The following is a 132,218-nucleotide window of genomic DNA, read 5'->3' on the forward strand; positions in this document are numbered from 1 at the left end:
CGCAGATCTCTGGGAACATCGTCTACGCCACCACCGCTATTATTTGTAAGTGGAAGATAAAGCTCGCTGCTGGCAGATAAATAAGACAAATGCACAGTAATTTAACCGTTTCTGTCCTCCTTTTGTCCCTGCAGCCATTCTTATCACTGTCCTCTGCATCATCCTGGCCAACTGTCTCTCGGAGCTGCTGGCGGGACACGCCAGTGTCTTGGTGCCCTGTGTCATTTTGACTCTGCTCTGTGCCGTCTGTGTCGTCATCATCTGGAGGCAGCCAGAGAGCAAAGAGGCGCTCACCTTCAAGGTATCGATCAAACACTCAGAAATGACCTCTTTCTGTTACGTTCTTTGTTTTGAAATCATTACGCTGATAGTGACTCTAATGCTTTGGCTACATTGAACAGATAATTCATAGATTTCTTCTATTTTTTTTCTTCATTTAATTTTAAGTAGAACCTCATCCTACCAGGGACACTAGAGTCTATAACATGAAAACAATAGGGTGGATAACTTATATCTATAGTTACTGGCAACAGTTTGAGAACTGCACTGCTGCGGTCAGAAAACTCAAACAAAACATCCTGCTGAATTTCCAGTTGGGAACTCTAAATTCCCACTTACCAGTTGAATTTGAACGCGCCGTAACGCGTGAGAAGGGCAAGAAGTTGGAAGAGGGAGATGAGACGGCGCATATAACATGGATGTATCAGAGTTTATGTCACTGTGTGTTGTTGCCATAGCGACTTACTGACCATTTCCCACTTCCTCCGTGCTCTCTGTCCTCTCCAGGTCCCTCTGCTCCCCTGGCTGCCCCTGTTCAGTGTTTTCGTCAACATCTACCTCATGATGCAGCTGGACTTGGGTACATGGATTCGCTTCACCGTCTGGATGATTATCGGTCAGTTGAGTCACTTTAATCGACCCTTCCTTAGTCCTGTCCTTTTCTCTCTTGGCTCAGCTGAGCAAGCTTGGAGCCTGACAGAACCTCAGTCAACGTTCTCGTTTCCTGTTTCCTAAGCTTTAATATTCTAGTTTTACTCTAATGTGGAAAAGAAAACCAAATTTTGCAGATGGTTGCTGAGAGATCTGTAAAAATAACACACATTTCATCTTGAGTTAGCTATTGTTAGTAAAACAACTGATAGCTAATGATGGCAAAAGACCAGCTAGGTAGATTATCTACATCAATCAGTAGCTGTAAAGGGTAAAAAAAAAAGGGCGGGGCTTTGTTTTGTTTTTGTATTTCGAGTGCTACACTTTCATGAAACTGTTCTGTAACGTCCTGTCTTGTCTCTCCTCCCCTCCAGGTTTCGCCATCTACTTCTTCTATGGCATCAGGAACAGCAGCGAAGCCAACAGGTCATCACCGCGCAAATACGAGCCCGCCCTGCAGGCCAAGAGCCCGATTTACAAGGGCGCTCCTGACGACAGCGACGTGGAGGCAGGCAGCCCCTGATACAGACTGCCGTAGACCCGGGGGAGCGTTGCAGAGCATCTACACTATTTTTTTTTTTTTGTTTGTTTGTTTGTTTGGCATTCTGCTGCAGTGTAGGCAGCCCTGGAACGCAGCCCTGGGTTTAGAGGAAGAGGAGGCAAGAAAATGCCACACACATCTTACCTCTGACTCGGAGGCTGATTAACTTGATGGCTAGACACTGTGACAGAGCCACTTTCTGGCCCATGTGTCTGTTTTAATCTGTCTGTACTTAGCCTTAGCGCTCTCTCTCTCTCTATGGAGATCTACCTAGTAACACATGCTTTGAAAGGACCTAACTAACAAAGACTACCGCGGTAGCGCTCCTTATGAAGATTTCTGTTAGCTGAAGCCGTTAACTGGAAGAATGTTACATTTTAACTGTTCGTCTCTGCTTCCCGTCTGCTGTCAGTGCGCTGTAGCTGTGTGTGGAGGGTGATTAAAAACTACTAATGTACATCACTAAAAGAAAACGAAAACATGACTTGAGCCATTGAGTTTACGATCGTCAGGACACTTGGATGAGTGAGCTAGACCTCAGACTGTACAAGAAACATGAAAAGTGTTCAGTAGGGTCAACACGTCTGGTTTACTGGTCCGTGTTTGTTGCACCAGCCTGTTTGTGTGTTTATGTGTGTGTCTGTAAACAGGGTAGCACTGAAGCTGTGTGGTTTACAGTGTCAGTCAGAGCCTCAGTGCAGGTAGGTCAGTTGCACATGGTCGACGTCATCTACACTGCGCGGTTCAGTGTCTGAAGTTCATGCTCTTTATCACACGACCTGTCGCCTTTGTGCCCCCCTGCTCCCAGAGAACAGCCGCACAGTACATGAACGCAGCACCAGTTTAAAATTAGTCGCTTATTGTAAACGATCCATGTTATGCTTTTGTCTTTTGTGGCCTTTGTTTCAGCTTAAATCACATAAAATAGTTGACAACTAATCCACTAATCAATTAGTTGTTGTAGCTCTAAAGTTTAATGGTTTTGAAGCTTTTAACAGTCAAAATAGTGGGAAAAACTGCTTTTCAACCCACAAAGGGTCTTTAAATCCAGAAGTTGGAGTAAAAACAAATGAGATAAACCAATTATTTACTGTATTGTATTCTCTCCAGGGCTGCAACTAACAGTCAGTTTCATCATCAATTAATCTGCCAATCATTTTTTTAATCAACTTGTTGGTTCATAAAATGAAATTATAATTGTAATTAAATTACAATATATGCTGATTGCTGCCTTCCAGCTCCCAAGATGACATCCTCAAATGCCTTGTTTTGTCCATAATCAAAACAATATTCATTTTATTGTCATAAAGAAGGGAAGAAACCAGAAAATATTCACATTTGAGAAGCTTAAATCAGAGAATTTGGGCATTTTGTCTTAACGTACTGACTCGAAATGACTAATCTCTCATCAAAATAGTTAATTAATTTAATGGCTGACAACTAATCGCTCCTGGCTGAGCAGAGCTGCATGACCCTCACCTCATCTCGTTCCTCTTGCCACATTAAATTGCCTGATTGGGCAGGTGGTAAAAAAGAATTTAACAACTGATCAATTTTCAAAATAGTTAAAGTAATCTTTCATGCAAAAATAGCAGAAAATGCTGTTTGCAGCCTCTCAAATATGTGGATTTCCTGCTTTTCTCTGTTTATTATCATATTAAACTGAGTATCTTTGAGTTTAGGACAAACAAAGCAAGACGTTTAAAGACGTCAACTTGGACTTTGAGAAGGTGGTTTGAACATTTTTCACTAATTTCTGTCATTTTAAAGACGTCGCAGCCCCAGATTAAAACACGACGGTTAACTGAAGTCTTGCTTGTTATTTGAGAACGGTGAATAGATATAAAACAATATGTGCGAAAGTGAAAAGAAGAATTAACGTTGAACCCTGTGTGGAAAGATCTGTATGAATTTTTAAATAATCCATCCAGGTAATTCTCTAATTCCAGATTTAATTCAGAAACGTTCACCTGTCTGTTTCAGTTGCTTTGCAAGGCTGAACCCGAGTGTGCTTTGATCTGAGGAGGCTGTCAGATTTTAACTTGACAAGCTCTTAATCGCGTCAGCGGGATAAGGAATAGACATTTTTAAAACCAAAAAATTGTCAGTAAAACCATGAATTGTTTCTGGGAGCTGGGGGGGTCTGTTTCTGAACAAGGGCCTTGGTCTTTAATCACCACTAAAATATCCTCCACCTTTTTTTTTTCCTTGTTTTTTTTTTTACTTCTTGTGAAAAATATTCAGATTTTTTTCACAAAGGTTCTTTAGTTTCAATTGAAACTTGTTCTTGGCAGCTTTGTCTGTTGAGCTCCCGTCACTTGTATTTTATTCTATTTTTACTGCTTTATTTACTTCGTTTCTGTTAGAACTGTTAATATTTAAATGTTTATGGTGTTTGTTTTGGGATAGATTTCTTTTTTTGCCTTGTCTTATCATTCTCAATCAATTAATATGCTTTTTAGGTGTATTTTAATCGTTACATGTACAGTTCTTAGTCTGCTGATCTGATTTGGTCATGATGTTTTTCTTCGTTTTTTTTTTTTTTCCCCCCTCTTTTTGTTGCGCATCTTGCAACACCACATGATTTAATTGTGATTTCATTTTGTGATCTTTTCTTGACCAAATGAACGTGATTTTTGGAAGTTTTCCAAAACAAAGAATGACCACTGAAAGTCGGTCTCTAAATTGTGTAATTTAAAATGTTTTTAGCCCAATCTTCTGGAGTTTATATAACTTATTGTTAATAGATTTTTTTGTCGTACTAGTAAAGTGCTTCACTGTAGAATGTACAGTATTTGTTTAAAAACTCTATCTTTATTTGTATAATTCTGTAAATTATACAAACTTTCTTTAAAATGAGACCTTTAAGTATAATATGGTAAGAGATGGTTTTTGTAAGTTACACTTGATGCTGCTGAAATCCAAACTACACAAATCCTCATACTTCTTTTTTTTTTTTTGTTGTTGTCAGATAAAATGGTCCTGCTGGATGTAGTATTCAAGCATTTCTGCACATGCTCAAAAAGAAAGATGCATCTTCACTGTTGTTGCTCAGAAGTTGACATATCTCCCAAGAGGTCAGTGGAGAAGTGAGGAGAGCACAGCGAGGGTAGATTTGGATTCAGCCAGTGTTTTCTAGATGTTGTGAATCAATTATCTGGTGCCTAAAAAAAAAAAAAGAACCATCCGTCTGCCTGAGAAAGGCACCGGGGCTGCTAAAACGTCGAGTCCAGCTCTGTCTCTGAGATTTAAATGTATGAACTTGTATGTGTTCTTGCTTGCCCCCCCGCCCCCGTCCGAGGAAAGGGAGGGGTTACTTTATCATTTTAAAAGGTCATGTGACGTGGCTGTGACTCATATATCACGCAGAGCGCTTCATACCCAGCCCTTGTGCCTTTCAAAAGTCAACACTCTCATCTCCCTTCTCGGCGCTGTCCTGCTAACAGCGATGATCTATTTTTGTCTTTGTTTTATATCCTGTACATATCGCTGTCCTGTATAAAACGAGCTGTATTTTCAATGTTTTTTTTTTGTTTTGTTTTTTAATAAAACAATGATTCTTGCTCATGGCAGAAGGAACGTCTGTGTTATTTACATTCCTCTCCATTTTTTTTTTTTTTTTTTTTGACATTTACTCAGAATGAGCTGCAGCTTCTTTACTGGCTTTTCTGAGTCATCGATGACTCACTATGTCAACAATGTCCTGTGTATCGAGAACAATAGGACTCCTCCTTTGGCTGTTTTTTTACTAACTTTTTAACTTCTGACTACAATATTACACAGTATTCATGTCATCAGTATTTGTGGTTTTAAATTTTATTCAATCACAGTAATAAAACCCTGATTCTAAAAAAGTTGGGATGTATAAAATGTGTAAAAAGTAGATACAGAATGCAACGATTAGCAAAATCATTTTGACCTGTATTCAATTTAAAACGGAACAAAGACAATATATTTAATGTTCAGACTTTGTTTTTTTGTAAAAATACACTCGTTCCGAATTTGACGCCTGCAACGTGTTTCCAAAAAAAGTTGGGACAGGTGCAACATAAGATTGAGAAAGTTGTGTGAAGTTCAAAAACACCTGTATGGAAAATTAGGTTTACTGGTGACAGGTGATCGTATCATGATCGGCTACAAAAGGAGCATCGTGGAAAGGCTCGGTTGTTAACAAGCCACAGATGGGGGGGGGAAAGTTCACCGCTTTAAGTACGCAGCTTTTCAGTCCAGCAGCTTAAGACTAATGTTTTTTTCCACCACAAAATATAACATCAAAAATAAAACTGTCTGAGGAGAATTTTCATTGTGAAAACAGGCTCATTTAATCTGACTTCAAGGAGAAGTGGCCAGTCTTCTTCTTCCTGTGAATTGTCTCATTAACTTTCTGTATGTAGGTCGCATAAAGGCATCAGTATTAAACTGAGGCTCCTTGTAGCATGTGTAACTTGTTTGTCAAGAGTAAATACCTCTTCTCCCTGCGTGATTACCTAAGTCAAGATAGCGTAGGCATGTTAGAAGACATTTATGCCATTTTTCATTGTGACAGTAACCCTATAATTAAGTCAGTTATCCTTCACAGCCAAATGAACAGTCAGGTGTCTCATTGTCGATGCTCACCTGTCTTGTACCTATTTATAAATGAAATTAAACTCAGAAGTATAGGTCGCAATTGCACAAATTCATGTAGGAATTAAAATTCACTGTTCATCCAAATGCTCCTGTCTATCTGACATTTAAAACATTCGTCTGCAGCACCATCTGTACTCGCCCACTGACTGAGTGACCGTACTGTTTGTTTTTCTCATCTTCCCTCCTCAAGACATACATCATGTAAATGTATATTATAGATCAGTGTCTGTTTTCAGCTTTAGATGATGCATTTTCCAGCTGATCAAGGAGGGTTTTTCAAATAGTTTATATGTGAGTCAGTTTCTTCAACACATAAAGGAACAATTAACCTGTAAATGATAAGAAAAAATCTAATTAAAATATCAATACATCTGGACATGCATGGTTTTCACTGAACAGTAAGACTATGAAGAATTGTAATCTGAAAAGTAACGTGTTACTAAAGCCATCTGACAAATGTAACGGAGTAAAAAGTACAGTATTTGCCTCTGAGATGTAGTGGGGTGAAAATATAAAGCTGCATAAGATGGAAACACTCAAGTTAAGTACAAGTACCTCAAACTTGTACTTAAGTGATGTACCTGAGTAAATGTACTTAGGTGCATTCCACAACTGGCAGCATGTAGCCTAATAAGTTGCACCGAATGATGTTGATGTTGTAATCAGATTACTGAGAGAAACATTTATGTTAGACGGGATGGTTGGCTGCAGCATATGAAGACTTAAATAATCGAGGATGTTCATAAATATGCTTTGAAATCATTTTAAAAGCAAAGTGTAATCACTTTAAAAAAAACAAAAAAACATTAAGATTTTAAGATTTTTAAATTTGCACACAGCATGTTGATTTTCATTTGACACGTGACCCAAAGCAACTCTGAGTTATTTCTACACATGATGTGTCTGGAACTCCTTTTATTTATGTTGATAAGTGTTTTTAGTGGATTTTGAGTAGGAACAGAACTTTTTCTCAGCAGCCATTTTGACAAGAAATAGTGAGGTAAACACAGGTGTTACCAGTAATACTGAGTTTCATTCAGGTCACGCAGAATCAGGGTGCTGCTATTGTGCAGGGTGACTCACTGGAAAGACCCTGCTACACTAAATGGAACGGGACTTCAACCAGTATCATTGGTGTCACCTGTGTTTACTCTACTATTTTTGTTTTGTTTTGTTTGTTTTTGTTTTTTGACATTATAGCTGCTGTGACAAAGGTCTGTAGGCCACAGTTTCACCACCATCAGTGGTGGGAGCAAGTATTCAGGATGTAAAAGTAGGCTACTTCTGTAATACCACATGTTAAATATTCTCTATTACAAGTAAAGGCGAACATTATTATTTAAATCAAAGTATGTAGGTACAATCAGGTAAAATGTAAAAGTAGTCAAAGCAGGAAAATCAAAAACAAAAATATTATAACATAGCAATTCAGTTTCTGGTCTGCTTGTATATTCTGTTGGGTAGTTTCATCTATAACAAAGCGTCATATTTTATAAGCTCTTCATATCAGGGCAGTGAGACTAAAGAAGAAAATTTTAAGATCTTAAATTAGGCTCAAATTTGGCTCAGGCTGAAACAAGAGGAGACAAGTCTAAAAACAAGTAAGTTAAGACTATCTTGAGCACTGAGACAAATATTTTTCAGCGCAGTGAGACAAAAAAGAACATTTTAGGATCTTAAATTAGGCTCAAATTAGGGGCGGGTTGACACAAGAGGAGACAACTCTGAGGACATATAAGTTGTGACTTTATTTTGACCAGTGACATAAAATTTAAGATCTCATTTATAAGACAGCCAAGTTTTCTTTTAGATCTCACTGTTATCTTAACGGCTGATTATTTAGCACAAATTTAAGATCAGTGCAGTGAGACAAAAAAAAAAAAAAAAAAAAAAAAAAAAAAAAAGAATGTTTTTTATGATCTTAAATTAGACTCAGGCTGAAACAAGAGGAAGGTAATTTCTTAGGATCCAAATTTAAGAAATATAAGAAAATAGTCCAGGTCTTTCTTTAATTGAGCTCATTTATGTCTAAGAAAAGCAGCCAACAAAGACAAGATCTTATTTTGAGCTTTTCTTTCCTCTGGGTGTGTTTTGCATGAAAAAATAATCTTAATTTTTAAAGTAAATAACTTAAAGCCAATGGCACACTTTACTATGTAAACAATTACCTTACAATTTACAAGTTACAATATAACAGAACTGTTGGGCTTTTTAAATAACTTTGCAACCTCTGACTAGAACAATGTCATTTCTATACAGTATTCATTTGCATCCCATCTCTGTTTATGTCTGTAGTGTCTGTGGTTTTAGATTTTACTCTAAAAACTCATGTTTCTTAATTTTTGATTGATTTTTTGATTTACATACAGTAACCCTATAATTAAGTCAGTTATCCTCAGTGGTGGAAAGAGAACTAAAAATCTGTACTAAACTAAAATACTACTCAGTTACAAGTAAAAGTACTGGTGTTAGAACAGTGCTTAAGTATTAAGTAAGTATTCTTCCAAAAAACTACTCAGAGTATTAGTTACTTTTTTACAACTGATGTTTTATGAATTATATTGTCCAAATCTCCTGTCTGTTACTCCAAACTCCTGTTCTGTCCTGCTGCTCTCTGGTCACACTCATCTCTCCAAGAGTGCAAATTTGAAGCTAACAATCAATTAATCATTAAAAAATGTTTATATACAAAACACTTTTTTTCCTTCTCTTTTTTTTAGTTTGTTTTTTAGGGTTTTTTTTTTTGTTGTTGTCGTTGTTGTTTACTTTCAACAAAACTGCCCTGCCAGACAAAATAATGCTGAAAAGCTGCAATTACTGCCATTTCTAGTCTACTGATTATATATTGATTAATAATTTTTTTTTAATTGTTTAAATTCTTGATGATGATTAATCAATTAATGATGAATCAACATACAAAACTGCACAGCTGCTGCACTGTTTGGTTTTTGTTCATATGTCAGTGTTTCCCCGTTTAGTCCGTTTGCAATCAGATCACCTTATTGGCTACAAAAATGCAAATGACAAGTTTAGATATTAATTCAAATTATACTCAGTTCTCAATTCTGATTTTAAAAATAATTACCTAAATTAAAATGCATACTTAAGTATGAGTAAAAGTACAGACTTGAAAATCTACTCATAAATGTACAAGTACCTAAAAAAAAAAAAAAAAAATCAATTATGGTAATTTGAGTATTTGTAATTAGTTACTTCCAGCCCTGATTATCCTTTACAGAAAACCATATAAACTCGTGTTGCACCAGCAGCGGTGTCAACAGTCTGTTCTCAGGTTTCTCACCATCAGTGCTCACCTGTCTTGCCTTTATTCTCAGTATGAACTTTAAATGTAACAGTAACTTCAAGCAGAACTTTCAAATATGAAAGTATAGAAAAAAAAAGTCTCCCTATGATTAATTCATGTAATATAAGAAATCAGAACAAACAGAAATTAACAGTTATCATATAAATATTCTGAAGTAAAAAGTTACCCTCTGAAATGCAGTATAAGTGGAAAGTTGATGGCATGCAAAGAAAATATAAATACAAAGAAAAGAGATGTGTTGAAATAGTTTTGAGCGCCCTTCCTCCCCTCTTCACACACTAAGGCTGCCCTCTACTGGTCACAAACAGCACTACATGAATCTGCCTGTTATCAAACTGTCAGTCACTTTGATGGAACAAAGAGCAGTAAACCTCCGATCTTTGCACAAGGCAAATCTTTATTAATGTCTCCAGGCATTTATTATTGATGACACTTGTGCTATGATAATAATCCCAGAGTCACGACAACATCAAACAGTCAACTTTGTCAGGGTTTGGTTTCAAATAAATTATTTACAGTTTGCGCAATGTGATGCCAATGTGTTTCCTGCCACCGTACAGTTCAGATGTTAATATTCACAGGATAAACACACGGCCGCATCGATGAACAGGAAGTTGATTGAGTGTGTGTAGGCTTCTTTCCTCCAAAAGGCACTCTAAAGAGACACTTCCACTGCACAGTTAAAATTAATTAACTCACTTATTGTCCTCTCTACACTGTTGAATGATTAAGTCAATATTAATGCCAACAATCAGACCTGATGTCTTGTATTGGAGTTCAAATACTCATATTTTTTTTTTTCACTTTTATTCTTCATTAATTCTGCTCCCTCTGATGAGATTCCTGGTACTGAGTGGAAATGGCTATTTACATTTTATCAAAAATAAAAAATCATTTTCTTTCTTTGGAAAATTTGAGTTAATCCGGAGGCATGCATTGATTATAAATTTGACTGAATCTATAAATGGATTGTAGGCAAAAGCCTGAGGAGAGATTATGACCTGAAGGTGTCATGTAATGTTTAAGAGCAGGCTCCATATTCAAACAAACTAAAACTATTCACATCAGTTTCCAAAAGTATGGGACCCCAAAGTGTTCAATATCAAATAAATTAACATGTAAACATGACAGAAATAATAACATGAATAAATTACATAACATTTATAAATCAAACCTTTTTTTTGGAATAATTGAATCAAATAAAATTAATTAAATTAAATATTTTTTATTTTATGGCACTTTCTTTTTACATTATGTCACAATTTATTTCATAATGTCATTTTTTTAATGATAGTGGTGTTGTCAATGGTCCTCAGCTTTAAATATTCACATACAACCTGCTTCTCTTAAGCTAACGTTAGCTCAACAACACTGACATCAAATTTTGCCGGTTAGCTCCTCGTAGCTTAGCAGTCATCACTGCTGCTGTCAGTTAATGCAGAAACAAAAAAAAAAAAATCAGAATCAGAAAGATCTTTATTGTCATTATACTCAGATAAAATTAAGAAATTCTGAAAAATGTCCTGTGCAGCTAAACAACGCTGAAAATGCTTCCTATATTTACCTGGCTAACTAGCAAGGTGGGACTGAAGGCAGCAGCTGAAATCAGCTGTTTAATTCAGAGTTACCTTCATAAAAAGATATACAACCCTGTGAAGAGCAAAAAGACTGGTCTCGTTGTTAACAGGAGCTAAAGTAACAATGCTATCTGTCTTTTCTCTTAACCAAAGCTCACAACACTGATTAGCAACTTTCAAGCTAGGCAGGTAGCATGTTAAGCTAAGACTGAAGTTAAGATGCTCCACTCATTTACCTATTTTTTGGAACAGCTGGGTGTTAAATGGAGTCAGCACTCCAAAGATGGCAACGGCTGGAGCAAACACACTGAGAGCTTCAGAAACCAGAGACTACGTTCCTTTTTTATGCCGTCTATGGCTCAGAGAAGCTAACTGCGGGCTCTTCGCTTCAACACGGTAAAAGCGACCCCATTTGAAGGCAGCATAACTGACTGACTAAAAGATGAGCGTCAGATGACAGCATCACTGTCATGAAAAATTACATTATGAAATAAAATGTAATATGAAATAAACTGTCACTAAGAAATACGCCATTACAAAATAAAAACAGATGTTTGAAAATAGACATTTCTAAATAAAATGTCATGTCATGTTATTTCACATTGTTGGTTCAGGTCATATGATTATTTGTTTCAAAAAGTCTTTTTTTTTAATTTATTTAAAAGTGAACACTTCGAGGTTCCATAGAAAAGGCTTTAAAGCACCAGTGTGTAGGATTTAGTGACATCTAGTGGTGAGTTTGTGGACTGCAAACACTGAAAACTGCTTGCCTTACCCTCCCCTTCCAAATGTGTAGGAGAAGCTACAACATGAAAGGCTGCATCTAGAGACAGTATATGGTTCATCCATGAGCAACTGTAGAAACATGGCAGATCTCTCTGTTGATATAAACAGCTCATTCTAAACATAATGATTCTTATTTTCAGGTGAATATTTGCTAATTAAAACCCTATTGTGCATATCAATATTCTTTTTTATTCCTGCCATATTCTGCCAATAAATCCCCTTGAACCGCACACACTGGAACTTTAATGTCTCAACTGTCCTCAGTAATCCAACACAGAGCAGTAAACATGAACTGGGTACCATACTGATTTAAAAACTTTGCTATGATCAGTTTATAATGGCTATCATAAAGCAGCTACAGTAACTTTTCCTTTCAGCAAACAGAAAATGTACCATTGAATTTTTTCACAGTGCTGCAAACTCTTCGTCCAGCAGTCGTCAGCAGGTCGCAGTCAAACAAACAAACGTGACAGAGTCTGAAGCTTTGGTTCAATCTGAGCTCACTTTCATTTACCTCCACTTTCTTTATGTGTTAAGTCACTTGGATTTGTAGTGCAGTACAATCAGTGAAGCTCTCTTTCTGTCTCACCTCTCTCACTGGATATACACGGTTGTAATATATTTTGAGTATTATGCATGAAAAGGTTGAGGCTCAGTCCTGGCATCACTGATTCAGATTTAAATTAACATGAGCAAAAGACACACTACATTGACGGTATCAGTCTTTCAGGTTGGGTTGCACCAACAAGGATTAATTATTAAACTTGATTAATTCATGGGTTAACTTTCTTTCACTCCAGCTGATTATTCGATCAAAAAGTTTTTCTCATAGGAGGTGAAATTAGAGCTTTGTTGAGCAAGCTAACTAGGCTAACTGACTTTTTAGCTAGCAAGCAATCCATTTTAGCTATCTAGCAAGCAATAAAATGTTTAGTTTTTCTTTTTTTAAGCTAACAAGTAAACAAAATAATAGTTAGCTAACTTTAAATGCTAACTGTTCCTCCCCCCACTTCTATACTTACTATCGTTACATCCAAAGAGCGTGTAAAATTATTATTTATTTGAATTTGAGTAAGCAAGCATCTCTATATTGAATAGACTAATTTTGGTTTGCATCACTAAACTTGGATTTACTAAACTCAGATTAGTTTTTAATTGTGCAACATTTTAAACTCCAATTTAAAATGTGATTAAATTTAAATTTCATTGGGTTTAACTTTTAAAAATTTATGCATTTTTTGAGATGGACTGAGAAAAATTATCAAGTTCCTCGAAGAAAGTTGAGGGACAGACTCAACCCAACTTTTATAATGTGTCCCTTCTGTCTTTCACTCTAGTTGGTAATTCAACCCCCAAGTTTTTCGCAAAGGAGGTGAAATTAGAGCTTGTTTGCCCAACCATCATGAGTAAGCTAACTAGGCTTATTGGCTTTTTAGCTAGCTAGCAAACAATACAACGTTTAGTTAATTCTTTAGCTAGCTAGCAAAGAATATGACGTTGATAACTTTTCATGGCGCTAGCAAACAATATCACATTTTATTATTTTTTTTTAGCCAGCTAACAAACACGTAGCATTTTGTTGAGGACTACAGTGTAACCATAAGTTAACTGTTCCTCCCCCTCTATAAGCATTACATCCTGACAACACTCAAAATTATGATTTATGTATTTTAGGGTAAGCAAGCATCTCTACATTGAATAATTTAATTTAATTTAATTTAATTTAATTTAATTTAATTTACATGACAGAACTTGGATTTACTAACTGAGATTAGTGTTTAATTGTGCAACTGAACTCTACTTAAGTTTATATCTGGATTTACTCATTTTAAACCTAGTTTAACTAAACCCTGATTAGAACTTATCTTAGATTAAATTAATCTTTGTTGGTGCACCTCAGTCTAAGAGATGTGTGTGCCAACAACATAACTGGCCACTGGAGTTGAACTGTACACATCAGGAAAGGCCAAAAGTGCAGTAAAGCTGAAGTGTTGGTAAAAGCTGCAAAGACAGCAGGATTATTACAGTCACACACACATGCACACACAACAGTGAGGGGGTTAGGATGCTTCTTGTGCTTCTACGCCTGTTAGGAACATCAACAAAGTGTCTTAAGTTTGGAGCCATAAACAGGCACCTGAAAGATAAAACAATGTCTATATATAGAAGTAAAGTGTGTAACTGAGCAGGGAAACATTACAAGTCCCAAAAAAAAACTGGCCTGATGCGACCGAGATGAGACAGATCTCCGACAGATGGAGTCCACTGGAGTTTTTACCACCTGTCACCCCGACGTGCTGCAGCTGGTAAATCAGCACAAACACTGCCGGCTGCCCTTGGCGACCTCCTCGGAGGAATGGACGGTGTTGGGAACAAATCCACTCTTGACGCCCTCCCAGCCATCCTGGATCTTGATTTCCCCGCTCCGTACCAGCTCAAAGATGTCCCTCGTCAGATCCACAAACGCCTAATGAAAAAGAGACAAAAAATCAAAATCAGGTTGTGATGGATCACAAACAAATTTAAAATAACTTGCAGTCACAGTCGTAGAAATGCTAATTTGGTAAAAGGCAAAGTGACAGTTTACAGTACTCTGAATCTTAACAGTAAAACTATGTCTCGTCATATCTTAAGTTAGCTAATGTTATTTATTAATAGGACTGGGTGTTACAATCCCTGAAGGACTGTAGCATAACCTCTTAAGTTAGCTAATGTTGGCAAAACTGTTGCTAACCTGTTTGCTAACAATTGATGTTGATTAGAAATATAGTTAGCAAGTGTTTTGCTAACATTAGCTAGCAGATGTAACTAGCTAGCTAATGATTATGTAGATTAGCTTGTTGGCTATCTATCATTTTGGAAATATTAGCTATTAGTTGTAATGAGCTGGCTAATGGTTGCTGTAAGCTAGCTAGTTAGTTAATGTTTTGCTAACATTAGCTTACTCAGTAGGGGGAGCATTTTTAAACATCAGCTTGGTGGAGTTGGTAGATAGCAACTAAAGCATCTCCACGGCAACTGAGCCATGAGATGTGGTTAGTTTTGTCTCATTTTTTGAAAACGTCGTAACATTCTCTAAACCGTCACAACTGTTTCATGGGACATCACAAGTCTATTGGATGTCCGCAAAAGTTTTGGTGATGGAACCAAACACACGGCAAAAGAATCACAGCTGATCACGCACATGTGATGAAAAATGTCACACCTTCTCCACGTTGATAGCGTCTCGGGCCGATGTCTCCACGTAGCGCATCCTGAAGGCCCCGGCCAGCTTCTCCGCCTCCTGCTGGGTCACCTGACGCTGGGCCTCCAGGTCACACTTGTGTCCGACCAGCAGGAAGACGATGCTGTGCGGCTGCACGTGGCTCTGCGCCTCCTCCAGCCAGTTGTGGACGTTCTGGAAGGAACGGCGGTTTGTGATGTCGAAGAGTAAGAGCCCGCCCACTGAGTTACGGTAGTAAGCTCTGGTGATCGACCTATATAGATAGATAGATAGATAGATAGATAGATAGATAGATAGATAGATAGATAGATAGATAGATAGATAGATAGATAGGGGTTTTAGTTGTTTCCTGTTTTATTTTGAAGTTCTTGTCTTTCCTCCACTTTGAACTATGTTTTTATGTTTACATTTATTTCCTCTCAAGTCTGCTTTAAGCTGCACTCTGGTGCGTCCATATAAAAAAGAGAGGGTTGCACTCACACGTATTTAATTTAATAGATTCGATCATCTGTCTGCTGATCAGATGACAGACAGATGATCAGTAAATGTATTACAGTATATATTTCTCTCTCAAGTCAGTTTGACTGCAGCTGAAAGAATAAGACAAACTGTCCCACACGCCATAAGAATAAGTCTAAGCAGCACATTAATTTAATTGAATACACAAATCTAATTACATTCAGATCTACTCGACCTCTGATGATGATGCAGTGATATTTTAAAGCTCTGTGTCCAAAGTGTTCTTCCAGCTGAAAACAGGCGCCCTGTTGAAAACACCCAGCTGAAAGTGCAAAGAGAGGCTTTGTATTTTTAATTTACGCCTTTAACTGATTTTAATGTGTGATTAATGTTGTGTGTTACAAATACTTGAGTGTGTTTTCTTTGATAATTTTAACTTACATAAAGTGTCTCTGAAGATTCTGAAAAGTGCTCCGTTGAAAGATGTATTATCATCATTATTATTTTTCACAAAGCTTCTTTTGTTTCTTTCAGTCTGGATTGAGATTGTTATGATCGCCTTTTTCTTTATTATTTGTCTAATATTATAGTTTGCTCTTCATTTTGTAAAATATGCCAGCATGCTGTCAGTAGTTTCGTCCATGATGCAACTGGTCAGATGCTGCAAACTCCACCTTGTCTTTTGTGAAAACATAAAAACATGCTTAGTTTCCTCCATTTTGTTTTCGTCTAATTTTTTAAAATTTTAAATCCATCATGCGTGCACGATCGCATATGTGTACATACAAATATTAGTCTGCATATATGTTCATAAATTCAGATATGTATGTATGTGTGTGGATTGTTTCCCTTTTGTTTGTATCACTGGGTGTATAAAAAAAAAGATTACATGTAAATACCTAATAGTTTTATTAAGTAATTATTTATTGCATTAAAAGTATTAAAAACTGGATACTTATTCACATGTAAATGCATTTATAGTGGAAAAAAATGCTTGGAAATATTCTGTATCTTCATTATTGTCAACAAATCTCACAAAATTACCAAAACTATCAATATGTTAGTTCTACTCCTACTCCTACTGAAGACTACAGAAAGAAAAATGATTTCCAAAATTAGCTGGGCACTGTAGTTCTTAGTAAACATTATTCTAACAGGAGTAAATAGAGCATTTGTTCAGGATTATTTTTAGCTGCAGATTTGTTGCTCTAGTGATTATTTCCAGCAGCGGTACAGTCATGATGTGATCATAATGAAGGAACAGGTCAGACGTGATTTTAATCACTTTCGGACAATAACAAATCAAAGACAAGGAGAAAACAAAATATAAGATGTTCTAGCCATACACTCTTAGAAATAAGAGTTCTAGGACGGTTCTTCAAGAAGAGCTCAGGTTCTACCCAGAGCTATTTGCTTCAGCAGAACCCTTTTTTGATGAGTTTTTTTTTAAGACTAAGGGTTCCATTAAGAGCCCTTTTTATCCAAAGAACCCATTTCTAGAAGAAAGAGTTCTTCAAAGATTGTTGAAATCTTTGAAGAAGGAAAGGTTCTCAGTAGAACCCCCTGCATGGGTTCTAGAGAAACTCCTTGGGATATAAAAAGGCTCTTGGTAGAATTCCCTTGGTGCGTTCTAGGTAAAACTCTTGGAATATGAAAACGTTCTCTGTAGAACCTCTTCTGTAGGTTCTAGATAAAAACACTGGAATATAAAAAGGTTTCCTGCGGAACGCCCTAGGTGGGTTCTAGATTAAACCCTTGGAATATAGAAAGATTTTTGGTAGAACCCCTTTGGTGGGTTCCAGGTGAAACTCTTGGACTATAAAAGGGTTCACGGTGGAACTGCCCTAGGTGGGTTCTTGTTTGCACCTTTAGAAGGTTCTGAATAGAACCTCCAAAGGTGGTTCTGGGTGGAACCATTAAGTCATAAAAGGGTTCTCTGTAGAACCTCTCAAGGGGGTTCTGGGTGAAACCTTTCACAGATGGTTCTCGGTATAACTGTTTATCTTCTAGACAGAACTATCTGAAAGGGCTTATAAAAGGTTCTACCAGGAACCAAAAAGGGTTCTCCTAAGAGAAAAGAACCCTTTATGGATGGAGGGTGAGATGGAAGGTTGGATGGAGGGCTGGGTTTAGGGTTGGATGGAGGGTTGGATGGAGGTCTGGGTTTAGGGTTGGATGGAGGGTTGGATGGAGGTCTGGGTTTAGGGTTGGATGGAAGGTTGGATGCAGGGTTGGATGGAGGTCTGGGTTTAGGGTTGGATGGAGGGTTGGATGCAGGGTTGGATGGAGCGCTGGGTTTAGGGTTGGATGGAGGGTTGGATGCAGGGTTGGATGGAGGTCTGGGTTTAGAGTTGGATGGAGGGTTGGATGGAGCGCTGGGTTTAGGGTTGGATGGAGGGTTGGATGGAGCGCTGGGTTTAGGGTTGGATGGAGGGTTGGATGGAGGTCTGGGTTTAGGGTTGGATGGAGGGTTGGATGGAGCGCTGGGTTTAGGGTTGGATGCAGGGTTGGATGGAGGTCTGGGTTTAGGGTTGGATGGAGGTCTGGGTTTAGGGTTGGATGGAGGGTTGGATGCAGGGTTGGATGGAGGTCTGGGTTTAGGGTTGGATGCAGGGTTGGATGGAATAAATAAATGTGTCTCTACCTGAACCTCTCCTGTCCTGCAGTGTCCCAGATCTGCAGTTTGATTCTTTTTCCCGGCTCAATCTCCACCAGGCGCGAGAAGAAGTCCACTCCGACGGTCGGGTCCGACACCTGGGCGAAGCGACCCTCGGTGAACCTGCGGATCAGACACGACTTGCCGACCGTTGAGTCTCCGATGACGATCAGACGGAACTGATAAAGCCATATCGTCTCCATGTCTCACCAAAATTAAATCTGTAAGAAAAAAAAACATAAAACAGGACTTAAAATGTGTTATTTTGTTGGACCAACAATAAAAAAAATGAAGTTTAAATTTACAATTTACAGTCATCAAAGATTTTCAGATCAAAGGATGAGTCAAGATTTCATATCTGTGCAAAACAGCTTCTGTAACGAGTGTTATCACTGTGTAACTTTTATTTTTATTTACTAATACCAAATAACATTTCATAAATAACAGAACTCATAATATGACTCATGAAATATTGTAAAATTGCATTAAAACAGCAACACACCTATTTCAACCAGACAGGTCATAAAATTAAAAACAAGGTAATGGAACTGAAAAGACAGACACTAATAAGAATAAGAATTAGTTGCTGTATTGGGAAATGAGTCTGAAACTGATTTAAACTTTAATTCATAACTCGTTGTGAAGATGTTTATTGCTATAATAATATATGATTGTCACACCTGGATTTGCCATACGGTTCACTGTCTGGTTGGGGTGGAAGAAGTACCTAATTACAAATACTCAAATTACTGTAATTATGTTTTTTTTAGGTGGAATTTGTACTTTTATGAGTAGATTTTCAAGTCTGTACTTTCAGTCGTACTTAAGTATACATTACACCATGGAATCTACTTAGTTATTTTAAAATCATAGTTGAGTTCTGAGTGCAATTTGAACTAATATCCAAACCTTTAATCTGGATTTTAGTCGCCAATAAAGCAATCTGATCACAAACAGACCAATGAAAACAACAACATACAAATGCAAAACAAAACAAAACACTGTGGCAGCACACATTTGGAGTGAGGATGTTAATGATTAATCATTAACCAATTAATCGCTGTTAAGAATTTAACCAATTAAAAATCCATTCATGGATATTTAATCAATACTCATGGCAATAATTGCACCTCATTTAACATTGTTTTGTCTGGTGGAGCCATTTGCTGAATAAGGAAAATTAATCTTAGACTTAAAATGAGTAGAAAATGCCCCAAAAAAATGAATATGAGGAAACAAACATGGTTTTAATCTTAGAAATGATCAATGATTAATCGATTGTTAGCGTTTTAACTATTGCTTAAGGAAAACGGTTAAACTAATACTCTGAGTAGTTTTTGCAGAGAATAATTAGTATCTTTACTTAAGTACATTTTTAACACCAGTACTTCTACTTGTAATTGAGTAATATTTTAGCAAGGTAACAGTAGCTGTAATTGAGCACAGATTTTCAGAACTCTTTACACCACTGCTGCTCGGCAACCACTGAAATAAACCGTAAATAAATCTTATCAGACATTCAAATCCATCTTTATAAGGAAGAAAATGGCATTAAATGAGAGATTAGATTAATCCACTGTTGTTGACCACATGGATGATTGTTGGATTACGGCTGATAGTAACAGGCTCACATCATCTCAGCAGGGTCCATGTGATTTACAGTTGGGTGATCTAATTTGAGGGGCAGCAGGGAGGAGGAGGAGGAGAATGAGGAGGAAGAGGGGGGGGAGGCCACTCCTCTCCAACTCAATAAACACTGGTGTAGTCAGCCCCCATGTGGATAGGAGACAGGTTGTTATAACGCACAATGAGGCCTCGAAGCGAGGATAAATGAACAGATAACTTCTGAAAAAATCTAGTTACACCTGCTTCCTATAAGGTCTCCATTAATACTCGTGATACACAAAGAGTGAAGTGTTTGAGTCAGGAGGCCCAGCCCACTTAGCCTAATGCTAATGTGTTAATAACAACAATAATAAGTATTAATAACATTCAGGACAACAGTCTGATAAAAATCAGAAAATAATGACCTACCTTTAAGTTCAGAGCTCAGTGTCTGTCAAAATAAAACCCCATATCGATGATAATGTCTTCTAAAAATGATCCAGAGGTTGTGTTGTTGCTCACAGGAATAACCTGCACCAGTAACGTGCAGCACATGAACCAGGCCTCTGGTCCAGCGTCAACATTTAAAGCCGTATTAACAGATGAAAACGGCCTGCTGAGAGCTAAAAACCGACTGATGATCCGAACTGCGGGTTCATTTGAGCACGAATCGTTGATTAAACCGCGAGGATCCGTGAGGATGAAATGGCAGCGGGACACAACAGCAGCATCACACACACTCACACAGAGACACACACACACACCATCTCCTCCTCGCCCTCATCAGCACCATTACCGTAACTGCACACACAGCGGCGCACCAGCAATTCGCACGATGCTGCTGCTGCCTTCAAAGACTGCAGGAACAAAGAACTGTGAGTATAGGATTTTATTATTATTATTATTATTATTATTATTATTATTATTATTATTGTTGTTGTTGTTGTTGTTGTTGTTGTTGTTGTTGTTGTTGTTGTTATTATCATGGTTTTACTAGCCTACCAGTAAGGAGACATAAAACCAGAGACTTTAAACAAATAAAAAAAAAAAAAATCAATTTATATGAAATGAAAATTAAATTAAATGTTTACCTTTTCTATTTAAAAATTTAACAAATATAAAATGTATATAATATAAAATGTATAATTAAGCAGTCAAAAGTACATTCTGCAAAAAAGTCATTTTAATATTTTGCAATTGCTTAACATTATGTTTCATGTTTTAAATATAAGAAATATATGTGAATAGGCTATTTTATGATATCAAATATAATGATTTTCCTTCATTAGAAAATCAAACTTTTTGATTAATATTAGTATTTATCTGAATAGTTTCAGCTTTTCTTCACAACAGTATTCCAAATACTATTACTGTAAATAATAATAATAATAATAATAATAATAATAATAATAATAATAATAATTCATGATACAGTGAATTGTTAGTCTGAGGTTCACCAAACTAAGAAATCCAGCACTTGCAGCCCAAAAAGACTCCTCGAGTGGGATGGTGTGTAAATATGAACTGTCTAGCCCATTCAGTAATAAAAAGCAACTGAATACATTTACATTTACTTCACTAGAGTATTTGTATTCTGTTACTTTTTACCTCTACTACAATTTAAGAGGGAAATGTTACACTACAATTATCTGACAGCAAACTTACAAATAAAGATTTTACAAACAAAACATTCTGTAAGATCAACCTCTGACAAATACCACAGTAAAATTCTGTTTACATATTTATGTATAATAACAGTGATACTTCCATATTTTTACTCAAATAAAATGTTGATTACAGGACTATTACACCAGAAAATACAGATAAAATTGTTGTTTTCACATAAAACATTAACATGTAACACCTGAAAATACACAGTGGCGATTTTGTGGACTGTAAAAACGAAAAAAGTTGATCAAATTAAGCCCAGCTGAGCCCAACTCAAACTGTTCTGTGGAGATAATTTGCTTTTTGTTTTTAGACAAAATTTGAATTTTTGAGTTTTAGAAACCCCCAAAATTGTATTCCAAAAATTGAGACAAGTTGTTGAAATAAGTTGCCTTGAATGAGTTATCCCATTTTTTTTTTTTTTTTTTTTTTTTTTTAAGGTTTGTGTTTTTATTTATCTTCCATGTTTATATGCATGACAAATTTCGAAACCAGTTTTTACGAGGAGCGCTTGAACGCACCACCAGTTACTGTCAGGAGCTGAGAGTGGGCCGTGAAGTAAACGCATTCAGTCTGTCAGATGTGATTAAACTGGCGGACTGAAGTGATCTCAGGCGACCTTTTTTCCAAGTCTCGATCATATTGGATCACTGTATTTCTTCTGAGTGCACTGGACGGAAGAAAATGTCCTACTAATATATTTTTATCTGCTGTCCATGAGTTCATAGGTGACAGTTTTGATACCTGCGCACCAGCATCCTTCATAAAGTTTACTGAGGAGTATTTTATTTTCTCTGCAGAGCTGCAGCCATGCAGCAGGAGCTTTTGTTCAAAGTCCTGGTGATCGGGGACCTGGGCGTGGGAAAAACGTCCATCATCAAGCGGTACGTCCACCAGATCTTCTCCCAGCACTACCGAGCCACCATCGGCGTGGACTTCGCCCTGAAGGTGCTGCAGTGGGACAACGACACTGTGGTCCGGCTGCAGCTGTGGGACATCGCAGGTCTGTACTGCTGTAAACTACAGCCTCTGACTTATTATATGTCAGGTGACTGTTAAAACTATTGAACTCTGCTTGTAGATCAGAACTAGGATTAATTTTCACTGTGTTTTGGGATTTTTGGAAACAAAAAGCTTTTGTTTCACCCTCAGCAGCTAAAATAAGCCTCTAGAAATAAGCTTTTGAAGTCAGTCAGAGGAAAGTTTTGGGAAAGAAGTATGTGAAATACAACATGAATGTTAAAAACGTGAGAAACATCTTCAACTTATCAAGCAGCTTCTGTGTCCTAAAAGTCTTGGTATCTGCTGGTGCAGTAAGATTATATTAATTGGGCCATTTTACAAAAATCTTACAAATCCTATTTTAACCAATGTCCTTGATCCTAACTGTTTGGCAGCCATGGTGATTAGGACTGGAACCTGATTTAGGAAAAAGGCCACTACAAATGAATGACTCCAGTGTTTCTATCCTGATTTAAGATAGGAAAAGTATATTACACAAACATCATGACTTCCCAAAATCTTAAATAAACTTTTCTAACTTAAGGATAACTGTTATCTGTTAACCGTTGTTTGGACTTTTCCTGTTGTATAGTGAGCTAACTTAGTGTGTTACACAAACACCCTAATTTTTCTAATTTTTAAATAAACTCTTCTAACTTTAGGACAACAAATAAACTGTGTTAATTGTCACTTTTCTAACTGTATGATAATCTAGCAAACTTCCTTGGTCAAGGTAAATGTGCCACAAAAACACTCTAACTTCCAAAGACCTTAAATAAAATCTTCAGACTTTTGGATAACTGTGCTATTTTTCACTTTTCCACCCGTAGAAGTAACCTAGCTAACTTAATAACTAGCTAACAGTAAGTATATTACAAAAACATCCCTCTTCTAACTTTAGGATAACCGTTAAACTTTGCTAATTAAAATAACTTTTTTCACCTGTACAGTAATATAGCTAACTCACTAACTAGCTAATTGTAATGCTTACAAGCACTAAGCAACTTACAAACTAACTTTAGGGGATCTATATTATCTTAACCGCATCCAATCTTATCTCAGGTCAGGTCACACTTTAACACACGTTTTTTCTTGATATATAAACAGGATGGTTTCCAAACTGTGGGGTGGGCCCCCCTGGGTGGGCGCAGAGCCACCACAGACAGGGAGTGGTTGACCAGAAGAGAAATATGACCTTTATTTCACTGAAATTCAAATTCAGTCCTTTTTTAATCAATTGGTTCCCCAATTATTGTTAAAAATAATTGTGGGGTGGAGCTGAAGTTTTTTCGGGTTTCTGAAGGAGGGCGTGCCATAAAAAAAAAAAGTGTGGGAACCGCTTTATAAACATGACTCGATAAGATGCGGATTTTTTTTCGGTGTGTGATGTGAACTCCCAGTGAGAGTGTGTGTCTGTCCACTGTATGCCTGCCAGGGTCCCTCCCTGTCATTTGAAGCCTGGTCGAGGAATGTGGATCTTGTGCCTGGCTGTGACTCAAGTGATCCCATGCTCATAATATCAGTCATATGACGGAGGCTACTGTAGAATAAACACACACACACACACACACACACAAACTCACATTTGTCACTAATAAACCGTGCTGTCTGTCAGTTGATTTGATTTTCTGGACTTGAAAGGTGTCTTTACATGAACATGTGTGTGCGTGTCTGATGGCTGTCCATGCGTCCCAGGACAGGAGCGGTACGGGAACATGACTCGTGTCTATTACCGGGAGGCGGTGGGGGCGATGATGGTGTTCGACGTGACGAGGGCCTCCACGTTTGACGCCGTGCTGAAGTGGAAGGATGACCTTGACTCAAAGGTCAGGTGTCTAAAGTTGACCCTCCTGTCTTTGCTTCCCTGTCATCTGTCTGTTCCTTTCAGACGTCTAAAAAAAAAGTCATACTACACCTGCGCAAGGCCGACCACGACGACACACAACAATTTAAATACCAAAAATGTTATTACTGTTACGATAAAATGAAATAAAGTTCAAGCTTCGCTGACAGACACTGTATCAAACACAGTTCAGTCTATATGAAGGTTACAGACGGATTCAGAGTGAATCACTTTTATAACTTTACACTCTTAGAAATAAAAGTTCTCACTAGAACCAGAAAAGGGTTCTTCAGCTTGTCCCCATTGCAGAACCTTTTTTAGTTCCTAGTATAACTTTTTATAAAGGTTCCATTTGGAACCCTTTCAGAAAGTTCTATCTGAAACCCAACATAAAGGGTCGCACCTGGAGCTCTCTATGAAAGGTTTCACCGAGAGGTTCTAAAGAGACCCTTCTATGATGTAATGGTTCCACCCACAACCCTCTCTGACCCTCTCTGGTGATTTTATCCAGCACTGTTCTATCTTCTAAAGGGACTAACAAGAACCCACCCAGGGGGTTCGCACCTAGGGTTTTACTTAGAACCTACCCAGGGGCTTCTACTAAGAATCCTTTTGTTTCCCAAGTGTTTTATCTAGAACCCACCCAGAGGGTTCTACTGAGGACCTTTTGAAGATTCCAAGGGTTTTTATCCTGAACACACTCAGGAAGTTCTACTGTGTACCTTTTTAGATTCCAAGGGTTTTTATCTAGAACCCATCCAAGGGGTTTTACCAAGAACCTTTTTAAGATTCCCTTAGGATGTTTTATCTTGAACATCCTCAGGGGGTTCCACTGGGAACCTTTTTATATTCCTATGATTATTTTATCTCGCTCCTCTCTGAGGTGGCAGGTTCAGACGTGGTCGAACGACACGTTGTGCGATTTATTTGTTTCAAGCGTGACACCTTTACTCTGTACTGTTTATCATAGATGGGTTATTGTAGAGAACTGGACTTGGTCGGGTTCTTGAAGAGAACAGGATTTTTTTTACAACAAATTCTCATACAGTTAAACTTTAAATAGCCTAAAATATAAGTTAGATGATACTACAGTTTGTAACGTAGCTCTCTTCTCTCCTAAGGTGACCCTGAATCACGGGAGGCCAGTTCCAGCTGTACTCTTGGCCAATAAGTCAGACCAGCTGGCCTCCCAGCAGCCCAAACTCGACTCCTTCTGCAGGGAGAACGGCTTCGTCGGCTGGTTTGAGACGTCGGCAAAGGTACGAAAGTAGAGACACTGGATACGTGACTCAGTGATCAGCTTCTTGAATAAGTCAAATCAGTGGAAAAGACATTCAAAGTTTGAGGCGGTTTCCCCACAAATCATTTAACATACTGTGGGTCAAGATTCAGGGATATAAAAGGTTAGAGGGTTTTTTGATTAACCCTCAAATGGAAAAGTGCCATTGTGTTGTGAATGGACTTGACTTGAGGCAAAGACTAGAGGACTTAATTTGGAGCTAAATCACATCTGCTCTATACATTATTTACACAGCCAGGTTAACGAACTGGCTAAAATAATAGCAATGTCACCGGTGAAGTTCACCGTAAAATGAAATTATTCAGAAAATGTTAAAAAAAACAGAATTTTCTGTGCTCTGAAGAGACAAATAGAGGAATGTCTGCAGTCTGGTGCGAGTTCACCGTCTCATCCAGGGTCCGTCTAATGAGTTACACACCAGGGTGCAAGTCGGAGACAGAAGTTTAGTTAACGAACACGAGGGGTCAGCAGACAGGTCAGGAGGAAACAACAGTGTTTCTAACAGCGTGTGACATCCTGGCTTCTCATTAGTTTAGAGTGCCACCTCAGAATGAAAAAGGAGACAGTCAATTAAGTCAAAATCAGACTTTTTGATATCCTCTAGTTTCCATTCAGTCTATGATAAGAGCAGAAGTGGGAGGTAATTAAGTTAAAATACTTTTTTTACTGTACTTAAGTGAAGTTTTTCAGGTATTTGAGCCTTTATTTTTTTGACAACTTTTACTTTTATGCCCTAAATTTTTATCACAAATATCTACTTTCTTCTCAAAACTGGCATGGTATTTTAGTTTGATTTAAACTGAAACGGATGGGACAATAACACATAAAAAAGACAATTTTTCACACACAACAGACATAACAAGACAAAACGAGATGAAATACGACGTAACAAGGCTAAAAACGACAAGACGATAAAAACAATGTAAGACATAGAAAGACAAAAAAGACATAACAAGATTAAAAAGATGTAACAAAACGCTAAAAATGTAAAAGACATAACAAGATAAAAAAAAAGACATAAGACAAAAAACAACGCAACAAGACTTAATAACACAAAAAATGGTGTAAAAGATACAACAAGAAAATGTACAAGAAATATGCAAAAGGATGAAAAATATGTAAAAAGTGGAAAAACAACATAAAAGACGTAACAAGATGATAAAAACTCAACAAGTTGAAAACAAGGTGAAAGACATTACAAGACAAAAGAGGGAGACTCGACCGCAGACAAAAGGTGAGATTCAGTTAGCTTTGCACAAAAACAGCCTGTAGAAATGTCCTTCACTTTTACTTGAGTAGAGAAGTTGAATCAGTACCTCTACTTTTACAGTGTCTTTTTTTTTTTTTTAAATAAAAGTATCTGTCCTTCTATTTGAGTAAAGGATGTGTGTATTTTTTCCACCTCTGGATGAGGGTTGCATTAGATATTTATGGAAGAAATGGAGCATTCACTCTCTGATATTAGGATATTAAAGCAAAACTGTTTCTTTTGAAAGAAGAAATAACACAATCCTCCGCGAAGAAAAGAAAAGCTGAATTCTGAAGCAATAAATCAGACGTTTATACTCCGGGGGTTTGGGTGCTGCAACAAGGGTCTGCCGCCGTCAACATGGAAAAATATGGGACACCTTGCCAGCGGCCCCGTGCCCGAGGGACACAGATCAGGCAGGGGGTCCTTCATTTACTGCGTTCTGGTGAATTTTAATGCGCCAACTTTTTATGTATTTTATGCATCAGTTTCAAAGTCCTCTGCTATTCTCAGCATGGATTTAAAGGAAATAAAACAACAGTCAACAAGAATAAAGTATAGTTGCAACAGTGATGTTAAGGCTGAAAACATCAGATCACAGACATGTGCAGAATATCTGGTCTGTCAAAATAAGTCCACGATGTCCTCTGCCCCTGCGCTTAGATAAAAAGTCAGCAGGCAGTGTTGCAAATTTTGTGCATTTTTTCTTAACCAATAGTTCAAAGTGCTTCATTTTCTGTCATTTCAAGTTCACGTTTCCGCCAAACAAAACAATGTCAAATGAAGTGGCAATTACTGCCATTTCTAGGCTACATACGTTTTTAATCAATTTAATTCTTATGGGTGATTAATCGATTAATGATCAATCATTAACATCCATATCAGGGGATCTACAGAGTCAGTAAAGTTATTCTAATAGGGCCACGAATGTCTGTACAAAAATCAATGGTAATCCATCAACATGTCTCCTTTTGTTCGCTCGCTCAGGAAAACACTAACATCGAGGAGGCGGCGCGCTGCCTGGTCGAGCACATCCTGAACAACGAGGAGAGCCCGCTGGTGGAGCGAGACCCCAGCACCCTCGTCCTGTCTGGATACACCGGCAACACCACCGCCACCAGCACGAAGAACGATGAATTCAACTGCTCGTCATGTGTGAAATGGTGACTGACTCCTGACCAATCGTAGACAACCAGGAAGTGAACGGCTGCAAGGCCACGGCCGCAGAGATAAGTTTGGCTCAGGGACTGTGTGTAATAAATCTCGTTTGTGTTCCCCCAGTCTTAACCCACAGCAGAACAGGTAGATTTTAGACATTGCACCTTCAGATCCTTAAAAAAGTCTTTTGATTTTTAAATTCAAGGAAAAAACGTCTTCAGTTATCATTAATTTTAGAAAGATAGTAGGGATGTAACGATACCAAAAACTCAAGGTACGATAGTACCACGATAAAAAGTCCACATGACGATATTTATCAGTATATTAAAAAACAGAGAATTACTAAAGAGTTATTAACTACTATTACTGCGATATATTTACTGTAAAATATCATTAAATTACCATGTTCAGGGATAAAGGAAACATCAGTTCAGTTGAAATACTTGCTTCTCTGACATCAACGCTGCAGCCGTGTGCAGTTGTGTCCTCCTTTGGAATTTCTATTCCGGGCCAGAATAACTGTTTATGTTTGCCCGTTTCGAGTTAATTACACTTTAACTTTAAGCCAAATTTTTTGCAGGAGTAAGTGTCTGTTCATGAGTTGTAAGAAATCATGTTTTAGAAGGAGTAGATGGTTATAATATTTGAACCGAGCGATACAGTCTCACAGGAAGTCACTTAACTCAAAGTCCAGAGCGTGTATTTTCAGAGCAGTGGGCTTTTGTTTTCAGGACAACAGGCTGAACTTTACATTGACAGAAAGCTTACAGTTGATAGCTGATCAGCTGGCAGCGCAGGACTTGTCGTTGCTTGTTATTGTCAGTTTACGATGTTGCGTGCATCCTGCGATTCTGCACTGTTCCTGCAGAGCTCCTGCAGCCTGCAGAGCTTTCCCCCGAGTCTGAGGAGGAGGAGGAGGAGAGGGCAGAGGGAAGCAACTCGCTTTAACCATATAACGTATATTAAATAGGATTTCAATCTGCAATTTCAATGGCTCCAGTTCGCGATTTTGACTGCAGTACTAATTTTTGCACACACAATTGCCACATACTGCTCCTTTAAATGAGAAATCTGATGTGTACGGCAGTTCTTGTTCGGATAAAATTTGTGTTTCCTTTTAACTAAAGGACTGACACTCTTTGCACTTTTCCTCAGCTCATCATCAGTCCAGTCTGCTTTTAGTTCAGTGCAGAAGAGTGAAAGTAAAATGAAGTCTCTAAGAGATATGAAAACAGCTAAGACTGCAAAGGCTGGCATTGTCTGCAGAGTTCTAGATTTCATGCATATTGTGGAGCTAATATGAGAGCCTGAGATGCATTCTTATTAAAGTTTAATCAAAATTAAATCATTTGTTGTTTTTTTGTGTGGGGCAGCAGAATTACAATCAGCAGCTTGTGGAGCGAGCACAGAGCAAGTTCAGAGTTTTGTTCATTTCTACTCGCATATATAAACAAATTTACTACATGGTTTTGTTAAAAACTCGATTCTGTTTGGTCAGTTACAGCACTCTAAGGTCTGTTATTTCTGAATAGCAGACTGTTGCTATGTATAATAGACGGTTGCTATGAAGAGCAGACGGTTGCTATGGGTGCTGTTCTAATCATAGACTCTGGAGGAGTAATAACATCATTTTTAAATTAATAAAATCAGTTTCAAATTTATATTGTATGTTAAATTATTGATGTTGTTTTTTTTATATGTAGCTGTGTAATAAGTGAGATGATGTGATTCAAGACTCCTCTGCTTTGTCCAGGTTTTTTCCCTATAATGACACGCTATTTCGTACTTAATATAGACTTAATATTCATTACATTTAAAACAGCAATTTGACAAAAAAAATCTTAAAGCAAATGATCAGCATTTTGGGAATTACACTCATTTTCTTTCTGTTGAAGAGCTAGATGATGAAGATTGATCTGAACATATGTAAGGCTACAGGGAGCAGCTGGTTAGCTTAGCTTAGCATAAATATTGAAAACGGGTAAACGGTTAGCATAGCTCTGTCCAAACAAACCCCACAAACCAACACCTCTAAAGCTCACAAGTGAACGTATCATAGTTTGTTTGTTTAATGCAAATAAAAACTTAAGTATAAAAACGACAGTGAGGGCTGAACAGTTGCCAGGCAACCAGAGGAGACGCTAGGAAGTTGCTGTAAATTGTTTGTTACCCATTCAGGAGAACTGGGACAAATCATGTTCCTACCAAAAAAAAAGGAAAAAATAAAACTTATTACTACTCGCTATCAGATATCACAATTAAAAAAAAATGTCTCAATACCATTCCAGACTGTGACAACACATACTATCACATATTATTAATTTATACCTTTTTTATTTTAAAAGAAAAATGGCTGCAAGTGACTGCTGTGTTGTTTTTATACAGAATTCAAGCATTTATTGCCAAAGACAGTCCATTTTTGTATGTTTAGGTCATGGATGACTACTTTTATTTAATTAAAAAAGTAAAGCAGAAAAGCTTTAACTTAAAGGCAGGTTTCCAGATTTTGTGCATTTTCTTTAACCGATAGATGAAAAAGCTAAAACTTGATTACTGATTAATAATTAATAAGACACAAAACATACTTTTTCTCCATGTTGTCATCATTTTCATTTTTATTCTCGCTCTCGCTCTTTTTTTTTTTTTTTTTTTTTGTATTTTAAGTTGAAGTTTCCTCATTCAGAAACGGTTCTACCAGACAAAAAAATGACAAATGAAGCACAAATACTGCCATTTCTATGATATTAATACATTTATTAACTGGTTAAATTCTTAGTGATAATTGAGTGGTTAACTATTAATCATTAACATCCCTGATGAAAAGGAAAAACAAATTTCATACAGAAAAAAAAAATGCTGTACACATGAGATTTATAATTCAATAACGGAAACTGCTTCAACTTGTAATTTTTTTACTGTACTGTAATAAATATCATATTGTGGACTTTTTATTGTGGTATATCGTTACATCCTCACCATTAACACTTCATTCCATTTTGTTTCTTATATTTTAAAAGTTTACATGTCTCTTCCCTGCAACTATACTGTGAAATTCAAAAATATTAACATTTTGTGAAGTCCATATGTCAGTTCTCCTTAATAATTAAATAATGTGTTTGAATTTAGAATTATTTTTTTTTCAATTTGACGAAAAAATAAGTCAGTGTCCCACTTGGGCCACCCAGTCAAAAACAGTCTGGACACGTCCCTGTATGTGACGTCAACTCTGTCAGCTGGCTGTCAACTCCTTCATAGAGTAGTTTTTATTCTGTTATATTCATTAAGTTTATGTTCATAAGGATTTATAAAATGTGCTCATGGTATTCTTAATGTGTGTTCTTTGTGTTATAAAAGATTGTGTGTGTTTGATGCAGTTGACACAGTTCAAGTCCTGAGATGCAACAAATGCTATATAATAAAAACCACTAGGAGGTTGTCTTGTTTCAAGGTTTAATAGCCAAGACTTTGATCTTTTAAGATATATTTTCCCAGCGTAATTGAAGAGTAAAAATCAAAACCCCCTAAAAATACGATTTTGTCTCGGTCCTCAATGATGAGTGATGTACATATCTGTGCATTGTTGACATTTCAACCTCAAAAATGTGGATTTTCTTCACTCTGATATAAATAACCTTGATAGCAAACCTGACTCGCTGTCCAACTCTTGTCTCTATTGTTGGTACGAGACATTTTCTTCAACCCTAAAATCAATTTCATGCCGGTCAGAAACAGACAGAAGAGCCGTGTTTGTTGAGTCTGCCTCGAGTGTTATTTTAAATTCCATGTTTTCAAATTAGGCATCTGCTTTACATTTGACTTCACTGCCTTTGATGTGTTATAGCTCGGCCTTGTAATGCAACACATTTGTAACTGTATTCTCTGTAAGACCGCACTACATGCAATAAAACATTCATATATACACTGTGTGTGTCTTCAGCAGCGTCCTTCTTTGCATGAATCAAAAGACATCGACATGTTTCATCCTCAGAATCTGTAAATCAGCTTCATGTTGACTTGATCAACAAAGAAAGCAACAGGGATGAAACTATAACTGATTATTCTTATAGCCAACTAATCATTTTTCTTTTTTTTTTTCTAGAAAAAATGTCAGATGTTCCCCAGCTCCAGCCTTGTTAAAAATTTTATTAAGAACATTATTGACGATTGACTTTTTCAAAAAAAGTTTTAACGTCTTCTGGATGCAGTCTGATCAGGAATATGATAATGTGTCAGACATGCATGGGAATATATTAATAATTAATCCCATAACGTTCTGTGTAATAAAACATCTGGCCCTGATAGAAAATTCTTTCACATCAGAACCAGGAACTTAAAAAGCCCTCATCAGATGTTGGTCCTTAAAATAAAGCAGGAGCCATCACTGAAGGCTCCCTGGTGGTATTTACCATGAAATGCCATTTAGACGCATACTGGGAATGTTGTTGGAACTAAATGAATCAAACTGGAACAATCCTGTGAAATTACTTTAAGGCTACAAGAAATGTCACCGTATGGGAACTTCACAGAGAGTTACAGGCTGGGATCTTATTATGATGTAATGATAAAACACCATAAACTATCACTGTAAACCGTGGGGTCATGTCGGCACACTGATGTACAGGAATGTTCTGATATACTGCAGGATTTAGAGAAGCAATTATTAGTCAATTAATTCATTAGTCCATTGGTTTTCAAACTGGGGTCCGGGGACCAACAGGGGGCCTGAAGTGGTTTTGTAGGGGGTATAGGATAATCAAACTTTTATCACTTTTTTTAGAAGCTGGAACAACAAGGACAGAAATAAGAGTCTGCTGTTTTAATTAATTGTAATTTATAGTGATCCTAGATTGATCAACTTTAATGTCTTTAAAAAAAAAAGTATTCAGAGTACTCAGTCATTTTTCAAGCAAAAATATCAAACATTTGCTGGTTCCTGTTTCTTAAATGTGAGGATTTTGTGCTTTTCTTTTATTTTTGATAGTAAATGAAGAGTCTTTGGGTTTTGGACTGTTGGTTGGACAAAAGAAGCGATTTGACGTCACATTGTGCTCTGCAAGACTATGAACAAGCAAAATAATAATAATAACAGTTACTCAGTGGAACTTAAGTCAACTTTCACCTTCTCTATTTTCCTGTACTGTACAAGCAATATTTTGCGTCATGGCTACAAGCGTGACTTTCTTCTTCTTTCTATGTTAAAAAGAAAAACCAAACTTTGAAGATGGTTAAAACATGTTGCTGGAAGACGTAATGTTTTATATAGTCACATCTTGAGTTAGCTAACTTTAACAAAACATTAGCTAACCAGCTAGTTAATCCACATTAACCATTAAATAGCTAGTTATATCTACAAGCTAATGTTAGCGAAATATTAGCTAACTAGCTAGATAATCTGCATCAATTGTTAGATAGCTACTTACATTTTATAGCTAATGTTAGCAAATGCTGGCTAACTAGCCAGCTAAACTACATCAATTGCTGTCGAAGTAGCGTGGAATCATGGGAGTTTTCTTCATTGTTAAACAAACACCATGATGATTAAAATCCATCTGACATGAGTAAAACACATCTCCACAGACAAAGTTTTTTATGCTGTATTTTTGCAGAAGTTATCAACTAGCGGCTATAGTACCCGCTAATTTTCTAGGGTTGAATATGAAGCTGCAATGATTAATTGATTATTAAGCGATTAGTAAATTAATGAGCAACCATTTTGATAATGGATTAATCGGTTTGAGTACTTTTGTTAAAAAGAAAAAAGTCAACATGCTATAATTTCAGGGTCTTAAATGAGAATATTTTTATTTTTATATTTTTACTCCTCTGTGACAATAAAAACTGAATATCTTTTGATTGTGCGTAAAACAAGACATTAGAACATCATCTTAGGCTTTGGGAAGCAATGACTGACATTTTTCACCATTTTCTGACATTGTAAAACAAACAACTATTAATCGAGAAAACAACTGACAGATTAATTGACTTTTAAAATAATTATTAGTTGCAGACCTAGTTGAACACTGTTGAAAACACTGACATATTTTTTTGGGACATTTTAATACAGAAGTATTATCAGATTAAAGCCTTTATCAAATACTAATTACATGCCAATGTTGCCGGACACTTCTAAGATATAATGCACTGATGTACTAATGTAATGCGTGAAAATCACTATAAAACAGCATTTCATTGGACAGCAGGTGATAAGAGAGACTTTTGCACATCACATCATTGAACCCTCCACATGTAGTGAGGTGATGAACCAGCTGATGCCTTGACTTAAGCCTTGACAACCCGGGGGCAGCAGCCAGCCTGCTTCAGCTTTAAGATGCCCTCCCCGGACCCGAGAGAAGTGGCGGCCCAATCGCCCTCCTTTCCCAGTCACCTGATTCATGTACTGCCATTTTACACACAAGTTTGACTGACAAAAAAAAAAAAAAAAAAAAAAAAAAAGAAGGAAAAAAAAAAACGGAATTGGCCTATCGGCATCCTCAACACAGAAATACACCCTTTTTGTAAGACGATTAAAAAGACTGGAGGGATAAAAAAAAAAAAAAAGAAAAGAAAGGGGGGAAAAAAATCAAAGCAGCAGGCTGAGGTTGGATAGATAGATGCAGCCAGCGCGGGGTGCTGCTGTGTGGATCAGAGAGGTGTTTGCGGTCGGATCTCTGCACACGTTCAGAGGAGAAACCGGGCGAAGAAGAGGAGGAAAAAAACGGGAAGGACAATGCTTTTATATCGGCTTTGAAAAATGAGACTTCGGTCGTAGGGGATGCCGCATAGATCTGATCATAATCACCGGTAGTCCTTCGATTATTGGCACCGTTTTCTCGGATTCACCGGGCAGTTATTTCAGGGATACATTTTACTGTACATTATCTTACATATATTATGATAATGAGCTGCTTTTGATGCTCTGATTTTTGGGTTTTTTTTTTTTCAGCTCATAATTTATTCCTGCAGCCGTCGACTGAATTTTAAATGGATGTAGTGACCGTCTTATGTTTTATTTTATGAATTCTCCCACTGGATCCTCCTCGCCGGTGTACGCTGCTGCTCCTGCTGCTCCTGCTGCTCCTCCTGCTGCTGCTGCTGCTGCTGCTACTGTCCTCCTCCTCCTCCACCACCACCACCTCCACTACCACCATCACCTCCTCCTGCTCCTGCTGCTCCTCCTGCTCAGACGGCCGATCCTCACAGAGGGCACTACCCTCCTCCTCCTCCTCCTCCTCCTCTTCCTCCTCCTCTTCCTCCACCTCCTCCTCCCTGCTGCCGCTAAAGACATTTTGATCGTCCTCCCCGGTTCCCCTCATCCGCCTGCCTCCACCACCACCACCACCACCACCTTCACCTCCTCCTCCTCCTCCTCCTCCTCCTCTTCAGTAACATGTCGGGACAGTCTTTGACGGACCGGATCGCCGCCGCGCAGCACAGCATGACCGGGTCTGCCATCAGCAAAGCCGTCTGCAAGGCCACGACGCATGAAGTGAGCGGACCCAAGAAGAAACACCTTGACTGTAAGCATACCATCACTGTATAGATAAATAGGCTGCATGCATCCTCTTCCTCACAAAGGATAGCTTGTATAAACAGCATCTATTAGGCTGCTGAGTACCCCCCCACCCCCCTCCTCCTCTTCCTCCTCCTCCTCCTCCTCCTCTTCTTCTCCTCTCATCCGGCCCGGTTTATGTTTGCAGCCTCTTTAATTAGGCACCATTACATTCCCTCAGATTCAAATGTGATTTACGCAGCAGAGCAATGCATGTGGGCATTAATGCAGGGTAGTAAATTGTGATATAAGGCGAAGGGGCATTGAGCCAGGTGCTGTCTGTGCATGTCATTCAGGGGAAATAGGCCACTCTGCTCTCTCTGCTATAGGCTAATCATATTGCAACCAGCCGCTGTACAGTGCACAGGCCTATCCATTATTAACGCCACTATCAGCGTCCTCCAGAGACACTTCACTGTCAGTCTGTACAGAATGTGGGTTATTGCTGCAACTGTTTGTCAATTAATCTATAAGTTGTCAACGATTCAACTAGTCTGACAATCAATTAATCGTTTTGAGTGTTTCTCTTAAAGACAATAATGTCAGAATGATCTGATGTGAATATTCCCTGGTTTCTTTTAGTCCACAGTGACCGTAAAACTGAATATCTTTTGGTTGTGAGCAACACAAGACATTTGAGGACATCCGGCTTTGGAACACAGTGATCACTAGAGCTGCAATGATTTGTCAGTTGATCGATTAGCTGTCAACTATTAAATTAATCGACAACCTATTTTGATAATTGATTAATCGTCTATAACTGCAACCTGACTGATACTGGGTTTTTTCGGGCCATTGCTGATATGAAGTTAGAAAATTCCTACATAGACATGACAGCTGACATATTTTATACAGAATAATGTAGAAAAACTGTATGAAATATTTAGAATATACATAAACGCACACTTTGTGCATTGATTCATCAACACTTTAACAGGGTGTTTTACGGTTTTAAATTAAATTTATGTGCACAATGACATCAGGACACTGAAACAGTAAATTTTATTTCATTTGTTAGCTTTGTAAGAATTTTATGCAGATTTGATCCTTTTTAAAATAAATTTATATACACATATAAACCTGCATTTAAAATGGTGATCAAAACAGGTTTATATACGCGTATAAACCTGTATTTAAAAGGATCAAATATGCATAAAATTCCTACAAAGTTAACAAATAAAACTAATAAGCAACATGTCAAAAAAAAAGGCATACATATTATCGGTCTGGGTCTACAGTAAAGTGAATATTTTTTTGGTTGTGGACGGAACAAAACATTTGAGGACGTCATCTTGTGCTTTGGAAAACAGTGATAAACGTTTGCACCATTTTATGACATTTTATAGACCAAAAGAAAAACTAGAGCTGCAACAATTTGCTGATTAGCTAATTAGCTGTCAACTATCAAACTGATTGACAACTATTCTGATAATTGATTAATCGTATTGAGTCTCTTTCTCAAAGACTAAGTGACAAAATTATCTGATTTCATTTCTCAAATATAAATATTTTCTGGTTTCTTTTGTCCTCCATATAGAGCCAGACAGATACTTTTTTTTTACTGGATTTTTGGGACTTATGCTGAAAAGTATCAATATATCAGCTAATATTCTTAATATACAGAACATAGAATATGAACATTCACACTTTTTTGCAATGATCTCTCAAATGTGGTTATCAAACACTTGTGACATATCTAATAAACAGTTTAATATTATTAAATATTATAAATAACTGTCAATAAAAAAAACACAACTAGAGCAAATAGTGTAAATTATAAATTAGATATTAAATTACAAAGGATTGAATATACATAAAATGCTGCCTATAAAGCTAAAAAATAAAAAAACATGCTGTGTAAAAAAAAACAAAAAACGTCAAACTTTTCATACTGGCGCATATCAGACAACATAAGCTGACAGACTGAATATCTTTTGGATAAAACGAGACATTTGATGCCGTCACAAAACAAAAAAAACAATCCACAGATTAATCAGTAATGAAAATAATCATTAGTTGCAGCCCCAGTGTCAGAATCACCCTCATTTTCTCTCCAATCACACATCAGTGTCATCACATCCTCTGGTGCATTATTATCATTAATGAATGTTTTACTGCTGTCAGTCCTGAGCAGAGCTGCAACTTTTTGCTGATTAATTGATAAGTTGTCAACTATCAAAGTAATCATCAACTGTTTTGAGAATAATTTGCCAATCAATAATGTCAAACATTTGCTGGTTCCAGCTTCTTAAATGTGAGTATTTGCTGCTTTCCTTTTCTATATAATATATAGAAAAATATATGAACTATAAATAGAGTTTGGGGCAATTAATTAGCTCATTATGCTAATTATTCAAATTGCCTAACATGCATCTCGTAGCAACAAAGCTTGATCTCATCTGCTAAGACTATAAATGAAATTTAGATCAAAAACATTCATAGTAAACAATATTGCCATGTTTCATATAGGTCATGTAGTGGTTTCCAGAAGACTCTCAGGGACACTGTGATGAGCAGGTTTCACAAAAATACATTTTATGGGCCAAATAACTAATAAATTGATCGTGAAAATGATTAGCAGATTAATCCACAGTGAAAATAATCTTTAGTTGCAGCCCGATCAGCAGCATCAACATAATTTTCTCCCCAATCTCTCACATCAAAGGTCACTGTCATCATGTCCACTGGTGCATTATTATCATTAATGAATGTATTACTGCTGTCAGTCCTGAGCAGAGCTGCAAGAATGAGTCAATTAATTGAATAATTGATTGGTTGTCAAAACTTTTGATGGCCGACAAATTGTTTTGAGTCATTTTTTAAAAGACAAAATGCCTAAATTCTCTGATTTCAGCCTCTCTAATGTGAATATTTTCAGTTTTTTTGGTCTTCTGTGACAGTAAACTGAATATCTTTGGGGTTGTGGACAAAACAAGACATTTGAAAACACGACTTTGGGCTGTGATCAATAGAGCTGCAAGGCTTAGCTGATTAATTGATTAATCGATTGAAGGAAAACTATTTTGATACTTGACTAATCGTTTCAGTCAGAAATGTCACATTTGCTGGTTAAACCTCTTTTCCTTGTCATTTATGACAGTAAATGTAGAGTTTTGGGGGTTTTGGACTGTTGGTTGGACAAAAGAAGCGATTTGAAGACAGTGCTTTCAGCTCTCGGACACTGTGATGAGCGTGTTTCACCATTTTCTTTGACATTTAATGGACCAAACAACAAATCGATGAATCGTGGAAATGATCGACAGATTAATCAACAATGAAAATGATCATTAGTTGCACCTCTAGCAGCATCATTTTCTCCCCAGTCTCACATCCAAGTTCACTGTCACGATGTCCTCTGGTGCATTATTATCATTAATGAACGTGTTGGTGCTGTCAGTCCTGAGGTGATGGAGGAGCACAGACACAGAGTCACACTGTGTGTGTGCTGTAGCTCCGCTGGTGGGAGTTAAAATGAGGCGTTTAAAGCAGAGCGACGCTGGTGTCAGTACAGATTCGTTATCTCCACATTGTGCTAATTACCTGTGTGTGCAATCTGCAGCAAGGAGACAGAGGAACCCTCACATGTAGATTTTTTACCAGCGATTATTAGGTTAGGTGGCTTTTCTGCCTCACTATAATTACTTGACGTGATCGATGGAGAGCACGGGGGATCAATGGTGCTGCCAGTCAGACTCACGGTCAACAGAAAAGACAGACACAGACAGACAGGAGGAGGGGGGTTAGCAAGATGGCTAATCAAGAGGAAATGTGGATAAATCAGTCTGAGAGAAAACAACAAGGCAGGTAGCCAAACAGCCTGAGAGTCAGTCATCCAGCCACACACCCACCCAGCCAGTCGGCCGGCAAGTTTGGCACTGGATTAGTCAGTCATGTCCACAGCAGAGGTGACACTGGGAATTCTGGGCTCCCTCACAAGATGTGCCACCGGGCACCTCGACATAATACATCTAAATTAGGGCTGTATCAGTAAAAAAGGCCACTAAAGCAGAAAAACACCCAGTGGGGCTGCCTGAAAAGGTTCAGAATAAGTTTGTAAACACACTCACGATGAAAACAGGCTCTTGAAAAGCAACGTTGAGTAATTACTGCTGCTTTGATTTTCTTATCTTGACGGTGACCACCGCTAAAAGCTCATTATTTAGATTTTCAGCGGTGTAACTGCTGTGACCACTTGTGAGGGTAGTGTTGCTGCTGCAGATGCAAACTAGACTCACAAGTCTGTCATTAAATGTTTTGCTCAATACAGACAGAGGAAAATATCCTAGCTGTCATTTCAAAAACTGCGGTGGAAACTAGGGCTGCAAAATTAATTGCAGTATTATCAAAAACGCAACATGGGCAAGTGCAATATCCAAATCGCAGAACCAGAGTCAAATTGCAATTTTTTGAAAAAGGAAAAGTAGTGTAGTGCTGCAGAGATGAGCTGGCTTACAAATCTTGTTCTCCATATGAAAGAAAACATGTTTGTTTGGTTCAGACGCCAACAAATATCACATCATCACAATTTTAATTATTTTCTTTCACTAAAAATTAAAGTTGCAAAGTGAAAATGATCATTCCCACTAAACATATTGCATATCACAAACGCAATTTCACTAATTGTAATATGACTGTATTTCACCATATCATGCAGCCCCAGTGGAAACAACAACAAGAGTTTTTTTTGTTGTTTTTTTAATCCGAAACATGTAAAAGTAGGATAGGTAGGATAGTAGGTTTGTTAGTGTCCGTGCTCACAAGATCTCAATTCTCAAGTTAGTACCAAAACTCGTACAGTGACCAGACATAAAAATTTTGACATGAGTACTAATACCAGTACCTTTAGAGTGATACTGACAGATACCAAAGCAAGGTAAGTTCATTTATAGAGAACCATTCAGACTAGAGATGTTCCTGGCCATTAATTTCCCTGTCGGTTGAACGCAAATTTTAATTTAGACTTGTCAACTAGTCAAACAGTAAGAAAACACTTGAGAGCATTTAAAATTGAGCACAATTTGTTAACAGATAATGTTAAACATCCGTTCAAAAATTACTGTCTATGAAGAGCTGTTAATCACAGTTTTCAATTGCCAAATCATATTTTAAATGCCGCTGAAATGTGTGGCCCTTTGCGTCATGTAATACGAACATTGCACACTCACCTACAAATCATGACAATAACTCAGTAAATGCTTCACCCTTTCAGACTGAACAGGATCACAGTGTCTGCGGGCAAACGACACCGTTTACCTGGACCCGACGTTAGCAACACAGTGTCGCTAATGTTAGCAGCTAGCTGCAGCAGCCTGCTCTGCTTGAAGGTTAACATCAACGTCTGTGCTGAATGTGGTCACAAGTTGCTCCAGTCGAGTGGTTATATACCAGTTTATTCTGACACAGCCTGCATTCAACCTAATTCTCATTTTCTAGATTAAAATGTTGTTTCTTTGTGACTATGGTGAATCTGAACTAACTTTTTAAAACATCAAAGTCACACAATAATGCAAACAAACTATAAATTACTGAACAAACTTCCATGTTCACGGAGATAAATTTACTGATTTTTTCTATGGAGTTTGGTTAGTTGGGACAGAATGACATTTGGCTTGTAGAACAGCTGCTTGACAACAAAGTAAAGCAGTCAAATACAGTCATATACATTGATTTTTTTACGTGTAGCTGACCCTGTCCACAGCAGTACATAGCTTAGCTTATGAGCTGCTGACCAGCATCAACTGTAGGTATTACACTGACTATTGATAAGTTGCATGGAGTATCATCCACGCAGTCTGAACACGGCCCTGATATAAGAAAAATAGCAACAACGAAGGAGGAAATGTCTTATTGTCTTATTGTCATTAGAAAAACAACAAATTGTTACTCATTTCTGTTTTCCTTATATTTTGGATTGCGTTCCTGTTTATCCTGGTTTTCCCCCAGTCTTCCAAAAGCACCCAGCGCACTTTTGATCTACAGTACAGAGCAACCAGTCGTCTCCTTTTTCTCTGATTGGCACCATTATTGGTTTATTTTTGTACCCGAGCCACAGTTTTATGAGAACACGGCACCCCTGCAGTTATTAAATGGTAGAAGGTCGTCCACCTTCGGCACACGCCGCCATGAGTCGGAGTCTCCCAGAAACTTGTAAATGTCATTTAACTGAAGGGTGAGAGCATAGTTTCTAAAAATAGGAGCAGAGCATTTACATGACAAATTTTCATCCGTCAAATGGATTATAAAAAGGTTTATGTCGCCGCTCTCAAGGACGATGAAGTTTCCCTCAGCGTGGGTCAGTTTATTGTGGTCGAGGTGTTTTTTTGTCCCGATCTGACTCTTATTCTGATCATTAGTGGAATAAAAAGCTCTGTGCCAAAGCAGAAACTGTAGGCTTGGTTCCCTTCAGCTCCCTGGAAGTTTGTATTGAATTTTTTTCTTAGCTGAATGAATGTTTTGTACTTGAGCCGTTCAGATGCAGCTGTTGTAATAGACTCACTTGCTCTCACAAAAGAGCACTTTCTGTTTTCTCTCAGGAGGGCCTCTCTCATCCATCCAGGACATGATATAACATACGACCGACGCTCTGGCATTTACGGAGTGCAGAGGCTGCACTTTTAAGGTTAGGGACAGACGCAGGAAGGAAGTGTGTTTGCGATCAGGAGGTCAGACGGAGCTTCTGATGAGTCAGCTGTACGAGGCTGCGGGTCGATCTCAGGTCTGAGAGTTCAGATGTGTGCAGCTCACCCAGACTGCCGCTGGATTTGAGAGTCTTTTCTTACTCGACTCGCCTAAAAAGGGTCATAAAAAGTGACGGATAGTCTGTATTTTGAGGTAATGGAAGGGTGCGTAAAAGCCCTCAGCAAATGGAGCAAAATCAATGTGAGTTACAGAATAGGCTTAAAGCTAAAGCAGGTATTTCAGAGGCATTTTTCATTATATTTGTTGAAATTCTCTTTACGTCCCGACAAGAATCAATAAATCAAAGACTCTGGGAAAAAAAAAAATATATATATATATACAGTATCTGTGGCTGTCACAGGCCTGTAATCAGCCCATCTAATCATTTCATTGGGCCTGAATTAAATGACTGGATTAGGGGTTGGGTAAAAAAAAAATCAGTTACTCAGTTTGAATCGATTTTTCTTTGCATGATCCAATATCAATTCATAAAATCCCCAAATTGCTCTTTTAATATATGTTTTTTTCTTCCACTAATGTGCGGTAGAGCCTGAAGTTTAAACCCCATGTCATCTCACGTGACCAGCCTTTGGTGTGAGATCATGTGGCGTGAGGTCATGTTTAATTTTAAATAAAAGTACATTATTTATTTAACTGCTTAGGGGGTAATTCTTAATGTAAACATGAATATTTTTAATAAATAAACCAGGCTAGAGGGTTTCTTGTACAATTTACAGTATTAGTTTTCTGAAAATCTCTTTCATATTCAGGCAAAAATCATGAATCAAATTGAATCGATTTGGAGACTCTGAATCGACACCCAGCCAGGTGACCTCTCTGCCTGTCGACCTATGTGAAATTTTAAATAAAATTAAATATTGATCTCATGTGAATAATACTCATATAATAATGTTGTGTAAATAATGTGCACATGCACAACTGTTCACTTCTTTTGAACGTTTACCACAGGGCAGGGCAATATATCGATATTATTTCGTATCGTAATATGAAACTAGATGTCGTCTAGATGTCGTATTTTGTGAAAGCACCAATAGTCATACTGCACCTACAATACTGATGCCACTTCCACTTACTGGAGCACACAACATGTTGTCAGTCACAACCTGTATGATCAATAATTATTGATATCGACTGATATGAAACTTTCAGCCATGTCTCACAGGCCTAGTTGACCACGCTGTCCAGTTTGAATGTTGAACCGCACCTGCTGTCACAGCGCCTGACAGCCTGTTGAGGTACATGATGTATAAATGTGGGTGTGGTTTACATTAATTCGCCAAGTGTGATCAACATTGGCATATTTTACTATTATTATTGATTTCAGGAACATCATGTTTTAGAGCTCCCCCTAAATTTCTCAAAGGAGGCTTTCAGGGACGCTGAGCTCCCCTCAGCTCCCCCATAAATCGAGCTATGAACAAAATAATAAAACAGATGTTTGCCAAGTTTAGCAATCAGTGGGGTTAAAAATCATATTTGTTTATCCATTTTTGGTCCTGAGCATTTATTCTGGATCAGTTTACCAAATCTGAGAGGTTTGATAAACACAGTTTCCTTTAAAATAAACTCAACTCGTTATTGATCCAGTTTTTTTTTTTTTTTACCAGATGCAGTTAGAAGAAAAGATGAATTGCTGTGCCATCCCTCCAAATGCAACATGTGATAAATCAAAAGATATTCCAAGTGACCTAACACAGGTCTCACGAGCATTTTTTATTTCTTACAGTGTCATGACCTTGACTGACTGGTCGGTGACATAAACGGCCAATGTTGATTATTTACAAGCCCCGCAGCAAATGATGAGCATGACAGACGGAGTAATGGGATTTCACTTTCACTCTGCAATATTCTGCATAGATGAGATGGTCGAGAGTGGTGATAGAAACCAGATTCATCACACAGAGAATAGCAATCAGGCCAAAAGTGACCTCCTGCCCCTGAACGCTCTGTTGTGTTGTGGTGTTCAGCGTGTGATTTATTTGGCTGTGTGTCATGGTTGTAAAAGTGATGTACTGTAGATGTGTTGAGAATAATCATGGGCCTTTTGCTCCACGGCAGCCACATTAACACCAACACGTTCTCCTGTATCTGTGTGTCTGTGTGTCAGTATAATGACCTTACATTTCAAAGCAATTTCACCTCCTGATGATAACACACTTTATCTAAAGCCATGGTTTAAAATCATCCAGAATAAGGCCTTTTATTACATTTTACAGTGAGAGTCTTTATAAGAAGAAGTCCCTCCAGTCACACTGGTTTTATATTTTATCCCAACTAGCATTACAAATGTCTTGATTTTAACTTAAAGTTTGCACACCTAAATCTTATTTCTAATTGTGTTATTGATGTGCATTATTTCCTACATGGACTGCAGCTTATCAATAATCCCAGCTGGCAATCACAGAGTCGATACCTCATCACATCCCTCTGGCTCCGTCACACGTCGATGGTTAAATCCTAGCTGATGTATTGTCACCCAAAGGAGTACACAGAGGTGGACTCAGCATGGAAATATTCGACTGGAGAAGCTTTATTATTTAAGGGTAATTGTTTTCAAGTAGAGGCATGAGTGCTTCGCTATTTATTACTCTGCAAAAAATAAATAATGTCCTGAATGGCTCTGTGAGGCTGCGCTTAGCTGCAGTGGTGCTTTGTGCTAAATGCTAACACCAGCATGCTAACATGCTCACAGTGACAGTGCTAACATGCGGATTATTCTGTTTTTCATCTATCGCTCAAGTCTGATAGCCAACAGTGAATGGACTTTCAATCATTTAGTCCCGAAAAATATCAGTAATTAAAGTAATGTAACTTGATTACTTTCCATTACTTCTGGATTACTTCATATCCCTTATTTTAGGTGCGAATGCAGAGGAGAGCAGTAATTATGAAGTTAAATGTGCTTTTTAAATAACATTATGCTACTCACACTTAACACTCAAACATCAAGTACACTGACTTAAATTTATTCACACACCCCAGTCACCAGCGGCACCACCTACAGTCACAAAATATTTTTTAGGTTAACTAACTAATTGTATTTCTGTGTAGCTAATTATAACGTTAGCAGTTGGTCTCTGTATCTGACATCAGCGGTTGGTTTGTATCACTAACATTAGCAATTGGTTTGTGTCACTAACATTAACAGTTGGTCTGTGTTGCTAACATTAACAGTTGGTCTGTGTAGCTAATATTACAAGCTAGTCTGTGTTGCTGTAATGTTAGTGGTTGGTGTCACCTGTAAATGTTTAGATTATATGGTGAGACAAGATAATGGCAGAATTTCCATGAAAGCGTTTTTGGACCAGAATGATGTTGAGACTTGTGAAGGTAAATGATAGTATATCATTCTTCATTTTAAAATGTATTTTAAAAGTGTAATCCTGCTTGATCTCAACGTTCAGTTCGTTTGATTAATGTGAAGACTGTGTACTGCACCCAGGTACCGTTTGTTAAACCGTACCGAGATGCACTTGAAAAGGTGAAGTGAGGCTGATGGGAATGGCAATCTTAAACACAAATACTGGACAAATCAAAAATTTGGCCTGATGATGGCATTAAGTGAGTCCTTACGATTAATTCTAAAGGGAACATGAAAATCTGTACCAATTTCATAGTTATCTACTTAATAGTTGTTGAGATATTTCAGTCTGGACAAAAACTGGTGGACAAACATCCATAGAGGCTTTTTAGTGTGGTTAAATAAGTGTGCTGCTGCTGCATGTCCAGCTAACTGGTGTGTTTTTGTGCGTGTTCACTTTTGACAGGAAACATTAATTAGTTGAAATCAATATGGTCCCATTAATTACCGAGCCAGAAGGAAATTCACAAACAAACCATTAACAATGTGTAAAGCATGACTGAACACTACCATTACCATGTACGGTTTGGATATTAATGCCCTGAGATTTAATTAGGAGAGAGTCTTTTAAAATAAAAATAGATTATAAATCGTGGCGATTCCAGAGTTGTAGCCATTTTTATGTACTTCAGATTCACAGCAGGCAGTGTGGTCAGGTTGGCTTTTTGGATGTGGATATTTACTATTATTATTCATGCAGTCGCTTCTGAGTGAGTGATCAACACACTTGCTGCTTGTCCGTAGCTAATCTCAAATACTACTGGACCGATTATTTGAATTTTTTTTTTGCGCACGTTCTCGACTGTGTGCTGGAAGACCTCCTTGATTCTCAGTTTTAGGAAAAATCTTGAAAAAAATGTTTTAATGACTTTTATGCCTTTATGTTTTCATGGCTGGAGGTAGTGTGTTTTCACATCGTCCTGTTTTTTTTCTTAAAACTTGACACAAATGTTCACTTGAACTCAAGGATGACCTGATTAGAATTTGGTGGTAAAAGGTCAAAGGTCAAAGTGATCTCACTAAACACTGTTGTTATTGTACAGCACTTTCCAACTGTAGCTACTTACTGTTATTATTATTATTATTATTATTATTAGTAGTAGTAGTAGTATCATTATTATTATTAATAGGATGAAACGATGAGGTGATGACATTTTATACCCAAAAGGTCAAAGGTCAGGTCAGGTTTTGTACAACCACTGACAGCTGACTTCTCGTTCTTCTTAACTGGCCACGAGTGATGAACAAGTGTTCAGTCTGAAATCTTGTATCAGCCAGAAACGACGAATTAGGCGGTCATGTTATTGTTGCAAATCTCCGCTGGTTGCATATGGCAGTTGTGGTGACATTGCAGTAGGTGCTTCACCACGTGTTACCTGACAGCAATCTACACTCTTCTAGTTAAAAATGTGTTTGATGGGATTGTATATAGTTTTCACTTTGCAGGGACCAAATGTCAAGACGTTAATGCAGCAAAGTGAGAGTCTGACAGTCTGACAGTTCAAGTCGGTGAAGACTACATCAATGCTGTTACATTTTATGTGGTTTTCACCTTCAAAACTAACATAAAATAAAGTAAATCTGGAGAGGATTGACGCATTAGCTGCGGTGAATTTGCGGGTGCTCTGGGTGCCTTCGACATGCATTAAACATTTAGCCGTGGTATCAGCTGGGACTCTTTGGTATCCAGCGTTTCAGCAGGCGCGGGAAACATCACAGAGCTTTCAAACAAACCCCTGATAACCTCTGATCCTGTGGAGGAACCAGACCAAAGGTTTGCCTCTGAAAACCAAACTGTTTGAAGTTTTTCTCACAGTAACAGATATTCTCTCTCCGTCCGTCTGTCAGTGAATACAAGTTCACTACATCTCACTCCCTCGATGGTTTCACTTACTGGGTCAAGGCTTTTTCTTCACTTTGGTCCCTTTACTTGTCTTGGGTGTTTGATTTTGCTGCTCATGTGCTTTTCTTAACTGTGTTATGCTCTGCTGTTAAAGTAAAACTGCTTCTCATCTTGATTTTTAATGTTTGATGCAACTTTTTTTAAAGCTTCACTGGAAAAAAAAAAATTAAAATCTTGATGATGTGACATTTGTTGCAGTCAAACAAAGATTTTTTTTCTTACATCTGCAAGACAAGATTTGTAGACCAGTGCCTGGTTGCATAAACCACCTTAGTGAATATCGTGTCCAGGTGTCTTGAAAAATGGAAAATTGTTACTAAGGACCTTCTAGCAACAGCAAAGGGAATACTTAAGCAGCTAAGGGGAAATGCTTAGAGATTAAAGGTTCACCCAGAAGACTTAAGGTGACCAGGTGTCCCACTTTATATGAGACTGCACAGCATTTTTCTCTCTTGTCCCACATACAGAGATGCTGCATTGGCCTCAATGGCACTGCCATACTGCGGAGGGGGGGGGGGGCTGCTGTTTTTCTTGATAAAACACACAAAAACATTTACATTTTTTATATATTCAAGGGTTTGTCACCTACATGGAGTAAGTTAGAAAGAAAAATCCTTGAATGCAACATGACTTCTTGAAATTTGGCTGAGAAATGTAAAAGTTTTTGTGTTTTCTGTTTACATGTTCACACCAGTCTTGACCGAATCAATAAGACGGCGATGTTGATCTCTCAGCATTGGTAATGTGTCCCACACAAACATTTTCTTTGTCCCACGTTTGGTTTGTTGTTATCTGGTCAACCCATAAGGCATCTTTAAATCAAACCTCAGCTTAAGTGCTTTTATGCAGTTGGGCACAGGACATCTCTGCAGCTCCACAACACTTCATTATAATGCTGCTTTGTCACACATTTTACCTTTATTTAAAAAAAAAAATGCAGCTTCTGTGATTTAGATATTGCACTTTTGCCATATTGCAATTTTATTAATATTTCAGTTACTTTCTTCACTTATTTTCCTTCTCATCTAATCATATTTGGGATTTATTCCTTTAGTTATTTTATTACTTTGTTTCCAGTGTTCCTTTACTAAATTAAACCAATATTACATCCTGTTCCTGGCTGCGTTTTTATTACCTGCACAGTCTTTCACAGTACTACTGAGAACATTGTGTTATTTTTATTTATCTAAACAGTGATCTTCAAAGCAAAATAGTGCGACAAATGTAATCAGGAAAGATCTTAAAGTTGCTGATAACTGTCAGTAAACAGATTACATGGAACAGCTACACAGTAATTGCACATTATGGCCCATTTATACAAAGGGTTTTGCTGTAAAGAAAAAAATTTAAAGCCTGGTTCTTTAACTAGGAGTCCGTAAATCTTTGAGATTAAACAGACGCCGAACATACTTCACATTTTGATCTTGAATCAGAGAAATCCTTGAAGGAATTAGGCCATTGTTACACCAGTCTGTCCTACTTGTGCATGTCGTGTTCACTGCAGAATTCAGAACCTTTGAATCTGACACACAGCAGAACAGAGCACGTTTTACATCTGAAATGCGTTAAATATTTGCTTTGAAAACACAATTTACACTCTGGATGCGAGTCTCGAGTCTGCGAGGGAGAACGTTTGTGTCAGCCCAGTTTTAGTCCACCACGGCTAACAAAGATGTTCTGCTCTATTCATTTTTTTTTTAAATTATGCATCCTTTGAGTTGATTGTGGTGGAGCAGAATTGACCTCGTAATATAACCCTCCATCTTCTGAGATGGTATGTTATTGGCGTTTCGGTGGAGTAGGTAGGTATCACCGCTGAGTTACGGCCACAAAATGGATTTTGTGATACAGTAGCTCTGGTCCTGATTCATCTGTCTACACAGTCTCTATTATTAAATAATCATTTGGTTATTGATTTGTGTGCTGATATTGACAGAGTCAAAATTAATGGGCCGGTCGATAAGGCTGCATTCATCGTGGCTGTTCATTCATTCCATTGATTCATAATAACTCAACCTGTGAGCTCTCTGAGGTTATCAATTATGATTCTGACACGTTGCTGGTGCTTTTTTTTGAGGTGGGGTTGTACGAGTTACTACAACAGTAGTCAGTGGATTACAATCCCCAATTCCAAAAAAGTTGGGATGTTGCATAAAACATAAATCACAACAGAATGCAATGATTTGCAAATCCATTTTGACTTGTATTCAGTTGAATTCAGTACAAAGACAAGATATTTGATGTTCAAACTGATAAACTTTATTGTTTTTTGTAAATATACACTCATTCTGAATTTGATGCCTGCAACTTTCAAAAAAAAAGTTTGGACAGGAGCAACAAAAGTCTGCTGTTTGGAAAATTGGACAGTTGAACAGGTCAGTTGGTAACAGGCGGCAGTAACATGATTAAGAATTAAAGGAGCATCCTCGACACGCTCAGTTTACAAGACAAAACTGCAAGGAATTTAGGGGTTTCACTGTCTACAATCTATAATGTCACTGGAAGATTCAGAGAATTGGGGAAAATCTCTGCATGCAAGGAGCAAGGCTGAAAACCAACATTTAATGTCTGTGTCTCAGGAGGTACTGCATTAAAAACCCACATAACTGTATAAAGGATACTACAGGGGCTCAGGAACACTTTGGAAAACCATTGTCAGTAAACAAAGTTTGTTACTGCATCTACAAGTGCAAGTTAAGACTCTATGATGCAAAGTAAAAAAACATATATCAACAACATCCAGAGAGGGGAAGGACCATCCAGACTGTTACCAGAGCTAACTTAAAAAACCAGCATCTGTGATGGTATAGGGGTTTGTTAGTGTCCATGGCATCATGCGTAACTGTCACATCTGTGAAGGCGCCATTAATGCTGAAAGGTACATACAGGTTTTGGAGCAACATATGCTGCTGTACTGACATCTTTTTTTCAGAGGTGTTCCTGCTAATTTCAGCCAGACAATGAAAAGACACATTCTCCATGTGATACAGCAGTGTGACTTCATAGTAAACAAGTTCATGTACTAGACTGACCTGCCTGTAGTCCAGACCTGTGGTGCATTATGAAGCACAAAATATGACAACAGAGACCCAGAACTGTTCAGCACCTGAAGTTGGATATCAAGCAAGAATTAGAAGGAACTGCAGTGTCACGAGAAACAGGTAGTGTCCTCAGTTCTCAAATGCTTACTGTTGTTAAAAGAAAAGGTGGTGTATCACAGTGGTAAACATGCTCCTGTCCAAACTTTTTTAAAATGTGTTGCAGGCATCAAATTGGCAAAAGGTTGAGTGTATATTTACAAAAAAAAAACTATTAAGTCTGTCAGTTTGAACATAAAATATCTTGTCTTTGTACTGAATTCAAATCCAAATGGATTTGCAAATTCTGTTTTTATTAAGTTTTACACAACATCCCAACATTTTTTGGAACTGGGGTTGTAGGTTTGGATGCTGATCCTGTCCACAGCAGAACACGTTCCTTCACCGGTTCTCCTTCTGCTTCTCATATCATAGCACCCCACTTCAAAAATCTGAACTATGTCTTTAAGACCAGATGAGTATTGATATTCAAACCTGCACCTTCACAAATGATCTCTAACCTCTTGCCCACAATCCTGTTTCTTTAATCTTTTTTTTTTTTTTTGACTAATTATTCACCTTACATTTTTCTGTGTGTGTTCAGATTCTTTAATAATATATTTTTCTGTGTCTTTCAGACCTGATCCACTGCACCAATGAGCTGAACGTCAGCATCCCCCACCTGGCAGACACACTGCTGGAGCGCACAGCCAGTAACAGCTGGATAGTGGTTTTCAAAGCGCTCATCACCACACACCACCTCATGATGTACGGCAACGAGGTGAGCTGAACGCATCAGCCTATGGAAGCCTGGGGAGGGCAACGATTATTATTATTTTCTAAGAAGTTTGTCGTTTTGACCTAACAAGCTGGTTTTAATGAGCTCTGAAAAAATTATCAAATTTTTTGGAAGTCACCAAAGAGGTTAACAAATAATACACACATGTTCACTCAGGTCGTCCATTCAGACAAGCTACAGATGTGAGTTAAAGTCGTACAAACCAGTGTTCCTCATTCATTGATGAATATTTCTCTCATAATCCTTGGTGTTCTGATTTATTCCTTAAGTATAAACCATCCTGACAGCCTTTAGTCAGTTTAGCTGTGATATGAGAGGCCAGGCAGGCCGCTACATGCTAAGAAATAAAGGTGCTAACTAGAACCATAAAGGGTTCTTTGGCTTGTCCCCATAGGAGAATCCTTTTTGGTTGCTTGTTGAAGCATTAATAAAGGGTCCACTTGGAACCCTTCCAGAGAGTTCTGCCAAGAACTGAACATAAAGGATTACACCTAGAAGCATCTATGAAAGGTTTCACCCAACTATCTCAAACCATCTTTTCAGGTTCTTAACCAAGTTATTTTTGGTGGAAATGACCTGAACGGTCCAAATTAGGTGCCTGAACTGGAATGGGTCCGGTTACATGCTGGTCGGAAAGACCTACCAAGACCAACCAACATCAAAGATGTTCAAGACAAATCTGAAAAGATGCAAAGAAGTCATTACTCTCCCCATGATAATGTTAGCAAACCACAAATTATGAGCCATTTTTTCCTCTGTTTTTTTGTTGCTGGGTGCTACTGATCAGTTGGTGGCACTGGTTGTTACCATGGTTACATGGGTTTGAGTCAGCCTGGGGGTAAGGTGTCTAATTTTTTGGCTTACAGTCTTTATTTTTGTGAGGTGGTCTAACTTGCAATAGAGTAATCCATGAGCAAAATTAAGACTAGTCTAAAACATCTTTGTGAGACTGGCCCCTGATCACAAGGCCTCTTGGTGGTCGTTGTTTACACCTGTATTTAGAGCGGTCCACTTATGATCCGATCACTCAGGTGTAAAACAGGCTCATTGCTAATGTGCTGTAATAATTGTTAGTTGCAGCCCCACAGAGGGTAGTAAACTATTAATGCAGCATCAGAGCAGCACACAGGACTCGATGAAAGGGTGAAACAAGGACATTTCCTGTACAATCTAAGGCTCCCTGCACCTCCACATACACACACATGACGTGGACTTATCGGTTCGCTCGAGCTGTTGACATTTTGCTCGCTAGGTTGTATCAATTTCCTTCCAACTCTTGCAGCGAGTTTCTTTGAAGCTGTATCTTCATGTGTCCGACAAGGACTGATGAGGTATCCCGCTGACATTTCAATGACCAGGGTGACAAATCAACTCACTGCACCGCTCGCACTACAAGAGCAACGGACCCCCAAACATCAAACATGTTAAGGATGAGAGTGTCAGACTAGAAAGTGCGGCTGTGGCGGCGCCTCTTACAAAGTATTCAAACAACAGAGCTTCGTGCAACACAAATGGTGACATGATGTTTGGAAAATTTGTCAGGGACGCCTGGGTTTACCACACAAACTGGCACCTTTACTTCCTTAATGTGATGTATTGTTGAAACTGGATGCTGGAGTGTGATCATTACAAACTGGGAAACCACTGGGACATCTTTTAAAGAGAGAAAGGCTCCGTAGATTGAAAGAAGGAGAAGAGTTTTTGTTAATGCTTGGTGCAAGAGGAGCCAAAACTTGTGTGGATTGATAGCTCTCAGTTCATTGTTTTATAAACCCTGAAACAGGCCATTTATATTTACAAATTCTTATTTTAAAAGGTAGGCTATATGGTGTAATGTGTATTATAGCTTGTTGAAGTTGTTTTTGTCTTTGGACAGCTGTCGGACGGTGCAAGTTGGCAGGCATGGAGTAAAAGGAAATGCTAGGAGAATTGCCAATTTTGCCTTTGTTTCGTTTGCTGAAATGGAAAGCTAATTTTGATCTATTTTTCATTTAATATTTTAATTGTGACACCCATAGTATATTTATATTTCTAATAGCAAAACCACAATCATTCTGTTCATGTAAATTTTTTTATTTGTTGTTTTTACTCCTCACTTTTATTGGCGATAAAGCTCTGTTGAGTTGAAATTAAACAGAAATTGAATTGGTTGACCCGACCTGACCTGCCAACCTGGCAACCAAGATCAGTGTTGACCCCAAAACACATTATAATTGATTATTGACAGGTGAGAGCAGAGACAGAGAAATACACACCAGTTTTGTGGTTTCAGTGAAGGATTGCAGCTGCTGCGGTAAAGTAAAAGCATTGTGCATTTGATTTTTTGCATGCGTGCTGGTTGTTGGTTACACATCCATCGAGCCCTGATTGTGGGCAGCTACAGTTTTGGAGGAAGTTAAAAGTTTCCATTTCAACAAACTCAAAGCTGCCAGCCCTGTGTACAAATGAACTCTTCAGTGCTGTTGTATCTTTTGTCTGCGTGGATGTGACTTAATATTGTCAAGTGAACGGCATCAGATAAGTCACTAACTGTTTCCCTTTGTGCTTTTTTCCATCAGAGATTGATGCAGTACCTTGCCTCCAGAAACACGCTCTTCAACCTCAACAACTTTCTAGATAAGGCTGCACTACAAGGTGATTTAATGCCGTTCAGCTGTTTGTAAACTCAGCAGTGCTGCACGTCTAACAAAATGACTTTATGTCGAACTGTCCTCGGCTCTGTAACACTATCAATAAGCTTGTTTCACGGTAGAGCTGCAGACAAATGTGCCTTTTGTCTGATATAAAAGAAGCTGCTGAATGCTACTGAAAATGGAAAAATATGCCCAGACTTTGGAATTAAATATTTTTGTATCATACAAAATTAATAAATAAGTAAAGTGAGATGGTGCAAGGGCCAGTTGAAAGCAGATTTTTCATGGAGACCAAGTCCATTTCATATGAAAGAGATTAAAGCTTCTTAACCTGGTCTGAAGTGATCAGTCTCTAACTGCAGCGCCCCCTCTCTGCCCCTCCAGGGTATAACATGTCAACTTTCATCAGACGCTACAGCCGGTACCTGAACGAAAAAGCCATGTCCTACAGACTAGCGGCAGTGGACTTCACCAAGATGAAGAGAGGGTAACAAACTCCCCACACACACCACACTGATACATACGTGTCACATATATGGAGGGGCATTATGGGCCTCTTTGACCAAAATGGATGTGAGTGTTATCTTTTTTTGTAATGTCTGCTGGTCAGAGGCCACCATGGCCACAAGTGACCCTTCTTTAAGTCTCGTCCCTTTTCGCTTGGCGCTCCACAAACAGTTGTGTTGAAGCTCAGTACCTGGTGGGACCTGATCGTGTCTAGAGGGGAACCCTTGATTTGCAAAACTCTCATGAGATTTGTATGTAATATTTCTTTAAAAAAAAAAAAACTAATTATGTTTTACAGTGTGAAAACACTGTGGCTACAGTCTGCTAAGGTTTAGGGACAGAAAATTATGGTTTGGGTTAAATTTAAGGTGACCAGATATTCTAAATGAGAACCAGGGAAGGTTCCGGTTTGGCGGCCAATATTATTCAAATATCCAGTGTTACTATCTTTGAAATAAAAAAAGAGGGGACCATTCTGGTTCCATGTATTTTGTCTTGTTGTACCGTGATGAAATATGGTGCGGGCTGACTGATTCCTTCTCTTTACCTTTCCACCTCACTCTTCTACCCTCTCCGCGCTTCACTCTTTTTCATTCTTCCTTCTCACGCTCTTCTCCTTCCTTTCCAATCCTTCATAAGAAATAGTACACCATTAGATAAATACTTCTGTCAACAGATTCCCATTGCTTCGCTCATTTTTGTGTTTTGTCCCAAAATGGTTTGTTACATGGAAACATCTGGGAAGTCATCCTTAGAAACTGTTTGGAAAAGGGCAGGCACTTTAAAAAAAAAAAAAACACTTAGTAGGGCGAGTCCACCTGCCTAGCAGGGTAAATGTAATCCTGTCTTTGGGGGTTGGGACTGTGGAAAGGTCAATTATGGGCTAATGGTAAATACTAAAAAAAGCAAATTGCTAAAATGTAGTGTAACTGCAACACAACCAGAAAAGAGTAATGTTCACTAACTAAGCAGCTAACAACTTAGTTAACTTTAGCCAACAAAAGCCACTAGTCATACCAGACCAAATAAGACTTCTGGTGTCAAAACTCCTGAGTGCATTGAACTGAACAAGGATGTTCATAAATTTAACTTTTAATTCGTAGAAGGAATAATGTGTTATTTTCTCTGTTGTAATTAACACAAACTCAAATGTGTTTCTTGCTCACACTAACAGCTTCTGTCTGTTGACTCTAAAGGATTTCTTTACACACACAAACACACACACACACACACACACACACACACACACACACACACACACACACACACACACACACACACACACACCTCAGTCTACAGGTCTGATTAGTCCTGTGTGTTGCATGTGTGTCTGTGTGCATGTATTTCGTGTTTGTTACCAGGGCTGACGGCGTGATGCGCACCATGAATACAGAGAAGCTCATTAAGACTCTGCCTACAATTCAGAACCAGCTGGATGCACTGCTGGATTTCCAGGTAAAACATCTGACTTAAAGATACCAGACGGGTATAAAAAAAAAAGTGTAGCAGTCAAAGAAATATCTTAATCTGATGTGTGTTTTTCTTTTCTTTTTCTTTGCTTCTCTTCTTTCTTTCTTTTCTTATTATTTTCTTCCTTTTCTTTGTCATTTCTTTTGTTTTTTCTTTTCCTCTCTTTTTTCCTTTTCTTTTCTTTTCTTTTCTTATTGTTTTCTTTTTCTTGTTTTCTTTTCTTTCCTTTTCATTTCTTGTCTTTTTTCTGTCCCTTTCTTCTGTTCCTTTCTTTTCTTTTCTCATCTTTTCTCTTCTTCAGCCCAACTCCAACGAGCTGACCAATGGAGTGATCAACACAGCGTTCATGTTGCTGTTTAAAGACTCCATACGGCTGTTTGCTGCTTACAACGAGGGCGTCATCAACATGCTGGGTAAATACAACACACACACAGATCCAGAGTTAATCTCTACTGAGTCCATTTTGTATTTATGCAGTAATCTGCCTCCGGTGTCGAGATCACAAGACTGTGACTCCACTCAATCCGTCTTTAAGGAGAAATCAATTTTTCCTCGGACTGTCTCTCAAAGTCCAATTAAAGACTATAAAGATCACCTTTTCTTTCATCAATTATTAAGCCTGTGAGGAGTCGGAGAACAGACCAGCAGACTCTTTACTGAGGAGTCCATTAAATGATTCATTACTTAACTGACCTGATCTGAGCTGATTCAACCGTGGATATATAGTTACTAACTGGGCCTCTATGTGGAGTTCTTGTCCAGATGTGCCGGCTTATCAGGACAAATCGGCACCAAATTGATTATTTAAAGGGATAGGTCTGTTTTTTAAGTGGGGTTGTATGAGGTACTTATCCATAGTCAGTGTATTAGCTACAGTAGATGGCAAATTAGAGTGATCCTAGTTAGGGGTGGAGATTGAGATTGAAAATTACAATTCCACCCACATCATTAAGAAATTGAAATTTCGATTTTGCTATCAATTCCCACGCTAATTTAAATCTCAGCTAAATATTTACGTGGACTTTTTCCTCATTTTTGAATAAAAAAGCGATCTCGTGCTGCTTCTCGGTCTTCTGATACACAGAGAAATACTTCGACATGAAGAAGAACCAGTGCAAAGAAGCTCTGGAGATCTACAAGACCTTCCTCAACAGGATGACCAAACTGTCTGAGTTTCTCAAAGTGGCAGAGGTAACGTTTTGTTTGTCCCGCTGCTCCTCCACAGAGAGGGCGAGAATATCTGGAGCGAATCTCGACGGTCTCCTCTCTCCCCCCCCCTGCTCCCTATAAACATTATCTCTGTGTTCTTTAATCATTTTGAATTTAACCTGCAGAGTAAAAGAATCCACTTTACCCTGTTGAGATTTGCTCCAGACTTCTGCTACCTTCGGGATCTGATTTACGGTTGACATTTCCCTGACCGTAGATCCGTTTCCAGGGGCTTTCTTCTCCTTTAATCTTCCAAGTCTTTTTTTTTTTTTTTTTCGCCTCTAGATTTTCTCCTGTTTCTGTCCTTCTCTTGCCCTGACCTGGGGAGGGGGTTAGTCCAAAAATATGGCTGAGTCTTAGCCTATCAGAGAGCCACTCATGTAGAGCTTCCAGTTGAGGGACCCCTCGCGTGCTGCCTGTTCACATGCCTGCACTGCATGCCCAAGCAAGCTCTTTTTTCTCTCACTATCTCTGTCTCCTCTTATTTTGTTTCCTCCCTTTTCTTAAAACAAACAAAACATGTTTCTTTATAATGGCTGTTATCCAATTAACAGTTGCAGTCCTTGCTAGGCTTCACAGTGAATACAAACAGTCTGATCCTCTGTAGACTGCGTAGCATCCATCTTCAAAGGCTTTCTCTCTGCTTGGTTTCCATTTGGAAGAAGGTTTGGGGTGCAGCCGCTCGATCCAAAGAAAAAAAAAAACAAAAAAAAAACAAAAACAAAACAACAGACTAACGTTGACTTTAAGGACCCATTCATTTTACCTGTCTAACAAAATGTGTGTTTGTCTGTTTTGTGTGTCATCTGTGTCCTCCCCCTTGTCTTTCTGTTCAAAGTCAACATTAGTTGAGTGTCTTCCTTTTGGATGTTTCTTACCTCGCAGTCACGTGACCTGTTGTCTGCCCTCTCTGCCCTGCCTGTCCAATCAGTCGGTGTGCTCTCAGCATTCATTTCAAACTCCAGGGGCCGCATTACAGAAACTTCCTATCCTAAGTTAAAATAAGAATAGCCTAAGATAAAGATTTTTCCAGTTTAGTATTACAGACGCATATCCCAGCTATTTTATATCTATTTTATTTTACTTCATCCTATTATCTCAAATTAGGGAATCATAAATACTCAATCCAACATTACTTAACAACTTTTATGCCTGTCACCTAGCAACTAAAAACACTCCTGTTAGCAAACACTACTGTTAGCTACTGTTAGCTAACACTGCCATTGTTAGCTAACACTACTGTTAGTGAACACTTATGTTAGCTACCACTAGCTAGGTAGTGAGTTAGCCATTACTATGGGTGAGGAAGTGAAAATTTGCACAGCTTAATGGTTATTCTAAAGTTAGAATTAGTTAGTAGATTTGCTACTACTACAGGTGGAAAAGTGAAAATTAGCACAGTTTATTCTGAAGTTAGACTTTATTTAAGATTTTGGGAAGTTAGTGTGTTGGTGTAATGCACTTTTCCCAATCTTAAGTTAGGATATAAACTAGGAAAATAGGAACTATTCATTTGTAATGTTTTTTTTTTTTCCCTAAATCAGGTCCTAACCCTAATTACCATCTTTATAAAACATTAAAGATGGGATCTGCATGTAAGGAAGTTTCTGCAATATGTGCCCTGATCTCAGTGTGTGTGTGTGTGTGTGTATGTACTTATAAGTGTGTGTGTGTGTGTATACATATACTGTGTATATATAGGTGTTTGTATGCGTGTGCATGCGCCCTCCTCCCCTCCTCCTCTGTTGTCTTTTATTTGTTTTCCTTTCCAGCCACTGCATGAAGTAATGAATGCTTGGGTTTGATTCTTCTTTCTCCCTCCTCCTCCTCCTCCTCCTCCTCCTCTTCCTCTTCCTCCTTCACATGCCTCTTCCCTTTTTATTTTTTACTCTGTTGGGTTTATTCCTTGTTTTATTATTACATTTGGTTTATATTTTATTTTGCCTCCCTCCTCCCTCCCCCTACCCCTCCCCTCCTTTTTTGTGACACAGCGAGTTGGGATAGATCAGGGCGACAGCCCCGATCTCACACAGGTCAGTCTACATCTCATCTCAATCAGTCAATCAACCAGTCAGTCAACCAGTTATTTAAATCCGTCAAGTCAATCCCATAATGCTTCATTCTAAACGCTCCCGTTCCCTACTCACCCTACAGACCTGCCCACACTGCAGCTGCCCCGTCCTCCTCCTCTCTTCTTCACTCTCCTTAACTCCACCTTTTCTCCTTTTTTCTCTCTGAACAGAGTCTAGAATGTAGAGGAAACAATAAATCAAGACCTGCAAATAGCCTTGAAGCACATTTTTCCCCCCCGCAATTTCTGTGGCTAACACTTTATAATAACCATCATTAATAAATGGTAAACTGATAGTTAAGTAAACCTTAGATAATGCTTATGAACATTCAAGTTATGTATATATACTATATGCTTTATAACCATTTATTTAAAAATGTTAGAAAAATTAGAAACATAAGTTGCAACTTTATAATGACCATCCAGGTAATGTTTGCAGATGCACTACACAGTAATAATTAACCATTTAAAAAGTATTATCACTGTGAGTTGAAACTTAATATTGGCCATCCAAATAATGTTTACAGATGCACCACAGTTAATTAACCTTTCATAAAGTATTATACATTATACATTGGTTGCAACTTTATAATGGATATGATACAATATAAAATATTTTTAATAAATCATATATATATTTATAATTTAACTAATTATTATACATAAACTAATGATAAAATAACAAAGTATAGCATAAATAATAATTATCACACATAGTAAATCATCACTGGTTATTATAAAGTGTTACCTTTCTAAGCTTTAGTGCAGGATTTCCATTTTTTTTTTCCTTAACTGACTCACTGTAAAATCAATTTTACTCTGAGGTAAGATTTTGAAACCCGAATAACAAAAGTTTGTAGCCTCTTTTTGTTTGTTTCTTTTTTTTTTTTTTTGCAGATTTCTATTTTAGATGTCCTTGACCGGGGCTTAATATCTGTCTGAATTTTTTCCAGCAGTCTTTCTGGCATTTTCACAGTGTAAATATCAAGGCTTGTCTCTTCATTTAAAGGCTTATCCAACAAATAAGTCAGCACAGCTTCCTGAAATAGGTTCTTTCACCCATATAAGCAGTGTTCAAATCATTTTCCTGAAAAAGATTATGTCCCTTTGCATTAGCTGTGGGGAGAGCAGCGAATGGTTTTTTTTATTAAGTAGGTTTCTGCAAATATGACTTGGATAGGTGTACATAATGCCATCATAAGTACTGCATATCATGCTCAAGGCCCCAAATGCAACTTTCCTTTTCAGTGGACACATAATTGGATTGCAATGTGATAAAACAAATCAGGTACCAAGCTGAAAAGGGCTGACTTTTTAAAATTAATGCCATGTTTGTAGTGCTTATGAAGACCTTATGTGCCCTTATTCAACCACATAGTGACCCATGCCTATACTGAGCTCTAGATATGTGTCTGTTTTACTTTTAAACTTTTAGCATATTCTAGATTTCTCTGAAGAAGGATATCCAGAATTCGCATTTTACTCTCTTTCCCCCTTAAAATAAGTATATGAGAAATCTTTTCTTTGCTTGTTGTGTTTGCATTGTGTTTCTCTGGTGCTGAAATGTAAGGCTCTCGATGAAAACCGCGGTATCACATGTGGTCAAAATGAACCCATCCATCCTTTTTGTTTTCCAATAACGAGTGCCGGCCAGCTGCTCGATGTGCATACCTGGTTTTTCACCGGACGTTTACATTTCACGGAGTTAACTTCCCTGGCTTCCAGTGGGATAAAATTTTGTCTCCTTTGTGTAGTTACTGCCTGATTTCCAAACTAAATCAAATGAATAATAACGTTAATCTGACTTTTCAACCTAACGTGGAATCCACGAGTTAACTCTTAATTTTAGGACTGTGATTTTTGATTTTTGATTTTTTATGTGTATGCGTGTGTAAAGTGTGCGTGTTTACGAGAGCGTTTGTGCACTGCTGGCCTCTGCATGGGCTCATTAGACGGTTCAGAGATGTGTTTGTTGTGTTTCTGCTCTGGAGCCCTGCAGCGACGATGCTCTGCTCTGTCCTGACCTGTCAGTCCCGCTGTGGACGCGCTTGCATGATTCAAAGGCTGATGTGTGCATGCTGGTCAACCAAACCTGATGAAACCAAATGCCAAAAAATAGCAACCATTAAAAAAAAAAAAGAACAAAGAGCTGTCGTAGAGTAGATAATCAATCTGAGGATGATGTCTTAATATTGCTGCTGCTTTGTGTGCGTGTGTGTGTGTGTGTGTGATCGAGTGACATAAAATGAGGAGGAGATGTGAGTGAGAGAAAGCAGTGTGTCCATTTTTGTCCACTTGGCTGTGGTTCTAATGTTACCCCATCAACCCCCCCTACACCCCCACCCTCCCATTTACCCCCCTCCTCAGGCTCCCAGCTCTCTCCTGGAGGCTCTGGAGCAGCATCTAGCCTCTCTGGAGGGCAGGAAGCTAAAAGACCTCTCCACCGCCAGCAGGTACGATCAGATCACAGAGAAGCTACTCAGATCTGCTGCAGCAGCCACTTACCACTGCTGTTCCTACTTCTATGAACACTCCATTAACAGATTAGTTGATTGAAAGAAAATTAGTTGCATAATATTTTGATAATCAATTAATCATTTCAGTATTTTTTCATGCAAAAATCATTTCAGTATTTTTTCATGCAAAAATCTCAAACATTTGCTTCTTAAATGTGAGGATTTGCTGCTTTTCTTTGTCATGTATGACAGTAAATGAAGAGTCTTAATGTTTTGGACAAAGAAGACGCCACTTTAGTCTCTGGAAAACAATAATTGTTGGTTGCAGCCCTAGTTACTAAATGCAGTTGTGGAAAGCGTACTGAAAATCTGTACTCAAGTACAAGCACTGTTATATCGCTAAAATATTACTCTATTACAAATAAAAGTACTGGTGTTAGAAATACACTTAAATATCAGATTGTGTTGAAAATTAAATTTTTTTTTCTTTACTCTGAGTCTTACTGCCTCACAGAGCTGCTGGCTGTAGCTTCTTGTTAAAATAAAGTTGAGATTACAAAAAACTATAAAGTGCAACTCAGTAAAAAGAGACAAACAAAACAAAGCAATATAGCAACTGTGTAAATTCTGCAGGCTCTGCAAAAATGTGTGTGTGTGTGTGTGTCACCCTCAGATCCAGCACCTTGTCCAGTGCAGTGTCGTCTCTCTCCAGCACTGGGATCTCTCTCAGCCGTATGGACGACAAGACAGAAGACAACAGACTGCAGCAACACAAGGCGAGACATCACACACACACACACACACACACACACACACACACACACACACGTACATAGTTTACACAGCTAATACTACACACCAAAATGCTGCACTGAATGAAACCACAATATGATCACACACCTTCTCACAAAATAACTGCTTCTGCTTTCATGTGAGAAAAGCACAATGGAATCACTTTAGCTCGCGTGAACCGTGAACAAAACTGCACGTCAAGTCTTTTTGTCCTCCGCACTGTTGTTGAAGTTGAATGGACAAGTGCATTAATCCTGCAATACAGTGAAATACACAGTCAGTTTCTGGCTGCTGGCCCACAGCGTACAGACGTGCACAGAGAATGAAAATGAAGGCACAGTGTGAAGGCCTCTGCAGTGGATTTTTCATTCAAGTAAAGAAGCTTCCAGGACAAATAAAAAGAGCACAGAGCAGAGATATTTATGACTACACTGCGCAATTTGAGAAATAATTTTATTTTTTTGTGATCAATTATTTATTGGATATTTAAGGCAGGGGAAGCAACATCATAGTCACAAAAAACACATATTGTAAAAGAAGGTAAAACAGCTTATTTTCTCCCTAGTTCCCCTGTTTTCTTCCCTCCACCCCCACCCTCTAACCCTGACATGATGAAAAAAGGCAGTGGAACTGTAACAATTGGTCAATTAATTGATCAGCTGATCGGGAGACCATTAATCGCTGCCCATTTTGATAATTAATTGATCAGTCATTTGTTAGGCAAAAATGTCAGACATCTGCAGCTTAAGGATTTGTTGCCTTCAAGAGTCTTTGGGTTTCTGACTGTTGCTTGTCGGACTATATTGTGATTACTTTGACTGATATGCAGCCTTAATCTGAACTCTTATTAATGTGAAATGGCCAAGAAGAACAGTTATTCTGGTCCAGACTGTAAATGTACGTATAAATGGAATAGTAGTATTTCAACTTGGCATGTTTCCTTAATGACACATCATGGCCTTTTTATGATTTATAACATAAATTATATAAGATTTCACCTTTAACCACAAATATTTAGAGTAAGTACCCATTTTCTCTGGTAGCTTTGACTAGCAAATAATATTTTCTGTCTTTATAATGTACTTTGTGGTGCAGAAAGCTCCAGGTGTGCAGTTTCTCTGTAGGAGTTTAACACCATTCACGTGTGCTGCAGGGCTGCTTAAACCGTGGAAATGTCACAGTGTACTGTTGATGCTTCCTATGCAGGAGGACGGTCATAAGGTGATCGACATTCAGACACCCAATGCGTCACCCAGCACCCAGTCAGTGGGCAGTGCCAACAGCAGCGGAGGAGCCACAGATCTGTTCTCCAACTCACCCATCGTACCCGTCAACAACCAGTAAGTCGAAAACACACGCACACAGTGCAACACGGTGCGACGTCCGCTGTGTACTGCAGGCTCCTCTGAGCTGTAGGGGAGACTGGGGGCAATTGTAACACACTCAGTTCTACCAATCAGAAGCAGATTAGAATGATGAGACTTATTCTGCACATGCTCAGTAGGATTGTCACAGTAGGATTGAAACAGACTTGTTGTGTAGTATAGTGAGAACTGGACCCAAAAGCATGACACAGGCAGCTGTTCAGTTTAAAGTGGATTTATTTTCAGTAAAGTAAGAAGGGGTGTCCAGGGCTCTCAGCTGATCCAAGGCAGACTGGCTGAGCAGGGCTGGAAACTGGTTGGCAGGCTGGAGTGGCAGGCAAATAGGTGACTGGTGGGTATGGATCTGAAGCACAGAGAAACATGGGAAAAAAACCCCCAAGAGATAAAAAATAAAAAACAAGAAGCAACAAGTAGGCCATAGTTAGTACCGCAACGTAGACTGAACGATCTTGCAGAGCCGGCGTATTTGTACAGCTGGGGTTGATTAGTGGATGCTTTCAGGTGAGCTGGCAGATTGGCAGCAGGAGTTGATTGGCAGCAGGACTGATGAGAACCACGCCGAGACACACAGACACAGAGAGAGAAACAAACAAGGAACCACAAGAAGCTCAAAGGGGGGGAGCAGCTGACACACGAGGAATGAAGAAAAGGCACAGACTATGACAAGACTGTTGCTCTGAATACAGACGATGCCTGATATCCATCTTGAGGGGTGCTTTAAATTTGAGATACAGTGGGGATATATGATTTTATTGTCAGAGCTTCATTTGCACCCAAACACTGACTTCTTGCATTAAAATTAATTTTATCGTCCGTGTCCTTATTAGTAAAAATTAGAGCTGCTCCCTGATTTCAGTGTTTAGGCAGATATCTTTCAGTTTACTGAGATTCTTCTTGTTGAGGATTCATTGTTTTTCTTTTGTCGGTCAGTGTGCATTACACCAACAGAATAAAACAGAACGAACCTTATAAAAATGCATAGGGAGTCACTGCAATGAGGAATTATAAATAAGGGGAATCATAAATATATTTTTATATTAGCTGGCACACTTATTAAAAATAGATAACGTGCTGGTGTTTAACTGATGACAGAAGGTGAAACGACTAGCTGGTAAACACATTTCAGCTCTTGTTTATTAGCTGCATGACTGCACACAGAGCAATGCAACAGCGCAGCAGGCTGCAAACTTTACAAAACAAGTCTCTGAATCACCACAAACCACAAAACTAACTGTGATGGAGGCAGAGAAGAGACAGAGCGCACCGCAGAGTGCACAGGGCAGGCAACGCTTGCTTGTTTGCTTGTGCTTGTTTTTGCTCCTGATAGATTTTTACCATTTTTTTTTTAATTACTCTCGACAAACTCAACAGATGTCTTGGTTTGTCTTTTCTCTGTTCCAAGACTCTCTAACTCTGGTTTGGTTGAAATAAATAAATAAATCCTTAATTCACGTTGTGAAGAGGTGTGTGGCATGCAGGGCAGCGGCTACATATATATGTTTATTTTATCAAAAGATGCCAAGTGAATTCCAAGTAGTCTTGAAGTTTAGTAGGAAAATGTAAAACAAATGTTAAAATTGCCCCGCTCTCACCTAATATAACAAATTCTATTGTTTTCTGTTTTGTCTTCAAACTACCAGCCTTTGGTTTGTTGTTTCATTTTATCACTTCACCCCAGTTCTTAAACAAGAGGCCTTTTGTCTGGCTGTCATTGTAAATTACATTTTTAAAATGATGTTTTCCAGTTACGTAAAAATAAAATGAGAAACAAAAACCTCCTCTCCATTTTGCTTCCTGCAGTGTGCCAAACCTGACCAGTGAGCTGTTCACCCTGCAGCCTAACTTCACCCCCATCCAGACCACACACACTGTGCCCAACAATAACAATGCCTGGGGAGGTAGGCCTGCATACACAACCACACACACACACACACACACACACACACACACACACACACAAATAATCATGCAAACATACAACGAAGCGTGCAAATAAATGACCACACACGCTGCTCAGAGCTGGATGCGCTGTGACAGTGATGCCCAGTTGCTTCATGCTCTTGACTCATTTTCCCCTCTTTTCTCCGTTCACGTTACCATGGCAACCTTTGGACGTCAGGTGACCTGCTAAAGCCAGCCCCACCCACTCAAATTCACAGCCCTGGAGCCCCACTGCACTCTGGGAAAATGCTGCCCAATGATTTGGACTCTTCATTAGCCAACCTCGTTGGCAGTGAGTATACAGCATCACCCTCCAAATATTCAGTCAACGCTTCATTTTTTCCTGTTATTTTTCTGTCTCGGTGTTGCTTCCTTTCAGCTGATGTTACGTCTCTTTTTTTCCCTTCTTTCAGACCTGCAGTTTGGGGGGACGCCAGCTAAAAAGTGAGTGGGTTTTTTTTTCCTGACATCTTGACTTAGGCCACAAGCAAAAAATGACTCAGCTGTCTATCCAGCTTTATCACCGTTCACACTCTCATGATTCATTATTTATCTTTCGTTTTTGCATAATCTGTGCATTTGTAAATGCTTTCTCTGTGTGTGCGCATCAGGCCGGAGCTCCAGTGGAGTCAGCTGGTAGAGAAGAAGCCAACAGGGGGAAGTGGCTGGCAGTCGAAGACCATGTGTACCAGCACCAACTGGACTCACACCACCCATCCCATGGCACCTGCACCCATGCCCGTCCCTCAGATGGTAACTTGAAACCTACAATTGAATTATCATCAAGTTAGTTTTTAAAATGGGTCGGAGTGATGCATATGAGTCCACTCAAACATTTGTGTGGGCGTGTTCAGACTGTGCTCGATTCACAGCTCACCCATTTCCACAGTCAGTTATGAACAGGATGATTCACCCCGGTGTCACCGACTGTCTTAAAGGGATAGCTCGGGTTATTTTAAGTGGAGTTGTATGGGGTTCTTTTCTATAGTCGGTGCATTAACTACAGTGGAAGGCGGCGGCCGATATGGGGAAGCAGAGAGGAGAACCAGCACTGAAGCTGCACAATGCTGCTGTGGACAGGGTCAGACAAAACCTATTTTAGCCACTTAAAAAAAAAATCAAAAGGTGCGAGTCCTACATCTTATATTACAGTTTATCATGTCCAAGATAAGATATAAAGAAGCATCAATAAAATAAATTAAAAAAAATAAATAAACAGAATAAATATAAAAAATAAAAATAGGAACACTGTAAACACAGAAAATGTAAAAATAGGGACAATATAAAGAGAGTCAGCTGTTGAGTTTACACTTTTGCACAGAGAATATTCATATTGCACATAGAATGATGATAACATGCCTGGTTATTGCACGATGGATTTAAAATTCCACCTCAGTGAAATACTGATATTGCACACTGAAAGAAAATACACCTGCCTGAAGTAATGAATATCGCACATTGAAATAAAAATAAAAAAAATTTACCTGTGTGAAATATTGCACAGTATAAACCGACATTACACCTGAAAATAGTGCTGCATACAAACTCAAAAAATATTATTATTCAGAAAATACTCCATTTGGAATGAGACCTAATTCAGAATATCCATAGAAAACGTACTGTTTACATGACCTGGATCAAACTGGGAATATTGTCATATTTAGAATAACAGTGGAAAATTGTTGTGCATCTCCAAAACTTGACCAGCACAGTGTTGATCTGTGTCTGTTGAGTGTGACTTTCACTCCACTTCAGGTCAGCACACACAAAAAAAACAACAACAAAAAAAAAACGCTCTGTGCAGCAAGTGAAATACGACATGTACTAACAGCAGTGTAAACAACACACACACACACACACACACACACACACACACACACACACACACACACACAAAGAAACAGCTGAACAAAGCACATATTTCGCACAGCGTGTTGTGGTGGAATCCAAACGGAAAAGCTACTGTAGCGTTTCTGCCAACTCTTAAAAGCTGTGAGAGATGAAATTAAAGTTAAGCGCAGCGTCTCCACTGTGTTTGATCGTCAGCCTCATGAGCCACCTGCACTCCATTAAAGCGGACCGCTCCGTCTAACGAGCGTCACGCCAGCACGGCCAAACAGATTGCAGCCATTATTATTAGTCCATTATAAGCTTGGTGACATCATGTAGCTCAGGCAGCTCTGTTCAACTTCAGCCCGACTACAGGTCTAATAAACCAGAGTGATTAAAAACACCTGTGAGGGTGACCTTTAGAATTAGATTAATAAACTCCTGACCCCCTCAACCCTGCCAATCACTTTAGACAGGTTTTATTACACCTGTCATCTTTTTATTGTTTTGTTTTTGTGTTGTTTTATTTTCATTATTGATTAATCTGACAATTCTTTTTTTTAAATTAACTGAGTAATAATTGTGAAACATCGATGTCCATCATTAAGCTCCGCCCTCCTTACTTGGGTTTGTCAAGCTTTCTATTCTTGCAGTTTACAGTGATAACAGTGAAAAGATTTAACATTGAAAACGGGAGCAACTGTTGAAACGTGAGGTCTTCGATTCCAAAGACGCATATTTCAGAGGTGTAACTAGCTAACGTGAGCTAATGCTTATAATCATTGTGTCAGCTGAGATGTTCGTCTTCAGTTCACTTTTTCAATGTTTGCACCTGACACATTTTAAAACGAAAACCCTGTAAAAGTGTGTTGAGTTTGTAAAGTTACCCAAAGATGCCGTATATGGCATTTACTCACGAGGTCGCTTTCTAGAAGAAAGAAAGTAGTTCTGGTAGATTCTACTGCAGACAAAAAGTAGATCCCATAGACTCCTCTTTAGAAAGAAATAAGAACCTACAAGAAACTGCTCACATCAAGGCCTGTGGATTATCTTGTGAAACTGGGTCATGATTTCTGGAAAGAGACAGTGCTGTTCAGTTCGATTTTTCTCATGTATGTTTTTTGTTGCCAGTTTGAGCAACACAAGCAGAGTGCGATTTAGTCTTGAATTGGTGTGAACTGTCCCTTTAAATGACAAGTCTTTGTGTTTTGGACTGTCGGTTGGGCAAAAGAAGCAATTTGAAGCATCAATTTGGTCTCTGTGATGAGCATTTTTCACTTTTCTTTCTCTTTCCAAAAATCATGACTCAATTACTCAAGATAATCCACAGACCTTCTTGTGAGCAGTTTCATGTAGGAACTACCTTCTTTCTGCACCGTTGTAATTTTTGAAAGACGTTATTGGCTTAATTAATGTAAAGCTGTCATAACAGACATCTCAAACAATGTCAACTTTGCGTTAAAAATGACCTAATTGTACTTCATGTTCATGACACATACCAAATGAAGTGTTAAAAAGTTATATCAATATTATCATTAATGACAGGACGTAGCACACTCCTAGTTACAAAATAACTGCAGAGATGAAAATATAAAATCAAGCTGACATTAAAGACTCACAGTATCTGGACTACTCGAGCAGAAATCCTTTGAAGAAGTATGGTGCATTAGTTTGGAGCCATCCATCACTTTGTCAGTGAAGTCAGTTTCTCTTAATGATACGATATCTCATTCTGGAGTGAAACTCATCAAATATACCTGCTGGCCAAATGTAAGTTGTTTTTTTTTCTTTTTTTCCGCTGCTGCATTCTGGGCTTTTGAAGGAGCTCCTAAAATGTGCCTCCGTCCTTTGTGCTGCACTCTAATTATCTCCACGTCTCTTCCATTCAGTCTGGTTTCATCTTTTTAATTCTCGACTGATTGACCTCTCAACTCAAACCGCTCATTTATTCAGCAAATGGCTCGGAAAGCCGGCGGCGCGGCCTGAATAGAAAGTAGAAGTGATTGGAACATGAGGAATGGGCAAAGGTCGGGTTTATCTTCTCCGAGCGATCACAGCTTTTCACTGTTGTAACTCTCTTTTTCTGCAACTCTCCACAGAACGGGATGATCTATACTGGCTATGTAAGTACCGTTCTTCACTTCACTTCACTTCACTTCACTTCACTTCACGTCCCCGTCAGTCCTTGTCTTCATGCACCTGATTTCATCCTGACATCCTCCTCAAACCTCCTCGTTCTGCTCGGTTCTAAACATCTCTGTCTGTGACACTTTTATTATTCAGCTGTTTGTATTGTTCGATACACAAATTACCAGACGAGAAGAGAATTATTCTGCTCATTGTGCCGTGGCGGCTTACACTCGTAGAAATAAAGGCGCTAACTAGAACCATGAAGGTTTCTTCACTTTTCTACTCGAAACCCTTTCAGAGAACCCAACATGAAGGGTTATACCTAAAGCGATCTGTGAGTGGTTCCACTGAGAACCTGCTCTGAGACTTTCATAGTGTAATGGTTCCACCCAGAACACTCTCGGGGCTCTATTCAGAACCTTTCCACCTTCTCAGGGTGCTAACAAGAACCCACACAGGGTTTTTTTCCAAGAACCCTTTGCACTGTGGTACAAAGAACCCTGGACAAGAGTCCATGAAGAACTCTCTCTATCCAGAACCTTTTCACCTTCCAAGGGTGCCAACAAGAACTTAGGGGGGTTCTACTGAGAACCTTTCTATATTACAGAGGTTTTATCTAGAGCACACCCAGCAGGTTCTAGCAAGAACCTTTTTATATTCCGAAGCTTTTATCTAGAACACACAGTAGGGGGTTCTAACAAGATTATATTAAGAGGATTTTACGCAGAACATATTGATAGGGTTCTATAAAAATACCTATTACATGGTTTTATCTAGAACACACTGAGGGGTTCTAGAGAGAACCTTTTTATATTTCAAGGGTTTTATGTAGAACACGCCAAAGGGATTCTACTGAGAACCATTTTATACTCCTGGGGTTTTATCTAGAACACACTCAGGGGGTTCTACTGAGAACTTTTCATATTCCAAGAGTTTTATCCAGAACACACTGACAGGGTTCTACAGAGAACCTTTTTATATTGCAAAGGTTTTATCTAGATGCCACCCAGGTGGTTCTACGAAGAACCCATTTATAATATGGTACAAAAAAAACCCTTGATAAAAGAGTTCTTCAAAGCTTTCAATCATCCTTGAAGAACTCTTTCTTCTAAAAAAAAAAAAAAAGGTTCTATGGAAGAAAAGGATTCTTAATGGAAGCCGTACTCTTACAAAGAACCCTGGACAAACCCTTTCTTTAAAAAGGGTTTCTTCAGAAGCAAATAGTTCTGGGTAGAACCCCAGGCCTTCTGGAAAAAAACCTTTGTGGAACCTTTATTTCTAAGAGTGAACAGGCTGCCAATCTGCTGCTTCAGTTCATCTGTGTTAAAGGCTGCTGCCCTTTTTGTTGCTCAGGATTTGCCGTCTTCTTACTTGCAAACAAATGCAAATATTTAACAAAAGTGAAGACATTTCTGTCTTTGTCTGGGGGACATCTTTGTCAGGTTAGAGACTGACAGTATCGGGATTTTGTTTGCAAACAACCTTTAGGTCAAGATTAGACAGAAAACGGTCCATTGTGTTCCTCTGTGTTCTCCGTACAGGCTCCAGCACCAGTGGCTTTTCCTATGACGACACCCCAAGTGCCTGTGTATGGAATGGTAAAGAACAGTCTAATCTCTGTCATACGTGATTCGGAAAGCTTTCATTCGTGCTCTGCTGAGGTTAATCTTCTCTAAATCTGACCAGCTCCCTCCTCAGATGACGAGTCATCAGATGGGGGGCGTTCCCATGATGCCCCCGCAGCCTGTCATGTACAACCAGCCTGTCCTGAGACCCACCAATCCCTTTGGGCCCATCCCGGGGACACAGGTAACACACACACACACACACACACACACACACACACACACACACACACACACACACACACACACACACTGTGTATTAGTGCATATGGTACAAACTGTAGTTAAAAGACTAGTCTGACATTTTGGGAAATTATTTGCTTTCTTGCTGACAGTTAGATGAGAGAAGCGATGCCCCACTCAGATAGAAGTGATACCAATCTTTTCGTGCACCTCTCAGAAAGAAAGCAAATAAGCTCATTTCCCAAATTGTCTAACAGCTTTCTCAATAATCTGCCTCTAATACTGCTTTTATATTGCTGTCAGTGGTGTATTGTGCATATCAGTTTGTTTTTGTAGCTGTTTATTTTTCTTTGTCTCAGACAAATAACACGCAATCTGACATCACAAAGATGGTTTCACAGTAACACTTTTAAAACTCCACCAGTACTCCAGTTGTATTTGGAGAGTTTAGTCTTCAGGGCTTTCTGCCATAAAGGCTTTAGTACATTAGGTATGCAGTCGGTATAAAGATTGACTGTGTAGGAAGCAGGTCATGGTGATGAAAATGGATTCAAAAGTTGAATTCTAGTGAAAAAAAGGTCAGCATTACAGCATCAACAAACTTTTATTTGCTTATTTCCCCTTCTGGCAGACAGATTTCTGCTAGAAAGCCCTGAAGGCTAAGTTCTCCCATGTGCTCCTCCACCACATGCATGTCAGTACGACCTGAAGCTTTTTCTGCGTCGGCGACAGCTTCATCTGTCCATCCATCCATCCCATTCTTGCAAATGCGATATCTCAAGAACGTCTTGATAGAATCCCGTCAGACTTTGTACAAACTGAACTAATTAGAATTTAAAGATCAAAGGTCACCGTGACAACGCAAACACGTTTTTGCCTGTAGCTTAAGAATTTATATATGATTTACATTACACACATATCTAATAGGATAGAATGATGATGTGATGACATTTTATATCCCAAAGGACAAAGGTCAACTTCACTGTGACATCATAATGTTCAGCTCTCTGTCAGTCCTCTGTCCTCCTCTGTAAAAATCGTCTCTAACTGAAGACGGCCTGTTTCTCACTGAATTGATTCACTGGAATAACACAAGTCAACATAGTGATAACTGACACTTAACTTTCGCCAAAATACACTTAATATGATTTCTTATTTGAGTCTGGACAGAAGTGGATGTAAATTGCAACTTGACTGGCTGGTGGAGTCATACAACCACCAGCTGGTAATTCTAGTTCAGTTTATCTGCCACTAAATGAAGACATGTTTAGGAGGCCGTAAAGGACGTGTGACAGCGAGGGGGAACAGTCCAAACTGAAACTGCTGCTCTTAGTTTTATCTTTTGGAAAATGTTGCTTAAAGGGAAGTAGTGATAGGAAATTACTAACCAAAGCTGATATATATTATAAGGCACGTAGAAGAACTGGGAAGAACAAATAAGAGTAAGTTAAATTATTTAAAGGGGACAGTTCACCCCAAAATCAAAAATACAAATTAATACAAAATTCTTACAGGCAGTCCTGTTTATCCATGTAGATTGTGCTGAGGTGTAGAGATGTCTGCTTTTTCTTGAATATCGTGACTAGATGGCACTCAGCTTGGGGTGCTCAAAGTGGTAAAAATACACTTGAAAAAAAAAAAAAATCAACAGCAATGTCTCTTTCCAGGAATCATGACCTGGTCAGTTACTCGACAGACCTTGACAGATGAAGTGTTCATTTTTCTGATCAGTTTGGTTTGAATTAGTTATTTGATGCTATAAAAAAAGGAGGGTTTGATGTCATGATTGACAGCTGAGCTCTTCTCGCGATTGAGTCGGCTGGCTGCCCTGAGCGGGGGCTCGAAAACGCGGCTCCAACCCTGATCACTACTGTGCAGACTCTGGCTCCAAATGACATCACTAGCACAAGATGGCAGCACTCATATCTGGGACATTTTGGCTTCAGTTCGCATATCGTAGTTCATGCAATAAATTTCACACAAGGTCTGCGGATTATCTTGAATAACTGGGTCACGACTTCTGGGAAGAGTCATTGAAAATCGGTGCTTTTAGCACCACAAGCTGAATGCTATCTAGTTTATTATATTGGAGAGAAGGCAGACATCTCTACAGCCAGTCTCTCCAAAGCACTGCAACTTGCACCAAAACAATTAAGATGGATAAACAGCACTACAGGTAAAATGCAAAATATGTATTTTTTATTAGGGAATCGTAAAATGACTGGGCTGTCTTAGACGTTCATTCAATATATATACTGTATAAAGTATAACAGCATAAGAATTGTGTGAATGCTTCAAATATTCCTGAATAATTGATGCACTCATTCAAAGCTATTCTTAACAACTGATAAGTAGCATTCAAACTGTGAAGGAGGATGAATTATGTGTCAGATAATTTAAAAATTGAGTGTGAAAAGAAAAAAAAAATCATTTTTCTTAGCCACTCTGCAGCTACAAGACTATCAGGAGAACAAAAAAGTGTATTTTGACCAATTATTCAAAACATAACAGAGTAATATAATTGCTTACCGAGCACTCACGCTCACTGAGAAGCTGTTCTCCTAGCACTGCGGCAGGTAATATGCTCGTCAATAGATGCCTGAACATTTGATGAGATGTTTTGTTGAACTAAATTACTCTCCATTCACCCCCTCCTCTCTCTTCGTGTCCTCTGCAGATGCACTTCATGTAGGGATGATGTTGTAACCATGGCAGCAAAGCCGAGAGAGACAAGGCGAGAGGAAAGAGATGGAGAGAAAGAGTCGAAGAAAACAAATCCAGAACCAAATCCAGTGCCGAGGAGGAGGAAGAAAGAAGACAGAGAGGAAAAAGGGAGGGGAGAGGCAGAAGGAGAGAGGACCAGAGGAACGGACAGAAGGAGAAATGCTGATGTCTGTTTCCACGCCGCCTGACCCTCTAATCTCCTCTCCTCTCTCCGTGTGGCTACTGATCTCTCTGTCTTTGAATCTATTATGCCGGGGCGCCAGAGGCTCCGCATCAATCCCACTCATCCTCTGTTTGATTTGCCAATTAAAACGGCGATCACGACCTGTGATGACGCTACGAAGACTGACAGCTCTACGGGAAGTGCGCGCGAGCTCTGTCGCCACTTCCTGACCTCCTCATCCCGATCATTTCCTGTACAAACCAAACTCACCCACTTCCCTCTCCATCCCACGACCGAATCAAACTCGGAGGACACACGACGTCTCTTTCTCTGATTGGATTGTTTGCTGGCACTTTACTCAATGTGAACTTTGCCAAGGGTGTATGTCTGTGTAGGTGATTTCAGCATCTTGTTCGGATCGTTTCCTCTTCCTGTTGCGTGTCATCCATCACCTGATGTCAGATGTGATTGGTTTGAATGCGTGTGTGCGTGTCCCTTTTTCTACATTTCAATGTGCTGCATCGACATTACCATTTTGAGTCTTTTTATGAGCTCCGTTTGTTCTTAATTGCCAACTTCACATCAAGAATCCGGCGTGGAACGATAATTTTTGCGGGCACGCTCGCTTTTCTGTGTGTGTGGATGGTATGTATTTCTCTTTTGGTACCTGATGTCATTGCTGTGTTGCCAGGTACCGACGTGTTACTGCACTGGAATTAACTGATGAAAAGCACTGAGCCAGACCCAGGCATCGCATTTGGATGTAAACCTCTTACTCTAACTTTGCTACTTGGGGACGTGCTGTACACACTGTGTATTTTGTTCCCTTTATGTTTATTTTTTTTGCTCTACAGCTGTGCAATATCATGCAATCTGTCTTTCCCACCCATCTGTAGGCTGTTTAGAAGCTGTTTCCTGCTGTCGTGTTGTACTTCTTGTGTGTCCACATCAGGTTTCTGTACAAAATGCTGTTTTGTTTTTTCGGTTTGTTTCTTTTAACCTGTTCTGTTATACCCGTACTGCTCTAAAAGTAGTGAAAAATGCACTGAGAGCCAGATAGAGAGGGTATCAGTAAGGAGGCGATTCTCAGTCTGGCCAATCAGAAACGGTCCAACTCCCAACTGTATGATGTCCTCCCTGTCCTGAGCATTCGTCCTGTCCAAAATTAGTCTCCTGTGAAGCCCAGAAAAGCTGGAATGCGTAATTACTGCAGCATATGTCTCGAGACATTGCTAGCACAGATAAGGGTTTGTTAATGTAGTGTTAACATTTTCAGGCAGGACAGCTAAAGGTCAGTCAGAGGAGTCAGATGAGGAGTGGACCATCCGTCGGAAAGCAAGCCGAGGGTAATGTCTGTCGATCAGGACCCTTGTAATGCCTGCAGTGACGACACGCAGATTAATTCAGACAGCCAGAGACGGGAGGCTTTAATGAGACGTTAAATGTTAATGTGGCTTTTCTGGCAGATTCAAGGTCGAGTTGGACCCACAAGACAGACAATATATATATATATATAGCACAAACCTTCGAAGAGGGGACAACGCTCTGCTGCACAAAAACCTAAAATCATTGCTGGGATGTACAGTTGAAAGGGGCAATAATCGATTGGGGGATGAAGTCGTTTTTCTATTGATTGTGTCTGTTCTATGTACATGTACTGTATGTGTGTTTGTGTGCACATGCCTTCCCATAGAGATAAACAGGGTCATGTTCCTCGGTTAGAGATGAAAGGTCTCTAGTGAGCTGGTAGCGTGTACTAACTTAGCAGTGAGTGTTATTGTGACCGTGTCTCAGTCTGTACAACCCAACATCAAATTAAGGTGGCTCTAGGATCACTCATCTGCTGAAAAATGCAAAAATAACAAAAAAAATAAGTCCCCCCCCCCAAGTCATCGGACCCGGAATCTTCTTCAAAGCGAAACCTCTCCGCTGGTGATTCCGCACAAACCCGTCAGAGAATCGCGACTGCTCTGGTGACGTCTCCCCCTTGAACTGTAACTGCTGGCTACGCAAAAACCAATCTCCCTGCAGCTACGACTCTACTACCAGCAGAGCGAGAGACTTCAGTGTTTAGACGCCGACACCGAGCGGGCAGATTTTCTCTGACGATCTGAAATAAGAGGCCAGCTGACGTTTGGATTATCTCCTTTGGAAAAATTGTCGTTTCACTCTCCTCCATTATTCGTCGTTCCAGTGGTTTGTCTTTTCTCCGTCAAGCTGAATGCTCTTCTCATCGTGCACTTCGCTCCCACGACGCAGCTCGATCCATCCTGGGCCAACCTCTGACTGTTACTGTGTCCTCTGTATATAGGTAATGCCGTTCATGTGTTTTTAGACGTGCTCTCTCTGTAAAGTGATCGAAGCCCCATTGGATGACGTACTGTACGTGGGACAATTTATTGCTGTATCTGTGTTTGAATGGTTGTATTTTGAAGGTGTCATCATCCAGGGATGGGTGGGAGGGCGGGTTTGATGTTTGTGATGTTTGTGTCCATCTCGAGGAGGAAAGGGGGGGTGGGGTTGGGGGGGGTTGTGGGTGGCAGGGGTAGGGGGGGTCAAGGGTAAACTATCACAACTGGTCTATACCAAGAGTGTCTTCATCGAGGAAGTGGACAGGACAGGGTCTGTCCTCTTCGAAACAGGAACATTTTTTTGCACCAAAGTCATCATCAAAGCGCAGCTTCTTCTTATTCAAGGTCACTACGGATGGATGATATCAGAACTCAAAAAGGATTTTTTTTTTTTTTTGGTCTTTTATTTTTGAAGACAAAGAAACTGTCTTTTTTTTGCATGATTAAGTGTCGTCTTTTTATTGGCTTGTGTGCCCGGTAAAAGCATGACCATTGTGTGAACTCTCACTTACCGGTGTGTTTGGAAAATGTTAAGGAAATTTCTCCATGAGATTTTTTACTTACCTCTTGACATGAACGTTCATTGACATTCATAAATCAACTGTTTTACAATGTAGGGGTCTGTAACTGTTTGAAGGCTGCCTCGCATGCAGAAATGCAACTTGCAAGTAACCCATCAAACTTCAAACCCAGTTACCATAACTGCATCTTTGTAAAACACCCATGGATGTCAATGCCAGTTATCACCTAGCTAGCTAGACATTGCAGTCTTGTAAAATCGCTCTTTATTAAAGCGTTGCTATTTTCAATACGTGTGTTTGAATGCTCGCTCCTTTTTCATACTATGCCAGCAGCATCATGGGAGGTTGTGATTGAAAGTCAAAGTACTGTAATACGTGTTTGGTCTGGTCCATATTGTGTGGTGTTTTTAACGTGTTTGCCCAGTCTTGTCTTGTCTGTTGCCATCAACTGGACTTATTCTTTCCCAGTCATCCCTCTATAAGCACGGACTGGTTTCCTGAAACCAGGCTTGGAAGAAGCTTCAACTTTATTTTAAGACAATTCCAGCAAACCAGGCCTGAAAGTGTGCAGACCTGGACAGGGGGTTTTGAGATCAGTGACACTGTTTTGAACTCCATTGTTCAAGTGAACATGGGTAAAATTCCCATGTCTGTCAAGTCATGTCTCTGCACACTTTCTTTTTTGTAGCACATCACCAAGAGTACGTCTGTCCCTAATTTCCTCTCCCCTGCTAAATCAGTCTAAGACACACAACATAAAAGTTATGAGGCAAACTAGAACTTTCCTATAAGCGTCCTAAAGCGAGTTTCTCAGTTAATGATACAAGAAAAACCTGCTTCAACAGGTGAGTCTGTTTGAGAAAGCATTTTCTCGCTTACATTCAATTCATCCTGCCTTTTCATACAAGTCTAATAAGAATGACTAGAAAAGTTCAAAACTAGTCAGCGCACGCAATGCTACCTGCACTCTAACTGTACTAATAGGACATAGGAGGTAAACTAAGTCAAGATATACTTAACTCATTCTTGAGAACTGGGACAAAACCATAATTTTAGGTAGGTTTGATTTTTACTTTTTGATTGAGCAGGAAAAATATCTTCAAAAAGATCAAACTCTTGATCAAAACTCGTGTTTTGTGGCACAGAGCAAGTTGAGAAATTATAAAATTTATATAAAACCAAAATATTTCATTAACTATAGATATATAAATCATTAAAAGAATAAATTTCACCCAAAAAAATTGGAACTGGACTGTTGGTATTAAAACGTTTTTTTAGTAGGTCACGACTTGTCCTAGTTCTCAAGAATGGGGGACTCACAAGAATAATGGGTTGCTTGTTGTCTTGTATTTTCTATAAAGACTCTCAAGACCATTATCTACTCAAGTATCTGCAGATACTCAACAAGGATCCCTACAAAGTGGACCTTTGTATTCGTCACTGAAGCTACTTCACGGACTAATCTGGCGGCTGGAAACCAGACCGACATGTTAACCAGGGCAGAAACTGCATTTCCATGTTGTTATGCCAGTGAACGGCGCATGATGTCTATGCAGTTTCACGCTCCACCCTCCGTCCATTTACGTACATAGGCCTACTCATCATATTACCTCAGTATACCCTCAGTATTGTGTATACTGCATCCACTGCACTCATTCAGTACTCGAGTGTCCATCTGTAAACTGTTCATCGTTGTCGAGGGCATGAAACTCAGCAGTGTCCATGATAAAAGTCTTGTTAGCAGGGAGTGAGGTTCCATACCTTCAATTTTCTTTTTTTCTATATCAAAGTGATTGAATTATCAACAGGTTTGGATTGTTATCAAATTATTGGTTTTTATTTGAAAAGCATAGGTTGATGTTTTTGGAAGAAAATGGAATAAAACGTCATCTGATGCTGAGCTCTTATAGTCATTTGGTGACTCCTCCACAAACACTTTAAAAGTAATACCGCACAACCTTAAATCCAAAAATGTTGGGAAGCAGTGTATCTTCAATTTATATTTAATTCAATACAGTACAAAGACAAGATATTTTAAACTTTGCTTTTTGTAAATATACACTCTGAAATCTGAGTTTGATGCCTGCAACACATTACAAAAAAGTTAGGACAGGGTCATGTTTACCACTGTGATACATTTTTCTTTTACAAGCACTCAGTAAGTGTTCGGGAACTGAGGACACTTATCGCTGAAGTTTTGACAGTTAGAATATTGCTTTCGACTCCTCTTATTCTGTCTTTATTGACAACCTCTGGTGCTCAACAGTCCGGGGTCTCTGTTGTCATATTTTGGCGCTTAATAATGCACCACACATTTTCAATAGGAGACAAGTCTGGACTGCAGGCAGGTCAGTCTAGTATGTGAACTTTTTTACTACGAAGCCATGCTGTTGTAACACGTGTCTTGGCATTGTCTTACTGAAACAAGCAGCAACATGCCTGAGAAAAATGTCCTGATGGCGGCATATGGTGCTCCAAAACATGTATGTACCTTTCAGCAGTAACGGTGCCTTCACACATTTTTCTGAAATATGTCACAGGCAACAAATTCAGAATGAGTGTCTATTTACAAATAAAACAAGGTTTCAGTTTAAACATTAAAAAACTGTCTTTGTACCGTTTTCAATTCATTACAAGTCAAATCATTGCTTTGTTTTTTACTTTTTACACAACGTTCCAATTTTTTTTGGAATTGGGGTTATAATATGTTAATTAAGCACCGAGTCAAGATTGGAGTTGTCAAATTTTAGGTCTTTAATGAGCACTTATTCTTGTTGGAAGCTCTGCTGGCTGTTGAATAACAAATTGTAATAACCCGTTTCTTAAGCTTTTATTTTTCTTTTATTCATTGGTCGAGTGACTGTTTCCTATTTATTTCTAACCGTTTGATCATTAAATTCAACTCTGCAAACTGCAGTGCAAATACATTCTGACTGGTGCACATCGATGGTAGCTAGACACAATTTGAACATATCTTACAGTTATAATACTTCTACTAAAACAATTTTATTTTAAACACCATGACAGTGTATAAGCTGCATGTGATGCAGTGTAAAGTTTGGTCCGGTGCCATCTCCAATTTTTCATATTTGAACGCCTAACAATTGACATATTCCAGGGCCATTATGCATAAATATAATAATTTAATTTGTAATGACAAGTCTCTTTGTCCCCAGATTTTCCTAAACACCGTAGTTTTGGGTCCCCAGGTGCTGTTTCTATTTGCAACATCTGCATCTTCTCATCTTCAAATATTCACACAGAGAAGCTATGAGTTCAGTTGAAATTTATTTTATTGATAATTAAACATTTCAAAGAACATAGGACAAAATGTAATTTAAAACAAAATGATAATATTTGTGTTCATTGTCATTCATACAAGTTGAATGTGGCATCAAAAATCGCTGTTTTAGGGGAGAGGGGGGGAGTCGAGCGTTGAACCAGCAACCGATCCTGAGCCAGGTTATTCAACTCTGAAATGAAGGGCCTACCGATGTGCTCTTAAGCAAGGCACTTAACCCCGAAGTGGCCCCAGGGGCGCGTTTACAAAAACTAAAACAAACCCATCCTACCTAAAATGTCCCACGTCCAGCTCTGGCTGTGATTGCCTGGTACTCGTCAGTGACGGGCTGTTAGATACGATGATGTTCTAACAACAGCTTCAGATTTAGACTAAAAGACGTGTCCTCCAAATCTCGTGCGAGTGAGCGGTCAGTGTGTTGGGAGCAGGAATGTATGAGCAGAGGAGGAAAAAACGTAGGGATACGATCAGGAAGAAAAAAAAAAAAGAAAAAAAAAAGGTCATCTCCCATTAAAAAAGGGCAGGGGATCCATTTCCAAAAAATCCTGACAAAGAAAAATCCCTGAAGACAGGTAAGGAATAGGAGGTATGGATACAGGTGTATCTGTATGTGTGTATGAGAGTGTGTTTGTGAGTGTGTACGCGTGTTTCGGGGAGGGGCAGGAGTGTGTGGTCTGAGTGTTTACCTTAGTGGGGGGGCACCCCATCGTCCACAGCATTTTCAGGCCTAACGCTGCTGTTTTCCCCATCCCACGCTACAGCTGCGTGTGGCGTACGTCCAGGGCAAGGGCTCAGTTTGGCTCCCTCCCACTCTAGCTGCAATAATCAGCAAGAGGAAGAAGGTGGCTGGAGCAGCAGCAACAACAAGGCATGCAACTAACAGTTCACATGGAGAAGGTGGAATAATGTGGAAAATTTTAGAGAGGATATGTGTCACTTAAACCTAACAAAGAAAGCACTACCAACTGAGGTGGCGAGTAAGAAATAAGATGAGTAGTGTGTGTGGTACAATCACGAACGGAACAGCTACTGTAAAAAAAATACAGGTGGAATCAGGTGTGCATTAGTATCATCTGCACGTTAAGTTTGCCTTACATGAGTGATGCAATGAACCCAGTTAAAATACATCTAGATACAAGTGTAGGGGTGTGAATGCAGAGAAAGCCAGTGTCAAAATTAAGTGTGTGTGTTTCTGGTGAGATCAGAAGAGGGGAAAGGAAAAGGTCATTATCGGCCCTCTTCACTGCTGCTCGGGAAAAATCGACGGCCTCTGCCTAATCCAAAACAACCTTCATATTCACCTGCAGCGCCGAGACTGTCACCTCATATCCACTCAGTCAATAACCCTAACGCTACACACACATACGCACACACACACATCAGCATCACGCCACACTGCACCGCATTTAGAAAACACACTTGTACCTGCTCTCAGCTCAAACGGTGAATCACTGCCATCTCTTTCGGATCTAAACGTACGCAATGTCTGATTTTACACCCACCACTCGCTACAAGCATGACAGTAATCCTTTTCAGCCACACAAATCCAGGTTGCCTGTTTTTTTTTTTTCTTTTAACAGATCGGTCCGACTCAACTGTCCTACTTCATCAGCTTCTACTTGCTATCTCCAACCGTTTTTAGGTAGAAATACAATCATCTTAATATTAACAGTCAATGTTCTTACCGTTCAACCAAATGTTGGTCGGCAAATTAAGGTTTTTAATTATTTACATGAGTACCAAGTTGTACATTTTCAGGTATGAAAACTAGCTCAACTTTCCCTCTAAAAACACTAATGGTTTCCAACACAAGCGGAGGCATGACAGCAGCTGATGGGATTGAAACAAAAGCCAATGATGATAGAAAACGTTGAAAACAAATTGTAAATTTAAAGCTCCTACAAGGAGTTTTTAACTGATTATGAAACTGTCTCAATTTGATACAGGTGACTGTATATGACCAACAATACAACAAAACAATAAGTGAGAGGCTTGGTCATTATAGTTAACCATAATGGCTGCCACTGGGTCAGATTCTCTGTGAAATCCGGTGAACAGGCCGGAGATATTTATTTAGTAAATTTTAGTTGTGACTAAATATTTTGTGGTTAATACTGTGGAAACCACTTTTGTCCATGGGCGTCTCAAAAAATTTAAATTTTCCTTGTCACAGCTTTAACCATCTACTATAATGCCATTGGCCATACGATGCTTGCTGCCATCCCTCAAAGTTTGATAAATGCAAATACGTACAAAACCAACAAAAACAACTTTTTTTCAGTCTGATAAAAAATATCCTGGGTTCAACTGAGAGTTAGCTAAAATCATGTGGATGCACTCAATTCCTTTTCACACGGGATGCTCTGATAGCACACAAAACTGAACTAGAAAGAAAGGTGAATTACTTCTGTTCTAATGTTCTAGAGGCAAACACCAACCTTTAACAAAACGGTCAGAGAGGATATATTGAACTCCCTAGAGTGGGACTTGTTTGTTCCATCTTGATTTGTTTCAGAAAGCCTGGGCTATGCAAGAAAACACAAGAAAGGTAAATTATGGTAAACCACTCCAAGAAAGAATCCTAGCCAAATACTTCGCTGAAAACATCTGGACATCTACACTGTATTTTTTATGTTTTTTTTAATCAAAGTCATGACAAAAATTCACACTCTGCCTTCCCTCCCAACTGTCAAACGTCAACCACGCACAATAAGCCTGGTAATATTCATCACAAATTAAGCAGGAAGGCCCGTGTGGACTACAAATTTAGTCTGTAGTCATTCTTCACAGCCTCAAAACAACAGGTAGACTACGCTACAGAGTTAATGGGGTCAAAAATAGCTTAAAGCATGAATTCTGCCCTTTCTATGTGGCTGTCTAACCAGTGTTGATGGTAAACATAGTCAACTGAAGCAATAAATTTCTCAGTGCTGCAATACTGACCAAGAAAACAGTTTTCCTGCTGACAAATCTGTGCTGCAGTGCCAACATGTAACACAATGCATTGCGGCCCGGCTTCTGAGTCCCGCACCCATGCTGTCGTGTTATCGCCACTATAACTATTGCAATTACTTTGTTGGCCACAAAAAAAGTGTTAGGTGATAAAATTACTCATCTAGGACACACGCAGAGGTGGAGATTAGAAATCCAAGCTGAAATAACCTGTAGTTCTTCCTGCATCTAGTGCTGTCACTGGATGCAGGAAGGACAGATTTTTCAGCAGGAGAAACCTGTTTTCTCGGGCTGAGGAATTTATTGCATGACTTGACTACATTTGCCACCAACACTGACTGGGCAGTGCAGAATTTCTCTCTTTAACCTTCAGTTTCTTAATTTTGCCATATCGAAGATTTCAATGACCCAAAATTAAATGGCAATTGCTTGAGAAGCATTAACCTGTCAGCTCATTGAAACCAACCTGACACATAAGACAATCTGGTCAATTAACATTCTCCATCTTTATGAAAATGAAGGTTCTTCAGTAAAGGCAACAAAAATCTGGGTGATGTATCGCTCAAATCCAATTCCACTTCTGTTCTGCTTTCTCTTCGACATGCATCACTAATGAGGCAGTTACATGTCTGGACGAACAGACTGGCTGTTACAGGAGGGTCAATGTAGCTGAATTCAAACAAGGCCTGTTACATACGCCACACAGATGTTCCCACACCAACACTAGTGTGTGGGTTTGGATGTATATTTTTAAATTGTTATCATGGAGAAATATGAGCCAATACAGACCTGAATCATCATCACTGCAAGATGAGTTCTTAAAAGAAGTAGAGATGGAGCCAGATGGATCATTTTCTCTTTTTGCCAGGGCACCAGCTCATGTGTTTAAACGGAATAAGGGCTGCAACTAACGTTTACTTTCATTGATTAATCTGTTGATAATTTTCTCAATTAAATGATTAGTTGTTCAGCACAGAAAATGGTCAAACATGTCATGTGATCAAGGAAGCTGAGATGTGTTTATGAGTAGTAAGGAAACGTTAATAATCTTTTATGAGGAGTAGATGTTTATAACAGTTTAACTGACCAATATGTTAATGAGTCAGTCACTTCAAACAAATTCTAGTATGCATTTTCAGAGCAGTGAACTTTTGTTTTTAGGATCATGGGCTTAGCTTTACATCGACAAGCAACTGATAGATATAAAAAGCTCATCATTTCAAAAAGTAAGACTTGTTATTGCTTGTTTCTGTCATTTTAGTTTTTGTCAATTTACTTTTTTTTTTGTTGCTTGTGTCCTGCGCTCATGTAGAGCTCTCCCCAAATCTGGGCAAACAACTTGCTTTATCCATAGATCGTACAGTAAATAGGATTTCAACCTTTACAGTCTACGGCTCCAACTTACTATTTGGACTGCTGTACTAATTTTTTGGATGAGAATTTGTCCTATTTTGTGCACATTTTTATGTAGAGTAATTAAAAGGCCTTGATTCAGCACACAAAAACTCTCTCCCACGGGATCCCAACCTGGCTTCTGAGTGCAATTTTGTCCAGATATACGTTTCAGCTTAACATTCAACAAAGAACCAGCTGTGCCTCTATAACATCTAACAGAAACTGTGAATGTGAATGACAATATTCCAATATTAGCTGTTCAACTTCTCTCCTGCCCTACTTGTCTGAACACCTTGTTATTAACTCATATAATCGCCCACTTCACTCAACCGCCATCAACTGACAGGCAAGCTAGTTACCTAGAGATGAGATAAAGATGGAGAAAAGTGGAGATGCATTCAAATTAGAACCTTGCTCCCTCTCTGATTTTCCTCTTATAACTGTCCCTTATGTAAATACACATGCACGCACACACGCGCGCGCGCACACACACACACACGCACACACACAATCTGCAGTGTGGAAGGAGTGTTTGGGGAGTGGGACTATCGATAAGGAGGTTCTGGCGTGTGGTAAGGGTAATCATGGCGCTGGGGCATGGGTTGCCCGTGTGCGGGTGTCTGCTCATACGGTGTGGATGCGGAGTAGCTTCCCGCTGCAGCATAAGCTCCCGATGAATCATATGCTCCTGATGCCCCGTAGCCTGATGCGTCATAGCTTCCAGACGAGGCATCGTAGTTCCCAGATGAAGCGTTGTAGCTCCCCGATGAGGCGTCGTAACTTCCCGAGGTGTCGTATGTTCCCGGCGCTGCGTAGGCTCCCGATGCAGCATAGGTTGGGGGTGCCGAGTATGTCCCTGGGGGCGCAGGGGCTGTGGTGGAGGCCTGTGCCTGTGTGGTGGGCGGTGGAGGTGGAGGTGGCGGCGGAGGAGGATTGGTGTAAGCATACTGGAGGTACTGGTACTGCTGCTGGTACTGTTGATACTGTTGATATTGATGCATTTGCTGGTAGTATTCTGTGTAAGATCTGGAGAAGAAATGAGGCAAATTAGTCTAAAAATCGCATCTCACATCTAAAAAAGGACAAGTGGATGTATTTTTAAATTGTGTAATGTTTTCGTGAAGTGCTTTGTAATCATTAGTCATGTTCCCATGTAAGCATAAAGCAAATTTCAAGCCAATTTTAATATGTTGCAAAAAAGAAAAAAGGAAAGAAAATGTGAATTTTGCGGTCCCATCAACTGGTTTGGAGTGAAAAAACTACACAATGCCTAGTTTGGCCAGAAGTTGGTACTATAAATTATTTTAACAAACAGAATAGAAGAACTAGAGATTGCAAACCAGAAACAAAACCAGCTGTTTGCCAACTGCCAATAAAACCCAGTCACCTTGGCCATCTATGAGAGAACAAAGTCTTGTGGATTTTTTCTCCACTAAAGAAAGCCATGTTGTAATTATTCTTTCATGGGACAGTTGACCATAGATGTAATATATAAACCTTGCTAAAGTATTGTGGCTTAGCCTTTCCTCCATTGTTTCCCAGTAGCCACTCATGGGATTGCAGCAAAAAATTCCCCACCTGCCCAAGAAGTGTTTCCCCCCATAGGCCACCATCATAAAAAAACCTCTGCAGAACTGTTGACAGGCAAACCTCGAACTGCAACCAAGGTCAGTTATGACTCTATTATGATTTTTTTATGGGCTTTAATGGGTGTTAAGAAATCCAAACAGTATGTGACTGCCAATGCCATCCTAAATACAGATGCTCCTCCTTCTATTAAATTGATATCCTGGCGATGTATTGTTGTGCAGAGCACATGCCACCTGAGGTCAGTCTCTCTACTGGAGAACAAGCAGCGCAGCTGAGCTGAGAAGTGTGGCATCTGGGGGATTAAGTTACAACAGCGGGATTAAGTATTAAAAAGAAAAATGCCTCGGTCCTAGGAGTATTTTGGATTTAGTTCAAATGATAAAGGTGAGCCAGCAAACAATGCAGACTACTAATTGGTCAGAGTAGTGTAGTGAATGTAGCAGCACAGTCTGACAGTAACTGTGCACTAAGTGGAGAGACGGTGAGCAGCGAAGCTGTTGGCCCACCAGTAAATGTACATAGTCGGTTACAGTTTGTGAATAAAAGCTGCAGCTTCTCAAGCCCAGAGCAAAGCTCCTGTGTTTTTTGTTTCCCGAACTGTGGGAACAGAAGCACTATGACAATCAGCAGTGGGGTACAGTTGAGTTGGGCTGTTTTACACAAGTTTTACACCAATATTGCCATAATACACTAGAAAATGTCAGGAAGGTATGGAAAAAAAGAGAAAATTGTACAAGCCTGAATGGAAACATGACTATTGATTTATCAGTGCTATAAATAAACTATTGTTGTTATAATATGTGCAAATGTGAGTGGGCTTAATGTGCTTGTTTTTCATGTAACTTACTCCTCTATCAAAACATGTTATGTGTACCTAGCAACAGGGTCTGACCCTTCAGGTGTGGTCGTGGCAGCTGGGGGCTCTTCAGGTCCTCCAGGTGGTGTTGGCAGCAGGGCGCGGCGTTTGGGTCGTATCTGAGCAAAGGAACCCGGAACAGGGTCGGGGAGGAGGGGGGCTCGGTTTCCTCTGATTGGGCTGCGGTCCCGCTCATTGTCTGAAGCTGCTGCTTTCCTCCCTGCCTGCTGCTCTGCCAGAACCTTTGAGTGGAATTATGTCAGTTAATATACATAAAATGCAAAAACATACAAGGAGAAGAACAGTATAAATGATTTTACTGAAGTATTTGTTAAAAGACCTTCTGTCCCTCCTGAAAGAACTTGGCTCGTGCTGCCTCGAAAAGTGTTGTAGGATCTGGTTGGACTGCTGGCTCTACTTCTTCAACAGTGGTGGCGGGTCCAGAATTGTGATTGGTTATATCTTGGTACACCTGGTCAGCAACGGACCCATACACCTGGCTGGCGAGAGCACCATATATGACCCCATCTGCACCTTTGGCGCTTGTAATGCCTTTCAGAGCAGCATAGGTGGGGTCAAAGGATGTGGTGTTGTAGAATGAGTTGTGGACACTTTGTTGAACCTGCAAAGAAAGATGAGAGACACGAGCATTTAAACATTTTGAACATACTGAAACCAATTAATCTAAATCACAATAATGGTCAAAGACATGTGAGAGTACTTTTTTTTTTTTTTTTTTACAAAGTATCAGGTTAAAAGCAAGTCTAACAACAATTAGGGATGTTCTGGCAACTAATTTCCCTGTTGATTAAATGGAAATTTCAATTTAGGATAGTCAACTAGTCTAAAGGTTGAAAAAAAAAAAAACCACATTAAAACACTGAAAATTGAAAACAATGTATTAAATGATAAGGTTAATTATTTTCAGAACAAACATTGTGGACCAAGGGCCATTTGAAGCAGAAAATCATATTCTTCAATAATCAAATCATGCTTTAACTGCTGCTGAAATGTGGTTACACACTGCTCTAGCTGAGTGGTTATATGGTAGTTTATTCTGACGCAGCCTACATAAAACCTCATTTTAATTTCGTGGATCAAAATTCTGTCAAAGTGCGCTGGTTTTACAAGCTATACAAGCATCTGTCCCACTTTGCTGATTACAATAACTTCCAGGCCATCTGGCCTTCGGCACAGGGAGGGGGGCTGTTATCTGATGTGTGACAGGCATCCATGTAACATCTTACAGGCAACAGTTAATCAGCGCTGTACTGTACAATAAGTTTAACTGACTAGTATTTCTGGTTCCATCTAGAAATCGTTTAGTCCAGTAATCAGGCACATCCTACTAACTAGCTGTCTCAGTTTTCAGAGGTAATAAGTCAGAGGTTTTACAAAGATAGCAGATGCCCTGCTAGAGAGAGATAACTCACTTGTATGGGCAGTCCAGCTGCAGCTGCTGCAGCTGCCGCTAGCACAGCCGCTTGACTCTGGTGATGCTCTAATGATGGAGGCGGTCTTGGAAGAAGACCCTCCCTGCCACCTGTGAGGAGAAGAAAGCATGATGAGAACATCCACACTAGTAGTTTTCACCACTGAATTATATGCAAAACACAAATGGATCCTTTATGTCCACCTGTTGCACCAGGGTTTCCAGGCGTCACAATCTGGTTGATCAGAGGTTGGGCTTTGGACAGCTCCACGGCCAGCTGACGGCCCTTGTACATGGTCCCGTTGAGTGCCTCAATAGCTGCCAGGGCCTCCTCCTTCCTCTCCATATGCACAAATGCATAGCCAACATTTGAGCATAATCTGGCTGTAGAGTAAACAGGAAGCGGGGAGAACAATGTTTACATGAGACGCTGATTTCAAAAGTAAATGTCTAGTAAATGACTAGACTTCAACCAGCAAATTTTAATTCATTACAGATCAGGACTTCTACAAAATCTGGAATCAGGCTGATTAAGCTTTCATGCAAACTTGTGCATAGATTTCTGTTGTACCATCAGCACTGGTGAGGGGCTTTCTGACTCACCCTTGACTTTATCACAGTCTAAAACTCTTCCAAAGGTTGAGAACAGCCCGTGCAAGTCATCTGCTGAACACGTTGCACTGAGGTTCCCCACAAACACTTTAGTAGAGTTGGGTGGGCGTGCACGTGACTCCTCGACCACCAAGGGTCTGCCTCTGTACTCTTTGCCATCAAGATGCCGTATGGCCCTGTGAGAGCAAGAACAATAGTAATCAATAAATGAATAAATAAAACTTTTCTGATTTCAGCCTCTTATACATGAATATTTTCTGGTTTATTTACTCTTCCATGACAGTAAACTGAATATCTTTGGGTTTTAGACTAAACAAGACATTCTGACATTTTATAGATGAAACAACTCATTGATTAGTCAAGAAAATGATCGACAGAATAACAATGAAAATAACTGTTGATTGTAGCCTCACAACTGGTTTTACTTAACCGGAAATTTCATGCATCAATTGTAATTGTAGACTTATCAACCCAAATTTTCTTTGATCTCATCAATTCACGATACTGTTTTTGATTCTGCAGGGATTCAGTTCTATTGAAGCCTCTAAACCTCTCTTCTGACACCTCAATGTTTTTAAGATACTGCAGCACTAAACTCAGCAGGCCTGTCAGCCTGATTATGCAAACTTTAGACATTTATGAACTTTGCTAATTTTGTTGTTTGATCTAGGTCAATCTGAATTTTCAGTTTTCAATATGAGTGCTAGTTTCCTTTTGAGAGCCATAAATATTGCTCAAGGCTGATTTAGATATTTCACATCCCAGACTCAGTCTGCTTTTTCAGTTGTAAAAACACTGACAGAACCATAAAATACACTCAGCAGTTGTCATCAAAGATTTATATTTTTTACATAGTGCTTTATAAACACTAGGCACACTGGTATGGTCTAATACTAACTTCTAATCTGTAAGACAGTAACACTGATGCACCTTTCTATATATTTTTTTTAATAATACTATTGTCATTTTGTAATGTAGATACGTATTTCTGTACATTTTTATAATACTTTCCATTGTGTTGTTTATTAATAATAGTATTATAATACAGTGAATTCTCTCATGATGAACAGATATGATAAACATGACAAACAAAACAACCAGATGCAGCAGCAAAACTAAATTAAGCTACATTTTATCTACAGTACTACGGCTGAAACTAATGTTGACTTTCATTATCGATTAATCTGCTGGTTACTTTGTTTAATCGTGTAGTCTATAAAGAAGTAAAAAAAAAATGTTAAGAATGCTCAGCAGAGCCCAAAGCCACCTCGTCCAAATTGCATCTATTGTCCAACAAACTGACCAAAACCCAAAAACTCTATAAATCACAAAGAAAATGAGCAAATCCCTGCATTTAAGAAGCTGGAACTTGCACGTTTTTGACATTTTTGCTTGGAAAAAAAAATGACTGAAACTATTAAACGATTATTAAAATAGCTGACAACTAATTTTCTTTTGACTAACCGATTGATTAATCCATTAATCGTTGCATCTCTGTAGAGTACTGAACTGCATTTATGTTTTTGAATTGCACGCAGCAATTTAATTAATACAGTAATTTGAAAGTGTTAGAAACAAAAGTACTGTATTATGAGACAGTTAATAAAATTCATCAAATAGCAAAACTGTCAATTTCATTACTTCATATTCATCTAATAAAAAATAAACCACAAACGTAAATTAGATGGTCATATGCATTGACCTGGACAGGCGTGATCACTATGAGAGGTTTCCACTTTATTGTAACATACATGCCCCTTTCCATACAATGTTTATTTCTCATAATTTATGACACAATACCCTGTACTTTCTTTCATCACTGCACCATAATTTGTAAAATATTTTCATTCTACTTTTAATGTTATTTTACATGACCTGTACATTTTCCTATGTACATACTGATAATATATATAGGGCCTACAGTGTGTTTACATATTTTATAATTCATACTATGACTGAACTATTAACTGCAACTGAATTGATACAGACCCAAACATATATTACATTATCACAATCTTATTATTTTTTTGTCCAATAAAAATCAAAATTGCACTGCAAAAATGACGAATTCCCACCAATTATCATTGGCACAAACACTTTTTTCAGGCTTATATTTTGTTTAAAAACACATTGGCAATAGAAGCAACAATTGTAAAAACAAACTTCTATTTCAGCAAAAACTACCCTTCTATACCTAAAAATAAATTCATATTCCCATTTAAATCTATCCCCAAGATATGCAAGAACATTTCTAGAAAGGCGATTAATTTTAAAAACGTAATAATGGTGATGACCAGCTGATTACCTGTCTGCTGCCCCCTCTCCCCTCAGGGTAACGAAGGCATACTGTCTGAGCAAAGAGCAGGTGTTGATCTCTCCATACGGTGCAAAGAGCTTGTTCAGCTCGTCGTGAGTTGCATCTAAAGGAAGATTCCCCACAAACAACTTCACGTTCTCACCGCTCATCTCTGTTTCAACCAGTCATCTGTAAAAACAGTAAAAAATTATATTTTCGTTAAGTTGGATACTTTGGCTGATTGTTTAGTCAGTGAAACTCAACAGCAAACTAACAAGTGGCTGCTCATCGTAGCTCGTGTTAATCAACTTTACCGTTAAGTGGTAATACCAGACAGGATTAATATACAGAACTGAAGCCATTAACTAACTACTACTACATTTCTAATTGGTAAGAAGTGTCAGGTACTATTAGCTAAGCTAATAAAACCGTTAACTTTCGCGGTGAAAATTGATCCAATGAAGTTAGCTAAAGGGAGCCGTGCACATTTAACTAGCAAATGTCAGGCAAACGGTAACATGAAAGAAAATGTATGGTAACATGTAAGCTCATTCACACGACCAACAGTTAGCTATAAACTATTGACACTGCTGGCCATTTTGTTAAACGCAAACATTAACCGTGTAGCTAACGGTGGCTAAGCTAGCTAGCTAACGCTAACGTAGCTATTTTCATCACAGTGGGTGAAAACGTTTGCTTATGCTAGAGCTCCACAACAGTAACAATGAGCTGTCATAAAGTATATTTTATACTGTTAACCCAACCACGTTTTTAATTCTGTAGAAAATGGAGGGAAAACATTAATTATGCCAGCATAGCAGCTACACAGACTTACCCAACGCGGTCCTGGAGCTGTATTTAAAACATCACATCCGCCTCCGGTTTCTTGTGGTGCGCTGGCAGCCATGGGGGCGCAGTTTCATCACGGTGTGTCCATAAGGGAATACTAGATCAGCGAAAAATCTCGCGAGAGTAATTATTGTGTTAATAATATTACCATACATTTCCGTAACCCTACCCTAGTTTTTTTTTGTCCGAGAGCGTACGCATATCTTAAATCACCTCGCTGTCACGCCATAAGACATTTTTCGTTTAGACAACGTGCCCAATGAAGAGACAATGCGTACAAATCTCGCGAGAGTTTCGCAAATCAAGGATTCCCTTTTAGGCACGACCGCACCAGGGTTTGTCACGATGTTTCGTGACACCGCAGCCTCACAGGAAAGTCCGTATGGCTCGCATAATAATTTTTTAGCAAATTTCACATACATCAAATGAACCGGACCAAAAGAACATAAACTCTACCTTATTTCTAAGTGATAATAACCTATATTACAGTTCATCAGTAAAGATGAAAATTAGAACAACAACAATATTTGATTTGAATATTAATCGATTTACCTTGTTACTATTATTTTGAAAAGGAGAAGTTAAGGGCTGTGTTGTTGCGTTACTAACATTAGTACTGTCACTTGTCTCTAGCAAGCACTATATGCCACTGCATGTCATGTACAATAACTAGACCTTTTCTACTAATATATATATATATATATATATTTTAAAATGTGTATAAAAAAGATTGTGTGATTTGCTAATAGAGTCTGTGCGTTGAATTAAAGTTGAATTCTGGATTGTGTTGTTTTTTTTATTACGTACACATATTATTAGTAGATTTTTTAAATTCATCTTTGTATTTATTTTATTTGTTGTCAACTCAGCCTTGCTGTTTTTAAATCTGTTTACGATGTTTCAAGGAATGTAAAAGTAATATTGTAATCGTATTTTACTGAAATGGTTCTATACAAGTAAAAATGCAATAATAATAATAATAAAAATAATAATTCGTACAACCCACCTTCAAAAAAGTGTTATTTGACTGAGATGTTTACTTCTTACTACTATTTGAGAGTAAGTTTACAAGTGTGTTACCTATGTTATTATACTGTTGTTAATGTTACAACATTAAAACTGCTTCCCAGCAAATATTATTATACTTATGTTAAACTGCTGCTGGCCACGTTATGGCCGTACAACATAACTACAACAAACCTACTAACAATTAAATTTGGGACATGTGAGTCGCTCCCATGAGACACAGCTTTGTGACGTATTAGTTTCCAGGTGGGAGGGAGGAGGAGCCACAGCTGGGAGACATCTCCGGATGTGGAAACACAGGTTATGACTGGCCAAAGTGGAGGAGAAGTTCACTTTTCATCGTGGCGGAAAAAAAAGAGTTGATGGAAGAGTTAAAGTTTATCCGGAGGGGGTGAAAAAGAAGAAGAAGAAGAAGAGGGATCGGGGCAAAGAGGTAAACAACGAGTTAGGTAATGCTGAACTGAGAATGGTGCTGTGCAAAGTTAGATTTGATGTAAAACAAGTGGTGTGATTGTACAGCAGGAAGACTGTGAGTGCAACATGAGTTTGAGGAGGAAATGTTTCAGAGGAATGCGCGCTGCGGATCCAGACACATGTTGACATGCAGGCCCAGGCGGTCAGACTGCAGCTGTAACGAGGAGACAGACCTGTTTAATAACCTGAAACCAACTTAATCACTGCAAGTTGTCATTATTTTTAATATTTAACGTTGCATCGCCTTTTGTGACGTTTGTTCATCCTGTTTCTGTGCCTATATTTTAAACGTTTGTTTCCCAGTGCTTCATATTTCATTCAAGCTCTGTCTGAGCTGCTGCACTTTACCAAGTCTGGACTTGCTGTCCCAATCCAGGCACATTTATTACGCAGGTGTGTGTCTGTCTGTCTGTGTGTGTGCAGCCATCCCACCAATCTTCCTCTTGTGAGTGTGAGCCACTGGGACAGTTAATAACCACCTGTAGCATACACACACCAGAGGAGTGCATGATCAGCTGCAGGATAATTAATGATCATGTGTTGTGTGTAGATGGCACAGCAGGAGGAACCGCTGTATGACTTCCCGGAGCCCACCCAGTCGTCACAGCGGAAGTTCCAGGGACATCAAAGGGGACGAGGCTCTCTGAAGAGCATCAGCGTGCTGGACCGTCTCCTGCTCACAGTTCCTGTGTGGCTTCAGCTGTCAATCAACCCTGCCACCGCACTGCACATACTGCGGCGAGAGCCTCCCGGGGTCAGAGCCACACACACACACACACACACACACACACACACACACACACACACACACACACACACTGTATATTTCTCTAGCCTGCTCTGTCCAAGTCCATACTGTCACATGCGCTCAGTGAAGCTGCTCAGACCTGGTGATCCAAACATAAGTGGACAGCTCTAAGTTCTTTAAGTTGTATCTCAAGTAACCGCTAGTGATCGGATCTCACTTCCACGTTCTTTATGCAAACAAACACTACTGTCCATCTGGCCTTTCAATACAAAGATTTGACTATTTGTTCCGTTCATTTTAAGTTCAGTGTCACACTAAAACTCTATATCAGCTTACATGAGCCTCATGTTTTACTTACACTGTCAGCAGGTAAAAGGTGACTGACAGCACGAAAATTAAACGTTTTTCTATCATGATGACAAAAAAAGTAATTAACGACAGCCAGCGAAAGTAAAAGTGTGTCCCAGCGCACCACAGAGTGTGTCTCTTCCCAGCTCCTCACAGCGACACAGTGATTTACTGAAGGTATGCGTGTAAGAAAACAAACAAATGTGCAAACTGATGTACTAACGATGTTTAAGACAGCCTGTACTGTCCATTTAGTATGTTTGCCTTAATGAATACACAATATGGGGCGTTTCTACTCTAGTGTGCAAAATAATGGGAGGGGAAAATACAAATAGGGTAATTTAGTACACTCTCTGTGATTTACCAAGCCAGAAATGCTCATCGGTTCGCACAGATGGTCGCTGTTATTGTGGTAAAGACATTTCTCATGAGCTGCTGTGGATATGCATTTATTTTAGTTGCCATTCAACAATCCTTGACACAGAAAAGCACCACAGTTAAACATAAATTTGTTGCAGCCTATTTGCAGCCAAACGAAACATTCACAGCCACTATAGCCCACAGACCTTTATTATATCCTCCTATTTCTTTCTTTTTGCCAACCTTACATTTCAAACTGGGGTTTTATGGCAGGTTGCATGTCTCTCCCGCAGCGCGCTCCTCTCTCCCCAGAGCACCTGTCCTCCCCCTCCAGTGCCCAACTGCTCTGCTGCGGGACTGCTTGGATTGAGAGACCTCACCACTGTCTTGCCAGGGCAGTTATGGTCATTGTCAGAACAGATACAGCACTGACCAGCTTCCTGTTGTGTGCAACAATGGCCCAAGTGTCCCACAGAGCGAGAGAGAGACAGCTTTTGTCTTTTGCTCATTGGATTTATCATTATTATTATTATTAATTTCTGAAGAAGTTCAAGAAGTTTTAATTTTTCTTTTGTTCTTCACCTTATATCTTGCCATCTTCTCTAAATTTCATCTGTTGTTCCTGAATATTTTTTGTTGTAACTCAACAATATGTTTGTTTGCCTCTTCCGCTAACACATCCATGGAATCAAATTTCATTTTGTGCCTGCGGTTTTTCTGCTTTCCATCCAAACTCCCTGTGGGGGAAACCTGTAAAACACGCAAAACCCTCATTTAAATACTGCTGTCAGTGTTTGCGCCTGCAGTCATTTACACAGTTATTCTTAGCAGATCACCTGCAAAACACACACCAACCAAATGTGCAATATGTAATTTAGCACTCTTGATTTGGGATCTTAGTAAATCTGGCCCTTAATATATTAATAGCTGATGCTGGGACAAATGGAGACAATGTTCTTTACACAAAGAAAGAAATAACTTTATGTACAACATGTGCCAAAAATGCAAGAAGGCAAATAACATAATTAAGAATATGTCATAAACATCATTAATCAGAGTTTATAAAAATTTGTCACATTTGTAGTTTGATCATTCAGGTCTCATGTTAATACCGCAGGCTCAGTGATTTGTCATGTTGTCCTGCAGACCTTCCTGGTGCGCAAGTCTCGCACATCCCGGAGAAACGTGCTGTGTGTCCGTTTGGCGGATGACAGCGTGCCGTCCTTCGTCCAGCAGTTTGGCATCAGGGAGGAACAATCCAGTAAGAGCACGGCACACCCGAACCCTCCCGAGCTTTAAAATGGGATTCCTGCGTCTGACCACGAAACACTTCTAACGCCAGCCAGACTGAACGGAAATGTTGAGTCAGACCAGTGTAGTCACATATCAAGATACTAATCTGCTTTAGTTACCCAAACAAAACAAAGAGCGCAACTACTTTAATTCTTAAGTGCTTATGTCAGTTCACTCACCACCACTCATGTAACTAGAGCCAGACTGATACATCATATGGTGGGTATTATAGGCTGATATAGTGTATTTGGTGTCCAGTATGCACTGATATGAACATAATGCAGATTGTGTTTATTTTTTATATTACTTAGTTTTAAAAGCAGCATTTTATGTATATTTGATCCCTTGACTGGAATGTAGGAAATCGATTTAAATGCTTATGTATGTTTTATAAAATGTACTGTACATTTGCTCCAGTATTTACACATGAATTTTCCTCACCCACCAGCTCTGTCTCTGGAGACTTCAGCCATCAGCTTCCCAGATCTCCCAAGACTAATCTCCTTCTACTGTGTCAGCAGGTAAAATCTCGTCTTCCTCACTCTCATCATCCTCGGCTGTTCTCTTTTTAAGCCTCCTTCATGATCTGTTTTTCTACCCCGTCTATCCACAGTGTGTTATCCTCTTTTTCCTCCTTTTCTACATCGAACGCTGTCATTGTTTTTAATGATCTGCGAGAACTAATGTTGGTGTTAACGTTACGAATCGTCTGTGTGTCAGAGACGTGTTACCCTTCCCTCTGGAGCTTCCTGAAGCCATTGCAAAAGCGACGTCCCACAAAGAGCTGGAGTCCATCTCGCACATGGGAATAGGTTGGTTAACGCGACTCCTTGTCTCCTGACAGCAGATTTTGTAACCTCGACCTTAAGTACCCCGGCTTTAAAAGATTTATTTACGCAAGGTGCTCATTCAACACAGACAGAAATTACCTCACAGCTGCTGGGTAACAAACATAAACACTGGAAAGACGTCTGCGTAGGTAGTTTTTCCTTTTGTTCACTGAAGGATGAATGAGTAGGCAGAGAGACTTGTTGTTTTATTGACTTTTTATATCATAATCAACAGTATTTATGCTATAAATGTACTTTTTAAAATAGCTTTTATACAGGGATGTAACAGTGTATTGAATATTGTATTTTTTTAAATTACTGCCACTCACTGCTGCATTATTGTTGTTTTGCTGTTGCACACAAGTAATTAATTCATTAAAATTCATGCCAAATTTTTGCACGTGCTTACTTTTGTTAAAGAAGGAAAGCAGAAGCACTTTACCTTTTAAAGGAAAAAAGAATTTCAGATTAACATAAAATGCTGTGCACAGCAGATTTATTATTTAGTAAAAGACACTTTTTAAAAGTTTTCATCTGTTTCATCTGAGTTTTTATTGTAGTATTATTGTCCAATGAGTTTTTGGTATACAACATTTTAAACAAATACAAATTAAAAAGTAAATTAACCATTTTTGAGGGCTCTGATATATTGTACCATGTAAAATGTGATGGTTCCCATTAAACAAGTTTAAAAATGAAACAAAAAAAAATCTACAACAGGCCTACACACTGGTCTTTTAAGCAGAAATCACTGTTTCACTATAAAGAAATAACACATCTATTTTTTTTTTTATAGAATTCTGGAATTCCCGCCTAAACGTCCGTGGGCCCCGGGAGGCGCCTAAGCCCCAGAAGGACGAGGAGAAGAAGCCAGACGCTGTAACCACGGCCCCGCCTGCTGCTGCACCACAGACGAGCTCTGCAGCTCAGCCTGACGCAGCTCCACAGCCCGACTCAGACAGTCTGCTCAACAAGACAGCACCTGAATCAGACGACACCAACAAACAACCGGCCTCCAACCCCACCCTGTTCCACGAGTTCTGTCCGATCACGACACGCAGCCCCAGGGAGCTGGACTGTGGCGCCGGCATGGGTGCTCTCTGCTTCATCAACCCCCTCTTCCTGCAGTCCCAGACCGCTCTGTCCAGACGCCGCATGTTCAAACGCAGCCTCAAGGTTCGGATTTACCCTACAATTAATGTTTTTTATTGGGAGAATAATTTATGAATTATTCTGTTTTTCATTGTTACTCTCATATTATGAGATGATAAATAAAATATTCGGCCACTTTCAGAATCGAGCAAACTAGGCAAAAGTAAGATAAAACAAAAACAAACAAAGGAGAAGAATGTCTAAATGTCTTTGTGTTGAGTACAGTCTCTGCATGTCCTGCCAAAAGAAATTAATGACATTACAGTCCAAAACATATGATAATGATGAACATTCATAAAACCACAGTGTCTCCAGCACTTAAAGTCCTCTGAAAAATGTGTTTTCTGACTTGGTGTACAACCCTTATTCCAAAAAGTAGTGACGCTGTGTAAAATGTAAATAAAAACAGAAAACAATGATGTACAAACCATCTTTCACCTACATTCTATTGAATACAGCACAAAGACAAGAACCCTAATGTTCAAACTTATTCACTTTTTTGTAAATGCACACTCATTCTGGATTTGATGCCTGCATGTGTTGCTCCAAAACCTGTGTGTCGCATTAACAGGTGTGACAGTTACCCATGATGCCATGGGCACTAACACACACCCATACCATCACGGATCCTGGCAGATCCCGGTAACAATCTGGATGGTCTCAGATGAACTTTATGGATTGTAGATGGTGAAAGCTCTAAGTTCCTGCCGTTTCGAGTTGAGAAACATTCCTAAACTTTTGGACTGTTCGTCCTTAGTTTTTCACAAAGTGGTGAATCTCACTCCGTCCATGCCTGCGAACGATTGAGCCATACAGGGATGCCCCTTTAATACCCAATCATGGTACTGTCACCTGTTACCATTTAACTTGTTTACCTGTTGAATTTTCCAAACAGGTGTTTTATGAGAATTCCACAACTTTTCCAGCCTTCCGCTGCTCCTGTCAATTTCTTTTTGTTGCAGGCATCAAATTCAGAATGAGTGTGTATTTACAGTTAATCAGTTTGAACTTTAAATATCTTGTCTTTGTACTGTATTCAACTATATAGAGGTTGAAAATGATTTCCAAATCATTGCATTATGTATTTATTTACGTTTTGTACATCATCTCAACTGTTGTAATTTAGAGTTTTGTGCTCAATATGCAGAGAAAAAAAAACATTAATTGTGCTTTTCTTTTGTATTTCTCCTGTATATCCAATCAAGGTTCGCGTTTCCACAGAGACGTCAACTTTGCTGTCGCCGCCGCTTATTCCTCCTCCTCCACCACCTCTGATGCCCAAAACCAAAGGAAAATGTAAAGCGCTGAAACAAGGGCAAGTCCCGAGTCAAGCCGTTCAGGCATCCCAGCCCTGGCCTTTGATGCGGACACAGGACGCCTCCAGCGAAGTTCAGCCTCCGTCAGCGACTCCTCACCTCCGGCCCGAGCTGCAGGAGCAGATGGAGGCAGAGAAAAGTAAAGCTGGAGTGATGGGAGAGGAGGCTCCAGCTCAGCCCCTAACAGTGACGGAGAATCTTCCAGACGACTCAGACTACATGCAGCCCTCTCCGAGGATCAACTTCTCCCATTCTCCCCTACTTTCCCCTTACTTCTCCCCATCTGCTGCTCCCATTGCCCCTCCCCTTTTCCCCAAAGTGTCTCCATCCCTCTCTCCTCACGACTCTCCCGGCGCGTCTCCCTCCCTCTCGCCGTATCAGTCCCCGTCCCTTTCTCCCAAAGTCCCCTTCTCCCTCTCTCCACATGACTCACCCAGCGATTCGCCCTCTCTTTCTCCTTATCAGTCCCCTTCTCCTTCTCCCAAAGCCCCCTTCTCTCTGTCTCCATTCATCTCTCCATCCTTATCCCAGCTGGTGGAGCAGGCCTATCATACACCTGCTGCTCCTGTAAGGGCAGATCAGCAGAGATCAGAGACGGGGGCTGAGGAGGAGGGGGCGGGTGCGGATGGAAATAAGGACGAAGATGATGAGGAACTGCGTAAAAAGATGGGAGAGGAGGAAGAGGGTCTGGTTTTACAGATGAATGCTGCCTCTCTAAGTGACACGGACAGCTGCAGTTCATTCAGCAGCCTCGAGGGGGCAGAAGAGACTCCACCTCCCTCGCCCCACAAACAGGACGATGGTACGAGCCTCTAGTGAACAAACATTAACTGAGTGATATTATGTGATATCGTGAAGCTCGGTGTAGAATTAGTCAGTGTAGAAATGCTGACAGCATCCCAAAGAGTCAGAGTAATAGAACAAAACTTTAAATTAACTAATTTTACAAAACCAAAGATGTTAATAATAATATAGTTTGTTCTGCATTTATTAACTTTTTATTGTTTTATTGCCAACCATTTTCTTACACGTACCCAAGTTTTTGGGGATTGATTTCCTACCTGACAGAGAACCATCTGTTTCCTTTGATAACAGCATTTTCTTGAAATTAATTAAATTACAAATTGCAGAAACTTTGATTGAAATTACAAATCAAAATAATTGTTACTTTAGCATATTGCTTCCACTCCAGAAAAATAAAAAACGGTCAGTATCATTAACGTCAAACATTAAATGTTTATTGTACCAACAAGATGTTTTCATGTTATCACAAGAAAAAACTTATCACATTATAACATGCTAACTTATATTGCTATGTGATGTTATAAAAATGTAAGCTACCATGTTGTAACAAGAAATGTTTTACATTATTACAAAATAGTTTTGTTACAAGAAGAAAGTGAAAAGACCTTGCTGTAATTTAAAACCGCATGAAACAATTTTCATGCAACTTGATGGTTAGAACATATGTATATGATAATAATATATTTTGTCATAATAACATGTTATAACATAAAAAAGCATCTTGTTATAACAAACTTTTCACACTATAACAGATTTACCGTTTTTCTTTTTCTAGTGTGGCAGCAATATGCTGCCATACGATCAAACACTATTTTTCAAAAATTCAGCTAGCTTGACTGTAGAATGAATAAACAGAATAAGAGGATCATCCTTTTGTAAACTTGCTGTGTTTCAGGATTAGATGTCAGAATCATTTACAGGCACTGATAATTAAAGATGTTCTTGCAGGAACAGTGGTTTGGTTCAGAGACTTGATTCCGTTTCCTTGTCGGAGACGGTATTAAAATGTAATTGTCCACTGTTGTAGTACACTGAATAGGCTGGAGTGGTTTAATGTTCCTTTAATGGGAAGCCACCGCAGATGCCTTCTTACTTCGATATCTTTCTAACTGAATTTAACAACTCCTCTCTGCAGACGTGTACCAATTTAATAAAAGTCCCACGGAAATCATAAGAGCAATTTGTCATCATTAAAATATACTCTAAGTCAATTTCAGACTGTGGGTGAATTTCATAAAAGTGAAATGTGCGAGCGTCCTGTGGTCCTTGTAGGAAAAAAATACCACTAAGATCTTATCAAAGACATTTTATTTGTGCACCACATTTCCTACGTACAGAATTTTTTATGCCTTCCAGACACAGAATATTTTATACAGTCAAGTAATCCAAGGCTTCTATATACCAAACCTGGCAAAAAATCTTATATTCATGATTATTATTATTTTGCCTTACAGTCAAAATTCAGCTGTCGTGGCAGCAAGTTAACAGTCTTAACCTGTCAAATCATCAAACATTTAATTTAATGGATGAGCTGCAGTGGTTCAGCCTGAAAGTTGACTGTAAAAACCAGTCTGTGAACATCATGTTGAGTAAAGATAAAACCTGGCATAATGATTGATTTTTGTCATTATTAGAAAGTGAGAACTACCTACAGTCACTTGCATACATGTCTAAAACCAGGAACCTTTTTTTTTGTCAGGCAGCGTTGGTTTAATTGACAGTTCAACACTTCTTATTAGAAAAACTAAATGCATCTAAAAGAGTGAAGGTGTTGTATTAATTATCAGCTCATTTATTTGTATTTGATCCTGTTATCAAAGGCAGACCTGACTTTGGACCGTGGCTGGAGAAACTGTGGCTGGTGTCTTTGGCAGATCTGTTCTCGTCTTATGGCTTTATTTGAAGTATGAAACTTTGATTCTGTCCGTTCAGAGGTGTTTTCTAAAAGGATTTGGATCATTTTGCAGTTTTGTGTGTTTTAACATCCACTAAGAATCAGTCTGTCTTTTACATACGATTACAAAAAAGAAATCTGATTTCAGTTGGTATTTTTGAAGCCAGTGGAGCAGGTCGTCCATCCATCAGCACCAGCAGGAGGCGTCGCTTTTGCTCATCTCCAAAAGGTTGGCCTCCAGCTGCTCTACGTCATCCTGGAAACGCTCGGTGAAGGACTGAATCAAACCTGCTGCGCTGCCTTCATACTCCACCAGCTCTACGCTGTCCCCTGGAAATCACACACGGAAGCAAACACACGGTTAATAATTTACTCCGTCAGTGCAGGAATCTACAACTGCTTTTTACACTTCACAATCCCATACGTATACAAAGAAGAGTTACAACCGTATGAGATTTTTACAGTCTCAGAAAAATCACAATATTACACAATCATAATTATGATTATTGTTATATTATTAGTTTCCATGACACTTGAAAAAGTAAAAACAGAAGGCTTTTTTTTTTAGGTGAACAAAGGCTTCAGTACAATTTCACAAAATATTGACCTGACAAACGTTAAACTTGATATAAATTAGATTTTCTTTTAAACAACACAATATTGTAGAATTCAGTACTGTAGATGTAAATGTACATGATATGATAACAATTAAATTTCATATCACAGTTTACCATGACACTGGTGTACTGCTGCAGCAGCAGACGTAAAAACATGCGTTAATCCCCATAATGTGTTGAGATGCAGGTACGTACCACTGACTCTGGTGTTGGCCTGGACAAACATCTTACGAGCTTCCTTCCTCAGCAGCACCGTCTCCCGGAGACGCAGGAAGTTGTGTGCGCCGCTGTCGCTGACGGTGGAGTAGCCGTCATAGAGAGCCCTGCCTCCTTCTACATCTGCTGTTGACTTGAGGATCTACGAAACAGCGGAATCAGGTCAGCAACATGTTGGGTGACGTCAGCAGAGTTAGAGAGACAATTAATAATAATACAACTATCAACATTTACATTTTTATTATATATTATATATATTATATATAGCTCTTTTCCAGGTATGGTTGTATTTTCTTTAATATGCTGTACTTGTTGCATTGACTCAGCTAACAGTATGGACACACACCTGCAGTTTACAGAGGAACCTGTGGATGGCGTTCTTGCCCACAGTGTGGATCTTGCTTCGGTCCAGTGTGATTCGAGCGTCAGGTTTGCCGTCCTGTCCCGTCACTTCCTCCAGGCCCACCAGGCCCTCCCCGGCCTCCAGCAGAACGCGCAGGATCACGAAACGAGCCTGCATGTGAGCCTGAGAGACGCACACATATGTGTGACATTGACTGTATATACACGTCCTGACACTCTTATAAACACAGACAGAGTTGCTATAGGCTGAATTATAAAACAACACAGACACATGCAGCTGCGCCAGGCAGGTTGTAAGGAACACATGCCTAATGGTCTGTATGTTGACTCGTCTTGTAAACATTGTTCTCCCTACACCGCATGTCTCTAAGTTCCATATAAATTAAAGTTATGATTCATCATTACGTGCTGTAAACCAGTCCAAGTAAAGAGTGAGACAGACGGCATGCTGTGGAGAAAAGCAGCAGACACATTACCTGTCTCCAGCTCTTGCTCTCAGGTGTGTAGAACTCCAGGCCCAGCAGTCCAGCTCTGACCATGCTGAGCCAGTTGATGTACACCACATCCTCCGCATCCTGGCCCTCATGGCCAAAAATACTGAAGACAAACAAACAAACACACACACACACACACAGACACCCAAACAAAGGTAGCAGTTAGCGTTTTGGCCATCAGCAACAAATCATCTGGCTTTTACCATAAATAACAACCAGTCCAGTCCAAGTATTCTCATTAAAACAGCACAAACAACTTGATGATATTAATTATTCAACCCAAAATGTCATCAATAAAGTGTCAGAGTCACAAATAACAAAAAGCCACCACTGTACAGACTCGAACAACAGGATAAGAGAACTAAACAACTCATTAAAGGACCAGTGTGCAGGATTTATTGGGATCTAGCTGTTAGCTTGCAGATTTCACCACCAACACCTCGTCTCACTCTCCCCCTCCAGGCATGAAGGAGAACCTCACAGGCAGCAAAACTCATGAAAGGTTGTATCTAGAGCCAGTGTTTGATTTTGACTGTTCTGGGAACAAGGTGGACTTTGTGGAAGAGACCCATAGCCTCTGTTTATTTATAAACTATATGACTGAAACATACATCTGTGTCAAAGTCACAGAGAACCACAGTGAGTTTACATTACAAGCAACACATGACGTACCTCAGCACTTGCTTGTTGAGACACAGATAGAGTCCGACACACTCGGCGCGACATTCCTCATAAGAGGAAGCGATGGTGGAGAATTTACTGTCCCATGTCTCGCTGCCCCGATACCAACTGGACACCTAAAAGATACACTCACACCATTAGCTTCTTTTAACCAACTCAACACAAAGATAAAAAAAAAAAAAAAGAAGTGAGCACAAACAAACTCACGGGTTCTCCGGTCTCTGGGTTGGTCACCTTACTCTGGTCAAAGTTGAACTTGCCCTTGTCATCCTGTAGGAAGAGATGGAGCAAAACAAACACACACACACACACACACACACACACACACACACACACACACACACACACACACAAAAAAAAAAAACAGGTTTTATTTTCTCACCAGTGAGTCTTTAGTCAAATATCAGCAAATCAAACATAACCAGGGAGAAATCAACTAAATTCAATCCCTGAATATCAACTGATGAGATGTTTGACTCACCTCAACAAAGAGCTTTCCACTTCCATGTCCCAACAGCTCATGAAGTCCAACCTGCACCTCGAAGGATGGTCCTTTCCACTTGATAAACAAATCCTACACACACACACACACACACACACAATACACACACATACACAGAGGATAATGCGTAATTAAGGGAGTGTGTGAAACAGACAAGAGGTGGCGTGAAAGAGACTCATGAAGCTGTATGCGTTACCTTGTCCTCCTCCTCCAGGAAGGTGAGCTTTTCTTTCTGTGTGGCGTAGGCTACAGCCAGCACGTTGCCTAGCGACACATTTTTAAAGCCCTCTGACTGTCTGATGTCATCATCTGCACACAAAAACACAAAGATAAAGCAAAAACGTTTTAAACTTCAACTGAACTGTGCTGTTTAACGTAACGTGTAGTTTAACACACGTCCACGTCTCAGCGTACGTACAGTTGGGGATGTTGATGCCGGCTGGTATTCCGCTCCCAGCGAAGGTGAGAACATCCAGCGAGGTGAAGTCGGGTTTAAGGAACGTGTCCTTCTCAAACTCGCGGGGCCACGGCAGCTCGGGGAGCAGGACTTCTGCTGAGCTCACCAGCTTGGCGAAGCGCTCGCTCATCGCCTTGTTCACAACCGCAACGAAACCTTTGAGAGACGTCACAACCCCGAAGTTAGAATGTTGACCGATAGAAAAAAAGACAAAAGCACTTAAACCATTTCTGACCAATATTGAAAAAAGGACAGTAATCACAGGGGCTTTTGGTTCAGGATGGGCCGTTGGGGGGTGACAACGCACGATAGTAAGCTTGATTGGTCCACGTACTGTGAGGGCAGTGACTCTGTGTTACCTTATTTGACAGTAATCTATGCACTTTCCTGTTAGAAAAACCAATAATTGATAATCTTTATGCAAACATTCATAGGGCTGAGTACATATTTCGCTAAAAATCCCCATCTTTGGTGTAATGTAGTTTTTTTTTTTCCTGCGTGCCTCAACTAAATGTACCGTTAGACAGCCAGACACCACCATTCCCATTATGTGTTAGCATCAAGCTAACCAAATAAGTGCTTATTATTTATATATAGGAATAGCATATAAAAAGATTCATGATACTTGGGAGAATTGATTTTCCTCTCTCCCCCCTGCCAGCCACATGTGTAGAAAACAGCGGCTGCGGATGGAAGAGGAGTCGACTGCTGGAATGCAAACAGGTATTTAGCTTTATGTTCTGCTTCTTCAACATTTGTTGGATAAATTGCCATTGAACAAATTTGGGGAGGTTGTAAATTGCTATTTTTATTCCTCTTCATCTTTTGGCACTGGTGATTTTCCTTCTCTCCTCTTTGGAGAGAGCCAAAAATTCCTCTATGAAGGAAACACCCTGGTAATACAAACCCTCCGGAAATTTGAATTATTCAACATTTTCTGTTCTTTACAGTTTGTGTCCCTGTAAAATCAATGTAATCACTGCTGGAAACATTTCTAAAACTACCTACTGGAGTTATAAAGCTGCACACATCTACTTAAGTAATTGTTTAAAGTAACTCAATCAGTGTTATTTATTTTTCCCCTACGAATCCTCAGCTCTGTATCACAGCAATAAAACCTGCAGAGGAACGCCGCATCACAGCTTGGAAACCAATAAACATGTTAATATCACTGCTGTTGATCACTAAGGTAGTTACCTTCAAACTCCCCTCTGGAGCCAAATGGGTCTCTGTAGCTCTCTATGAAGCCTATATAACTGAGAGGAGCGAAGACGGAGGAGCAGAGGAGTAACGAGGAGTAAAGAGCAGAGAGAGAGAAAGGTTTCAGAGGTTATTGAAAGAGTAGGATTCAAATATGTTTGAAATTAAGCAGGTGTTCATTTGATATTGCTGTGGCTCACCTCTCAACAATTGGTCCTTTGTCTTTGATCCAGTAGCGCGAGCCCTCTTTATGGGCTTCAACCGAGCCAAAAGTGAAGCTGCGTCTGTACTCCTCCAGCATCTTTCTCTGGTTCTCGTTGGCAGCATACGCCTGTGTTAAGTATTTGGAAACAACGCAAGAATTTCAAAAGTGGAATTGAAGCAGGATTTTGGCTTCTGGTCTCACCTCCGTCTTCCTAAAACAGCTTTGCCAAAGGACAGTACTTTTTACATTCATTTTAAGATGCAAATTTGGCAGGTTATCATTTTGTTCCTCCTTTTTCTTTTACTTTCAGGCATTTTAACGATTTTATATCAACTCCAACAATTTAACAACTACGGTTCTTTATACTTTATCGCTCTGTCAGGGTTCCCATCATTTCCCTGAATTGGCGAGCTGTGACAGAAAACCTAGCAGTTTATTCTCTGTAAAGAAAAATGGGGGAATGTTGAAATAATTTTGCAGGACAACACAAGATTTTCATTTTACATCTGTTTTCCATGACTGAAAAAATTGTCAGTTGTTTTCCAGGATGTGTGGGAAGGGATCATATTTTGGTGATTTTGTTTCATGTTGTGGTTCCAAACAGCTGGAAGAAAAAAGACTGAACACAGATCATATCCAACATCCCTTGCTCACGCTCTCACCTGTGCTTGTTGGAGATTAGAGCTGACTTTTTCCATGAGAGGCGCGTAGTCTCCCCTCTTCACAGTGAATTCTTTGTCTTCAAAGCTGAAGTTACCGCAGCAGGAATCACATTCCCCGTCCACGGCACAGTCTGTGATGCAGTGGCGAACATTTCACTGCTTTAATATCTGACTGTGTAGCATCATTAACAACATTAGTTGCATAAACAAACCTCTCCACATCCATTTGTTCCAGTCGCTGAAAATCATAATGTTCACAAGTTCGAATGTCTCTAACTTAATATGTGGAGTCTACATGACATGTGGTATATATGCACACCAGATTTGTCACAAGTGCAGTATGGTATGATATAAATGTTATTCTGGTTAAAACTGTAGTTCTGACCTTTCTGCACGGCTGAAGCCAAGCGCACCTCGTAGCACGCTTTACCTCCGTTTTCCCTCTTGAACAGACGGGTGTTGTAGGCAGACAGTTTCTGGAGAACAAAACGCACAAGAACACAGATAAGAATCAGACTGAAAAGACACGTGGAGGAGCGAGAAAAGACACAGCTGCAGGATGAACCATCAAAATGGAAGGAAGAGGTGGAAAAGACTGAGCTGTGAGAATGGAGTCCAGAAGAAAAGAAAGTAGAGGTTATTACAGATTGGAGAAAAAACAATGGAAATGAGAGGCTTCCTGAACACTTTCCTTTTCCAAATTCCATCCATACTTTTCCAGAGTAAAATTTCCCAACCATATTCGACATCTGTGTATAAATAGCAAGATGTTTATTATGTAAATAAACACTTGTACAAATTGTAACATGTGTGTTACATTCAAACTGTGCATGCTATTGTATTTGGGAATGTCAAACCAGCCCTCTGGAGGCTGTTTCAGTTCAAGCTCCTGCCTCAGTTAGGAGCTACATAAACAATTATTTTTCTTAAGATGTCAAATAAATAATATATTGTTATTGTAGTATAGTCTGGAAGGACAAATATTTTTCTGTACTCTGTTGTCTTTTTTCCATACATAATTCAGATATTAAAATTACTAAAAAAAATAAATTCCATACTTTTCTATACTGCACAGGGGCCCTGAAATAGGAATATACATTTTAGGGATGAATTCAGCTTACTTTCGAGTCAAGGAACTTCTGAGCCAGCTCAGCATCCTCCAGGCAGCAGTTTCCTGAGAAGTAGGTGGTAATTCCCTGAAGAAAAGCAAAGCAAAAATACTTCATGAGCCGTGTATTTTCTCATAGAGGCCATAGTGCCGGTTCACCTGTAGTGACCCCTGAAAGTCTGGGGTTCTCTCGCTTCCTGAAGGGGAAGTGTTGCTTTTGGCAGCCAATCTAAGGACCTCAACCCGCAGAGAATTTGCCTTCAATATAGATTTAAATTTATAAATTAAATTTATGTAGAGAAAACATGATCACCCTCAGGAATATATCGTATCTGGCAGTATGTTACACAAAGGTGTATTCCCCTCTTTGTTAGATAAATATATGCATCAAGGGTAACGCACCAAGTGATCAGAGCATAGTGGTGACCTCATTGATAGGACTATATTAAATTTATCTGACACAGGTAACGCCCCAAAAATGAAAAGAGGGAGAGGAGAGGAAGAACAACTCCTGAGGTCTTTTGGATGGGAATAGACACACCTGCCAGGAAGAACAAAACTTTCCAGTCCCAGCTCTAAACCATTCCATCCAACACAATGGTTATTTCATTAAATAGTACTGGCCTGAACTCTACATTAAATGATGAAAGATCCCACCTTGTCGCCCAGCCCCAGCTGTTTCTGCCTGTCTTCCAGGGAGTAGAGGAGACACGAGCAGCTGTCCCACAGAGCCCCCATCTCGGCGGGCTGCTCCTGGAATGCCCGGCTGGCCTTCACCAGAGCTTCCAGCTTGTCCTGGGTGGACATACCATAAACACAGACAGCTTAACATGTGTCACAGCAGCAGCAAAGGAGCATTACAGATAATATATAATACACAAATTGTCTGCGTCCACAAAGCATCTTTTTACAGCTGTTCCCAATGAGGAGTGAGACTCTGCAGCAGCACCATGCAGTCGACTAGAGAAAAGGTGCAGTGCCAAGCATTTCTTTCCCGAGCACCGGAAAAACTGCACCGAGGCGCCTCTGGCTGAAAATCTCTAAACTTTTCAGAAAAGTGCTGGTGTTGTCACTGTAGGTTTTCTCAGGCAATCAATCTTATATTAGATGGGGACCCTAGTTTTGCTGCTGAAAACAAGCATCTGCTGGAGGGTGTTCATAGTGAAAACTAGAACTACCACCTTGTGGTTTTATGCCTCCATCAACCAGTTGAGTTTCAGTTTACATCCATATCTCTTCACGCTCATTTAACATATGTAGTGAAGACTTTTAAGGAATTTAATAAAAGTTATTAAGGGTAATTTATGGTGAAATGTAAGTTCTTACTATATTGACATGTGAATAATTCCCAGTGAGAAACATGCTGTCTCTAGTTAGAGAGGGACCGATAGAGAGCTGAACATTACAATGTCATAGTGAAGTTGACCTTTGACCTTTTTGGATATAAAATGTCATCTCTTCATCGTTTTATCTTATTAGAGATTTGTAAGGAATTTTGTCATAACTAGCATATGAATTCTTGAGTTATGGCCAGAAAGTGTCTGTGAGGTCATAGTGACTTGAACTCCAAACTAGTACCAGTGGGCATTTGAGCCAAATTCCCATGGCATCATATTCATAAGAATGGGATAAACATGAGGGCACTCTGACCTTGAACTATGAAATTCTTTCATGGTCTTTTTGAGATATCACGTTCAAGAATTGGGCAGATGGACAACCCAAAAACTGGAGTTTTTGGAGGCATAAAAAAACAGAGACACACACAAAAAAGGAGACACAAGCCCTAACTAGCCAGTTTATTAGGTACACTTGTACAATTACAATATTTTATGTGTAATATTTTTGTTTATGTTGATGCTGTGTTAGACAAGGTTTGAATTAATTATGGAAAAATTCTTAAGACCATATTTAATGCCACTGTCCTATTGCCATTAGATTTTACAGGTGTTCATCTTATTGTGTCCACCTCCTGCTAAACTACTCACAAAGCAGCTGAACTGGATTTTACACCCGGCCCGCCAAGACCTTCTTACCTTCGGTAGGTTTGGGATGAACTTTGTGTCTCCAAAAGACTTGTAGTTTCCCATGTTTGCATACAGACCTGCTGCATACACCAAGAAGGCCTAAAGATCAAGATCACGAGAAACAATATGATAAAACTCATTTACATGAACATCTGTATTAGTTCGTGGAAGAAAAGAAGTGGGACGGCACCAGGAACAGCCAAAGACACAAAGACTGCGTACCTTGTATTCCTCAGCGCTGAGTCCAACTGCTGTGGCGACCTGTTCCAGCTGTGCAGGCGTCTGCTTCCTGAAGATCTTCTGCAGCAATACAAAGATGTTTGCCGACTCTGGGGAAGTCTGCAGCAGCACTGCCAGACCACCATACCTAAGACAGTACATGTGTTTTTGGTCAGCAGGATTTCAGTTTTTCAATAAACTCAAGTTTTTACTCTTTAAAACTGCTGAGATATGTCTCTTTTTTTTGATTTCTTGATTTCCAACAGTTCTTGACTTGAACTTGCTACATCGTGAGAAAAGTAACGTACCAAGCGGCGCGCGACAGGTAGTGGGCGTACATCTTCTCCTGCGGTGAGAGCAAACGGAAGGCCTCACCACAGTCAAGTGCAGACACGCCAATGTCATTTGGGAGGTAGTACTGGGAGTCCACCATCTTCAATCTGAGGTTTAACACTGACGATAAGGAACTGAATTAAGAGAGGGGAAGAGAAAGTGGGGAAAGGGTTATAACGAGAGAGGAATAGATGAGGTAAGGAAAATGACGTTAGGAAGTTTAAAAGGGATGAGAAAGAAACGTGGGACACAAAAAAATGGGAGATGAGAGACAGATGAAAGAACAGAGGTAGTCATGGGATGAGGAAAGCCAGTGTGGGATTAAGAGATAAAAGCAGAATTGCAGGTTAGAAGTGAGCGTGAGCTCTAGGAAGTATTTGCACACCTGTCTAAGGTTTACACAGGTTTAGCAGCTTGTGTGCTGTAGCAACAGACAAAGGCTCATTTAGAACAGTTATACTGATGTGCCAGTAAAACAGTAAAAGATTTGTGATTCTAACTTAACATTCTTCTGTTGTTCTATGTGGCATCATAGTCCCAGAGGAATGTTGTTTCATTTCACCATGTACTGTATGGTTGAAATGACAAATAAAGACAGTATAATTCTTATTTTTCAGTATCAGTTTATCCGTTGATAATTTTTTTAACTGTTTAGCATATTAAATATTTCGAATGACCATCACAGTTTACTAGAAGCATAACTAAGGTCTTTAAATTGATTATTTTGTCAGACAAGCAGCTCCAAGCCTAGAGGTATTCAATTTACAATAATATAATACAGAGATAAGCACCAAAACTTGTTTTTGTTTTTTTTTGTTACAATTTCATTAAAAACATCTTCTCAAAGCATAATTAATCTAGTATTTCTTTCATATTTATTTAATATATTACCAGTCAACTGTCTAATCAACTTATAATAATTAAAGCACTAATATTAATTCATTATTTTATTCATTCATTCATATTTTAAGTTGCTTTTGAAGAAGCAAAGGGTGGAAGTGCTGTGATTTAAGTGTGTGTAATGGCATATGAAAGGTTTAAGAATTTTTTACAGTAACTGTTAAGCTACAGATCCACCAAGAGTTATTCAAATTAATTACAGCCAGGCAAATGCTGGTAAAATATGAAAGCAGCTTGTAGGTTTCAGACACAAAATAATGATTTACTATTGAGTGGCTGGTGAATTTGAACATTTTTCTGTCAGTGGCTGCTAGATGTTCATATTTTAAAAGTTAAAATTTCCAACCCTAGTTACAGCTATACAGTACCATTAAAAGTTTTAGAGGCAGGCAGCAGGTGCTCGTCCCTGAACCTTGATCTATCTAACGATTTAACTGACTGCTTTCAAGAGGAAGCAGTCAGTTAAATTAAGTTTCTGAAGCCAGTTTTCTGTTTCAGTTTCCAATAAAAGCAAGAATAAGTTAATGAATATGTACGTGAAGCACCTAAAAGTTGAAAGCAATAAATCTAAAGATTAACAGTCTACTAACAGCACAGCAACACTCAGACAGCATGTAGGCTAGATAAATATTAAAAATAACGTTTCTTCAAGCTACAACAGCTAAGTCAACGTTAACGTTAGCTCCTAGCGTGCATGCTAACAGGACTGCTGTGTGTTGGGTGCATTTAAACACACTGCCACAACTTATATAAACTACGTTAAGTCACAAATATTACGCATACTCAATTCTAGGCATGATTAGCCATTATTTGGTTCATTTCGAGAGGTATAACTGAGAATACCAACTCAACAGCTTCTTACCTTAGCTCCGGCGAACGTCAAATTGCAGTCTCACGCTGTACACTTCCTGTATTCATTCAACGTTAGACCCGCCCCTCAACCAATCATAGCTCGGGAATTGTGGTTTATAGAAATATTAACCAATCATGATGTGGCTGCGCCAGATTTTTCGGTGTACTTCACGTCGTAATTTTCTGACTAAAGATAACAACTCTTAACGTCTAAAACAAGCACAAGATACTGTTACACCACACATAATAGAACAATGGAAGGATGTATATATGGAAATAAATAATTACCGATATCTCTGCATATAGGGCTTACAGGACGAGGTGGCCGAGTGGTTAAGGCGATGGACTGCTAATCCATTGTGCTCTGCACGCGTGGGTTCGAATCCCATCCTCGTCGGACTCCTTTTCCATAATCGAAGGTATCGCAACATAATCTGTCCCTGATACACCTTGTGCACCGGTAATGAACACATGGAGAGGACCCTCTCAACGGTGACACACGTGGTGGCTGTTCTTTTCCCCCTGAACTGTCCCCTCCTCCCTCTCCTGCCACCATCCCCTCCCCCTGCCCCCACCCACCCTCAGTGAAAGTGAAAATCTGGCACAGGAAAATCACCAAAGTCTTTAATTTGGTTTTACACGCATGGAACGATAAAACCATAACCACACATTCTTTCCACATAGACTTTCATTTTGTTCATCCCCTTGGTTAGACATCATTTTCTCCAAGGAAACTGAAAAAGAGGGAAGGATCATTACATCATTACAGAACATTTAATGCTCCAGACTTTGGTGTCAGTTCTATTGAAGCTTATGGTGACCAACAGCAAGAAGTTTTAGTGTGGTACCAAACAAAGCATGGGATATAGTGATGTAATGTCTCTTCCTTCTATCTTAGACTTCTTGATTTTCTCTCATAACCAGAGGTGGAAAAAGGACACATATTCTTACTTGTGTAAAAAAAAAAAAAAAAGTCTCTGGTAAAAGTTGAAGGCCTGAGCTGATTCAACTTCTTTTGTCAAGTAACACTGAAAAGGTGAAGGTTCAGATATGTACTCAAAGTACAAAAGTAAAAAGAAGCCCTCTGAAGGACATTTCTTACTGACTGTTTCTGCACAAAGCTAACTGAGCCTCACCTTTTCTCTGCAGTCAAGTCTCCTGCTCCTGCGTTTTTTTGTCTTGTTACATCTGTTGTGCATGATATGCACTGATGGATACAGCCAGGAATCATGATTTCTCATTGTCCGGTCTTTTTAGGTTGATTGATGTTGGGAAGGCAGCCCACAATGATGCAAAACAAAAATAATCAATAATTCCCCTCAAATGCAAAACTAAAGTAACAAAGCCTGTTTTGAAAATATGGAGTATAAAGTACATGTTTTAAAATGTGAGGAGTAAAAGTAAAAAGTTGTCAGAAAAATTAAAAACTCAAGTAAAGTACAGATATCTAAAAACTCTGACAAAGTACAGGATATCATTTAGATTTTAACAATTGTGATTATGTTTGTCGATTTCAGTTCTTAATTCTCTATTTCGATTCTTAATTCTCGATTACGATTCTTTGAGTGTTCTGCGTTCCTCACAGAAGAGTTGTTTGAAATGCCAATCACCATGAATGTTTCCAGTGGAAAGCTAAGCTAATGTTAGCTAGGTAACAGCATTGACAGTGGTCTGGTTTCTTGAATATTCTGGGGTTTACTTGGGCTACTATACTGTAACAACAGAGAATATCATGTCTTTCTAAAGTATTTTGCAGCATAGCATTTGCTAAATTGAGGTGATAAACACTGAGCTAAACTAACATTGGCTAAATAACCATAATAAAGGTGGTCTTTTTGTGGTTTCTTGAAAAAATTGGCTTTACTTGGGCTTTTTACCGTAATGACAGAGAGTATCTCATCCTTGTAAAGTGTTTTGTAGCTTAACATTTGCTAAATTTAGGTGATGAACACTGACCTAATCTAACGTTAGCTAGATAACCATAATGAGGGTGGTCTCTTTTCTGGTTTCTCGAAAATGTTGGCTTTGCTTGGGCTACTTTACTGAAATGACAGAGAGTATCCCGTCCTTGAAAAGGTTTTGTAGCATAGCATTTGCTCAGTTGAGGTGACAGTTACATGACTGGCATATTTTGTGCTATTCATATGCTAGTCAAGCAACAGCAATTCTCGATTCTGATTCTTTGAGTGTCCTCCTGCATTCTTCACAGCAGAGTGATGGTGGTCTAAGGTGGTCTCTTTTCTGGTTTTTGGTTTTTGTTTATTTGGTTGTTTGTTTGTTTAGGTTTACTTAGGCTACATGACTGTACGTGTAGAGAGTATCCTGTCCTTGTAATGCCTTGTGCTAAATTACTAAAATGAAGTAATCGTTTCAAGATTCATACAATTTGTTCATTACTTCCCACCTCTGGTTATAACCAGGACAGGCTTATACAAACCACACAGTGTTTCATCAGTTTATTGGTTTTATTGAATTCTAAAAAACATGATGAGAAGGTGAATTATTTACAAAGGGTGTGCAACAGAAAGTATTAAGTTTCCTTGATGAATATCAGAGAGCCAGTCAGCTGTACTAAATCCAAACGGTAGTTTCAGTGACCAGTCCTACACCACAAGAGAAATGTTACAAACATCTGGGCGTTCAGCACATCTGTGTGCTTGTGTTTGTTTATTTTAGGGTTCATGCTTGGGTTTTGCCGTCCCTCCTCTCGGGAGGCGTCGTAGGGAGTATCCAGCGATAGCAGTCTGAGAAGCTCAGGGTCTTGTCCACAGCACAGCTGGTGCAGTAGACGATCCCCAGAGCCAGCATCACTACGAGGAACACGCACAGTGGCACCAGCAGGGCCACCAGCAGCCAGCTCTTGTCGTGCTTTCGTTTACCCTCACCAGATCCGGCCTCTGCCTCCGCTGTGACGTCCTCTGTACCGTCCATCTCAGATCCTTCCCCGTCCCTAGTCCCAGTGGCTGACCCGTTTGCAGCTCCCACCCCGTCACTGGCCTCTCTACCTCCTGCCTTAGCTCCAGCCTCATTATCAATTTCATTGCCTGTGCTATCTTTTTGTGTTGGGGGTGGGGCTGTGTGATAATGCTTTGGTGCCAGGGCATCCCATTGGTTGAGGTGGTTATCTGAGCCACCATGAGAAATGTCAGGGGCTTCTGTCACCCAGTCAACGTCAAAGTTAGTCTCAGCTTCAAAGTTTGGGTCTGGGGTGAATGAGGTGGACCAGGGATTATCGTGGTTAGGGTCCAAGTTGGGTATGTGAGCAGAGTCACTTGGGTCAGGGGTAAGAGTGGAGTATTCTTCGTCATCAGGCGAGGGCTGGCAGGTCAGTCCATCTGACTGCAGGTCGTAGCCGTTGTCGCAGTAACACTGGTACCCTCCCATGTAGTTGAGACACTGCTGCTGGCAGGGCGACTCCCCGACACACTCGTCAACATCTACACACTCCCCTCCGCTGCTCAGCTCGTACCCGGGGTTACAGAGGCACGTGAAAGACCCCACTGTGTTCTCACATATGCCTTCACAGCTGCCCTCATCAAGGCATTCGTCAATGTCCACGCACTCGCCCTCGTCGTCTGGCTGGTACCCAGCGTGGCAGGTGCAGTGGAAGGTGCCAGGAATGTTGACACACACTTGTGGGCATGGTTGCTGTTGACATTCGTCTACATCAGAACATCTGCGGCCATCTGGGCCCATCTGGTAGCCCGGGGGGCATGTGCAGCGGATTCCCCGAGGTGTCTCGGCACAGTCGTACTCACACCCCATCTTCACGCAGACCTCTTTCATGTGTGGCTGCTCAGTGGGGCCGGCAGAGTCAGAGGATAGTTCAGGAGGGTCAGTTGGGCTCAGGGGGTCAGGCTTGCAGCTGTAGCCATCCTCATCTATCATGAAACCCTCAGAGCAATAACAGTAGTAGTCTGTGTCCGTGTTCTGACAGTACTGCTCACATCCATGATCCCCGCTGCACCAGTCCTGGTTTTGTGGAGCTGCACTGGACGAGCAGAGTGGGGCGTCCCTGGACCAGCCCACCGTCTCGTCGTCTCTCTCCATGCACAGCACGGTCTGCTCAGCAGGAGCATCGGGGTCCGAGCTATCTGCAGGGCAGGGTAATGCAGCTACTGACCCATAGGGGACGTGAGTCAGGAGGGTGCTGACAAGATGAAACGGGGTGGTGTAAACAGCTGGACCTCTACCCTCGTCTTCCAGCGGTGGGCACATCCCTTTGTAGTTGTACTGGCAAACGTATCCGTCCAACGGCAGTGCGCAGGAGCCATCCAGCCACCGGAAGTTGTCGCTGCTCTCACGTCCGCTCTCAGAGGTGTGGACGGTCATGGCCACGCAGCGAGGGGCAGCGCAAGTTCCAGGGGAGTCCTCACGGAGCCAGTTGGTGAACTGGCCATCCTGGTCTCCTGTTGGGACATAAGGACAAGGACCAAGTCAGTAAAAGTAGAAATTTCCTCATTTTAGTTTCCTTCTTTTATGTTAAACAGTATGCAATGTCTCTTATAGTATTTAGATTTCTTTTTAATAGCTCTACGAGTCAAGTCACATTGTATTTATATAAACCAAAATCACCAGTCACCTAAGGGAGAATTACAATCTGTACAAGATATGACACCCTCTGTCCTTTGACCTTCAAGTCAGGTGAGGAAAACTCCCCCAAACACCCTTTTAACAGGGAAAACAATTGAGGAAACCTCAGGAAGAAACCTCTCCCACATCAGACAGACATGCAACAGATGACACATTTGAATCCTTGAGGCAATAAGATTTTTATTAAAGCTGCTATGCATAAAATTTGTATATGAATTGATCATTTTTCAGATTATTCAAATGGCAATGGTTTTTGTTTGTAGAAAAATGAGACACTCTTGAAAAAGTTGGTGCATACTTGCTAACTTAACCTAACTTAAGAACCCAGAAATAGGGAGGATTTTGATACCAAAACATTTGACTTTCAGAGGCTTTGTTTCCTGTTTGTTTCTGATGACTTTTAAAGAATGAAACTAACAAAATTCTGAGTACACTGCAACAACACTTTTATGTTCAGCACTTTTAATTTTACCTCTACTTCTCATGAAAGAATACTGAGTTATTCATCCCTGTAGCGTGACCTTGCGTAAATCTCTGTCATAAACTAATATTCATCCGTTTTCTTTAACTTATTTTTTCCCCCTGCCCCTACATGAAAATTGACACAGCAGATTTTGCTAAATACATGCCCCTTTCCTTTAAACCTTTTCCTACAGAACAGGAATTCTTCTTAAGAAGTCTGGTTAGTGTAGCTGTGTTGTTCTGTGCTGGCAACAGTCGACCTGTTGGGTCGTAGGGTTTATAAACTCTGTATAATGTCAACAGTTAAAAAAAGGGAGGAAAAAAGAAATCGGGAGAAATTCAGGAGAATTGTGATTATAGAGGAAATATGGAGAGGGAAATGAAAAACAGGGGTCTTCTGGGAAAATCAGGAATGTTGGCAAATATGAGTTGGTGGAGTCTATGTGTTGCTCTTACCCTGTTTCCTGTCATCTTTTCTGGGTTGGCTCCATGAGTGATGGAGGTTGTAGCAACTTGCATTGCTGTCTGCCACAATGTTGTACTTAATACTACCACTGGGAGTCACCAAAGTCAGATATTTTCAAATTCCACACATATGGACTTTAAAAGCACCTCATTTATCTCATATTTTCAGATTTTAAGATTTCCAGATGCTAATACTTGACATTGGAATATCTGGGTTGTAGTTTGACAGATGTGTTGCTTTTATTAACATGTTGTCGGACCTGACGCTGCATGCATGGCACTTTCCCTGACAGTGAATACTGCACAGTCAGTAACAAATACAGCTGAAGGATCTGAATCATTATCATCTGTAAGAGCATATTTTAGTTCACCATCAGTCAGCACAGCTGTTGCCACATCCACAATTGATTATGCAGTGCATAATCAGTATTTTTTCAATGCTGTGAGCCCCACAACAAACAAACTTCCATTCGCATTCATTGTAGTTGGGTGTAGGAAAAAAATGTCTGGTAAAATAAAACCAAAATTAGCTACATTGCTAAATACCTCTAGGGATAAGTGAGAAAACATGTTTTGTTCTAATTTAGGTAAACCAGCCCTTTAAATCATGGCAGTTGGAACAAATAACAGTTTTGCTGGCCACATAACTCTTGAAGATTTAAAGTCTTTTCTTACTGAAAGCCAAGGCGAACACTTGGAGTGATAAAACACCCATCTGGTTTTTAGTAAGCGACATTTGTGTAATGACTAAATCAGGTTGAGGGGTAGCAGTGAGGTCAAAAGGGGATTGAACTTCCCCTGTCGCGCCAGCACTGTCTCTGTGAAACAAAAGAAGTTAATGTAATAACCATGCAGTCAGTGCAGAGCTCTGGAGGCTGGCCCAAGGACCAAACTCTGACAGCGTTAGAGGGGCCAACACAACAGTTTAATACCAGAGGTGGCAAAAGATACTTGTGTAAAAAAAAAAAAAAAGACCCTGCTAAAAGTAGAAATGCGAACTCAACTTCTTTACTCAAGTAAAAGTAAGAAAGTACAGGCTCATAAATGTAAAAACTAGCCCTCTGAAGGGCATTTCTACCAGCTGTTTCTTTTTTTTTACTTTGACATTGTTTATAGTGTTTTTATGTCTTTTTATATTTTTAGTTTTTTGTCCTGTTATGTCTTATGTGTTGTTTTTTGTCTTGTTACATACTTTTTGTTGCATCTTTTATGTCATATTTTGTCTTGTTTCATCATTTTTTATTTTGGTTTTGTCTTGTTATGTTACACTTTTTACATTGTTTGCTGTCTAGTTGCGTCTTTTTCGTCTTGTTTCACCATTTACATAGTTTTTTTTGTCTTGTAACATCTTTTTTGTCATACTTATGTCTTTTTACATTTTTTACATTGTTTTTGTCTTGTTATGTTGTTTTTGTCATGTTACTTTTTTTTTTTTTTTTTTTTTTTTTTACATTTTTTATGCCTTTTTTGTCTTGTTGTGTTGTTGTTACATCTTTAATGCATTTTGTTATGTCTTTTTTTGTCTTTTTAAGTCTTTTATATTGTTTTTGTCGTCCAACCAGTCTTGATGTTGGGGTGGTGGCGACTTGAAAAATCTACTAAAGTACAGAAACAAAGTATTAGTACATAATTTCTTCCCACCTCTGTTCAATACCACAACCTGAAGGTGATACAACTGATATGTGTGTGGAAGTAATAATATTGAAGCAGGTCCAATGGCTGTAAATGCTGACTGAAAGTCTACTGTTGTATCATGTCAAATTGTTTAATTCAGTCTACAGACACTGCCAGAACCACTTTAGTTAAGTAGGCAATCAACTAGCAAAAGTACAGATTTAGCCTCAGTTATACTGACCCACATATTTTCCATTAGATCACAGTCAAAAACTTGAGTGCAGTGGTCTTTAGAAATATGACTGGGGTTGGGAAACTCAAATGCTTAATTGTAAGAAAAAATGTACCATTGTGTATCTTTGCCTATTTTGGACCAATTTTGTCTGAGCTCACTTCTTAAAATCCAATAAAATTTACCCTTCCTAAGTCCCGCCCCTTTTGATTCTGTGCTCCAGTCACAGTAGTAAGCTTGGTGCCAAGCGCAATCTTGGTCAACTTTCCCCTTTCCTGTTATTTTCTTTTCCTAGGATGACGAAGGAAGGACCCGGCTTACTATGCCACTGGCTAGAATTCATTGCCTTTTATGGTTGGGTTGGATAGGTTTAGGCATGAGGAGTGACGATTGGTTAGGGATAGGTTAAGATTATAATCAGACCCAGAGAGGGGCAGATCATTCTTATCACATTGTCACTTCCTGTACTTAGATATGCTATGTGGTTGGCTTGTCTATGTTGAAAAGAAAAACAGATTTTGAAGTTCCTTAAAAGATGTTACCAGGAGACCTGTAAAACAACAAATAATGTCACATTTTAGGTTTGCTAATGTTAACAAAATGCTAGCTAACTAAGTAGATAATGTACATCAGGGGTTTTCAAAGTCTTCTCAGTACTGCAGCTCTACTTCTTCAATCATATCACACACATTCAGGCCAGGTTAACTAACTAGCTAGAAAGTCTACATCAATAGTTAGCTAGCTAATTCAACCAGATAGCTAGTGTTAGCAAAACGCTAGCTAACTGACTAGCTAATCTACATCAATGTAATCTACATAAATGCTGGTTTGCTTGCTTCGTTTTTCTCAATTTCTGGATGTCTCTGGAGCCATTATTATGTTCCATTTGAGCCAAGATAGCCTCATGTTGCTGTTTTAAATAATTTCAGACTACACAAAAGAAATTAAAAATGATCTGTCTGAAGGTAAAATTAGTTTCTGTCTCTGAGTGGTAAAAACGGTACAAATCACCAATATTGTATCTCTTAACAATGTCTTTAACCTAATTACATACATTTAGGCCATTCTGTCATATTTTTTCATAACTAATGTAAAAAAAAAAATTCACCTACATTTACTGAGTTTCCCCTGAAACTGTTTGGAGCCCCCCTGGGAAGGCCTGCCCCCCACTTTGACAACCCCTGATATACATCAGTTGTCAGCCAGCTAGTTCCATCTGGTTGCTAACAAGCCCCCCAGCAATATATTTTAACCATCTTCAAAATTTTAAACAGACAAGCTTAGCACATAGCATATCTTAAGTACATAAAACAGGTGGTTGAGGTTCTGCTGCGTATCAAGCTTTCTCAACTGTTAGTGGAGCAAAAGGGGACGGGACATAGGAAGGGTCAATTGCTGATAAGGTGATGAAGGTCAGTATTAGGAACAATGAAGGGTCAAATGCCAAAAAAGTTGAGACTTTGCCTGTGACCCAGACGTATCCTCTCAGTGGTCGGGTGGATGAACACTGGCGTGGCGGTCTGTGCAGCCCGATCCAGAGGCGAAGCCTCGGTCTGGTCCCCTGTGCCTCTATGGCCGACAGCAGCTCATGGACCACACCCGCTGCCTTCTCGGTGTGCATCGTCGCCAGGGTCCCACCTCGCTCCCTGCAGCTCCGCCCAGCCTCCCTGAAGGACCTCTTCTGGAGGAAAACCGTGTAGCATCCGTCCTGGTGACAGAGTGCATCTCTCTCCGCCAGCTGAGCCTTGGCTGCTGGCTGCTCCCCCCCTGCCGTCTCCCTCAGCCTCTGGCCTTGGCTTCCAGGAGCCAGACAGACCATCAGCAGCCACAGGACACACAGGAGACTCATACTGCTGCAGCTGCTACTGCTTCTGACGGTCTTTTGCATCCTCCACCAAGACATGAGGTCAAAACTAGGCCAACATTCAAAACCTTATTATCAAAATAAATAATCTAATAAAGGAAAATACCTCTTTTGGCCCCTCCTATCCAAACAAACCAGACCCAGATTCACCTACAAACTTTCCAAACAGGACTTATTTTAATAAATAATGTGGTCAAACTGAGTTTTTACTCAAAATACGCTAAGGCAGATAAACCCAAAACTGTCATTGGATTACCTTAATTTACCTTTGATTGCCCAAGCCCTTAGTCAAAAAGCTCTACAGTGCAGAATCAGTCAAACTCCATTCATCAGAAAACTGTCACCACATCTGCCACAGTAAAGCTAATAGAAAACCAATGCAGTCCAGTGGAATCCCTCCGAATGTCCAGTTCAGTCCAGTAAGGTCCAAAATAAAGTCCAGTGAAGCACCAGTAGAGTCCAGGGTTAAATAGAGTCCATATATGAATCTGATGAGTTTCAGTGACAGAAACCCTCTCCTGTATGTGATCCTGCTGGGGCTTTCTTGCCTCTGCAAAGTTGGCTTTCTGACTGAACCTCAGAAAGAGAGAAAGATGGGGGAGGGTGGAGCGGGGGGTGGGGGGGGGGCTACGTAGAGGAAAAAGAATTGTGTGTTTTTGGAAGAGGGGGCTGGTAGAGAAGTGTGTGAGTGTATAAGAGAAGGCTGGAGGGGTTGACGGGTTGGAGTGGGGGGGGGGGGATGAAGCAGAATTGAAAACCCTCAGAGAGTTATGAAAACCATACGGCACCATTCTGTCCCCCCATCTTGCCTATGGCTTCAGACACACTCACACACACTCACACACACATGCAGGCTTCAAATAGTGCATGCTGCACAGCATCCACAGGAGTGGAAAGTGTTTGTCAGCTCTGTGAGATGCAGAGATTGTCTCCCCCTTCTCCTTCTCCTCTTCTTCTTTTTCTCCTCCGGACTCTTAGAAATAAGGGTTCCAGAAGGGTTAGCTAGAACCATTTGCTTCTGAAAAACCATTTTTGAAGAAGGGTTTGTCAAGGGTTCTTTATAAGACTAACACTTCCACCAAGAACCTCTTTCAGCCAAAAAACCCTTTGTGGAAAAAAAAAAAAGATTGTTGTTGAGGATTGTTGAAATCCTTTTGTCAAGGTTTCTTTGTACCGATATGAAAAGTTTTTCAAAGAACCCCTCTCATAGGTCTTTCCTAACAATAAGGAACCAGCCTATGCCTAATTTTGATCTGTTTAGAGCATTTCCACCAAAAATAAACTGGTTCAGAGCCATTCGGTCTCATTGTGCAACGCCCTCCATAATTACAATGGTTCCACTCAAAACTGGCCGAAACACGGGATGGTTCACTAAACAGCACCAAGGTTCCAAGGCTTTTGGATGGAACCAGCTCAAGAACCAGAGTTCATTTGATGGAAAATGTCCTTGAGTGTGTGATAAAACCCTTGAAATTTAAAAGGATTCCCAGTAGAACCCAGTGAGTGTGTTCTAAATAAATACCCTGGAATATTAAAAGGTTCTCAGTAGAACCACTTCTTTTTGTTCTAGATAAAACCCTTGGAATATAAAAAGCTCATCAGGAGATCCCTCTGGGTATGGTTCTAGACAAAGCTCTTGGAATATAAAAAAGGTTCTCATAGAACCCTGTGTGGGTTCTTGTCAGCACCCATAGAAAGTAGAAAGGTTCGGGTGGAACCATTACATCATTGAAGGGTTCTCTGTAGCAGCTCTAATAGGAGGTTCTCGGTGAAAGCTTTCACAGATGGCTCTAGGTATAACCTTTTATGTTTGGTTGCAGGTAGAACTGAAAGGGTTCCAAACTTTTATTAAAGGCTTTATTAGGAGACAAAAAGTTCTCCTACAGGGACAAACCAAAGAAGCCTTTATGGTTCTAGTTAGCACCTTCATTTCTCATAGAGCACCCTGTCCGTTTCTCCTGTTTTCTCTCAGCCTGTCATTTGTTTTTACATCTTTTTTATTTTATTTCTTAATCTATTTATTAATCTCCAGTCTTCCCTCCATTTTTTTTCTTTTTCTGCCACCACTCCCTCTCTTTTTTTTTCTCTCTTTTCAACCAGGTCCATGGTACCAGCTGGACATTTTTACAGCCCAATGGAAACATTTGAGTGTGGAACAGGAGTACCTGTGGAACTGCAAACGAGTGTATGTGTGGGTTCATTCTTATGCTGTTATACAATAACTTCATATGGGCACAGATGTCTAAGTGTATGCATAAGTGTTCCTCTTCAGTACGTGTGTGTGTGTGTGTGTGTGTGTGTGTGTGTGTGTGTGTGTGGCTACCACTCGGGGGCATATGGAGGAGAGGAAACAGGAAATGCCAGATGTGCATCAGCCTGACCTCTCAGTAGCTGGGGAGCAGGAGTGTAGACTTGGGGTACCTCCACTGCTGTCACATGATCCGTCATTCGCCATGAATGGGAAGTCTGGTGAAAAGTCAAAGGCTGAAAAAGAAAAATAGCCTGTGCTGCAAGAAAAGCAAAGGATATGAAAGGAAGCCAGTCACTGTGATGCTGAGGATCCAAGCCCCAGAGGTGTGGACTCAAATCACATGACTTGGACTTGAGTCACAAAAGTTGATAACTTTAGACTTGACTTGTCAAAAAGAAAAAAGACCAAAGATTGAAAAATATTTTTAAAGCGTGCCACAAATCAATTAATTTCTCCTCATTTCTTAAATCAACTGATGTTACCGCTATTCATTCACAGCAAATCAACACATGTGATGCATTCAATTTGAACTGGGAAATCCAAAATGGGTGCTCTGTACAACAACAGTAGTGAAACCTGTTTAATAGCACCTCTGTCTTTTGTGTTTCATTAAAGCTTCTATGTGTGGGTCTGTCGCTTTGGTGTTTGTACGTGTATCATACTGCATAATGCTTTGGTGTCGAGCATAAAAAAGTTATTTTCCAACTTGTACTTGAACACAGTCAACTTGCATAAAGTCATTCCCAGCTCCAACATCCAAGGTAAAGAGAACGCACCATTAATTTCCCAGATCCACTTTGTTTTAACCAATCCAACAATATCCAATCAATTCTGCAGGAGAGAAACATGAAGAACAAACATTACTTTACTGAGCTCCAGTTGGAAAAAATGACACCAAAGATAATTTTGTTCGTGTAACAAAAAAATCAAAACAAAACAAAACAAGAAAATCACCATATGCAGCATGCAAAACTCGCAGGTTGAAAATTACAGATGAGGTGAATAATGGCAATACAAAGTGTTGGACTTCCCTTTGGTTAGGGTTGTGGTAAGCTTGTCATTTCAGTTAAATATTAATAAGGACTTCCTTGTCTTGATTTGGGACTCGACTCAGGACTTCTCTGTCATGACTTGGGACTTGTAAGTCTTGACTTGGGACTTGCCTGAGGACTTCCCTGTCACGACTTGGGACTTGACTCAGGACTTACCCATCTTGACTTGGGACTTGACTCAGGACTTCCCTGTCTCAAATTGGGATTTGACTAAGGACTTCCTTGTCTTGATTTGGGACTTGACTGAGGACTTCCCTGTCATGACTTGAGACTTGACTCAGGACATCCCTGTCTTGATGTGGGACTTGTAAGTCTTGACTTGAGACTTGACTCAGGACTTCCCTATCTCAAGGTGGGATTTGACTGAGGACTTCCTTGTCTTGATTTGGGACTTGTAAGTCTTGACTTGGGACTTGACTCAGGACTTCCCTGTTTTGACTTGGAGCTTGAGTTGGGACTTGATTGCAAAGACATGAGACATACTTGTGACATACAAAATAATGACTTGGTTCCACCTCTTTCAGGCCCTGAAGGTTTCCCAAGCTTTTTATGTCAAGAACACCCACAGTAGATGCACATTAGACCACAGAGGTTAGGATTTCGTCTTAGGGAATCCGTTCTGAGTAATTTTATTTTTATGGTCAGAGATGATTAAGTCTTTATAGTCAATGAATGGTCAAGCTAATCATACTCAATCAAAACAGTCAGTCCAATTTTATCCTTTGTTGTTCCAGCTTCCAAAAAACGTGACAAAAGTCCAAATATCATATTCCTTTTTTTGCTGTGGACCTCCTTCAAATCCACTCATGCACCTCTGTTGGTCCCTGGACCCCGGTTTGACAAACCCGGTGTTAAAGATTTAAAGCTCAAACAACTGGGTGAGAAAACTGTAAATTAAGGTCTACCACACACAAACAAGCTGGGCTGCTGAACAATCAAAGCAACGTAAGTGGGGAAAGTGTTTGGGCAACAATAGTCCTTCACATAAATGCTCATCACGTTTTTCTCTGTGGAAAGTGTGACCTGCCACAACAAAATTTAGGCAGCTTGATGTCATTATCGCAGGCTGCAACTTTCCTCTACGTCTGGTGAGTGTTTTAATGCAAACAGTACACTGACAGTGAAAGTTTCAGCCGCTGTAGCGTCTGAACAAAGGATGATGAGATGGAAAAATCCTGCTGTATGTGAGCAGCTGAATCGGTTTTTTAGCGGCACTGATGTGTGATGGACAGAGGGGGACAAAAGTTCACATATTCTTTACTCAAGTACAAGTGGGAAAACACAGGTTCTGAAATGTACTCAAAGAATAAAAGTAAAAAGTAATCCTCTGAAGGACATTTCACCATCTGTTTCTGTGCAACTGAACCTCACAGTCAAGGCTCTGTGTATTATTATGTCTTTTGTGTCATTTTTAATCTTGTTGCGTCTTTTTCAACTTTTGTTGTTTTTCATTTTGTCTTTTACATCATTTGTTCGTGTTGTTGCATCTCTAACGTTTTTCATCTTGTTACATTGTTTTTTGTCTCTTACATCATTTTCATCTTTTTACGTTTTTTATGTCCATTTTCGTCTTTTGTCTTCTATATCATTTTTTGTTGTTACATCTTTTTCGTTGTTTTTCAACTTTAAATGCCTTTTTCACCTGGATACATTGATTTCATCTTGTTGTCTTGTCACATCGTTTTTTGTCTTATTATGCCTTTTTCATCTTCTTATGTGTTTTATATCATTTTTATTTTTTTACGTTTTGTACGTTGTTTTTCATCTTATGTCTTTTACTTGGATTTTCATATTGTTACATATTGTGTGTATGTTTCATGTGTTTCATATTGTTTTTTTTATCCTGTTAGGTCTTTAACATCATTTTTCTTTGTATGTCTTTTGGAGTTTTTTGTCTTGTTATGTCTTCTACGTCATTTTTTAAAATTTTGTTATGCCTTTTTCATCTTGTTCCATGTTTTACATCATTTTTTGTCTTGTTAAATCTTTTATGTCATCTTGTCTGTCATCCGTGATATGAACTGATGAATATACCAAGGAATTGTCTTTTCTATCTGTTATTGTCCATTGAGGTTGAGGAGGAGGAGGACAGTGCAAAAATAATAATAATAATAATAATAATAATAATAATAATAATAATAATAATAATAATAATAAATCAGTAATTCCCTGGAGGTGCATTAAAACTAAAGTAACAAAGCCCGTTTTGAAAATATAGAAAATACAGATATTTGTGTTACAATGAAGGGAGTAAAAGTTTTCAGAAAAATAAACACTCAAGTAAAGTTCAGATACCTGAAAAATCTGTACTACAGTACAGTAACAAAGTACTTAGTTACTCTGCAGCTTTGGTGATGGAGCCTGTTTTCTGTCTGTGTACAGCAGATGAGTCGGCTGGCTGTGAGGCGTGTTGGTTTTGGCAGACAGAATATATACAGTCTAACTATTCAGCAGTCTTTTCCAGTTATGTAACAACCATCGGAACTAGAGGGAGAACAAACATAAAACCTCAGGATCCTGGAGAACCTAAAGAGCCTTTTGGTCTTGTTCTCCTCCCCCTTCTCCTCCTCCTCCTCCTCCTCCTTCACATCCCTCATCCTCCTCCTGTCTTCCTCTGGGTTTCTTTTTCTTGGACTACCCCCATCCTCCTCTCCGTCTCCTCTCTCCCCTTCCTTATTATTCTTTCATCCCCTTGTCCCTGTTCTCCTTTCTTGCATCCTCACGCTCTTCCCCCCTTTCCTTATCTTATCGTTGCTTCTCCTTTCCCACTCTTCTCTTCTCTTTTAGTCTCATTATTTTGTCCCCAAAGTCAGCAATCTCTCCACCAGAACCCCAGCTTTTACCCGAAGCCTCCCACTCTTCTGTTCTGTTTATTCTATCATTCAGCCTGGTTAAACCCCTCCCCCCGGTGCAGACAGCCACGCCCCCAGAGACACATACCAGAAATGTAATTGATAGAACAGACAAAACTTCTCCTTTCCATCGTCCTGCGCTCCCCAATTCCCCCTTTTCACATGAATCTACTTACAGTAACTCCAAGCTGCTGTATCTCCCAACTCAAAGACCTTTAATGGAACATACAGATCTTTTGATTTTATACTCCACCACCTCCTTGGTCACAGCCTACTTTCTACCTCCTTGACTCCTAGCCACTTGCCACATATCGTTACTGGCTCTGATACATTCTCAACTTCAAGTTTCCGAGCAGCTGAACCGGACCTTCCAGCTCCAAAAGCCTCTCCATTTCACTTCAACCACTAATTCTATTATTTTTGCAGCTGTTGTAGCTGTTCTTGATTAGATGTTCTTTGGTGGTCGTTGAACCTTTGGTATCTGGATTGATAACACACACAAGGCACCCATCCTTCACTGGAAGAGTGTACGACATGAATTTCACAAGACCAAGGGCTGAGTTATGCACAAAATTAGATGGGGAAACACAATAACCCGGAATAGGGAATAACAGTGTACATTTCTCCCGAAAGGCATTCAAATTTCAAGGCTATGGACTGTGAAAGTTTTTTGAGTTTTGAGCCCAACTCAGATTCTTAAGTTCTGAAAAAGTTTTACCAGCTACTGATCTTTTGTTGAGATAATTTACTCTTCTTCTTTCGATAAACTTAAAGCTTTGAATTTTAGAAACTCAAATCATCGTATTTAAGAAGGTGCACCCCTGTAGCTCAGTTGGTGGAGCGTACACCCCATGTACTGACGCTCTGCAGCGGCCGCTGGTTCAACTCTCCCCTGTGGCCCTTTGCTGCATGTCATCCCCTCTCTCTACCTCCTTTCAGCTGTCCCCATCTAATAAAGGCAAAACTGACAGCTGAGCTCTGCTCGCAATTGAGTCAGCCGACTGTACGGGCAGGAACTCAAAAGCGTGTCTCCAACCCTGATCACCACTGCGCAGACTCTGGCTTCAAATGATGTCAGTAGTTGAGATAATTCACTTAAATCACCAGTGTCAGTTTGATTCATCCTCTGCAGGCCGCAAGCGCCTTTACTAAATAATCAATGAGGTAGATGTTGAAGGGTTCTAAGGGAGGTTTTAGCGCTAGCTGAAAAGTCAGGGATCATTGAAGTTATTTGGATTCATCCTTTGGGCACCATGAATGTCTGTGCCACACTGGAAACCTGAATAAGTTGGCAGTACTCAAAAACATCAAGGCAATCCGTTGCTACAACAAACTCAAGTTCAAAGTTATCAGAACTTAAATATTTAGAGTTAGTATTACATGTGCACTTTGATTACACTTAAATTAAAATTACTGATAAAGCCAACTCAAATATTTTCAATGACTGCAACTCAGAATTTGTATTCACTTCTCTCATTGCAATAAGTCAACACAATTGAATAATTTTTAAGTATAAGAACATGTTATTTCATGTTCAGCACACTCAATATAACAATAAATAAAACTGTTTTTAGTGACCTTAGCTCCCTCATTATTTTTTTTTAATTCTAAAAACTTCTAATGACACTCAACATTTTTAGTTGGTCGGATCTCTAAACAAATTTTAAGTTGTCATTACTTATTACAAATAATTCATTTGAGCCTTTAGTTTTACAGTGCACATTTTATGACCATCCATCAACCATGTCAACCCCATGAGGAAAAGTCAGGGAGTCACCAAAGTCAGTGGACTTCATCCAAAATGGAAAATAAAAGTAGATAAAAGTTGTATTTGTATTGTATTGGTTACACATTGGATGGATATAAATAGCCTGATTCATCATGGCCGTGCAGGACCAGCAGTCTGGAAACTAATTAACTTTGCAAGTGTCACGACACATTTTGTCTGCCTCTGCTTTGACAATTAAAATGTTTGTCTTGACTCTAAATAAACTGGACTGCCACGAGTTCACCACGTTTCCACACCGATGGCATTGTTATTTCCTCCTTGTCTCGGGTCACGCAGGCTTATTGAACCGTCTGTGCCATATCAAATACAGCAGGACACGTCAGTTGTTCATTTTTCCCGACCGCTGGTGTCCTATGTCACACACACACACATGAACACACGCACACATGCGCGCACACACACGCTGAAGCAATTAGCTGCGGCCTTGTGGTTAAATAATGGAGTGTAGGCATTCCTGGTGATTTCTGTGCAGTGGAGGAAAAAGACGATACTTTTTATCCACTTCTTCTACAAGGTCCATATGTTTCATCTTTCATAGCAGACATGAATGCCCTCCTTCCACACCCAGACTGTCAACAAATCTTTACCACAAATATCTGAGCAGACTGGGGTCGCTGTCGAACGGTTCGATCCAGAAGGAACAATTCACCGCCAGCTGAAGTTTGCAGTTACTTCAACCATCAACTAAAAGAGTTTGGACATGTTTAGAGGCAGCTGAAAGCTAGTTAGTAACCCTGCATCCAGGGCTGGGAGGCTTTAATATTAATATATATTTAATATCTACTTACATCTGATAGCCAATGTTAGCAAAACACTAGCTAATTAATATACATTAATTGTTCTCTAGCAAGTTAGGTAGCATTTTTCTAACTTTAGATAACTTAAGATATGACTATAACATCTCTTCACCAGCATCATTATTTATTTTAAAATGTATTTTAATATTGTAATTCATTTGAGTAAATTCATCTGTTATCTGATTATTATTATTATTTGATTCCTGTAACTGTAATGGATTATAGTCCTAATTACATACTCCCATTACATGTAATCCATTACTCTTCAAGCCTGTCTGCATCACAGCTAGGGCCTGCATGCTGGTTGACCTTTATTAACCTTTATTTAACCTTGAAATAGTTTACTGAGCATGCATTTCAGCCATGTCCTCATTCTTTCATGCTCAGTTTCACTCATGTTCACACCTGGGAGCTGCCCAGTTCAAACACAGCCTCCTACTAGCCACTGATTAGCTCCAGTGGAAAAATATTTTCAGATTGTGACCTGGCAACCATCTGGAAAATCTAATTTGTATCTTCACTGACTTACTTAGCTGAAAAACAAGCTGTAAATCAT

At 39.5% G+C, this 132,218-nt stretch overlaps 8 protein-coding genes across 10 annotated transcripts in view; 4 read left to right on the plus strand and 4 right to left on the minus strand.

Moving 5' to 3' along the window:
• slc7a3a (solute carrier family 7 member 3a) overlaps positions 1–1,814 on the plus strand; it is a 6,932-nt gene extending 5,118 nt beyond the window's left edge. Inside the window, exons 8-11 of the mRNA XM_084729890.1 lie at positions 1–45; positions 135–301; positions 787–895; positions 1,305–1,814. The exon at positions 1–45 is cut by the window's left edge and continues 185 nt beyond it. Of these exons, the coding sequence (XP_084586016.1) occupies positions 1–45; positions 135–301; positions 787–895; positions 1,305–1,453 (470 nt within the window). The 3' untranslated portion in view covers positions 1,454–1,814. The remainder of the gene's footprint in view (positions 46–134; positions 302–786; positions 896–1,304) is intronic.
• Positions 1,815–13,426: 11,612 nt separating this feature from the next.
• LOC146319296 (ras-related protein Rab-39B-like) lies at positions 13,427–20,509 on the minus strand. Its single transcript, XM_084730366.1, has 4 exons — positions 20,161–20,509; positions 18,115–18,347; positions 14,994–15,264; positions 13,427–14,255 (listed from the first exon to the last, which is right to left on the minus strand). Exons 2-4 carry the CDS (start codon positions 18,327–18,329, stop codon positions 14,100–14,102), a joined length of 642 nt encoding a protein of 213 aa, XP_084586492.1. The 5' UTR covers positions 18,330–18,347; positions 20,161–20,509; the 3' UTR covers positions 13,427–14,099.
• Positions 20,510–21,815: 1,306 nt separating this feature from the next.
• Positions 21,816–28,302, plus strand: LOC146319297 (ras-related protein Rab-38-like). The gene is made up of 4 exons (XM_084729891.1): positions 21,816–22,402; positions 24,097–24,227; positions 25,366–25,503; positions 27,781–28,302. The coding sequence occupies exons 1-4, from the start codon at positions 22,210–22,212 to the stop codon at positions 27,958–27,960; spliced, it is 642 nt and encodes a 213-aa protein (XP_084586017.1). The 5' UTR covers positions 21,816–22,209; the 3' UTR covers positions 27,961–28,302.
• A 6,949-nt stretch (positions 28,303–35,251) lies between these two features.
• On the plus strand, positions 35,252–76,904 carry LOC146319298 (phosphatidylinositol-binding clathrin assembly protein-like). Of its 2 annotated transcripts, XM_084729892.1 has the most exons (19): positions 35,252–35,468; positions 51,179–51,321; positions 53,898–53,973; positions 54,357–54,459; positions 55,841–55,934; positions 56,251–56,362; positions 57,034–57,140; positions 59,150–59,191; positions 61,597–61,682; positions 62,359–62,461; positions 63,684–63,817; positions 65,663–65,760; positions 65,982–66,095; positions 66,217–66,247; positions 66,415–66,556; positions 69,733–69,756; positions 71,305–71,361; positions 71,450–71,572; positions 74,249–76,904. In XM_084729892.1, the coding sequence occupies exons 1-19, from the start codon at positions 35,339–35,341 to the stop codon at positions 74,261–74,263; spliced, it is 1,734 nt and encodes a 577-aa protein (XP_084586018.1). In that variant the 5' UTR covers positions 35,252–35,338; the 3' UTR covers positions 74,264–76,904. The 2 variants fall into 2 exon arrangements, with proteins under 2 accessions (XP_084586018.1, XP_084586019.1); XM_084729893.1 differs by lacking the exon at positions 59,150–59,191 and having other exon boundaries at positions 35,253–35,468.
• A 6,339-nt stretch (positions 76,905–83,243) lies between these two features.
• On the minus strand, positions 83,244–92,663 carry rbm14a (RNA binding motif protein 14a). Of its 2 annotated transcripts, none has more exons than XM_084729895.1 (8): positions 92,600–92,663; positions 91,774–91,953; positions 89,460–89,644; positions 89,061–89,240; positions 88,858–88,967; positions 87,765–88,046; positions 87,461–87,666; positions 83,244–86,004 (listed from the first exon to the last, which is right to left on the minus strand). In XM_084729895.1, the coding sequence occupies exons 2-8, from the start codon at positions 91,932–91,934 to the stop codon at positions 85,524–85,526; spliced, it is 1,605 nt and encodes a 534-aa protein (XP_084586021.1). In that variant the 5' UTR covers positions 91,935–91,953; positions 92,600–92,663; the 3' UTR covers positions 83,244–85,523. The 2 variants fall into 2 exon arrangements, with proteins under 2 accessions (XP_084586021.1, XP_084586020.1); XM_084729894.1 differs by having other exon boundaries at positions 87,443–87,666.
• Positions 92,664–94,016: 1,353 nt separating this feature from the next.
• Positions 94,017–102,138, plus strand: LOC146319300 (uncharacterized). Its single transcript, XM_084729896.1, has 7 exons — positions 94,017–94,072; positions 94,664–94,867; positions 96,716–96,830; positions 97,311–97,383; positions 97,583–97,674; positions 98,489–98,868; positions 100,050–102,138. The coding sequence occupies exons 2-7, from the start codon at positions 94,664–94,666 to the stop codon at positions 100,974–100,976; spliced, it is 1,791 nt and encodes a 596-aa protein (XP_084586022.1). The 5' UTR covers positions 94,017–94,072; the 3' UTR covers positions 100,977–102,138.
• Positions 102,139–102,255: 117 nt separating this feature from the next.
• dpp3 (dipeptidyl-peptidase 3) lies at positions 102,256–114,158 on the minus strand. The gene is made up of 19 exons (XM_084729898.1): positions 113,980–114,158; positions 111,915–112,073; positions 111,610–111,754; positions 111,397–111,486; positions 110,021–110,158; positions 109,377–109,451; positions 108,641–108,731; positions 108,256–108,386; positions 107,589–107,719; positions 107,386–107,444; positions 106,150–106,344; positions 105,928–106,040; positions 105,711–105,803; positions 105,437–105,499; positions 105,221–105,345; positions 104,531–104,651; positions 104,038–104,217; positions 103,671–103,833; positions 102,256–103,188 (listed from the first exon to the last, which is right to left on the minus strand). Exons 1-19 carry the CDS (start codon positions 114,120–114,122, stop codon positions 103,046–103,048), a joined length of 2,358 nt encoding a protein of 785 aa, XP_084586024.1. The 5' UTR covers positions 114,123–114,158; the 3' UTR covers positions 102,256–103,045.
• Positions 114,159–116,137: 1,979 nt separating this feature from the next.
• On the minus strand, positions 116,138–123,488 carry LOC146319302 (uncharacterized). Its single transcript, XM_084729899.1, has 2 exons — positions 122,522–123,488; positions 116,138–118,100 (listed from the first exon to the last, which is right to left on the minus strand). Exons 1-2 carry the CDS (start codon positions 122,958–122,960, stop codon positions 116,371–116,373), a joined length of 2,169 nt encoding a protein of 722 aa, XP_084586025.1. The 5' UTR covers positions 122,961–123,488; the 3' UTR covers positions 116,138–116,370.
• Between the last annotated feature and the right edge of the window lie 8,730 nt (positions 123,489–132,218).

Source organism: Lutjanus erythropterus, chromosome 11 (genome assembly GCF_056507025.1).
Source record: "Lutjanus erythropterus isolate fLutEry1 chromosome 11, fLutEry1.hap2, whole genome shotgun sequence".
Taxonomy (NCBI): domain Eukaryota; kingdom Metazoa; phylum Chordata; class Actinopteri; order Lutjaniformes; family Lutjanidae; genus Lutjanus; species Lutjanus erythropterus.

Coding starts and splice junctions, on each gene's coding strand:
- LOC146319296 (XM_084730366.1), bottom strand. CDS start 18,329: ATGGAGACGATATGGCTTTATCAGTTCCGTCTGATCGTCATCGGAGAC. Junction 15,265..18,114: donor GCAGGACAGGAGAGGTTCAG/GTAGAGACACAT, acceptor CTATCTATATAG/GTCGATCACCAGAGCTTACT. Junction 14,256..14,993: donor ACGCTATCAACGTGGAGAAG/GTGTGACATTTT, acceptor CTTTTTCATTAG/GCGTTTGTGGATCTGACGAG.
- LOC146319297 (XM_084729891.1), top strand. CDS start 22,210: ATGCAGCAGGAGCTTTTGTTCAAAGTCCTGGTGATCGGGGACCTGGGC. Junction 22,403..24,096: donor GCAGCTGTGGGACATCGCAG/GTCTGTACTGCT, acceptor CATGCGTCCCAG/GACAGGAGCGGTACGGGAAC. Junction 25,504..27,780: donor GGTTTGAGACGTCGGCAAAG/GTACGAAAGTAG, acceptor TCGCTCGCTCAG/GAAAACACTAACATCGAGGA.
- LOC146319298 (XM_084729892.1), top strand. CDS start 35,339: ATGTCGGGACAGTCTTTGACGGACCGGATCGCCGCCGCGCAGCACAGC. Junction 51,322..53,897: donor TCATGATGTACGGCAACGAG/GTGAGCTGAACG, acceptor TTTTTCCATCAG/AGATTGATGCAGTACCTTGC. Junction 56,363..57,033: donor GGGCGTCATCAACATGCTGG/GTAAATACAACA, acceptor TCTGATACACAG/AGAAATACTTCGACATGAAG.
- rbm14a (XM_084729894.1), bottom strand. CDS start 91,934: ATGAGCGGTGAGAACGTGAAGTTGTTTGTGGGGAATCTTCCTTTAGAT. Junction 89,241..89,459: donor AGACTGTGATAAAGTCAAGG/GTGAGTCAGAAA, acceptor TTTACTCTACAG/CCAGATTATGCTCAAATGTT. Junction 88,047..88,857: donor CAGCTGGACTGCCCATACAA/GTGAGTTATCTC, acceptor CTTTCTTTGCAG/GTTCAACAAAGTGTCCACAA.
- LOC146319300 (XM_084729896.1), top strand. CDS start 94,664: ATGGCACAGCAGGAGGAACCGCTGTATGACTTCCCGGAGCCCACCCAG. Junction 97,384..97,582: donor TCCTTCTACTGTGTCAGCAG/GTAAAATCTCGT, acceptor TCTGTGTGTCAG/AGACGTGTTACCCTTCCCTC. Junction 98,869..100,049: donor TGTTCAAACGCAGCCTCAAG/GTTCGGATTTAC, acceptor TATCCAATCAAG/GTTCGCGTTTCCACAGAGAC.
- dpp3 (XM_084729898.1), bottom strand. CDS start 114,122: ATGTTGCGATACCTTCGATTATGGAAAAGGAGTCCGACGAGGATGGGA. Junction 106,041..106,149: donor CGGCATCAACATCCCCAACT/GTACGTACGCTG, acceptor TTTTGTGTGCAG/ATGATGACATCAGACAGTCA. Junction 103,834..104,037: donor GGTTCCTCTGTAAACTGCAG/GTGTGTGTCCAT, acceptor GCTGTTTCGTAG/ATCCTCAAGTCAACAGCAGA.
- LOC146319302 (XM_084729899.1), bottom strand. CDS start 122,960: ATGTCTTGGTGGAGGATGCAAAAGACCGTCAGAAGCAGTAGCAGCTGC. Junction 118,101..122,521: donor AGGATACGTCTGGGTCACAG/GCAAAGTCTCAA, acceptor ATGTCCCAACAG/GAGACCAGGATGGCCAGTTC.